General features: G+C 51.6%; 1 protein-coding gene across 1 annotated transcript; it reads left to right on the plus strand.

Moving 5' to 3' along the window:
• Positions 1-17,720: 17,720 nt before the first annotated feature.
• Positions 17,721-92,477, plus strand: RYBP (RING1 and YY1 binding protein). Its single transcript, XM_084902098.1, has 5 exons — positions 17,721-17,933; positions 18,561-18,686; positions 88,180-88,356; positions 88,449-88,547; positions 88,916-92,477. The coding sequence occupies exons 1-5, from the start codon at positions 17,902-17,904 to the stop codon at positions 89,166-89,168; spliced, it is 687 nt and encodes a 228-aa protein (XP_084758224.1). The 5' UTR covers positions 17,721-17,901; the 3' UTR covers positions 89,169-92,477.
• The last annotated feature ends 39,322 nt before the right edge of the window (positions 92,478-131,799 follow it).

Below are 131,799 nucleotides of genomic sequence, written 5' to 3' on the forward strand. Positions count from 1 at the left end.
CGCCCTGGGCCAGCCGGCGGAAGGACAGAGGCGGACAGAGGCCGCGGGAGGCAGGGAGCCGGGACAGGCTGCACTGACAGCCGGACTGCCAGACCGCCAGACCCATGTGGCAGACTGGCCTCGGAGCAGCTGCCCTCGCTGGGAACGCTGGGTTTGCCAAGGTCCAGGCCTTTCCTAGTCTCACAATTTGCCTCTAAAATGTGCACTCACTTCGCCTCAAGAATGAGGAGTTTGAACTTTCAATACAAAGTGCACGTGTGTTTGTTTTACGGTGGCGATGAGTGTGCTATCACAGGAACCACAGCAACAGTGTCATGCAAACTCCCAAAGGAAGGAAACAGCTGCCGGTTTGTCCACAGAGAATCCCCAATGCGGGCCCCTTCCCAGCCACCTCTCTGCCTGCAGCCTGCTCCAGAGGCGGGAGGGGCTCCCCACGCAGCGTGCTGGTGAGGCCGCAGCCAGGCAGCTGGAGTTCAGCCAGGCCACCCGGCTCCACCCCAGCGCTCCGTCCAGGCCCGTGCCCTCCGGTGTAAGTCATCTGCTTCTGAGCTGACGGGCCCTCAGCCGATGCTGACAGCACTGTCCCCTCTGCTCTGTAAGGCCCTGGCTGCTGTCCTCTCCCGACCCCCACTCCCTTTCTCCCTCCCACTCTCCAGTCTGGTCTCTTTTCCGCCAGCAGCTGAGAGGTCCCGGAGGCTTTGTCTGTCTCTTATCAGCTCTCCCCGGCAGCCTGCGGGGGGGCGGGGGGGGGGGGCGGAACTACTCGGCGGTTCCACCTCACAAACGGGACAGGAGGTCCGAGGGTGCAGGCCACCATCCCCCGCTGAGGACGCGCAGGAGGACTCCGGGTCGCTGTGAGCTCAGAGTGAGCTCAGCAGCACTGCAGGCCTCTCTGGACGGCCCCTCCCGGGGGCTCTCGGGTTCTGCTAGGCCCTCTTCTCTCTGCCTCCTCTCACCGCTCCTCTGTGATGTTTTCCGGCCAGTGCTGGCCTCTGACACTCATTTCCAACTGTTTCCAAGTCTTGTCCACTACGTGGGCCGGTCACCACTCCGCTGCCAGCCCCACTGGCAACTGCCCAGAGCCGTGCCTGCAGGCAAAGAGGGTGCCTGACCTGATTCTGCTGATCACATGATGGAGAGGTGGCTGAGCCGGACTGAGAGACGGTTTCCTTTCTCCCTCTGATGTGGAGCCTGAGCATTGGAGGGGTTCAACCCCTGCACCCCCTGGGATGGGTGGGTGGGACCCAGTTAGAGAAGGAGCTGCACCTTCGCTGAAACGGCCTCCTGCCCGGCGGCCTAACGCACTTCCCTGCTGTCCCGGGTTATTGTGCAGCTGCTCTCACTGCAGCAAAGTGCCCTTGGACCCTCACCCCGTCATACCCTCCCCTCAGCTCACCACGCTCCTGCTCTGACCATGTCCCTGGCGTCATCCCCGCCTCCTCCCTCTGCAGCCCCTCCACTTCCACCCCCAAAGTCCAAGCAGGAATTAAGTCCAGGAGGTCCTACTGATGGAAATCTCTTTCTTTCTCCCCACTGTCCCACTCTGTTCTTTGCAGTCATTGCCATTTGGACTGGCCTCTGCCCTTTTCCCGTTTGACCCAGCCACCACCATCTGCACGCTCCCAGGATCCTAAACACTCAGCGCAGCCCGCAAGCCACAGGCCACCTTTGTCTTCAGGTGCAACCCAGCAGGTCTGCATGGCTGTGAGCTGCTTCAGCCGCCCCACCCCTGTGCCCCTTCCCCCCACGCCACGTGCACTGAGCTCCAGCGCAGGATGTCCCGGTCCAGGCACTGCTCCTCCTCCACCAGCTGTGCCTGGGCTGGGCGCCTGCCCCACTTGTCTCTTTTCTCCTGCACTCTGCTTTGCCTCTGGCATGACCCGCGCCCAGCACCGCTCCCACTCTGGCACGACCCGCGCCCAGCACCGCTCCTGCTCTGGCATAAACGCACCCTTTTCTTTAGGTTGACCCCGCAGCTTGCTGTTTCCCGTTTCCTCAGATTGCCTGGGGCAGGTACAGGTGGGGTCTCAGGGGACTGCTCATCGCAGGTGCCAGGCCTGCTTCCCACTCCTCCGGGTCCAGAATCGCCCCCAGGAGCCGTGCTTTGTCTGCACCAATGCCATCCCCACCACGCCTGCTCCTGCCACTCTCCTGCAGCCTGTTTGCTGACAGGCCACTCTGCTCCTGTCCTCAGCCCTGCTTCCCAGCACTTCCTCCTCCCTCCCTCCCTCCCTCCCACCCCCCTCCGTCCTCCCTCCCCCTCCAACCTCTCTCCCCGCCCTCTTCCCTTCCTCCTCCCTTCCCCCTCCCTCCCTCCCCCTCTCCCCTCCCGCCCTCCTCCCTCCATCCTCCCTCCCCCTTCCGTCCTTTCTCCCCCCTCCCTCCCTCTCCCCCTCTCCCCCTTCCCTCCTTCCTCTTCCCCCCTTCCCCCTCCCTCCCTCCCCTCTCCACTCCCGCCCTCCCTCCTCCATACTCCCTCCCCCCTCCATCCTCCCTCCCCCCTCTTCCCTCTCCCTCCCCCCTCTCCCCCCTCCTTCCCTCCCCTTCCCCCTTCCCTTCTCCCTTCCCCTTCCCCTCTCCCTCCTTCCTCTTCCCCCCTCCCCCCTCCCTCCGCCCCCTCCCCCCTCCTTCTGTCCTCCCTCCTCCCTCCGTCCTCCCTCCCCCCTCCATCCTTCCTCGCCCCTCCCTCCGTCCTCCCTCCCCCCTACCCTCTACCCCCCTCCTCCCTCCCACACAGCTGGAAGGCTTTTCTCATCTGGATAAAACACTCTCTTCTACTTCCTCCTCCCAAACACGCGTCTGTTCTGCACCTTCCAGAGTGAGTTCTCCTGTGGGAATTCAGGCCAGGAGAGGTTAGGGCACATGTGTCAAACAAAAGGCCACGGGCCAAATCCAGCCCGCCAGGCCTTGCAATGTGGCCCGCAACGCGCTGTCATCACTGCACTCCGCTGTCAGTTTATGACATTGTCAGTTTATGACTGTTCAGTAAACCATTCGGCCCGCGATTTAGGCTGGATTTTAGATTTTGGCCCCTTCTCTGATTGAGTTCGACACCCCTAGGTTAGGGTGATGGAACACAGAGAGAGAGGCTGACAGGCCTTTTTAAAAATACCTACATTCTTATTGATCTCAGAGGAGGAAGGGAGAGAGAGAGAGAGAGAGAGAGAGAGAGAGAGAGAGATATCAATGATGAGAGAGAATCATGGACCGGCTGCCTCCTGCATCCCTCTCACTGGGGACGAGCCTGCAACCCAGGGGTGTGCCTGACCCGGGAATTGAACTGTGACCTCCTGGTTCATAGGTAAGCGCTCAACCACCGAGCCAGACGGCTGGGCACTGACAGCCTTTTGCTTCTGCTCTATCAAGTTTCTCCCTGATGACAGGGGGCAGGAGCCCACCACCGCCTGGGGGAGGGAACGGTGCCAGACAAAGGGCCACAGAGGGCATGGCGGCCATGGACCGCACGACCCTCCCACGTCCTTACCTGTGTCTGTGCCCGCTTCCCCCGACCACTGCCTCGAGGCCGAGGCCGCTGTGTCCTTCACCGCGGGGTCAGGGCACACAGTAGCTGCCTCAGAATTAGCTATCAGACTTAAGATGCGTCGCCGAAACCGGTTTGGCTCAGTGGATAGAGTGTTGGTCTGCGGACTGGAAGGTTCCAGGTTCAATTCTGGTCAAGGGCATGTACATTGGTTGCGGGCACATCCCCGGTAGGGGGTGTGCAGGAGGCAGCAGGTCGATGTTTCTCTCTCATCAATGTTTCTAGCTCTCTATCCCTCTCCCTTCCTCTCTGTAAAAAATCAATAAAATATATTTAAAAAAAAAAAAAAAAAGTAAGACGCATGGACTTTGGAGTCAAGGTGATTGACCCGCCAGCTGCCTTCCTGGTGGTGTGAGCGGGCAGGGCGCTGGCCTTTCTGTCCCGGCAGCTGCGATAGGGAGGAGAGGACCGAGCGGAGGGGCCCAGCGTCCTGCAGCTCTGTCTTTGGCCCGTTCCCCTCTTCCTCGCCTTCCTGGCTCAATTCTACGTCTCTCCTGATCCTCACGTGGCCCAGCCTCCTGTGTCAGATGCCCCTGCAAACTTACTCACCCCTCCCTCCATCCCTCCCTCTAAGTAATGACATTTAGGAGCCTGGAGGTCAGGGATTCAGTGTGTGAGCACAAAGAACGTCAATTCTGGTTTCACCAGCCCTGACTGGGATGTCCGACAGGTGAGTATCAGTTTCCCCATGTGAAAAACAGGAGTGACACCTGACCTTACCAGGTTTTTGAAAGAAAGGGCTCAGGGGCCAGGAGCCGGGAGCCCGGGAGCCCAGGAGCCCAGGAGCCCAGGAGCCAGGAGCCGGAAGCCCAGGAGACCAGGAGCCCAGGAGCGGGGAGCCCAGGAGCCCAGGAGCCCAGGAGCCGGGAGCCCGGGAACAAGGAGCCCAGGAGCCGGGAGCCCGGGAGCCCAGGAGCCCAGGAGCCGGGAGCCCAGGAGCCAGGAGTCCAGGAGCCCAGGAGCCGGGAGCCCGGGAGCCCAGGAGCCCAGGAGCCAGGAGCCCAGGAGCCGGGAGCCCGGGAGCCCGGGAGCCCAGGAGCCGGGAGCCCAGGACCCGGGAGCCCAGGAGCCCAGGAGCCCAGGAGCCGGGAGCCCAGGAGCCCAGGAGCCGGGAGCCCAGGACCCGGGAGCCCCAGGAGCCGGGAGCCCAGGAGCCCAGGAGCCGGGAGCCCAGGAGCCCAGGAGCCGGGAGCCCAGGAGCCCAGAGCCCAGGAGCCCAGGACCCGGGAGCCCAGGAGCCCAGGAGCCCAGGACCCGGGAGCCCAGGAGCCCAGGATCCGGGAGCCCAGGAGCCCGGAGCCCAGGAGCCCAGGACCCGGGAGCCCAGGAGCCAGGAGCCGGGAGCCCAGGAGCCCAGGAGCCCAGGAGCCGGGAGCCCAGGAGCCCAGGAGCCCAGGACCTGGGAGCCCAGGAGCCCAGGATCCGGGAGCCCAGGAGCCAGGAGTCCAGGAGCCTGGGAGCCGGGAGCCGGGAGTCCAGGAGTCAGGAGTCCGGAGCCGGGAGTCGGAAGCCCGGAGCCCAGGAGCCAGGAGCTGGAAGCCCTGTGTTCAAAGCCCAGCCCTGCTGGTTTCAAATGTTCCACTCAGTGAAAGTGACTGTTTTGGGTCCTACTCCCCTTATTTATGAATGGGCCTCCTCACAGAACCTGCCTGCAGGGCTGTCAGTCACAGTCACTGAGTTAAAGCACTCAAAGTGTTCCCATGCTGCCTGAGCAAATATTCCCGGGAACCGGGAGCCCAGGAGCCCGGGAGCACAGACTGGCTGTTATCCCACTGGCCATGTCTCCTTAGCCACACACAAATTCTAACCTGTACAGTCTGCTTGGGCAGCCATAACACACACACACTGTCAGCTTGAACAACAGCATCTATTGCCTCACAGTGGTGAAGGCTGGAAGTGCAAGTCGAGGTGTCAGCAGGCTGGCTTCTTCTTGGCGGCAGGGGCTGCCTTCTTGCTGTGCCTCCTGTGGCCCTCCCCCTAAACATGCACGGACCCGAGTTTCTTCCTCTGTGCAATAGGCCTCAGTGAGACGGGGTCAGGCCCCCCTAGCAGCCTCATTTCAGTGTAAGGCCCTGTGAGAGCCCCCCCTAACACAGTTACGCTATGAGGTACCGGGGAGCCTTAATGAATTTAAGGAGGAGAGCTCAGTGCAAGACAACACTAGATGCTGAGCCTACGGTGAGCCTCTTTCTTTTTTTTTTTTTTTCTTTTTTTTTTATTATTATTATTTTTTTTTAAATCAATCTTTATTGTTCATATTATTACAAAGGTTCCTCATTTCTTCCCCCCTCCACCAGGTTCCCACCCCACCCTCTGCCCCCTCCCCATCCCCCATTGTCCTCATCCATAGGTGCACAGTTTATGTTCAGTCTCTTCCTCCCTCCCTTTCCCCGATAGTAAATCCCTTTTCAGATAGTAAATCTGTTGCTTAGCATTTTCTCATATCAATAATACCTCCACATGCCCAATGATACACTTCACACAAAAGACATTTCCAAATAGGTCAACCAGCCTCATCCAGGCCCCACCCAAGGCACTCACAGATCAACACCCCAGCGCTATACTAACTCAACACATCCAGATCTAAGCCTTCATCACTTGATTCAGCAGACCCTCAAGTTCCCGCAAAAGTTTCCAGCCATGTCTGAGAGGCAGCCGTGGGCAGGTACAGGCGAGGAGCGAGCTGTTTCGGGCCTGGCTGCTCCGGGCCTGGCCTCTGTTGCTCTGGTTCGTTCCACAACCAGCTGCTCCGGGTCTGGTCACTGCCGCTCCCGACCTAGTTGCTCTGGACTTGGCTGTTGCTGCTACAGGCCTGGCCGCACCCGACCCGGCTGCTCTGGGACCGGTTGCTCCGGTCCCGGCCGCTCCGGGCCTGGCCGCTCCCAGCCTGTCAGCCGCTGCTCCGGGCCTGGCCGCTCCCAGCCTGGCAGCCACTGCTCCTGGCCTGGCCGCACCAGACCCGGCTGCTCCGGGCCTGGCCGCTCCCAGCCTGGCAGCTGCTGCTCCGGGCCTGGCCGCTCCCAGCCTGGCAGCCGCTGCTCCTGGCCTGGCCGCACCAGACCCGGCTGCTCCGGGCCTGGCCGCTCCCAGCCTGGCAGCTGCTGCTCCGGGCCTGGCGGCACCAGACCCGGCTGCTCCGGGCCTGGCCGCTCCCAGCCTGGCAGCCGCTGCTCCGGGCCTGGCCGTACCAGACCCGGCTGCTCCGGGCCTGGCCGCTCCCAGCCTGGCAGCTGCTGCTCTGGGCCTGGCCGCTCCCAGCCTGGCAGCCGCTGCTCCTGGCCTGGCCGCACCAGACCCGGCTGCTCCGGGCCTGGCCGCTCCCAGCCTGGCAGCCGCTGCTCCGGGCCTGGCCGCACGAGGCCCGGCTGCTCCGGGCCTGGCCGCTCCCAGCCTGGCAGCCGCTGCTCCGGGCCTGGCCGCACCAGACCCGGCTGCTCCGGGCCTGAGGTGAGCCTCTTTCTTAATCTAATTTGTAACAAACGAGTCCCGGGGTGTCTGGGCTCTAGGGACTCCATTTGTGGTCTCGGTAGAAAGAACCTGGGCTCAGGTTTTAGAACTGAGCTCACAGCCTGCTCGGGTCCTATCTGGGGCAGCCATGGCCCCGCCTGAGCTCAGCAGCATCCTCACCCGGAGGAGCCAGGCTGCTTGCTGACTCACGAGGTGGTGCTGACGCGGGAGGCTGGTCCAGGACAGTGTGGGGGCTTCTGTGGCCTCCACGCTCAGGTTTCTGCCTTTGAACTCAAAAGACAGGCCTGGCCGAATGGCCTTCCCTTGCCTTCCCGCTCTCAGAATTCTGTGACTGAGTCTACGGGTGGAAATCCAAGTACCAAGGGGAGTGTGTCTGGGACGAGGCATCACTAGGTCTTATTGACCCGGTGACGGTCACGCCCTCACAGGGAGCCCCTCTGCCTGCTCCTGGGGCCCAGTCCAGAGCAGCGCCCACGCACGCCCTGGCTGGCACGGTGGCTGCCTGCTCTGGCAGGAACTCTCCGGAGCAGCACTAACAGACTGGGAGTACGGGGCCAGGGAACCGCCTGATCCACAGGGACCGGCCTCTGCCGGAAAGGCCCGGCCAGCTCCCTGCCTGCCCACCTTCAGAAGCAGCGTGGCGGAGAGAGGTCAGGTGGCCTGGGAGATCCACTGGGGAGTAAGAATTCAGATGCTGACCCTGCCTCTGGCCAAATCACTTCTCTAAGTTTCCCCATCTACCAAATAGGGCACAATAGGTCTTACTCACCGAGTCCTTTGGGGTTCCAAATATAAAAGTGTTTCTTTCATTCTATACATAATTTTTGTGTTCCTGCTATGCTTGGGAACATTTACTGTACTGCTCTTTTTACTAGAGACACAGAATAAAACAAGACAAAGTCCCTGTCCTGATAGCAATTACATTCCAGTGGAAGAGTCAGGCGGAAACAAGCTACATCGTGAAGCTCAGTCACAGGCTGTAAGAAAAAAGCAGGAGGACGGATGGCGCCGGCTGGGGGGGAGGGGGGCCAGCGGACGCCTCCGCCAGCGTGGCCTCCTGAGGGGCCGTGAGCAGCGGGGAGCAGAGGCTGCCCTGGGGCTCCGGGAGGACAGCTGGGAGTCCAGGAGGGGCTGGACCTGGCAGGCACCGCCCGAGGTCAGCACCTGGGGCTGGCCAGCGGCCTTGAAGCTGAGGGTCAGATTCTGAATTTTAATCAGTGTCCTGAGACGTCATTAGAGGGCTCAGGCAGGGGACTTTGTCACATGTGTCTTACAGGCACTGCTGCTGGAGAAGAGAGTTAAAGGAGCGCGGAAAGCACGGACTGCTGGCCTAGCATTCCCTGCTCTCCCGCCCGGCGCAGGGGCTGTCCCTGCTGCCAGCGGCCACGTGGCCTTGTGAGCGGCGACAGAGTCACATCCAGGCCAGGCCGCTCCTGCCCTTGGGAGGCCTCGGGCCCTGCTCAGGCGCCGCCCCTCCCGCCGGAGCGCCCGGGAGTCCCGTGGGCCGGCAGCGACTGCGAGGCCGCTTCGGGGAGCACCTGCCTCTGCAGGGACAAGCCATCTCCAGAAGAACAGGCGAAGACGATGGGCGTGTGGAGAGGACGACGGGAGCTGTGGGTCCGCAGACTGAAGCTAGAGGAGGACGCGCACACCTGACCGAATGTCCTTCCCCCTGCCCGGCAGTGGCAGCGTGCTCTGGGCATCGCTCGCCACGATGCGAGGCTGCCAGACGCCGAAAACCCTGCCACCCACCTCAACGGGAGGGTGCCTTTCCATCCGGAGGGAACCTGGTGAGGCTGTGGACGGGTGTGACGAGGGGCTGCGGAGAGATGCCAAAGAGAAGAAGCTTCTGGAAATGAGGACTAAAGCAGACACACTGAAGCGAACTGAACCGAGGGATACAAGGAAAGCAAAGTTGAAAGAGAAGAAGGAGTAGAAGCAAAGGAGACCCCCAGCCCTCGGGCTAGGAGCCCTGGGCCAGTGAAGATGAAGGTGCTGCCTGGGGAGGGCTGAGTGCACTGGGGGTGGGGGGTGCTCAGCTGGAGAACCCCTAGGCGCCAGACTGGGTGGAGGTGACGGGGAGACTGAGCTCTTTCTGGACGCAGAGTATGCCATCAGCCTTCCTCTGCCTTCCACGAGGACTCCAGGCTTACTGGTCATCTAATGGAGATGTTTGGTGGAACACTTCTTGGGACTTAGAGCAAAAACACTGCCCTGCTGCCTGGCCAGTGTGGTTCAGTGGTTGAGTGTTGACCTGTGAACCAGGAGGTTATGGTTTGATTCCCGGTCAGGGCACATGCCAAGGTTGGGGGCTCGATCCCCAGTGCGGGGTGTGTAGGAGGTGCTAATCAGAGATGCTCTCTTGCCATTGATGTTTCTCTCTCTCCCTCCCTCTCCCAAATAAAGTTAAGAAGAACACGGCCCTGATAATGCAGAGGCCTACTCAGGATGAGGACAGGACAGCTGGCCAGGTGCCTCCTAGAGCAGCCAGCTGCAGTGCTGCAGCGCCCAGGTTCTTTGTAAAACCCCGACACCAGCATTTCGGTCTGTGAGATTCTCTCCTTGTAGAAATTATCTCTGTAGGAGAAAGGTGCAGCAGGAAGAGCGACTGGGCCAGGCTGAGGAGCCAGGCCCCCCGAATCTCCTCCCAGATCCTCCTCTGCCTGGAACACAGCTTCCCTGAATCAGGCGGACACTGTCCTGGAATCCAGCACCTTCTCTCTGTCACCCTGGACTCGGTCCTGCCTCACATTGTGGGCGGAGAAGGGCTGTGCCTTCCAGGCGTTGCAGCCGCTGGTCAAGGTGCTGAGCCTCAGCAAGTCCTCGCTCTCTTCTGCTGTGCAGAGCTCTGTGCCTTGGTCATGGCATCCTAGGGCTCTGGGCTGTGCCACCCCAGCCTCTCTCTCTGAAGGACCATCCATGCAGTTACCTCAGCAGCTGACCCAAAGCCTCCCTGGACGGACTCAGGACCCGCGGCCTGGCTCTGAACCTTCGTGGAGGCAGAGACTTTGGAGAAGCCACCCTCCACTGCACAAGCCATGCCGTCACCTGAGGCACTGAGGCTGAAACGGCCTCCAGCTGTCCATGAGCCATGAGCGAGGAGGGCTGCTCGGTGGACACTGGAGGCCAGGAACACGGGGCCTGTTGCTGCATCTGTGAACCCCTGCCATCTGGGGCCTCCGGAAGGCTTGCCCGTTTCCACAGGAGGACTGATACACATGGGCAGCAGACTCCGTATTCTCCCCACTTTCCACATTTTAGAATTTTGTGCCTTTAAATTGGAAAACCTTTTGGCACATTGGGTCATTGTCACCGATTGTACCCAGAGGGCTCCTATGTCCTCACCTGCAGCGCCCACCCCCTCCCCGGGGGAAGAGCCATGGTGTGGAACAGTCATGTTCTTCTCCCTTTGCCACAAGAACATGTTTTCCAAGTGGAGGCTGCTCCTCAGCCTGGACACCGGCATGTAAGACATGGGGGCAGAGCTGCACCACCGCCCGCACCATCGGCTGGGACACGAGTGAGGAATGAAGGCTCTGTGGCGATGGCCGAAAAAGGAGTCGATTCAGGATCTGTACTGAAGGTCCAGCACAAAGGGTTTGCTGATGGGCTGGTGTAGGGGTAGGGAAAGAGGAATCAGGAATGACTCCAAGACTATGGCCCCAGCAGTGAGAAGAGGACTCAGGAAAGGATAGGCTTACCCCCAGCAGGTACACAGCCCAACGGCAGCACACAGCTCCGTGGCTGTTCCTTGAAGGGAGCAGACAATGTGGAGTGCAGAGGCTTGGCGAACTCTCCATTCTGAATGACCGAAGCCAGATTATTAAAGTGTAGTTTGTATACAGTAAAATTTATTCTTTTTGGCATATAGGTCCAAGCTTTGACAAATGCTTTTTTTTTTTTTTTTTTTTGTAACCACCCCCACAATCAGGACATAAATTACGTCCATTGCCTCTCCAAATTCCCTTTTGCTGCTCCTCCTATATATATATCCCCGGAGTGGAATGAGGGTTTGAATATAAAGGAGGAGCAGCAAAAGGGAATTTTGCCACTGATCTGTTCTCCGTCCTATAATTTTGCCTTTTCTAGAACATCCCATGAGTGGGATCACAAAGTATGTGACCTTGGAGACTGGCTTCTTTTATGTGGGATGTGAAGTTGAGACTCCGTTGAGCTGCGCATGTAAACCGTTTCTTCCTTTCTCTCCCGTGGTGTGGATGCACAGCGTCCACTTCTGAGGGCATTGGGCTCCTTCCAGCTTTTGGTGATTATAAATAAAACTACAAATATCTGAGTAAGATTTTCCTGTGAACACAGGTCTTTATTTCTCTTGGTAAACTTCCAAAGTGGGATTTCTGGCTCACGCTATAAGTGTATGTTCAACTTTATAAGAAATTGCCAAACCTTTTCCCAGAGGAACTGAACCACACTGCACTCCCACCAGCACTGGGGGAGGGCTGTTCCACTCCTCCTAGCACTCAGATTGTCAGGCTGTTTGACGTAAGCCGTTCCAAGGCTCAGTGGTATCTCCTGTGGTCTTCGTGGGTATTTCCCTAAGGACGTTAGGCATCTTTTCATGTGTTTATTAACTGTTCCTACATTGCTTTGGGTGAAGTGTCCATTTAAATATTTTGGTCATGTCTTCATTAAGTTGATTGTTTTCTTCTATTCTAGATTCCTTTACCAAATATGTGATTTCAAGTATTTTCTTCCAATCTTTAAATTAATTGTTGTATCGAATTGTTGTTTCACACCTGTCAGAATGGCTATCATCAACAAATCAGCAAATGACAAGTGCTGGCAAGGATGCAGAGAAAAAGGAACCCTCGTGCACTGCTGGTGGGAATGCAGACTGGTACAGCTACTGTGGAGAACAGTATGGAGTTTCCTCAAAAAACTGAAAATGGAACTCCCATTTGACCCAGTAATCCCATTTCTGGGAATATATCCCAAGAAGCCAGAAACATCAATCAGAAAGGATATATGCACCCCTATGTTCATAGCAGCACAATTCACTATAGCTAAGATTTGGAAACAGCCTAAGTGCCCATCAACAGATGAGTGGATTAGAAAAGTGTGGCACATCTACACAATGGAATACTGCGCTGTGGTAAAAAAGGAGTTCCTACCATTTGCAACAACATGGATGGAACTGAAGAGCATTATGCTAAGCGAAATAAGCCAGGCAGAGAAAGATAAATACCACATGATCTCACTCATATGTGAAATAATGAACAACACAAACTGATGAACAAAAACAGACCCAAGACAGGAAAGCATCAATTAGACTGTCAAACCTCAGAGGAAAGGTAGGGGAGGACAGGGTAAGGGGGAGCTATCAACCAAAGGACTGGTGTGCATGCATATGAGCCTAACCAGTGGTCACGGACAACAGGGGTTGGGGGACATGAATGAGGGGAATGTTGGGGGGTAATAGGGGAAGGAGGACACATATGTAACACCTTAATCAATAAAGAAATTAAATAATTCTTTAAAAAGATAAATTAATTGTTATAAGTGGTGTAGGGTATAACTCAGGACAGTTGTGTCTGGTGGTAGTTCCCACCATGAGAGAAGCAGACCAATAAGATCAGCACACACACATGGCTTTGCAGCTGATTGCAAAATCTGGCTGAGGTTCAAACCCAGGTGGTCACGGGAGCTCCACCTCTGACCCTGCGGCTTCTTTAGAAGTTACCGCCCTCAGCATCTCCGTGCGACAGACCCCAGTGAGTCCCCACAAGTTGAGCCTCGGAGTGAAGAGAGCTGGGTGCTCCCAACTCCCCAGGCATTCCAGGCGCTTGGTTGCTTCCAGGAACAATGTTCTCTCTTAACCCCCTGGAGGAACATCAGTGCAAAGGACACTAAGTCTTTTTTTTTTTTAAATATATTTTATTGATTTTTCACAGAAAAGAAGAGAGAGGGATAGAGAGTTAGAAACATCGATGAGAGAGAATCATCGCTCAGCTGCCTCTTGCACACCCCCTACTGGGGATGTGCCCGCAACCAAGGTACATGCCCTTGACCGGAATCGAACCCGGGACCTTTCAGTCCGCAGTCCAACGCTCTATCCACTGAGCCAAACCAGTCCCGGCAGGACACTAAGTCTTAGCAATTAGAATCAAAACCTTAGCCCTTCCCAGTTATTGTCTTTCTAGGTGGCCTCTTCAGCCACCAACAATACTGTTCTCACCTTCCTTTCCCCTCAACACCAGCTCTGAATGTTTCATTAGATCTTGGTTATTAACATCTCAAGGATAAAATTGGTGACAAGAGAGAAGGTTAGGAAGCCAACACAGAACCATCAACTTGTGAGCTGACCAAGTGAGGGCATGTGAAGAAGGCACTGCCATCTGCTATGGCCACCGCTCCTCTGAGGGGCGCCAGCTGCCCGGCCTCCAAGCATGGCCTCTTCCCCTCTTCCACCAGGCGCTTTCTTTTCCTCTCTCCGTGGCTCCAAGGCCCTTCCTGGCCCTTCACTGGTCCACGCAGCCCAGCTGGCTCCCTTCCACCTCCGTGACTTTCCAAATAAACTGTCACGTGTATTTGAAAAAGATGAAAAAAATTTACCCAACCCTCCAAGAAACTATTTGGAAAGACATACCCTCTAAATTTTTCCCTGAAAATCAACTGTTGGTAATTTACTTGGGTGTAGACAAGTATTTATACATTACCCTTTAGTTTTCTCATTTCACTGCTGAAAACTCCACCCCAAACCACAATTTGGAACTCAGACCATAAGAAGGTGTAACAGGGTGGGGTGGTGTAAGCCCTGAGCTATTTGGAGAAAGGCCTTTTGCTTTCGCTTGTTTATAACTTTATTGGGTGTTCCTAAGGTTCAAAGTCCGAGTCTCAATGAGTATTTACGTTTTCTGCCTGGGATCATGTTTGCAAATACAGACAGGAGGATGCTGTGCTGATAATAATCCAGATCCTGACTTTGCAGGCACCAGCAGCTTTTGCTGCTTTCTTGAATAAAAGAAAGCACAGAGGCCCACGCCAGCTGCCCCTCCTGGCCCATTTCTCTGGCCAATCTGAAGCTCCCCTCTCCAACTCCTCCTCCCGGGCTCTCACCCTCCCAGTGTGTGTCACTAAGGTAGACCACAGGCGGTCTCAGGTCGCCAAATGTTGTTGGCAAACGTATCTGTGGTGTGGATGAGAAGGGGGTGCTGTACAGCCATCAGTTCCTTACTGGGCAGCTCCGGTGGGCATTTCCTCAGGCTGTAACTTCTCCAGTGGAAGGTTTCAGCTGGCCTGCCCATTGTTCTTAGCATCCAGGTCACTGCACCTTTGAGAAGCCAGGTTAACACCCTCCAGAGAGCACCTGATTTTAACTAGCCTGCGATCTAATCCCCACCTGGCCTTTTCCACCTCCGTGTAATATTCCCATGTTCCCACCTATTTCCAAATGCACAAAAGAAAACACAAATTGTTATTCTCCAGAACATTTGCGACCTTGGTTTAGCAATTGTCACTTTGGACACAAATATCTCATAAACATTTCTACAGGATGTTCCTTACTTAGACAATGGCTTCCATGCACTCAAGAGGAAGACCCCATTCCCAGCCGAGCCTGCCCTCCCCACAGCCCAGCCAGAACCTGTCTCCTCAGCCTTATCTCTCCTCTCCCCTGGGGACACTGGCCATCAGCTCCTCCAAAGCGCCCCTGGGCCCTCCCCTCGGAGCTGGCTCTCATTCTCCCCCAGGCAGCCCCAACTTCTTCAGGGCCTCCCTCCCTCCCTGTTTCCCTCCTGCCGGTCTTGCATCCTGTGCTTTACTTTGCAGCAGTTGTCACAATCATAATTAATTATGATTGCAAAAAGTTTGGCTTCTCAACTAGAATGTGAACTCCAAAAGGTTAGGAATCAAGTCTATCTAGTTTGTCTCAAGTGAGGCATGGCACTTAGATTTGGCTCAAGATTTTTATTTATTTTAAAATATATTTTATTGATTTTTTACAGACAGGAAGAGAGAGGGATAGAGAGTTGGAAACATTGATGAGAGAGAATCATCTATCAGCTGCCTCTTGCACACCCCCCACTGGGAATGTGCCGCAACCAATGTACATGCCCTTGCCCAGAATCGAACCTGGGACCCCTCAGTCCACAGACCGAAGCTCTATCCACTGAGCCAAACCGGTTTCAGCTTGGCTCAAGATTTTTAGACTCGTGACCAGATTCCTCACTGAAAACCTGCCTTTGGGGCAGAGACCTGAAGGAAGGGAGGCAGGAGGAAATGTGGTTATCTGGGGGCAGAGCAGCAGTGCGAAGCCCTAGTGGGAGGGTGGCAGTTCCAGGAACAGCCAAGAAGCCGGGGTGACTGGGCTGGAGAAACCTGGAGGTGGTCTTTACTCTGCCATGATCCGTGGCATCACTTACCGGAGATGCTTCTAACCAACATCTACTCGGACGCCATGGGTCTCAAACAATCTTTACAGCCGTAGAACCCTTTCTTTAAGTGAAACATGAACTCCAGGGGCAGGGTAGGGGCTGGCTCCTCACCACACCTCACACCGGGATGGGTCACGGCCACACTGCAGAGGGAGTTTGTCTGCCCTCAGGCTTCCCTGCCCACCGGCCACCCCAGCGCCTGCCTCGAGGAGTCCGGTGGCTCAGTCACTACAAGGCGCCTTTCAGGGGCGTGAATGACGAGAGCCTCTACAGCTCCAGCCACACGGCGAGGCTGGGTCTGATGTGTTCTAGAAATTAGTTCTCTGTACTGGGACTCTCTTTCCCCCCTTAAAGCATGTTTAAAACTATATATTTTCTTTGAAAGGTAAAATAGCTTAAAATACAAGCATACACACAAAACAAAAAACAACAACACTAAAAAAGTCAGTCTCCTATGGGTGACATCAAATTATGTTGTATTTGTAGTGGAATTCTACACACGTATGCAAGCAAACAAAATTGAACTATTGATATAGGCAACAATATGGATAAATGCCACAACTATTACGTTGAGAAAAGGTACTAGACATATGGATGCATACCATAAGCCCGGGTACATGACAGCCACAAACCGGAGAGCAAGTCTTCGTTGACCGAAGTTGAAATAGTGGTTTTCTGGAGGGAAAGGATGAAAGGGTGAAAATATTCTGTCTTGATCTGGAAGGTGGATACCAAGGCTTAGTGTTTATCATCTATTAAGTCACAGGACTGCAAAATGATTTGTGCATTTTACTCCACATTAATAACAACACTAACAAAGGAAGTCTCCTTCCCTCACCTGTGGCTCCCAGCTCCCCAGTTCTCCTCCCCAGAGGCCCTTCTGCAGCTGGGACTTTACCGCCCATTTCCTCTCAGCACGGTCACCCCAGCGCTGGGGTCCTGGAACAGTGCTGGGCTGACCCCAGAGGACAAGGCTGTGGGCGCAGGGCCAGGCTTGTGTGCATGTTGTGGCTTTCTCTGTCCCCTTGGGCCCTTGGCTCCCTGCCTCCCTCCTCCACTGCCTCCTTTCCTGTCTGGGAAGCAGATGGCAGAGTGGCCTGAGGGGCGCTGCCCTCCTGCACAACGCTGTCCCTCAGGGCCTGCCTGAAAAGGACAGCATGTGCTGACCGAGCTTCAGTTGGCACATTCCTTCCCTCTTTCCTTCTCCGGTTGGATCCCGGGACTAAGCCTAGCACTTCCTGCTCCCTGGCCTCAGTGTACTTCCCTTCCCACTTCTGTTGACACGTGGATGGGGCCTGTCACAGTGGGTGCCAGCGACATCCCCCACCTCTGGCCGCATTCTCAACTCCGTCCCACCCCACCAGCACTCCAGCCCGCCCAGCCTAATCTTATCACTGGATCCTCCCCCGCCAGGACTGCGTGCCTGAGGGCAGAGGTCCGGTCAGTTTGGCGGCCGCCTTCCTTCCAGCGGCGGAGAGCCCTGAGCGCTGAGGGCTGCGGAGGGAGCGGCACAGCCCAGGCCGTTAGGTAGCCGTCCCCCGGGTTTGGTGCGGTCCTGCCCAGGGGCCAGGTGCTGACCCGCGTGCTCATCGTGCACAGGGCTCTGAGTTTCCCGAACATCCCAGGAGGAGGGAGTTAGCCTCGTTTTGGATAAAGGAGCTGAGGCCCCAGGTGTGACTGCTGGCACGTGGCTGCCTGGATTCCACCAGCCACTTCCTTAGGGAGACGCCCTGTTAGGCTCGGGGAAGCCCGGAGGGAGTCGGTGCGCGGCGGCCGAGCCGGCCCGGGGGAGGGGGGGGGGCGGCTTGCGCCACGCCCTCTGCAGCCCCCGCCCCAGCGCCAGGGCCCGCGGGGTGTGGGGCTGGAGGTGGGCTAGGGGAGCAGGGGCGCTCTGCGTGGCAGAGGAGCGCAGGGCGCGGGCGGACCCAGGCCACAGAGGCCCGCCGGCTCCGGGGCTCCGCCAGTCTCGATGCGTTGCTCGCGGCGGGGCTGTTGCAAGCCCCCGCGTGGAACTACCTCCCGGGGCGCGGTGGGGGCTGCGGGTCGAGGACGGCTGCACTGGGCGACCGGGCGCGGCTCCCAGCCCGCCGCGGGCTCCGGGCGCGGCCACGGGCGCCCGCCGGGCACGCCCGCTCCGCGGGGCCGCGGGGCCGCCGGCTGGCACGCGCGCCCCGGAGAGCAGGCAGCGCACGCACCCGCCGGCCGGCCCACGTCCGCCCGCCCCGCCCCGCCCAGCGGCGCATGCCGCGGCTTCCCATTGGCCGCGCGGGCGTGACGCGCGGGTCAGGCCCCGCCCCTCGTCAGTCACTCGCGGAGGCGGCGCCGGCAGGGACTAGTCTCGGCCGGAGACTGGCGGCGGCGGCGGCGGCTGGAGCTCGAGCCGCAGCGGCTGAGGGCGGTGCGCGCGGGGAGGAGGGGGGTCGGTCGGCGACGACTCCCCGGACGGCGTTTCTCCGCCGAGGCGCGCCGGGTTCGGCTTCGGGGCGGCGGTCCAGCCTGTCCATGACCATGGGCGACAAGAAGAGCCCGACCAGGTACCTGCCCGGGCCGGGCGGAAGGGGAGGGCGGCGGCGGGCGGGGGCCGGCGGGCGGCTAGGCCGGAGCCCCCGGGCGGGGGAGGCGCCGCTAAGATGGAGATGGGGGCGGGGGCGGCGTCGCCGCGCTCGGGCCGGCGGCCGTGCGCGCCGCAGCCATGGCGGCTCCTCCCGGCCTCCGCCGCCGCTCCGCCCAGACAAAGGGAGATTTAACCAGGTGGGCGGGAGGGAGCGGGCCGGGCGAGGGGGGCGGCCTGCGCCCGTCCGGCCGCCGCCCCGCCCGCCCCGGCCCGGGCCCGGGCCCCGGCCCCGGCCCCGGCCCCGGCCCCGGCCCCGGCCCCGGCCCCTCGCTCGGGGCGCCGAGTCCGCCGGCTTCCTGCGCGGCCGCGGCCCAGCTCCGGAGCCGCCGCCGCCGCCGCCGCGGGAGGCCACGCGGCCCGGAGGCTGCCGGGCGCCGGCGGGGCCGCGTCCCCCTTCTGGTTCCGGAAAAGGATGGGTGGGTGGTCGCCGGAACGAAGTTTCCAGCCCAGGGTTCCTGCGAAATTACCGCGGCTCACCGGCGCCTGTGATTGCTGTCTCCCCCTTCCTGCCCTCCCGCCCCTCGCCCCTCGCCCCGCTCCTCTGCAGGCCGAAAAGACAAGCGAAACCCGCGGCGGACGAAGGCTTTTGGGATTGTAGCGTCTGCACCTTCAGGAACAGCGCGGAAGCCTTCAAGTGCAGCATCTGTGACGTGAGGAAAGGCACCTCCACCAGGTACCGGGTCTGCGCCTTTTGTTAGGACTTTGTTTTAAGCGGAGGAGAGGGCCCTGAGCTCCGCGTGCTGCCCTCCTTCCAACTTGTTGATTGGGTTCTGCCATCGGCGGGTAGGTGATGTGTGGTTTTGGTTGTATTTCGTTTTGGCTGCAAAGTCTCATGTTGAATCAATGATCTATGGTTTTGTCTTATTCACACAGACATGAGTTTACTTTACACCTGTGCCCATTGGCTCGGTGTTGGCTCCCTCAGGAGAGGAAGCAGGGCTGCTGTGGATTGTAGGACAAGAGCTTTTAATTTTGGCTTCGCAGAATGTTTTTAATTTGCCTGTCTTGAATTATTTTTCTCTTTGAGAAATTTAGTGGTGGTTATACAGTAACGCTGGTTGTGCTTTTTCTGTCTTGAGCTGCAAATGTATGTTATTTTTGTGCGCTTGAAAATAAAGATTGAGCTTTGATAAAGAAAGTGCTTTTTTTTTTTTTTTTTTTTTTTGAAAGCCTAGCTGTCCTTTGGTGTGTTTTTGCCTGATCTTGGCGCAGAGCGCCCATGGAAGACGATTTTGCAAAAACGGTGAAGTGAATTGTATGACCATATTGAAGTTGGTGGTTAAAACTTTATGGTAATGAAAAGCACTGAAAGAATTTCTTGTTATTGGTGACGGCATCTTGCATCAAAGCGGTAACATGTGGATGCGCTGGGGTCAGAGTGGTTTTGTAGCCTGCCAGTCATCTTTTGACTTACATCTTGAATTTCTTTCACCGATGTTAAAGTTTGAAGTTAAACTATTCTTGATGTCACATAACATGCAGATATTGGGATAGGTGTGTGAAAGCGAGACAGAATGAGTTAGTTTCTGGTAAGTCCTTGAAGACAACTTTGATTTGCCCGAGGTCTCATCTCATCAGGGACTTGTTTGTGAATCGGTGGTATTCCAATATGACTAGTAGTACTCCATAACTTTAACTGGATATTTTTCTTTCACTAACTCAGTGTGTCAGGATATCATTGCTTTAGTTAAACCTGGGATTAAATAGGATATTGAGCAGGCTAAAGATTGTATCAGATCACTTGGTCCTATTACTGATGGAACAGTTATGTGAATTCCACTACATCTGTTAGAAATGAGACCTTTGAGTGAAAATACTCAAAAAGTGAAGGTATTTCATCACAAGTAGTTTTTAAAGTAAATTCAGGTCAATTATTTTGTATTATAAAATAGATTAATTTAAAGTAAAAACAGTCATTGTGAGTTTAATAGGTCTTTCTCTTTTTTGTTGTTAATCCTCACCAAGGATATTTTTCCATTGATTTTTAAAGACAGTGGGAGGGAGAGGGAGTGACAGAGGAGTACTGATGTGAGAGACACATTGGTTGCCTTCAGCACACTGGCACCCAGAACTCTCCAGCCCATTCTGAGGGGCCAGTGCTCTTCACTGAGCCAAACCGAGCAAGGGCTAGATTTTGTTTTTCTACCTGACTCCCCAAAACAGGGCATGTGACCACGTGGAGTGGAAGTTTGGAAATGTAGTGTTGCTTAAAGCAATTTCGAGGCACCTGTGAGTCCTTTTCCATGTAGACTCCCTCAGAGGCCAGACCTCTTCATTGCGGCTTTGTTTTGATTTACCCGAGGTGATGTTCAAGTAAGTGACTAGGGAGCACATCAGAACCTGAGAACTTCACTGGTGAAAAGACACTGACTACCAAATCTAAAGCTGGGATTTATTGCTGGGACTACTTATCTCACATAATGAAATGCAGTTCAGTTTTTAGATGTATTAAAAATCTGACTCAGTAAGATTTTTTGGAAGCATGTGGAAGATTTTGACTTTAAAAACAATATGAAAAAAAGGAAAAAATATGGATGTTTAAAGTTCTTTTCAGAATCACAGATGACAGTGAAATTCAGTTTTTATGCAAACATTAGTTAAGATACTTTAGAGTCTGTTCAGGAATGGGATACTCACCTAGTATCTTTAAGGATCTTTGTGTAGTTTTTTTTATTGAGTAGGCTTTGAACACAGATTTCAGAGACCTGAGGACTTAATGTCTTATCAGCTCATGATAGATACTCTTGCCATCTAAATTTGTTTCAGTTTGGTTATTGCCAGTATTTTGGTGTTTTAGAGCTATTCTAGAAGTCATCACTAATGGAAGGCAAATAATATTTGTACTTCATGTGGAAAGGTAAATTTCACAGGTTTTCATCTTATCCTACTTAGCGTGTTGATTAATTTTTCTGATTCTAGTTACTTCATGGTTTTTTTCCTGGGGCTTTTTCTTGTAATTTTCTCTGTACTTCAAAGGTTTGACATTTTCTGCCTTGCATAATGTTTTAGTCAGACTTGATAGTGATGGTAGTAGAAAACTTGTTGCTCAGTTTTTGGATGCTGGGCAATACGCAAAAATTTGTAATTTTAAGTAATAAAAGGGTTTTTCTAACCTGTTGACTGGCATAGAAATTGGGCTTTGTGTTCTGAACTAGTGTTTGGTTTTAGAACAGCAGCTGGTTGGCTGTTCCGAGGTGATTTTTGAGTTTGTTGCCATCATTGACAAGCCAGCCAAAGAAGTGAGCTTTGAATTACCGGTAGTGCAGTAGGACTCAGAGCTGTATTCATCCTCTGAGAACAGATTTGATATTATCTAAATGTCCTTATCTAGAGGATATTTTTGTATTCTCTGATGTGAAAGATTCTGCCCAAGACACGGGGGAGAGGAGGAGGCTGGTAAAGGTTGGTAAGATATGAGCTGGAGTGACCACACTTCAGTTGTGAAGGCCTGAGAGAGGTATGAAAGTGATGGGCGGTTGGAGCAGTCTGGCTTGGGGATCAATTAAGAATCCCCCTCCCTGTACTTCATCAGAACAGGAGAATTGATTTCTACAAAATGACCTGCTCACTCTTCATTATTACTGCCATATATACCAAATATATTTAATTCTGCAGGGGGGTCCTGAAAGTGATTGAGAAGGTAGTTATTCTTTTTGGAGCAGCATAGAGCAGAATGAAAGGAAGTTGAGAAACTCCTAAGGAATATGCTACGGGAAGAAGGAGGGAAAACTTACTAGACTACTTGGAGTTCAGGGGCAAGTAGAGAGCTTACATTTTGAATGTATTATCAGTTATGTGTTGGGGTACCCCTTGCTGGTGGTTTTGTGGCTTATTGAGGTACAGTATTCACACACACCATAACATCGCCAACTATAATGACTTGGGGATTTTGAAGAGGGTGGGATGCTCCCTACAGACCAGGTCAGAGCATTTCCCTCCTGGGTCTCCCCCTGCCTGTGGTGTGGTTCACCATGAAGTCTTGGCACTGGCACCTGAGAGGCCACTGCAGTGGGGAAGGCTGCTCCTGCACCCGCCACCCGCCCTGCTGACAGCCTCAGCCTTCAGGCTGAAAAGGGAGGGCGCGTGTGTGTGTGTGTGTGTGTGTGTGTGTGTGTGTGTGTGTGTGTAAGGAGATGGTGGTGGGGAAGAAACACCATCCCTTTCTAGGTAGTAGCTAGTATTTCCCAGCCACTTCGCCAGTTTAATACAGAAAGGACACCAGCTTCTAAGAAGACCCCCCCCCCCCCAAATTGGCAGATTTATCTAACCATTGCTAAGCTGCCTTTCTTGAGTGTTGGGCAGAGTAAGTGTTTTTACTTTTAGCCTTGTTTCTGGGAATGCAGTGATGTCTTTATTGTAAAATAAGAACTACCAAGATGGTTTGCAAGTCTTGCTGATGAATGGTTTTTTTACTTGGAGCTACTGCTTAAATCACACTCACTTGAAAAATTAGAAATTTTTTGCTTTGCATATTTACCAGAGATTTAGAACTTCATTGGTCTTCAATTCCAGATTTTATCACCATGTTTAGTTGTAATCATGTTTTATTTAATCCCTGTTTCTTTTAATGCTACCTCTCTGAAAATAGTACTGTTTCTAGACAGTTTACAGACAAGTAAAAGTGAGGCATTTACTTTAGATGTGTAATGAGATTGTGTAGCTTAATAAAAAGTTGGTGCTTTAGGATATTTAATTGGAAGTTGGTACTCAGTTGTTTTGTGTGTAAATTGTTTTCCTTGTTCCCTGATTGTTTGCAGTTGTGACTGGACTTTTTCTTCCATTAAATTCCGATATGCTGACAACTCAAACTCTTTAGTAGTCATGAAGTACTTTAGAAGTTATAGGGGGTCACATACACAATTAGTGATAATGTCAAAATTTTGATCTTTGCTGAAGCTTCAAAAGTGCATCATCCTGGAATAGGTTTCAGAGAGGAAAATGCCAAGAAAGCAGAGGGAGCGGATACCTCATTGTAGCAGGCAAGCCTCTTCTCCAGGGGCTCAGCCTCCCACCACTGGGCTGTGGTTCCTGAGGTCAGATTGGTTTTATTACAGTGTTTGTCTTTCATAAAACTGCTTCAAAAAGTACATAGAAAATTACCCGTCTTCCAAATTTTCAAACCTTGTCTAACCTCTAACCTGGCACAAAAGCTGGGTCAGTTACTCTCACCCAGAAATAGGTGACCTTGAAACTTCCGATTTCTTGGTACTGACATGATCTTAGGGATGTGCACTAGTTCTTGGGGACCTGAAAGTAAATTACTTGGGTCACTGTGGTCATTTAACAAGTTTTTGTTGAGCACACAGCCATCTGGGCTCTGGCTACAGTGGTATAAAGACAGATAAGGCCCCTGTTCCCACGGAGCTTAAAATGCGATGGAGAGAAAGAAAATAGATAAACAAGATAATTTCAGCGAGTGGCAAGTGCTACAAAGAATTTAGAGCAGCATCAGGAACTTTATAATCAGGAATTTATTACTATAATAAAATTTTCAGGTCGCAAAGGAGGGCAGAAATAATACCTTACTTTACAAAACCTTTGCTTAACAATGCTTTTCTCTTTTTTTTGTTGATTTGAGAAGGGAGAGGGATAGAAAGATAGAAACATCGCGGAGAAACATCACTGATAGGCTGCTTCCTGCTCTTTCTGAAACTTTCTAGGAAACAATAGTGCTTTCTTTTTGAAAAGGGGATAGTTAGTCCTGTAGGTTGCTTGGAACAGTAGAGTTGGAACCTTGGTGTACAAGCTACTCGCAATTTTTTAGTTGCTGGTTGCATACTAAACCTAGGCAGCTAACTTGCCAGTATATCTTTTTTTTTTTTTTTTTTTTATGTATGTATGTATGTATGTATGTATTTAGAGAAAAAGGGAGAGGGATAGAGAGATAGAAACATCGATGAGATAGAAACACGGATTGGCTGCCTCCTGCATGCCCCCTTCTGGGGATCAAGTCTGCAACCTGGGCCTATGCCCTGATGGGGAATTGTACCAATGACCTCTTGGTTCATGGGTTGATGCTCAACCACCAAACCACACCGGCCAGACTGCCAGGATATCTTATTAGTTACTGGGTGGGAGGTTCAGAATGGATTCAGTTGTGTATTTGTTAAATGTGGCATACATTTACAATGTGCTTCTGCAGATGCTGAAGAAATTTTAGGATTAATAAAAAGTTCCTTAAGTGGCAAAATAGTTCTCAGTACGAATTCATAATTAGTACTTCAGGGTGACAGTAGGTCTCTGAATGTCTGCTTTCCCACTTGAACTAGAACATTCCACAGTCTTTCTGGCTCTTCTCTTTCGCCCCGTCACCAGGGTCTTTTCTCGGCGGCATCTTCCTTCATACTCCTTATCACTGTGCTTCCTCTTGTTGTTTTTGCCTGTTGATTTCAGTAAGTGTTTTGAACAGCACACATATGAAGAATTGTGCAGTCAATGATAAGACCTGATGAACTTCCACAAAATGAGCACACCTGTGTACCCAGCACCCCGGATAAGAAGCAGAACAGCACGAGAACCCCAGAGCCCCTGGTACGCTGTTGTCACCCCCCTTCCCCTGCCCCCCACTTATAACACCTGAGATGAGTTTTGCTTATTTTTGAAGGTTATATTAAGTGGGTTGCACAGTATGTACACATCTAGGTTGTGAGACACATCCCGTTGGGTGTGATTTGCTTATTTTACCAGGGCTGTTGAGTCCTAAGAATATCTGAGAGCTCAGCTGTGCATACAGTCCCTTATGGTTCTAGAGATGGGTGAAAGGGACAAAACCTGGTGTGTGGAACTTTCTAGAGTACATACATGGAAGTAAGCTTTGTCTCTCATCTGTAGTATTGTCCATCAGTCATTTATATTTCAAGATATTGGTTAAATGGACAGGACATTTCTGCTTTCAGGGAACCTAACAAACCTGTTGTAAAGTTAAGACCATAGGAAGATAACCAGTGGTGAGAAGCAGCCAGTGAGGGAGTGAACTTTACGGCAGGCGTGGGGTGGATGGTATGTGGCAGAGAACACTGCTTTTCAGAGGAGGCAGCCCCTCAGTCTGGGCTGTGAACTAGGGTGTGTAGGGTATGAGCAAGTGAAGTAGTTCTGGTTCCCTCCTGCCTCCTTATTAACGGTGCCTCTTCACATGGCGTCCGCCCCGTCCGCCGCTCCCACAGGCTGGGAGTCCCTAGTACCATGGGCGGGCATGGGACACACACCCAGCTGGTGCGGGGGCCTCTCCTCTTGGACAACTTAGCTCACCTCCTGGTTCCCCCTGCCACTAGGTACAGCCCAGGTCCTGAGCATCACAAAGGACTTTTTAGTTGGTTCTTTACTGTTTTTTCTTTATTTTGCCTTTTTGACATGTCTTGTTTGTTTTCATGGCTATGGTTTATTACAGTAAAACAGTGTTTTTCAACCTTTTTTGGGCAAAGGCACACTTGTTTCATGAAAAAAATCACGAGGCACACCACCATTAGAAAATGTTAAAAAATTTAACTCTGTGCCTATATTGACTATATATAAAGTAATTCTCTTGAATAGGAATCAAATAAACACAAAGTATTTTATAATTTATTATGAAATATTAAGTAAACAAAATAGTGAAAAATTATAAAATTCTTGTCTTGTCTGCACCTACGGCACACCAGGCAACAGTGTGCTGCGGAACAGAGGTTGAAAAACGCTGCAGAAAAAACATAAAAGCAAAGGGGGAAAGGGACGGAGCCTGGCTGTTCCTTCATAAGCAGTTTGTGCATTTCATACCAAATTTCTGGTGTTTTCCAAGCAAGGATTATGCTGTCTTGTTTCCATGCCTTTACCCAGTCTGTTCCTCTGATTGTCTTTTGGAATGCCTTTCCTTTCCTTCTGGTCTTGGGTCCTCTTGTCTGTGCTTCTGGATGCTGCCATCGCCCTCCATTGGGATAGACCTCCGCATGACAGTGGGACTGTTACCATTGATCACTTTTGCTGTTTTCATCTTTGTTTTTGGCGGGACCTTTCTTTTCATAGCTTTATTTTCCTGTCGGTCACAGTGCCTGGCACTGGGCAGGGGTTCAGTAAATATGTATGGAATAAATGAAGACCCAGGGTTTCAATTGGAGTCCCCTTGAAACAGTTCTAGTTAAAGAGTTCCAATAAATATTCTTTCATATTAGGACATCTGACTTGGGTATGTAAATGTCACTGGATTAGGGGGAAGTTGTCTTTAGAAGTATGACCCTGAAGGTAGCATGCCTGCTTTTCCGCTTTGTTACCTAAACATGTACTAGAATTAGCGCTTCGGAGACGTAACCAGTGCCCCCAGGAGTAGCTTCAGTGGCCTATGTTACAGTAACTGGGATGCTTCTTAATACTTTCTGGTTGCTCATTTGCTGGTTTAACAACCAAAAGACATATTGAAAAGCTTGGTAATAAAGCAGAGGCCCATTTTGTTGCGCAAAACCAATTTTGAGATCTGATAAGGAACTGAATGGGTGTGCTGGTAAGTTGGCTCCTAAAGATAGTTTTAAAATGGCTACATGCCCTGGTTGGTTTGGCTCAGTGGATAGATCGTTGGCCTGCGGACTGAAGGGTCCTGGGTTCGATTCCAGTCAAGGGTATATCCCCTGGTTTTGGGCACATCCAGTGGGGGGTGTGCAGGAGGCAGTGGGTCTCTGTTTCTCTCTCATTGATGTTTCTGGTTCTCTATCCCTCTCCTTTCCTCTCTGTAAGAAATCAATAAAATATATTTTAAAAATATATAAAATGGCTACAGAACATTTTGGGTTATAGAAATGTTATGATGTCCACTAACTCATAACGTGGGCATTGTACCATGTACATGGTTACATTACTATTCTGTTAAGAAATTTGGATAAATTACTCCGTTAGGTTGAAATCTTGACTCATTCACTTTATCTATATACTAGAGGCCCGGTGCACGGATTCCTGCACTGGTGGGGTCCCTTGGCATGGCCTGTAGGGATTGGGCTAAAACCAGCAGTCCAACGCCACCTGCCACTTCTGCATGCCCCTCCTGCTCATCCCCGCCCCACTGCGCCTGCCACCACTCAGTAGGCTCACTGCCGCTCCGCTGTGGTCTCCGGGCTGCAGCAGCCAGCTGTGAGCCCCTGTTGTGTCCGTCCATCAGCTGAGCGGTGCTTCTGCTGTGGGAGTGCACTGACCACCAGCGGGCAGCTCCTGCCTCGAGTGTCTGTACCCTGGTGGTCAATGTGTGTCATAGCAACCAGTTGTTCGGTTGTTCAGTCATTAGGTGGTTCAATTGCTTAGGCATGCATATCCTAAGCAACCAGCCGACTGGCTGGTAGTTATGATGTGCTGATGTGCACTGACCACTAGGGGGCAGCTGCTCAATGCAGGAGCTGTTGAACGACAGCAATGTTGCAGAGTACCCTCTCACACTCTGGGACCCCTTGTGGGATGTCAGGCTGCCAGTTTAGGGTGGATCCCCACTGGGCAGGCCGAAGGACTCCACTCCACTGGTGCACCGGGCCTCTAGTTTAGTTATAATTTCACTTCCATGTATGAAGGATATGAGGTTTATGCACTGTTTTCTTCATTCTTTTACAAAATTAAAAGTTGTTTAATTTCTTAAGGGCTGTAAAAATATTCAGGGTTGCAAGAAATGGGATTTTAACTTAACATTAATTCCGGGGGAAAAAGAATTTACTGACCCACATAACACAGCAAAGACTAGGATACCATTTTAACTCAGAATCAAAGCAATAAATCCAGGAATCAGGACTCCTGTCACTTACCCAATTCCTGGACCATTTGCAGTTGTCTGGAGGGTGGAATACTGTGATTGGCCAGCCCTAACACATCTACAGGAGCTGTTACGTGAAGGGAGAATGGACACTTAAGCCAGGTGGACAGGAAATAGCTGCCATAGTTTAGTACTCCATTTCAGTTTGTTACCGGGTTAGTACTCATGATAGGCTCCGTTCTAAATTCAAACTATAATTTCTTACCCCTTAATTTTTATCACATAGTTAAAATAAAAATTGTCAGTGATATTCTATAGGTTAATTTCCTTTATCATTATATATGGTCACTGGTTCCTTGTCCTTTATTTTAGTTAATGAAGGTAATATTTTCTCATTACAGAAAATTTGGGGGAAAACAACTAAAAATGTAAACAAAGGTCACTCATAATTCTGTTATCCAGAATTATTGTTATTTTTAAAAAATATATTTTTATTTATTTCTGAGAGGAAGGAAGAGGGAGAGACACATAGAAGCATCAATGATGAGAGAGATTCATTGATTGGCTGCCTCCTGTATGACCCCACTGGGGATCAAGCCCACAACCCGGGCATGTGCCCTTGACTGGAATTGATCCTGAACCTGGGACCCTTCAGTCTGCAGGCCGATGCTCTATCCACTGAGTCAAACTGGGCAGGGCCAGAATTATTGATATTTTCACTTATTAAGCAACTTATTCATGAAACCACAAATATTTAAGAAACTATAGTTTTTCACATGCCATGTTTTGCTAATTCATTGAATCTTCAAAATGATGTAGATGATAGTCCCTTGTGGGAGTTGGCAAATCAGGCAGTATGTGATAAATTAAGTCTCTTGATTTGAAAAATATGTAGTAAATTCACTTTTTAATTTTTTAAAAATAGCTTGGCAGTTTCTTACAAAACTAAACATGTACTTATCATATGACCTAGAATTTGCACTCGTGGTATTTATCCCAGAGAAGTAAAAAACTTACATTCACATAAAATTGTATGTGGCATCTTTATATATAATAGCTGATTAGTTTATATGTTCATTTTGGATTCTTCTGAGAAAAATTTTTGTGAACACTTAAAGGCTTTAGGATTTCTACTTGTAGCAAATAAGGCTAAAATCCAGTTTGCAGGTGTTGTCTTAATTTACTTTGGGAAGAAGGAAAATATTGAATTAATATTTCTGTAGCATAATTTACATCTCCCAAATCCTTTATCACAGAACAGTTATGTACATAAGACAACCTTGATTTCACGTTTTTATGTTACGGTGGTTTTCAAACTGTGGTGTGCATCAGAATCACCCGGAAGGCTGTTGAACCACATTGCTGGGCCCACCCCCAGAATGTCGGATGAAGCAGGTCTGGGGTGCCTGGAAATTAGCATTTTATAAGTTCCGGGGTGCCGGTGATGCTGCTTGTCTGGGGAGCACACTTTGAAACTGCTGGTTTAGATGGCTAGCCAGGCTTCCTGCTGAAGCTGGTTGGTAGGACTTGGTGTTTGCTATGGCACATGATGCTTGACATTCAGAGTGAACTTAGAGAAATAGGGGTCAGCATTCTAGGGGCATCCTGAGCTGGCACCGAGGAGATGCTTTAACAATACCTCATGTGAAGTGGAGGATGCTTACAAATTGGGAGACATAGCCAACCTCGGATCTATTTACGTTCTGAAACCAGCTGTCATCTCCCATCACTAGCACTTGCATTGGAGTTTCAGGTATTTGTATTTTAAAAACGTATTTTTTTTTATCATATGCAAGAGAAACAGAACTAGGTATTTATAATCAGTAAACCCACGTTCCAATAATGTTAGCAAAGAACATGAACAGGTAATTAATAAGAGAACAACAAATTGTTGGAAAAATGTATATCCATCCCACTTCTCGAATACAAAAAAATGCTTAATACGTACTTTTTTAAAAAAAAATATATTTTATTGATTTTGTACAGAGAGGAATGGAGAGAGATAGAGAGTTAGAAACATCGATGAGAGAGAGTCATCAATCAGCTGCCTCTTGCACACCCCCTACTGGGGATGTGCCCGCAACCAAGGTACATGCCCTTGACCGGAATCGAACCCGGGACCCTTCAGTCCCCAAGCCGACGCTCTATCCATTGAGCCAAACCGGTCTCGGCCTAATACGTACTTTTTAGCAAGTCAAATATTAAACTTTTTTTTGGTGAAGTTGGAAAATGGGCATTTTCTCACAGACCTTTGGCAGGTGGGTAAGTTGACTTAAGTTTTCTGAAGGCTATTATGTATGGTGGTTGGCATCAAATTTCTTTAAAATATTTGTACCCTGTGACCCAATTCTAGGAATTTCTGTGATCTGCATGTAAAGTTTTTGTGTGCGTACAGGTATATTCATTGTGCCCTTATAACAAAATTAAAATTACCTATATAGGAATCAGCAGGGAGTTGTTTAAAAAGTGTGGAATAGCCATAAATATTTTGCATCTCTTGAAAATGTTTTGAGATCTCTCATACATTGAGAAATGGATGTAAAATAGCACAACTACTTTGGAAAATAGTTGTAGTTTCTTCTAGAACTAAACATATACCTATCATATGACCTCGGGCTTGCACTCGTGGTGTTGATCTACCTTCCACGTAAAACCTGTTTGTGGCATCTTTGTGTGCAGTAGCCTGAAGCTGGAAACATCCCAGCTCCTTCAGCAGGTGAGGGCACCTGTCTGCGCGGAGCCCCGCTCGGCGAAGTGAAAGGGCACGCTGTGGACACGTGCAGCTGTCCTGGGTCTCGGGCATCCTTCTGGGTGGAAAGCCAGTCTGAAGGGCATGAACTCCAGGTGCCGCTCACATTCTTGAAATGACAAAGCACCTAGAGAGAATGGAATAGTGGTCACCAGGGTTTAGGGCTTGGGAGCAGGGAGACAGTGTGACTATAAAGGGTAGTAATAAGAGAGGTCTTTGTGGTTGTGAATTGATCTTTGTCTTAATTGTGGTCATGGTTACGTGAATCTGTGTGTGATAAGATGGCAAAGACCTGTCTACGCACACAGTGTACCAATGTCAACTTTCTGGTTTTGATATTGTTCTATAATCAAGAAGATGGAACCATTTCCAGGAAACTGGATGATGGGTATATGGGACCTTGTACTATTTTTTCAACTTCCTGTGAGTTTATCATTTAAAAAAAAAATTCAGGAAGACTATGTAATAAAAGATAATGTCATAATAGAAAGAAGCAAGTTACAAAAAGATAACCAGTGTGATTCCACTTTAAGTAGTATTTATACCATTTGATATACTAGTACACACCTGGAAGTAATTACTGATCAGAATATTCTGATTGGTAGGGTTATCCTTGGGGGTGTGTGTGTGTGTGTGTGTGTGTGTGTGTTTATTTATTTTTTTATTTTTTTTTTAAAATAATTTCTGTAGTGTGGATGAGTTGGTATCACTTTTGTAGTTGGAAAGACTAATTTTCATAATAGGGCATTTAAAAAATTCTGCAATATTGACAAATAAACTATATTTTTACACTAAGGGATTTTAAAGTTTTGTTTATATTGGTTACATTAACTTGATATTAGAACAGCTATTAAGATTGGGAAGTATCTGTGCTCTAAACATGTTGTTTGTGAATTTAAAATTGTTTTGTGCTCTTAGTATTTGCAAAATATCCTGTATGATGATCTAAATCAGTGCTGTCCAATGTAAGTAAATGCATTGCAGGCCATATGTAAATTTAAACTTTCTAGTAGCATGTAAAACGAAGCAGATGAAATAACTTTTAAGAATATATTTTTAAAAAAATATTTCAACATGTAATCATAATAAACTTGCAGTGAGATATCTCACATTCTTTTTCTCATAAGTCTTCAAAATTTGGTGTCACTAGCCTGCTCTGTCATTCGCAAACCTGTGACCTTGGGCATGCTAATGGAGCTTGTGCTTTCATTCTTCATGATGGATAATACCTTCTCCACCAGAGATGGGTATTGTAAGGGTTAAGTGAGTGTAGCATACGAGGCATAGGACCTGGCAGAGGATACATGGTATAAGCAATATTCATTAACCTGTTGATGATGTTGTTATTCCAATAGAGTGTGTATTAGATTGAATGACTAGTCATTTTAAAGACATGACTGATTTCTTTTAACATTACTAGTGAATAAACGTATAATTAGTACATGAGGTAATCTTTATGTTATGACTAGTGAATGGACAGATACTTGAGCACCAGCCATTTGAATATTTAGACTTAAATTTTAGGATGATATCAATAGCATATATTAGCCCAGTATTTTATATTTTGCATGCCCATTTATATACACTTTCCCACTGTAACACTCAGAATCCTGAGAGAGACTCGTAATTCATCTCACATATGAAGAAGCGGGGGCTCAGACAAGCCTAGTGCCTCAGTTGATTTCACACTCAGTAGAACAGAAGAAACAGAATGGTGGCTTACTTGAATGGACACATCGTTCCCTGCATTCTTTGATCTTGCCCTTGCACCTGGGCTGTCTTGGTGAGAGGGCATCCTCCTCCTGCTCCAGGGGGATGTTAGTTACCCCGAGATTATTAGCCCAATCAGAGCCGCTGTGATGTAAAAGTTCACATGTGCCTGGGTAAATTAGTTGGCTTATTGTGCTTGTTGTGATGTTTCTCTTTCTAGAGTGTTTATCTTCGTCTCTTGGTTAAATATATCCATAAAAATAGGCAGAGAATATGCAATATATATGGACTGCCTTAAAATCAGATTCTTTGAAGTGCTGTTCATTGCTTGATTTACTCAAAATTAACAGTTCTTGCTTTGTTTTATATTCACCAGAGGATATGCTTTTTTATTGATTCTAGAAGGAAAGGAAGGGAGAGGGGGACAAAGAGAAACATTGATTGGTTGCCTCACACACGCCCCTGACCTGGGATGGAACGTGCAACCTTTTGGTGCACAGGATGGCGCTCTAACCATGGAGCCACACTGGTTAGCGCTGCACAGTTCTTTGGAAGAACATTGCATGCAATCTTTAAAGTCGGTTGTGAATGATTGACTCGCCCAAGGCAGGAGTGCAGTGGAAGGCACTTGTCTCCTGAGTAGAGTCAGTATAAGATATGTCGTTAGATGTTCAGTGTTCATGTTCTAACGCAGTGTTTCCCAACCTTCTCTCATGATGAGAATCACCTGGTGGAGTTGTTAAAACACAGATTCCTGAATCCCAACTAAGAAGTGCTAAACTAGAATTTTTGAGAACATATAGGTAAAATTGCATACCTAACTTAGTGCTCTGTATATAACATCTGTCTTAGAGCACTAGTTAAGTATACAATTTTACCTATATGTTCCCAGAAATTCTAGTTTAGCACTTCTTAGTTGGGATTCAGGAATCTGTGTTTTAACAACTCCACCAGGTGATTCTCATTATGAGAGAAGGTTGGGAAACACTGTACATATAGATCCTGCTTTTTCATGTTTCTTCAATTAGGAAATTAAGGAGGTCACGTGATATCCATTTGTTGGGTGCTCTGGGACAAAATGTAATGATAGTAATGATAGTATGATAGTAAGCTGTCAGCTCATTTTAACAAGTTCTTTTGGTATGCATCAAAGATATTCTATATAATAAAGATGTCATATGCAAATGGTGGATTACGGATCAGCTGGAGGGTAGGGCAATGAGCTACAAGTGGGCAGCGGAGAGCTATAGGAGGAGGCAGGGCAGCAAGCTGTGAGGGAGGGCGGGGAGGGGGAGAGGGGAGCTATGGGAGGGTGGGGCATCTGGCGGAGATCTACTGGAGCGGGCATTGAGCTACTAGCACACAGATTGGTGTGCAGGGCTGCTAGTCCTATATGATAAAGAGCTAATAAGCTAATTAGACCAAATAGCAGAACAGCTGTCTGGATGACCTTCCGGACAGGTCCGGCAGAGGCAGCTGGGGCTGCAAAAGCTGAGCCCCTTGCACAAATTATGTGTGTTTACAATGGGTACTTCTGTATTGGCGCTGAGGTTTGGGGAAATAGGTGGTGTGTTCTTTGCCCCTTGGTTTCCTACCTTTTCAGATTTTTTCTCCCTTTGGCTTAATGTTATTTGCCTGAGAATGCAATGCCTCTTTTCTTGTCTACCCAACCTTTACTATAGGTCCAGGACTAAATCCTACACAAAACCATCAGAATCTTATGCTAAGAACTGATCACTCCTGATCTTGATGAATCTTAGCAACATAAAATTCTTCGTTGGTGTTTTTTTTTTTGTTTTTTTTTTTTTATTGAAGTGTTGTGGGATCCCAATTGGATTTTGGGGTGAAGTTTTGTATAATGCAATCATGTTTCAAATATTTGTTTTGGCAAGGGGAATCTCGGTGCCTAGGATTTCTGAAAAGTGTAATCTTACCCAGTCTCTGCTACTGCACTTAGATTGTGACTAAAAACTTTAAAAAATAACCACATTGTAAGACACTAAATATGTGCAGGTAGGTATCTATGCTGAGTTTGAATTTTAAAATGAGTATTGCAATTGATATTTGAAATTTTTTGAAATTTCTACAACTACATGATTTCTATGTCTTCTTTGGTTATAAAATACTGTAATTTGTGTAGCTTTGACAATTTATAATAACTATTAAAATGACCCTTAGCTATCATGGTGCCAAATTGTCTAAAGATACATAGAAAATAATTTGTCATGTCTCACCTCCCAGAGATAATTATATATTTCAGAGTATCTGAATAGGAAAGCTTTATCGTTTAAAGTGTTTTGGCATTGTAGAGCTTATGTGTAGCTGAACAGTTTTCTTATATAAGTTATAGTTAATGTTTTATTTTGCAATCCTTCATGAATGGGTATCCTTGTGCCTGATATCCCAGTCTAAGAAATCCATTGCGGCTGACCAAAATACTAGACTCAGTTAATCTCCTGTTAAGGAAGTTTTAGGTAAGGGCTTCCTCTTAGAACACCTCGTATGGAAGATGAGGGTTCTGTTTTGTTTATTTGTATGTGTGTGTTTTTCCAAACTGTATCCAGCTTTATTAAAGATACTTTTCATAAACAATCATGGTATTTCAGGCAGGACATTGGCAGCTGATTGTTCACAAGTATACAACAACTTTCAAACTCCAGTCTTCAATGAACTGCCAAGATCAGAAAGAAAGCCACTGTAAAACCCAATAAAGCCTTCATCTGATGCTCTGAGCAGGGAAAGTATAGAGTGAGCGTTGGACATTTCACATTGAGCATGTTGTTGAACAACTTTTCACAAGCCTACCCTGACTTTCAGGGAATGAAATGAAATGGCAGAGAATATCAGTCTGTAGGTCCACAATGTAAAATGGAACTGCTGCTCTTTTAAGGAATCACAGTGGTGACACTGGAAAATCCAGATTGCCCAACATACTGGAAACCATTTTTTTTGGTCAGGTCCCAATAGATCTCTGGGCTTAAGAGAACCAAGGTCTATGCTTAAAGTGGAGAGGGAGGAAAGGACATAAAAACGAATTTTAGTTTTCCCACATGACAAGTGTTTGTGCCAAGATGACTAATGTGTGTCAATAGCAAGAGCTCCCTCCTCCCAGGTGTTAAGAGGAAGTTTCTCAAAAGTAGAAGGAAAAGGTACATCCCCCATGTCATTCCAGCTTTGGAGACATTCTATTAGTACTGTATGTCCTTCCCCCAAACAACAACGAAGTCCTCTGTGTGCTAACAGCAGAGCTTAAAACAAAAGTCAAACAAAGTTCTGCATTTTTATAAAACTTGGTAAAAAAAAAAAAAAATAGTATTTCAGACTGTACAGTCACCAGTTATAAAAAAAATGCACACACTTCACTCGGCACCTGCAGACCTTCAGCTTCCTGCACCTGGTCTGCTTGGCGTCTCCATTTTTGGAAGGTTATTCCCACCCTTGCCAGCACCAGTTCTTCCCTTTCCCTTCCAGCACCTTCTCTCCCTTTGCAGGGCCTTCTCAGGCTTGGGCTCTGGCTCTGGAGGGGCAGGTTGAGCTGATTACCTGGCGCATCTTCCCTGTGGTTCATCCTTCATCTTGGCTTTATCTCCTGTAGCCCTTCAGCTTTTCTCTTGGGCATGATGGCGATGGTGGCGGGAGGTCCAGGCGGACGCCGGGATGCAGCAGTGCATGAGATTTGCTACAGGTGTACTGCAGCCCCTGGGACATTCCTATGTAGTCTTTGTTATGTCACTTAAAGAATTACTTGGGCCCTAGCCATTGGGTTGAGTGGAGAGAGCGTTGGCCTGCAGGCTGAAGGGTTCCAGGTTTGATTCTGGTTAAGGGCAGAGACCTGGTTGCAGCCTCCGGCCATGGTCGGGAGCATGCGGGAGGCAACCAGTCGATGTGTCTCTTTCACATAGGTGTTTCTGCCTCTCCCTCTACCCCTCCATTCCACTCTCTCTTAAAGCGAACGGAAAACAGCCGAAACCGGTTTGGCTCAGTGGTAGAGCGTTGGTCTGCGGACTGAAAGGCTCCAGGTTCGATTCCAGTCAGGGGCATGTACATTGGTTGTGGGCACATCCCCAGTAGGGGGTGTGCAAGAGGCAGCTGGTCGGTCTTTCTCTCTCATCGACATTTCTAGCTCTCTATCTCTCTCCCTTCCTCTCTGTAAAAAATCAATAAAAATATATTAAAACAAACAAACAAACAAACAAAAAAAAACGAATGGAAAACATATCCTCTGGTGAGGATTTAAAAAAAAGAATGACTTTGGTCTGCCTTTTTTTTGTAAGGGTAACGCAGACCTAGAAGGAGCTTCATTAGATAACACGAAGACCGTGGCTCATCAAAGGCTTTATTGGTGATTATCATCCAATCCAGTAAGAATGCTTGTAAGGGCCAACATTTAATAGGTGCTACATTGTGCAGTTACTATGTTAAATCCATTTCATGCATGGTCTCATTTAACCTAAGAGTCTATGATGTATACATAGATATAGTCCCATTTACAGGTAACAAACAGGCCTAAAGCTCCACTCCTAACCCAAGTCTATATAGCAGAGCTGCCCTGGACTCTGGTCTTTCCCAGTGTCACAGTATTGTCTGCTGTTTCTCTTCAGTTTTTTGTTTTTTGTTTTTTTGTTTGTTTGTTTGTTTTCCCCTCTAGTAATGGCACTGTCATCAATCTACCCTATTGATAGCCACCCAATCTATAGACTCAACCTAGACATCCATTCATAGCGATCACAAAAGGGGACCCTTGCATATTCATATGCTGCCAAGAAATCTTAAGCATTCTCATCACCAGAAAATTGATAATTCTGTATGATGGCATGTTAACTATATACAGTATAGTGATGATCATTTCACAAAACTGTGTGTATGAATAGTGAATTGTTATGTTGTATGTCTGAAACTAATAATTGTGATAATATAATGTATGTCAAGGATACTGCAATATAACATGCCTGGCCAATGAACCAGGAGGACACATGCCCGGGTTGCTGGCAGGATCCGGGTGTGGGGTGTGTGGGAAGTGGCTAATTAATGATTCTCTCTCATTATTGATGTTTTTCTTTCTCCCTCTCACTCCCTCTCTGAAATAAAAATATTCTGAAGCACTGTTTTAAAAAGGTGACCTCTCAGGAGAACTAAAGAATGCCTTCCTCTGGAATTGCATTTTCTCTGCGTCTGGCTTAAGGTTTTGGAAACAGGTATCTCAAAAAGGTCTGTAAAGCAGTGACTAGAGAGCAGCAGTCACCAACCAATGGTCCATGAGGTCTGAAAGGTTGGCGACTGCTGCTAGAGAAGGCCTTTTAAGACAAGAATATGCTTAAGGAGGTGAAGGTAGGTTAAAATCTGCAAGATCAGGAAGCCTGTTTTTCTTAGAAATTTTGTAGCTGAATTAGGGCTCATAATGGTTGTTAATTCCTTAAAGAATAGTTACGGACTGATTTTTTTTTTTTTAATCTTTATTGTTGAAAGTATTAAATGTGTCCACTTTTTCTCCCAAGGACCCCTTCTAGCCCGCCCCTGCCCCAGGCCTTCCCTGCCCTATTGTCTGTGTCCATGGGTTATGCATATCCATACAAGTTCTTTGGTTGATCTCTTCCCCGCTGACCCTGCCCACCCTAACCCTGTCTTCTCTGACATTTCACAGTCTGTTCCATGCTTATGTCTCTGAGTCTATTTTGTACTACAGTTTATTTTGTTCATTAGACTCTGCATATGAGTGAGACATTGTGGTATTTGTTTTTCTCTGACTGGCTTATTTCTCTTAGCATGATATGTTCCATATCCATCCACGCTGTATAAGTGGTAAATGGTCTTTTTTACAGTTGCATAGTATTCCATTGTTTAGATGTATCACAGCTTTTTTATCCACTCACCTGCTGATGGGCACTTGGGCTGTTTCCAAATCTTAGCTATGGTGAATTGTGCTGCTGTGAACATAGGGATGCATATATTCTTTCTGATTGGAGTTTCAGGTTTCTTAGGTTATAGTCCTAGAAGTGGGATCCATTGGTCAAATGGGAGTTCTATTTCTTATTTTTTGAGGAAACTCCATACTGTGGATTTTAATAAGAATCAGGATATGTGTACGTGCAAATAAATCAGACTTGTTATAGTTCTGTTCTTGAGTATATAATTTTACCTTTAACAAGTATTTGCATTAAGTTATGGAGTACTTTTTGTATATGAATGAGCACATTTTAAATTCTTGCCATGGGCTATTTATATTTAGAATCGGAAACGGCATTGCCGGCCTCTCCTGCTGCACAGCAGAAAGAAAACATAACAATGAATTCAGAGCAGTTTGCCCAGTGGTTTCCAGTTGTTTTATGATTTAGAATTTTCTCATCTAACCCTAAAGTTTATTTTAATCATTATCTTTGGACCTTTCATCACTATCACTACCTCCCAAAAAAACCCAAACCCTGGAATTAAAGAAAAGAAGGCTTCTGGCAAATTAAAATTGATTTACTGTGTTTTCTTCTTCTTTTCTTTACCTTTTGCTTTTTAAGGTTCAGGAATTTAAAAGTAGGATCTTTGTGAAAGAAGTTCTACCTCTTCCATTGTCCAGCTGCAAGAAACTGTTAATCATCACCCAAGGATATTTGTCCAGTGAATTTTTAGAGAGTAGAAATGAGGAGGAGAGACTGAGAGCGCAAAACATCAATATGAGAGGGACACATTGATTGGTTGCCTCCTGTACGGCACCAGTGCCGGGATCGAGCTTGCAGCCGAGGTACATGCCCTTGACTGGCATCTTTGAGCCAGACCATCTAGAGCAGGGGTCCTTAAACTTTTTAAAGTGGGGGCCAGATCACGGTCCCTCAGAGAGCTGGAGGGCCGGACTATGTGAACTACGAATCCCTACTGTAACACCTTGGCTGCGCTCACTGCCCAAAAAACCTGGCGTGCAGGATCAGACTCCCCTGGGGGCTGCATGTGGCCCGCGGGCCGTAGTTTGAAGACCCCTGATCTAGAGCTTCAGGAAAACAGACAGCAGAAAGCAGGAAGAGCTAACTAGATGGCAACTTTTGAGTAAAAGCCTGGTTGTGTCTTACCTTGAACATGTTTTCTTGTGCTGTCCTTAAAAATGTTTGGCCCACTACTGTGTAGAGATGCGGAAAAGAGTCAGATTACTCTGCTGTAGGGAATAGGAGAAATAGCATAGTGACCTCATGTAGGTGAAGTTGTAAACAGGCTGGATTTATGATCTCTTCCCGTCTTCAGGAAAGCCACTCGATGCCTTGGTGGAACCCTGGCTGGAGAGATTGTTTCTGAAGAGACACGTTACAATTTGTGGGGTGTGTGAGAGATGGTATTCATGGTATCTATAATAATAAAGGTGTGATATGAAAATTAGACTGGACAGTCGAACGACCTTTCGGATTTCTTTTCAAATTTCCTCCCAAATTTCCTTCGAGATGACTATCTGGTCGAAGCTGGGGTGACGAGTGCCAAGCCCCTTGCACAAATTTCGTGCATTGGGCCTCTAGTTGATAATAAATTTACAGTTAAAATGTTAAGCTCTATGATAATGACTAGGAATGAAGATACAACATTTTGAAAATACTTCCTATATAAGAGGAATATGCTAATTAGTAACGACGGAGCGAGTAATGACGGGGTCAGGGATCTGCAGGAGAGTGAAACAGGGAAGTAAGCTAAGAATGGGGAGGTGGAGGGGGAGCTACAGGAGGGTGGCAGCTGCCTACTGGTGCAGAGATTCGTGCGTGGGGCTACTCGTTTCTCTAAAAATATGTTCTATATTGTAGCATTTCTAGAATACTCAAATAATTATAAATAACTACTAGATTTTATCTTGATTTTAAAAGGTGACAAACAGTAACCCTTATATAAAATCTTGTGCACTAGTGTTTAGTTTCTGTATTTGTGGTGATCACATCTGTCACCTCTAAAACTTTTCTCGTCCTCTTAGTCATTCTTTTATATCCTCAGGCAACACTGATCTGCTTTGTCAGTGTAGGTTAGTTTGCATTGTCTTTAGTCCTATCTAATAAAGGGGTATGCTAATTGACCCTCATTCCTTTGCAAAGATGGCAGCACCCACAGCCAATAAGGAGGGAATATTCTAATTGCCCCACCCTCAAAGATGGCTGCACCCACCCATATCCAATAAGGAGAAAATATGTTAATTGACTGCCATACCCTCAAAGAGGTAGTGCCTACAGCCACAAGATGGTGGTGCCCAGTCCCCTCAGCCCTGCTGGTGCTGCAGGTGCGCAGCAAGGCCGGGCCTGCCTCTGGAGTCCCCCAGCTGCCCAGGGCTGGCCCAAGGCACAGGCAAGCCTCGGATGGCAGCTGCCCAGCTGCCCAAGGCCAGCCGAGGCTTGTGCTGCCAGCAGCGGCAGCAGCAGAGGCGTGATGGGGTGTTGGCTTCCTCTAATCACCGGATCACCTCCTGCCCCTGAGGGCTCCCGGACTGTTGAGCAGGGGCAGGCTGGGCTGAGGGACCCCCCCCTCCAGTGTATGAATTTTCATGCACCAGACCTCAAGTTTTATAGAAGTGTAATCATATTTGTACTCTTCTGGGGGCGGGACTATTGTCTTGCAGTCGACCTGCTCATGAGATTCATTCATGTACATTCCTTTTTATTACTGAATAATATTTCAGTGTGTGCATATTCTGCTATTTGTTTATCCATTCACCTTTTGGCAGACATTTGAGTTTTCATGTTCTGGCTGTTCTAAAGCTGCTCTGTCCATTCCTGAACACCCCTCATGGACATAATGCTCTCCTTTCTCATGCTTAAAGATCTAGGAGGGAATCAGTGGGTAAGTTTTAACTTAACTGCCGAACTGTTTTTTAAAGTGATAGAGACCCAGGTGCACGAATTCATGCATGGGTGGGATCTGGCCAGCCCCGCCCCAATCAGGGCAGATTGGGGCTGGACCTGGCAGGAGGAGGAGACAGCAGGAGGTTGGCTGGCCAGTCATCCCTGATCAGGGCCCAATCAGGGCTGGGTCAGCTGTGGGGAGGGGCTGTGATGAGCCTTCAGGCCCTACCCCCAAATGTGGTGGGGGAGCCAATTGGGAGTCAGGGGCCAGGGGAGGGGGCGGGGGAGTTGGTTGGCCAACCCCACCCCCGATTGGTGCGTGTGGGGCCCATCAGGGTGAAGCTGGCTGGGGGGAGGGCTGCAGGCTGATTGGGGTGGTGGGGATCAATTGGGGGTGAGGCAGGCAATGGGGAGGGGCTGAAGGCAGTGGGTGGACTGGCCCTGCCCCTGATTGGTGTGGGGGACAATCTGGGGTGGGGCCAGGTGGGGATAGTGACTGCAGAAGGTTGGGGTAGAGAGGCGATCAGTGATGGGCCGGGCTGGAGGGAGGAGCTGCAGGCTAATTGGGGTGGTGGGGGCACAATTGGGGGTGGGTCAAGGTAGGGGGAGGGGCTGCAGGAGATTGCCTCTGGCCGCAGTGGGCGTCATAGCACCTGTTCATTTAGGTCATTATGGCATTCTGGTTACTGGCTTTTTGTACATATTCTAGGACTGTGTCTGGCTTGTTTTACTTAGCCTAAGGTTCTGCAGCTTCATCTATATTGTTGCAAATGGCAGTATTTTTTTTTTTTTTTTTTAAGTTATGGTAAAACTAGAGGCCCGTTGCATGAAATTCATCCACATGGTGGAGGGAGGTGGGGGTGCCCCTCAGCTCAGCCGGCACCCTCTCCAATCTGGGACCCCTCGAGGACTGCCCATTTAGGCCGGATCCTGGTGGGATCAGGTCTAAACGGGCGTTCGGACATCCCTCTCACAATCCTGGACTGCTGACTCCCAACTGCTCGCCTGCCTGCCTTCCTGATTGCCCCTAACTGCTTCTTCCTGCTAGCCTGGTCACCCCCTAACCACTCTCATACCAGCATGATTGATGTGTAACTTCTCTGTCGGTCTATTTGCCCCCAACTTCCCTTCTCTGCCAGCCAGGTCACCCGTAACTGCCCTTCCCTGTAGCCTTGATTGCTCCCAACTGCCCTCTCCTGCTGGCCATCTTCTGGTGGCCATCTTGTGTCCACATGGGGGCAGGATCTTTGACTACATGGGGGCAGCCATCTTGTGTGTTGGTGTGATGGTCAATCTGCATATTACACTTTTATTAGATAGGATAGAGGCCTAGTGCACAGGTGGGGGCTGGCTGGTTTACCCTGAAGGTTGTCCCGGGTCAGAGTGGGGGTTCCCTTGAGGTGTGGGGCGGCCTGGGCGAGGGGCCTGTGGTGGTTTGCAGGCCTGCCACGCCCCCCAGCTACCCAAGTGAAGGCCCTGGTATCTGGAATTTATTTACCTTCTATAATTGAAATTTTGTAGCCTTAAGTGGAGGCTTAGGCCAGCTAGGGCAGTCGGAAAGCTTGTCTTCCTCCATTGCCAGGGAAACCCAAGTCTCCCTCCTGCTTTCTCTGTGGCTGTAGCCATCTTGGCTGGGTTAATTTGCATACTTTCTCTGATTGGCTTGTGGGCGTGGCTTGTGGTTATAGTGGAGTGATGGTTAATTTGCATATTTTTATTATATAGGAATCAAATAAGAATATTTACCATCTTAATCATTTTTAAGTTTACAGTTATGGTATTAAATATAACTGAACATGTCCGAAAGTGGGTTGGGGTAGGAATATTCCTACTCTGTCTAGATTTATTAATAGTCATCACAAATCCTGGCATCACAAAAACTGTCTTTGAATTGATTAAATGGGAGGCCAGTGTCAGATGGGGACAAATATCGCACATGTGTGAGTTGACATTTCTTTTTCTTTTTCCTTTTCTTTTTCCTTTCCTTTTTCTTTTTTTTCAGAGTAAGGGAGAGGGAAAGGGAGAGGAAGAAAGAATCATTGGTTAGCTGCCTTCTGCATTGGGGATCAAGCCCACCACCCAGGCATGTGCCCTTGACCAGAATCAAACGTGGAACTTTTCAGTCCACAGACTGATGCTCTATCCATTGACCCAGACTGGCTGGGGCTCAATGTTTATTTTTATTTTTCTTTTTTTTTCTTTTTTTTCTTTTTTTCTTTTAATAAACTTTTATTGTTCATATTATTACAAATGTTCCTTTCCCCCCCCTTCTCACCCCACCCTCTGTCCTTTCCCCACCCCCTATTGTCCTCATCCATAGGTGCACAATTTATGTTCAGTCTCTTCCCACATCTCCCTCTCCCCTTTTCCCCAAGAATCATCAGTTCACTCCCCTTCCATACCTCTGATTCTATTATATTCAACAGTTAATATTGTTCCTCAGATTTTTTTTTTTTAGTTTCCTTGGTTTTTAGATTCACTTGTTGATAGTTACGTATTTGTTGTTCATAATTTTTATCTTTATTTACTTTCTCTTCTGAAAGAACCCCCTTCAGCAATTCATATAATTCTGGTTTGGTGGTGATGAACTCCTTTAGGTTTTTTTTATTAGTGAAGCTCTTTATCTGACCTTCGAATCTGAGTGATAGCTTTGCTGGATAGATTATCTTTGGCTGTAGGTTCTTACTATTCATCACCTTGAATATTTCTTGCCATTCCCTTCTGGCATGCATGGTTTCTGTTGAGAAATCAGCTAACAATCATATAGGTGTTCCTTTATAGGTAACTACCTGCTTAGCTCTTGCTGCTTTTAATATTCTCTCTTTGTCTTTTGCTCTTGGAATCTTAATTATGATTTGTCTTGGTGTGGTCCTCTTTGGATTCCTTTTATTTGGAGTTCTGTGTGCTTCCTGGACTTGTAAGTCCAATTCTTTCACCAGGTGGGGGAAGTTTTCTGTCACTATTTCTTTCAGTATGTTTTCGATATCCTGCTCTCTCTCTTCGTCTGGGACCCCCATAATTCTGATGTTGGATCATTTTAAGTTGTCCCAGAGGTTTCTTACATCATCTTCAATTTTCTGGATTCTCTTGCCTTCTAGCTTCTGCAGAGGGGTGTCTTCTGGCTCTTTATGTTCCAAGTCTTTGACTTGATTCTTGCGATCTTCTATTCTGTTTTTAGGACTCTGTAAAATATTTTTTATTTCAGACAATGTATTCTTTATTTCTTGTTGATCCCTTATTTCTTGTTGATCCCTTTTCATATCCTCATAGGTCTCATTTATTTTATCGGCCTTTTCTAGGAGACTCTTGAAAAACCTTATAAGTGTGGTTTTGAACTCTATATCCAGTCGCTTTTTGTCCTCCATTTCTTTCGTTTGTGATCTATTTGGTTTAGGCATTTTCGCAGGCAGCTTTCCTGATGGGGCGGGTTTCAGGGTGGAGCCTACAGCCTTGGCCTCCGTCAGCCCCGCCCTATGCGACTCCTGAGACTCGGGGTCCTTCAGTACTTGTTGCAAGCGCCTCTGAGAGAAAGGTGCCCTCGATTTTCGCCTGCTGCCAAACTGTCTATGCTCTCCCCCAATGAGTCCGGTATTGGGGTTCAGTTCAGTTGGTAGTGGGATTGGAGGTGGCGTTCAGAGCAGTCTGGAGCCCCTGTCTCCTTCCCGTCAGGGCAATCCCGCGGCACAGCTGGCCGGCCCTTCTCTGGGCGCACTGTGCGCCTCCGGGACCTCCTCTCGCCGTTCCCTGGAGTTCCGCCTTACAGCCCAGCTCCCTATGGGTGAGCCTGGGTCCCCAGGGTCTGGCCTAGAATTGGGGTTCAGAGCAGTTGGAGCTGGGCCCAGCACAGTCGGAGTTTTTATCTCCTTCCCACTTGGGAACGCCAGCCAGGCACTCGGCCTCCCTCCTCTCTGGCTCCGTCCTCTCCGCGCACCGCGTGTCTCCCTACCTTAGGCTTTTACAGCTCCTCCGCGCTTCCTTCTGGTTTTCTCCTTGCTTCTTGTTGTAGGATTTCCAGTCAGTTGACTTTCCTGTAGTTCTGGGTAATGTCCATTTTATATTTTAGTTGTATTTTTTGAAATTGTTGTGTGCGGCTGCGGCTAGTTGCCTACCCGAGCAGCCATCTTGGATTCTCTAGATCTCAATGTTTATTTTTAAATTGCCAGTGTGTATCATATGTACTGGCCAGCTGGTTGGATGGACGGATGGTCGATCACTTGGTGTGCGCGCATGCACGCGCGCGCGCTCTCTCTCTCTCTCTCTCTCTATATATATATATATATATATTTGTGTGTGTGTGTGTGTGTGTGTGTGCTCGCGCGCGCGCTCGCTCTCTCTCTCTCTCTCTCTATATATATATATATATATATATTTTTTTTTTTTTGTGTGTGTGTGTGTGTGTGTGTGTGTGTGTGCGTGCTCGCGCGTGCGCGCGCACTGCTGGGGAGGGGTTCCCTTCAGCTCAGCCTGTGCCTTCCCACGCAGCCCAGGAGCCCTTGGGGGATGTCCGACTGCCAGCTCAGGTCAGCTCCCTGCAGGGATTGGGCCTAAACTGGCAGTCAGACATCCCTCTTGCAGTCCAGGACTCCTCACTCCTTACTGCCTGCCTGTTGGCTGCTCCTTACCACCCCCCGGCTCAATGCTCCTTAGTGCTGCTGCAGAGGCAGGAGAGGTTCCAGCCAACGCCACTGTGCTTACCAGCTGTGAGCCCCACTTGCAGCTGAGTGGCACCCCCCTGTGGGAGTTCACTGACCACCAGGGGGCAGCTTTTGCCCTCTGGTGTTTAGTGTACGTTATAGCGACTGGTCGTTCCACCATTTGGTCTATTTGCATATTAGGCTTTTATTATATAGGACTAGAACCCCTATGCAGGAGGATTTGTGCAAAAATAGGCCTTCTTACCCCTGGCTGCTGGCAGTGCCTTTGCTCTGGCCGGAGCTGCCTTCCCGCCTTCCCATGCTGCCCAGTGTCCTGGCAAGCATCCCACCCTGCCCCCAACTGCTCGGCGCCTGTGTATGCAAATTAACCTGCCATCTTTGTTGGGTTAATTTGTGTACTTGCTCCCGAATGGCTGGTGGGCATTGTGAAGGTACCGTCAATTAGCATGTAACTCTTTTATTAATCAGATAGTTTGTAGCTTTGCTAAGATGTCTGATTGCTCCGCATCCTAGCTAGCCTTGATATGGTTAGTCTTTTTGATAGTGGGTATCTAATGGAAGCTCTTTATGGTTTTAATTTGTGTTTCCTAATAACTAAATTATGTTGACATGTTTTCATGAGTTTATTTACCATCTGATCTTTTTTGTTTGCTTGTTTACTCCCTTTTTTTGGTAAATATATATTTTTTGTATATTTTCCTTTAAGTTATTTTCATAGTTTTTATAAAAACCATTTTTAAATTTCATTGTTTAATTTATTGAATTGTAAGGGCTCATTATTCTGGATTCAGGTATATGTTTTCAAAGTCTTTTGAAGAGCAGACTTACTAATTTTGATGAAGCCAAATTAAAAAAAAAAAGTTTCACTTTTTGTGTCATATTTAATAAATACTTGCCAAATCCAGCATTACTAAGGTTTTCTCGATCTTTATTTCAGTTTTATAGTTTTACCTCCTTCAGTTCTTTAGTCTATCAATATTTTGAGTTAATATCTGTATACCAATTTGTAAAGGTGTGACAATTTTTTATTACTTTTGGCTATTTTGGTGTTCCAGCACCATTTATTGAAAAGATTATTCTCTCCTCACCGAGCTGCCTTCGCATTTCTTTTGAAAATTGATTTGAACTGTATGTATGTCATTCTGTTTCAAGACTATTTTTTTCTATTGAGCTATTTGTCCTTTTGTACATGGGTTCTATTGTCTTATTGTAGATTTATAATGTCTTGAAAAATCAGAGAGTATAACACTTCTTTCTTCATCCTCAAAGTTATTTTGCCAATTCTAGATCCTTTGTGTTTCTATGTAAGTTTTAGAATCATCTTGTCAATTTCTACAAAAAGCCTGCTATAATTTTTATTGAGATGTATCGAATCTATAGATAAACTTGGTGTAAACTGACATTTCAACAATATTGAATTCAGTATTCTAATCCCTGAACATGGGATAGCTCTCAGCATTGTTTTGAGGTTTTCAAGCCTTGCATATCTTCTATGAAATTGATCACAAAGTGCTTAACACTTTTTATGCTAAATAAATGTTACTGCTTTAAGTTTCACAATTTCTGGTTGTAGCTGATGTATAGAAATTGTTAATTTTGTATACTGCAAATTTGCTAAACGTAGCTATTCTAAGTAGGTGATTTTTTCTTTGTAGTTTTTCTCATAGATGATCTTGTATGTGAATAAAGGTATTTTTACTTCTCTATTTTGGACGTTTTTTTCTTTTTCTTTTTTTACTTTCCTATTGCACTGGCTAACACTTTCATTACAGTGTTGAATGGAAGTTGTAATTATGTTTCTGATTTTTAGGGAGGGTTTACTATTAAGTATGTTATAAGGCAGTGGTTGGCAAACCGCGGCTCGCGAGCCACATGCGGCTCTTTGGCCCCTTAGTGTGGCTCTTCCACAAAATACCACGTGTGGGCACGCACGTACAATGCGATTTAAACTCCGGGGCCCATGCGCAGAAGTCTGTTTTCGGCTCTCAAAAAGAAATTTCAATTGTTGTACATTGATATTTGGCTCTGTTGACTAATGAGTTTGCCGACCACTGGTATAAGCTATGCAGCGGTCCTCAAACTTTTTAAAGTGGGGGCCAGATCACGGTCCCTCAGAGAGCTGGAGGGCCGGACTATATGAACTACTAATTCCTACTGTAACACCTCGGCTGCGCTCACTGCCCAAAAAACCTGGCGGGCAGGATCAGACTCCTCTGCGGGCTGCATGTGGCCCGCGGGCCGTAGTTTGAAGACCCCTGCTATAAGATGTTTTCGGTTTTTTTTGTTTTGTTTTGTTTTTGGTAGATTGAGGAAGTTCCTTTCTATCCTGGTTTGCTGATACTTTTTATTAAGGAATAGATGTTGGACTTTGTAAAATACATTTTTCCTTCTACATTAAGATAATTTTATGGTTTTTCATAGTAAGTGCCGAGTTACAGATTTTTAGAGTTATAAACCAACCTGGTATTTCTGGGGTAAATCTCGCTTTGTCATGATGTACTCTCATAGCAGTAATCCATGTTGGATATGTTCGGTAGAATTCACCAGTGGGGCCATCTGGCCCTAGATAGATTTTAACTATAAATTAAATTTCTTCAAAATGTATAGGAATACTCAAATTATTCTTTTCTTTCTGAGTGAACTTTGGCAGTTTGTGCTTCTCAAGGAATGGAGTACTTTGTCCATTCATTGAAATAAAGTTATTCTGAATATGCTCATATCATCCTTTTTAGAATCTATAGAAATGTCACTGCTCTTATTTCTCTAAGATAATTTATTTCTTCTCTTTTTCCTGATGAGTTTTGGCTTACTAGGATTTTATTGATCTCAACAAGCTTTTGATCTCAACGAAGCTTTCTTCATTTCCCTTTTGATTTTATTGATTTCTTGTCTGATCTTTACTATTTACTTTCTTTGGCTTAAATGTTATTTGTTCTTCTCTCCGTAGTTACTTAAGGTATAAATTGAGGGCACTGATTTGGGAACTTTGTTTTTCAGGTTATGCATTTGGTAATTTCCCTCCCAAATACTACTTTTGTTACAACCCATAAAGTTAAGTAATATTGTATTTTCATTCAATTCAAAATACCTCCTAATTTTCCCTTTAATTTTTTTTTGACTCATACATTACGTGCTGCCTAATGACCAGGATTCAGTCTGAGAAATGTGTCTGGTGATTTCTTCATTACGCAAACATCAGAGAATGCGCTTACTCAAACCCAAGTGGTGTAGCTACTTCTCTAACTGTAGATGCTGTTACGCAGCTGGCAGTGGAGTAGGTGCATTGATACCAGCATCACCAGAACACACACGCGTAATGTGTTGGGCTGCAACTTTTAAGACTCCTGTGACATCACCAGGCGATAGGAATTTGCAGCTCTCTTACAGTGTTATGGGATCCCTATCATATATGTGGCCTCACTTTGACCAAGATGTCATTATGTGGTGCATGACTGTATTTAGAATTATTTAGTTTCAGAGTATGTGTGGATTTCCCAGATAACTTTCTGTTTTGACATCTAACTTAATTATGTCAGTTTTGTTATTAGGTGCATAAACGTTTAGAATTCCTCAGTGGAGTCTTGTCATTATGAAATGTCCCTGATAATTTTATTTCTCTGATAACTACTTTGTCATAAAATAATACAGCCACTCCAGCTTTTTTTGCTTGTTTGTTTGACTTGGGTTAGCGTGGCTTACCTTTTCTCATATGTTGAATCTATCTTTGAAATGGGTGTCTTATATAGTATAGTTTACATAGAGAGTAGAGGGCCAAATGGGAAGACACCTGGACAATTCTTTAGATTGTTGCTGACTGGGCCCAGGATATTGGCAGAATCATGTCAGTTGCACTCTCACCCTGGGAGTGCTGAGATGTTCTTAGTTCCTGGTTTATGTTTGTCCAGGAGAAAGGAGTGGGTGGAACCTGGGCTCTCCCAGGCTCCTTGTTCTCCTGTGAAACCCCTGGTTGGATTGGAGTATAAATAGATGTACTGTGTGGCTTAGGAGGTGGTCAGTCTGCCTCTCCAGCAGAGGAGTTCCATGTCCCTCCCAGCTTAAAATCTATCTCTGTGTCTTCTCTCTTTATTTCTAATATTTCTCAATCCCTGGGCACCTCCACTTAGAACCGGTTCGTTCATCTCTCTTTCCATGCGGGACATGGAAAAGGGAGATCCCCGCAGCTTCAGGTCCCCGCATTCGAGTACAGATAGTTGGATTTTGTTTTTCTAATCACATCATATTCTTTGCACTTAAATTGTGGTAGGACTACCCGTGTTTCTCCAAAAATAAGACCTACCGCATGGAAAGATAAGACATCCCCTGAAAATAAGACCTAACACAACTTTGGGAGAAAAAAATTAATATAAGACACTGTCTTATTTTCGGGGAAACAGGGTATTTACATTTAATGTGATTACTGATATGATCTATTCTTTTGCTATTTCCTATTTTCCCCTCTCATTCTTTGTTCCCTCTTTTCTGCTTTCATTTATATATGTTTTTTTCTTAACTTTTTAGCTATAACTCTTGGTTGTTTTAGTTGTTGCTTTTGCATACATCTTTAACTTACCACAATTTTCCTTCAAGTGATATTCTACTTCTTAGAACCTAATAGTAGTATATTGCACCTTTCCTACACCAAGCCTTTACAGAATTGTAAGAATATTTTTATTGATTTTTAGAAAGGAATGGAGAGAGCGAGAAATAGAGACATCACTGACTGGCTGCCTCCAGCACGCCCCTAATGAGGATTGAGTCTGCAACCAGGGCATGTGCCCTGACCCGAGTCTTGGTTCCGGGTGGATACTCAGTCTCTGAACCCCCGGCGGAGCTCCCACACAAAGCTTTTGTGTTACTTATATTTCCCACATATTTACTTGCCATTTTATGTGTTCTTCATTACTTTGTTGTGGATCTAGATATCTGTGTGGTAGGTGATTATTTTGTGTCTGTGTTTTATGTCTTTTTTTTTTAATTTTTTTTTTTAATATATTTTATTGATTTTTTACAGAGAGGAAGAGAGAGGGATAGAGAGTTAGAAACACCGATGAGAGAGAATCATCAATCAGCTGCCTCTTGCACACCCCCTACTGGGGATGTGCCCGCAACCAAGGTACATGCCCTTGACCAGAATCGAACCCGGGACCTTTCAATCCGCAGGCCGACGCTCTATCCACTGAGCCAAACCGGTCCCAGCTATGTCTTTTTTTTTTTTTTTTTTAATTTTTTTCATTTTTTATTTGTCTCAGAGTTTTGTTTTAATGGCTTGCAAAAATGTTTAGAAACAAAAATAAAACAAAGTTTTAAGGAGAAGGAAAAGATTATGAGAGCCTCTTCAAGAAACAACGATATATATATATATATATATATATATATATATATATATATATATATATATATATATATATATATGTTTTTAAAGTAATATAATTTTTTTTTGTAATTATTTTTTTAAAAAAATCAATCTTTATTGTTCATATTATTACAAAGGTTCCTCATTTCTTCCCCCCTCCACCAGGTTCCCACCCCACCCTCTGCCCCCTCCCGACCCCACATTGTCCTCATCTATAGGTGCACAGTTTATGTTCAGTCTCTTCCTCCCTCCCTTTCCCGGAGAACAGTCAGTGCACTCCCCTCCCATATCGCTGACTCTACTACAATGAACCTCTATTATTGTTCATCAGGTTTTTCAATCTCCTTTTTTTGTTTTTGTTGTTGTTGTGTTTTTTTAATTAATAAACTTTTACACTTCTAAGAATAAATTTTAAAATCTAATAATTTTAAACCTTGTTTTTTTTTTTTTTCTGCCCTGGGAAGTGAGAGCAAACTTGTTTACATATAAACTTACGCTTAGGCTATCAAAAGGTGTAGCCATTCAAGTGTAAATGGACACATTGTTTAAACATAGCTGCTGTTCTGGGTGGGTAGGGCTTGTCATTCCCTTTCTCCATTAAAATTAAGGTGTTAGCTTTAAAACCTCTTTTTGGCAAGAGACCTTAAACTTTCAGAACTTTAAATTTTTCAGATAGTAAATCAGTTACTTAGCATTTTCTCAAATCAATAATACCTCCACATGCCCAAGGATACACTTCACACAAAAGATATTTCCAAATAGATAAATCAACCTCATCCAGGCCCCACACAAGGCACTCACAGATCAACACCCCAGTGCTATACTAACTCAACACATCCAGATCTAAGCCTTCATCACTTGATTCAGGAGACCCTCAAGTTCCCCCAAAAGTTTCCAGCCATGTCTGAGAGGCAGTCTTGGGGCAGAGGCAGGCAAGGAGCGAGCTGTTCCGGGCCTGGCTGCTCCGGGCCTGGCCTCTGTTGCTCTGGTCCGTTCCACAACCAGCTGCTCCGGGTCTGGCCACTGGCTGCTCCGGGCTTGGCTGCTGCTGCTGCTCTGGGCCTGGCTGCACCCGACCCAGCTGCTCCGGGCCTGGCAGCTCCCGACCTGGCTGCTGCTGCTCCGGACCAGGCCGCTCCCAGCCTGGCAGCTGCTGCTCCAGGCCAGGCCGCTCCCAGCCTGGCAGCTGCTGCCCCGGGCCCAGCCACTCCGGACCTGGAAGCTCCCGACCTGGCTGCTCCGGGCTTGGCTGCTGCTGCTCCAGGCCAGGCCGCTCAAGGCCTGGCTGTTGCTGCTCCGGGCCCGGCTGCCACTGCCTTGTGCCTGGCCACTCTAGGCCTGGCCGCTGCCGTTCCAACATTCTGTCCTTTTTTTTTTTTTTTTTTTTTTTTTAAAACACGTTTATTTTGCAGTGTTGGCTGCTGAGTTGAGTTCTGACTTAGTCTTTCGATTTTTCAAGATCTTCTTTGAATGCTTTCTTACGTAATTTTACTATCTTTTGCTCTCACTTGATTTGTTCACATTGAAAACTTCTTCGGTTTCTTCCTCCTTGTCCTGGAAGCTCAGCAGGTTGGCCTGTGGCACCTCTTTGTTCTCCGCGGGCTCCTGCGCTGCTTCAGCCTGTTGCCGGGATCAGCGCCGCCCAGGAAGCAGCCCCCGGCCTCGGCTCCGTGGCCTGCGCTCAGCGGTCGAAGGCCCAGGGGCACACCCCCCCCCACCCCCCCGGGGGGCCCCGTTGCCTGGCTCCTTTCTGGCGCCCGGCTGGCCACTGTCCGTCAGGGGCTCCTGCTCCTCGTCGCGTTCCTCCAGTCTGGAGCTTTTTTTCTCCTTCCCGCTAGGGGAGTCTAGCATCAGAGTCAACAGACTGTCCTCTGTGCGTGACTCCAGGGGCTCTGCTTTTCGCTGCTCCCCCAGGACTCCACCTCACAGCCCCGTCTCCCTCTGCTTGAGCCTGGGTCCCCAGGGTCTGGCCTAGAACTGGAGTTCAGAGCAATCGGGACTGGGGCTCAGCACCGCCTGAGGTTTTGTTTCTTCCCGCCAGGGGAATCCAGCGTCAGAGTCAACATTCTGTCCTCTGCGCGCAATGTGCGCGACTCCGGGGGCTCTGCTTTTCACCGCTCCCCTGGGATTCCGCCTCACAGCCCCGTCTCCCCCTGCCCGAGCCTGGGTCCCCAGTGTCTGGCCCATAACTAGGGCTCAGCGCTGCCGGTTCTGTGGTTCAGCCCAGGCTGGGGCTTTTATTTCCTTCCTGCTAGGGAACGCCAGGCAGCACCCAGCCCTCTCCTCCTCTCCGTCTGCGTCCTCTCTGCGTGTGGGCACGCGCGTGTGTGCGGGCGCGCAGCATGTCTCCATACCTTAGGCTTTTTCAGCTCCTCTGATTTTCCTTCTGGTTTTCTCTTTCCTTCTTGTTGTAGAATTTTCAGTCAGTCGACTACCTGTAGCTCTGGGCCATGTCCACTCTACATTTTAGTTGTATTCCATTGAAATTGTGTGCTGCTGCGGTTAGGTGTCTACCTGAGCAGCCATCTTGGATCCTCCTTGTGTTTTATGTCTTAACAAGTTTTTATTTTGCTCTTCAGTTAACAGCTTTATTAAGATACAATTCACATATTATTTAGTTCATCTATTTAGAGCACATGTGTCAAACATAAGGCCCGCGGGCCAAATCCAGCCCGCCAGGCCTTGCAATGTGGCCCGCAACGCGCTGTCATCACTGCACTCCGCTGTCAGTTTATGACATTGTCAGTTTATGACTGTTCAGTAAACCATTCGGCCCGCGATTTAGGCTGGATTTTAGATTTTGGCCCCTTCTCTGATTGAGTTCGACACCCCTAATTTAGAGAGTATAATTCACTGGTGTTTTGTGTATTCAGAATTGTAACATCACCACATTTCATCAACCCAAAAGAAATCCATGCTTCTTAGCTGTGACCCTCCCGGTGCTCCAACTCCTTCCCCACACACCCATGCCCAGGCCTAAGAAACCACTAATATAGTTTTTGTCTCTAAAGATCTGCCTATTCTGGGTAATCCACAGAAATGGAATCATAATACGCAGTCTTTTGTGATTGGCTTCTTTCCAAGTCTGTGATTTGGTTTGCTTGATAAGTAAACTTTTTGTTTGATACAAGAGGCCTGGGTGTGAATTTGCTTTCTCGATATATTTATGTCTTCCCACCTAATTCTCTCAGTGGGAGGTAGGTGTGTGTGGGTACTTTGGCAGAGTGGAATGCTGTAGTTTTCTTTATCCTTTTTGAAGTTTATCTGGTTGGTTGTACATTTCTGTGCATTTGAAGCTGGCTATATGAGGTTCTCAGAACGTTCTTAGAACTGCATGATTAAACAGGAGTTTTTCAAAAGAAAATTGAAATGTTAGAATATTTTAGAGAAAATACTTAATTGAGAATTTTAAAAGAGTCTGATTTATTGAGGTATTTAAATAGAGTAAAATTAACCCTTTTTGGTATGCAGGTCTGTGAATTTTGGTGAACTAAGTTTTATAATTACAATCAAGAAAAAAAAATATTTGTTTTAGTTGTCCTAAAAAGTGCCATTTTGCTTTCTCAGCAGCAGTGTAGGAATCCTAATTCTGTGCAGTCTCTTCAGTATTTGGTATTGCCAGTTGTTTTGCATTTAAAGGCCAGTTAGTAGATGGTATCCTATTGTAATTTTAATTGGCATTTCCCTAATGACTAATAACCCTCTTTTCATATGCTTATATAAGTCATCCATATATCTTTTTGTTGAAGTGATTCTAATTGGCCCATTTTTAAAAATTCTGTTCTTTATTATTGAGCTCCTAGAGTTTAACATATGTTCTGATAATAGTTCTTTATCAGATGTATTTTGTAAATGTTTCCTTCTAGTCTGGTTTTTCTTCAGTGTGTTTTAGGGGTGTGGGGAATTGGAGGAAGGTTGTAAAAAAGGTATAACCTTTGCCGAAACCGATTTGGCTCAGTGGTAGAGCGTCGGTCCGCGGACTGAAGGGTCCCAGGTTCGATTCCGGTCAGGGGCATGTACATTGTTTGTGGGCACATCCCCAATAGGGGGTGTGCAAGAGGCAGTTGGTCGATGTTTCTCTCTCATTGATGTTTCTAGCTCTCTCTCTCTCTCTCTCTTCCTTCTTCCTCTCTGTAAAATATCAATAAAAAGGGGGGGGAAGGTATAATCTTTTAGTTATCCTATATAATAAAAGGCTAATATGCAAATAGACCGAATGATAGAACAACTGACTGCTATGACATGTGCAGACCACCAGGGGGCGTGTGCAGAACATGGCCAGGCATTGGGCAAGGTGGGATGGTGGAGCAGGTAAGTGGAGGCACTCAGACCAAGGCAGTGCGCCGGTCGCTGCCATTGGGACAAGCCTCTGGTGGTTTCTAAAAAATTCTTTGCTCCTGCCCGCTGCCGGTGCCCAGCACAGGTTCCGATCACATGGTGCCATCAGTGGGTGTGAGTGGCGGCTACGACCTGATCATCCCTGAGGACTTCTCTGCCTCCCCCTGCTCTGGAGGTGCAATCGGGGCAGTAGCTGCCTTCGAACCCTGACTGCACCTGCCCTGCTCACACCCACTGTTGGCACCACCCCCAATTGCTCAGCGGCATCAGCAGGTGCAACCACTGTTAACACGTGGGAGCAGTGGTGGGAGCTGGTCTTCAGACAGACGGTACCAGGGGCCGTGGTGGGAGGGGCCGAGACCCTCCCCTATGCCCGCCACAGCCTCACTGCCCACAGTTCGTTTCAAGGTGCACGAATTCACGCACTGGGCCAATCCTAATAAAAAGGTAATATGCTTATTAGACTGGCTGACCAGATATCTCTAGCCTCTGCTCAAGGAGGGGCAGGGAGTCTGGGTCACTGGGGGGTGCGGCCAGCCTGAAAATGGCCCTCAGCCTCTTATCCAAGCTGGCCACACCTCCCTGGAATGAGGGTCCTCACTGGGGGTGTGTGGCCAGCCTGCAAACAGCCCTCGGCCTCTTGCCCAGGCTGCCCCACACCCCAAGGGAACCCCCACCTTGATCAGGGACACCATTCAGGGCAAACCAGCTGCAAGCGCTTTGCGCGCGCCCCCCCCCCCCCCCCCCCATCTATACTAATAAAAGGTAATATGCTAATTAGGTTGGGAGGCCTTCAGGAGACCTTTCGGACATTCTTCTGGACAAAACCATGGTGGCGGGCCGAAGTAGAGGTGGTTAGAGGCCAAAAGGGGAGGGCAGTTGGGGATGATCAGGCCGGCAGAGGGAGGTAGACATTTATAGTAAAGGTTTCCACTAGCCACAGCAGCAGTGTATCTGGGCACCAAATAGCAGAACACATTGGTCTGCATGGAGATAGAAATAGTGTCTTGGTTTCATTAACCAAACACTCAAGTGAGCTGAACCCATACTATCGCTACTGGGATAAGACATTTGAACATGTCCTGCGTGCATTCATTCTTTCTGATTGGTGTTTCGGGATTCTTTTTTTTTTTTTTTTTCTTTCAATTAAAAAAAAATATATATATATTTTATTGATTTTTTTTTTTACAGAGAGGAAGAGAGAGAGAGAGAGAGAGAGAGAGAGAGAGGGAAGAGAGAGAGAGAGAGAGAGGGAAGAGAGAGAGAGAGAGCGCGCTAGAATCGTCGATGAGAGAGAAACATCGACCAGCTGCCTCTTGCACACCCCCTACTGGGAATGTGCCCGCAACCAAGGTACATGCCCTTGACCGGAATCGAACCCGGGACTTTTCAGTCTACAGACTGACGCTCTACCACTGAGCCAAACCGGTTTTGGCTGTTTCGGGATTCTTAGAATATATTCCCAGAAGTGGGATTGCTAGTCCAATGGCAATTCCATTTTTAATTTTTTGAGGAAACTCCATACCTTTTTCCATAAAGCTGCTTTCCCACCAGCAGTGTAGTAGGGTTCCCTTTTCTCCACGTCCTCACCAAACTTGTTATTTGCTGATGGTAGTCGTTCTGACAGTGTGAGATGATACCTCATTGTAGTTTTAATTTGCATCTCTGATGATCAGTGACATTAGCATTTTCTCATATGTTTGCTGATCATCTGTATGTCCTTTTTGGAAAAGTGTCTATTCAGGATTGTTTGTCTTTCTTTTTTTGAGCTCTATGAGTTCTTTGTATATTTTGGAAATTAACCTCTCATCAAATGTATCATTGCTGAATATGTTCTCCCACACAGTGGATTCTCTGTTTATTTTGTTGATGGTTTCTTTTGTGGTGTAGAAGGTTTTTTAGATACATGCACTCCTATGTTCATAGCAGCATTATTTACAATACCCACGATCTGGAAACGGCCAAGTGCCCATCAGTAGTAGATGAGTGAATTAAAACAATGACACACAGTGGAATAATGATACACAGTTGTAAAAAGGAACATTTTGCACCAGCATGGATGTACTGGAGCTTATTATGATAAGTGAAATGAGTCAGTCAGAAAGACAAGTACCATATAATCTCACCTATAGGTGGAATCCAAATGAACAACATAAACTGATGGATGAAATAGGACCAGAGGTATGGATACATGGAATTGACAGATTTCAGAGGGGAAGAAGGCAGGTGACAGGAAGAGATTGGCCAAAGAACATATATGCATATATGCACATATGTATAGCCCATGGACACAGACAATAAGGTGGTGAAGGACTGGCTGGGGGGGAGGTGGGCAAAAGGAGGGGAAATGGGAGACATCTGTAATGGTGCCAACAATCTATACTAATAAAATGGTAATATGCTAATTAGACTAGACATTTTCTGGACAAAGCCATGGTGACGGGGGGCTGAAGCAGAGGCAGTTAGGGGTGATCAGGCCAGCAGGGGAGCAGTTAGGGGCGATTAGGCAGGCAGGCAGGCAGGCAGGTGAGCGGTTAAGAGCCAGAGGTCCCGGATTGCAAGAGGGATGTCTGACTGCTGTTTTAGGGATCGGGCCTAAACTGGCAGTCAGACATCCCACAAGGGGATCCTAGATTGGAGAGGGTGCAGGTCGGATTGAGGGACACCCCCTCCCCCTGTGCACGAATTTTGTGCATCGGCCTCTAGTAATTAAGCATGTAAATAAGTATGTAAGTAAATAAATGAAATAAGACATGTCCTGAGTGATGTGAGGCAATAACCAAATACTGGTATGTATTTAAAGGCAGAAAACAAGTCAGTGGAGTCTTTTCACAAATGGATGGATGTGATGATTGACTTAGATTAGATAAGATGGATAATAGATAGAGCTTCAAAGGAAGTATGTACCCAGAAGACGAAAATGAGATTGCCTTCTTTGTCATTGGTTAGAAGATTTTAAAAGGTCAATACCAACTCTGGGTCTCTCATAGTTGCCTCTTTTGGGAATTCCTTGTTTTGAGAGAATTGCTTAGAGTGTATGAGCAACTGTGTTGAAAGGAGAAAGCAACAAAATAGAACTTTGAAGTGTAAGGAAACCAAACAGATTTTAGGTTTCTAGCGATCTCTTTTCGTTCAGTCAGGTTAATAAATATAGTGAATGTTTGTGAGAGATTTCTTGAGTGAACTGGAAAAAGTGAGGCTTCAGGACATAATGAACAAGAATGACTAAGTTGAATAAGGGTGCAGAAAGAGTAGTCCTGCTAAAGGCACCTCTTGCGTACGACTAGAAGCACCAGTGCACTCTTGGAGTGGATGGTGAAGGGGAGAGCGCAGATCTGGCCCATGGTGCAGTTGGAAGTGCATGCTGATACTTTTGAGGAAGGGGAGGGAATAATTAATTTGTGACAGCAGTAGAATGAATTTTTCCATTTTTGGTGATAAGCTCAACAAAGAGGAGGTTTGTAGTGAGTAGCAGAAGATGAGATGACCTTTTATTGAGTGACTATTATATATCAGGCCTGATGTAAGGCATTTTCTAGATCAGTGGTCGCCAATCTTTCGGACCTCACAGACCACCAGTGGTCCACGGACCGGTGACTGCTGTTCTATGACTTTAATCAGTACAGCAGCAATGAAGATACTTAGTATTATTCCAGTTTTAAAGATGAGGATAGACAAAGCCCACCCACAGCATACGTACAGTAGTACTAGGGGCCCAGTGCAGGAATTCATGCACCTTAAAGGAACTGTGGGCCTCAAGGCTGCAGTAGGCACAGGGGTGGGTCTCAGCCCATCCTTTGTGCTGCTGCCCAGCCCCTCCCACTGTGGCCTCCATCTCCTGTCTGCCAGCAGTCCCACTCCCACCACTGCTGCTCCCATCCACTGATGCACTGGCCCCACTCTCACCCGCTGATGGCATGGAGTGGTGCGAGCAGGGCTGGTGTTGTCAGCGGTCATGAGTGGCCTGCTGCCCCGATTGCCTCTTAGGAGCAGGGGAGGTGGAGAAACCCTCGAGGATGGTTAGCCCCCCCCCAGCTGCCACTCACACCTTCTGATGGCACTGAGTGATTGGGACCAGCGCCCGTCACTGGCAGTGGGTGCAAGCTGTGGCTCCGGTGCTGGCACTGGCAGTGGGTGCGGACAGCGGTTCCATTTCTGGCAGACGGTGTGAGTGGGACTGGCGCAGGCAGCAGGATCGTGGTGTGCGGGAGCAAAGAATTTTCAGTAACCACCAGAGGCTTGCCTGATGAAAGCGACCAGAACCCCACCTTGGACTGGCGTCTCTGCTCACCTGCTCCACCATCCTGCTGTGGCCAGCGCCTGCCATGTTCCACACACACCTCCTGGTGGTCAGCGCACGTTGTAGCAACTGGTTGTTCAGTTCTGCTGTTTGGTCTATTTGCCTATTAGCCTTTTATTGTATAGAATTGGATGTTATACTAACTTGAGTTGCAGAGGAAGGAGGTACATCAAAGTGGGGGGAAGTAGGGGTAGTGTGAAAGATTGCCTCCACCTGTGACCTGTTGAGGCTTTGCCTTTACAGATTTGATGGAGAACTAAGGTGAAGCTAGTTTTGATTTCTTTGGAAATGGTACTTGGTTTTGTTCAAATTACTTACTAATTATTACGTATTTAAATTAGTCAGACCTTTAAGTTTGTTCTGTTATGGTGAACATTAATCTTATTGTGAGAAAGGATATTTAACCACTTTGAGAATGTATATTATTTTTAAAAGATTTTCTGATGAATGACTGGTGGTGATGTATTAAAATTCTGAATCTGGGAGAAAAATAAGTTACATACTTTTTAAAGTAAAGCTAAGGACTGTTCAGTAATTAATTTTTCACTTCACTAACTTAATCACATTAACCATCCGAAGAAGAGATGGAGACAAAGTCTTTACCCCCGTCTTGTCTGTGCACATGCATTGGTGGTGGCGTCACCGCCCTATCTCCTGCAGGTGCTTCACTTCCTCCTGTGTCCACACGTCTTTGCCTTCTGTGGACCCTATAGATTCATCCTCAGTAGTCACTTCATCTACGTTTTCTGTTCCTGCACGCCAGCCTCATTTCTAATTGCACTTATTTTTGAAGTGTGCCTTATATCAGTTTGTCCCATTTCTCCCCCTGGTAACCTCAGAAATGTGAATTATGAAGCTTTCTATAATATCAAGCATTGTCCGCCTATAGGAATTGTGATGATTTATTGCAACATACTGCCACTTGTCCTTTGCTTTTTTCACTAGTTCACTGAATGCACTATTTAGCTTGCATTAAATATTTTATTTTATTACTATTTTTACTTTGTGTGCCCTGAATATTTTGTATTGTTTATAGGTTAGGTCATAATCTCTAAAAGGGAATTATAATGTCTTTCATTTGTTTAGTATTGAGCTTATTATTAGCCCAGTATAAACAGTCTCATAACTTTAAACAGAGTTTTAGTGTGTGTGTGTGTGTGTGTGTGTGTGTGTGTGTGTGTGTTTTAAGCTACTTTAATTAGATTAAAAACTAAAGGTAAAGAGCCGAAACCAGTTTGGCTCAGTGGATAGAGCGTCAGCCTGCGGACTGAAAGGTCCCAGGTTCGATTCCGGTCAAGGGCATGTACCTGGGTTGTGGGCACATCCCCGGTAGGGGGTGTGCAGGAGGCAGCTGATCGATGTTTCTCTCTCATCAATGTTTCTAACTCTCTGCCCTTCTCCCTTCCTCTCCGTAAAAAATCAACAAAATTTTATTTTAAAAAAACAAAACAAAACAAAAACTAAAGGTAAAGAAATATGTTTGAAAAGGATACCTGATGTATGATACAGTAATTTTTCACTATTTAGTTCTAACTTTTATAACATGTTAAGTTTTGTAAAACACTGTTGCCTTAGGTGATAATGGAATAGAGTACACATTTATAAGAATGCAACATTATTAAAAGGACTCGATGACATTTCCCCCAGAGTGTAACTGTGTTTTGAGAAGGAAATAAAAATTGTAATGAAACGTGTTTTAAACTATGTCATTAAAAGTTGGAATGGGAATGTTCTTGTTTCCTGGATTTAAAGAAAAAACATTTAACGTATGTTTGAGAGTTACAGAAGTTTGGAGGAGAAAGGCATTTGCCTAGTAGGCATTATTTTCATTCATTTGTTCAAGACTCTCTTAAAAACATTTTATGTTGAGCTGACATCCCATATAGGTTATATATAGTTCAGGCACAAGGTCAAATGTTCAACCTGTAGCTAACAGGAAGGAAAGGCATTCAGGAGCCCAATAATCCATTCTCAAATCAGCTCTGCACTGTGGTCAGTGGAACTTGAAAGAGATTTTAATTATTGGGTGGGATGGGTAAAAAAAGCATTTCTGCCATGGATGTGAGACTCTTCAAATAATGGTGCCTGTGGTGTGATTTACAATTTCCCAGGTTCATTTTAGGATGGAAAGTTCTTGGAAAGAGCAATTTTTTTCTCATGGTGTCACTTATTTTTATTCTTGTTTCCACTGGTCTGCTCTGGCAAAACATAGAGGGGTAAAGCAGTTTTCAGTGGGAAGGGAAAGGCTCTAGAGCCAGAGGGGAGCTGACTTAGAAACAGATTGGTGTGACTTCATGCAGATGAGGACATCAAGTCCTCACAGTTTGATTGGTCCAGAAGACATGGTCCTGGTTGGTCAGATGGAGCTGCTCTGCTTGGTCAATGAAGAAGCTGATGGGAATATAGGTCTGAGTGGATGGGGAAAGCTTCAGTCCTTTTGGCTGAAAATGGTTCTAGGGACTCCTTTATAAAGGCTGGCTCAGAGGGCGAGAGCACAGTGCAGGCAAGCGGGCCAGGCTGGGAGACCTGCAGCTTAGAGCAGGTCTGCTGTTTGCATGAGAGGCCCTTACCTAGCAATGGCTGCTAGGCTATATGGTTGTGGGTTTTATTTGTTTGTTTGTTTGTTTTGTGTTTTTGTTGTGTGTTTTTTTTGTTACAGAGAGAAAGGGAGAAGGAGAGAAATAGAAACATTAATAATGATGAGAGAGAATCATTGGTAGGCTGCTTTCTGTGCACCCTATACTAGGAATTGAGCCTGCAACCAGGGCTTGTGTCCTGACCGGGAATCAAACCCTGACTTCCTGGTTCATAGGTCACTGCTGAACCACCAGCTATGCTGGCTGGGTAAGCTCTGTCTTTACAATTTGAGTCTAGTTAAGGTGACTAGACGTCCCACTTTTGGCGGGACAGTCCCAATTTCTAACAATCCACCCGGAGCTCTAGTTGGTGGGTGTCTCCTCTCTCAGGGTCCGTGGACATCACACTGGCTAGCAGTTTTGTTATGTAACAGAACACAAGCTATAGCCAAAGTCTGCCTGCTTGCATTCAGGCAGTTTTAATAGTTCAAGCGTTGACCTATATGGAGTTATAACTGCCACTTGCCTGTAACTTCAGGAGCCAATTTGAAGGCACTCCTCTTCTAGTTTCTGGAGACATTGCTGACTGATGTTCTCAGCTTTGCAAAGCTTTTGCCTGGGACGCAGGTGAACACCATTCAAGTAGTTTCCTTTCATTGTTCTTTCCCTTTCTTTGCTGGTGATGGAGGCGAGCCTCTTTCTCTTGGACAGAACCCAGCTAGCTTATGAATTTTACCCTCTTCAACAAATTAGTTTTTACTAGAATATTCAAGATTGAACCTCTTACTGTCCAACTCAACACCTCATTCACCCCCCACTTAATTTTTTTTTATACCAACTTGCTCCTTTTTTAGAGGGTAAGGGAAGAAGGATTTATCTGCTCCCATGTGCTTGGAGGCAGCGCAGTGGGTTAACTGGGGGGTCGGCGGGATTGTCTTGGTGTAGGGAAGGGCTCTGAGAAACAGCACTTTCTGAGAAGTTAGGACACTCTGCCTCAGACAACTGGTTCTCTACCCACTCTTCACATTAGAGTCTCCTGGGCATCTATTTCAAACACTTTCTCAGATCCATTAAAGGAATAACTTGCTGGAGCCAGAACCCCTGTGATTGGAATCAGCCAGGTTTGAGAATCACTGACTTAAGGGTAGGCATGGATGAGAATAAGCAATCTGTCTGCCAGGCTGATTATTTCTTTGGCAATTTGTGTGCATTTTGTTCAGCATTTCATCATATTCCTATCGATGTGCCAGTGAGTTTTAAGTTTCCATCTCTGTAGTCCTATAGTAGACAGTAGAGGGGATTTGTAGTCCTGAATACATGGTCCTCAATGAGAGTGCCTATCGGCTCCCTGTCTGCCTTCCTGCCTCGCCTGGGGTGTGATCTTAACAGCGACATGGTCTTCCTTCCATCTTGGCGGTCCCTGAGACGTGCCCCTCCCTGGTTACTTCCTCACCCCAGAGCCACTCTGTGAGAGTGCCCTGATGTTCCTGTTCCTGAGAACACCCTCCTCAGCGGTAATCTTTGACGCGTGTGCTTATGTGCTGCTTTCTCTCCCTGAGTAGACCAAGTTCTTGAAGAGCAGGGATTGCCTGTTTTCACACACCATTGCATTTCTATCGATATTTTATTTAAAAATCAATGTGGGAGACTTGTGTCTGTTGAGTTATCTATTGCTGTGTAACAAATCCCCCAAATAACGATTAAAACATATATTATCTCATACACCTTTTTTCTTTCAGTTTTATTGAGACACAATTGACAATCGGCACTGTATGCGTTTAAGGTGTATAGCATCATGACTTGACTCACATATTATACATTGTGAAATGGCTATCACAGTAGGTTTAAACATCACTTCATTAGGTACAGAAAAACAAGTTTTATTTTTCTTTGTGATGGGAATGTTTAGGATTTACTCTCTTAGCAGCATTCCAATGTACCATTCAACAGTGTTAACCATTGTCATCATGCTTTACATAACATCTCCAGTTATGTAAACCTTTTGACCACCTTTATCTAATTCTTACACCTTTTTTAAGAGTCAGGATTTTACAAGTGGTTTGGGCTCAGGGTCCCCAGTGAGGTGTAGCAAGGTGTTGGAATGGGCTTCAGTCATCTGAAGGCTTGACAGGCTGGAGGATCTGATTTTCAATACGACTTACAGGACTTTGCTTAGACCTCCAGTTCCTTGCTGGCTGTTGGCAGGCAAGGCAGGCATTCTTAGTTGCTCACCATCTGAACCACTCCTGAAGGCTTTCCAGTGTCCTCAGGACAGGACTGATGGCTTCCCCATGGTCCCAGAGGCGAAAGGAGGAAGCCTCATTCTTTAACACTTAAGCTCAGAAATCACTTGAGTCATATTCTGTTTGTTAGGTGTGTGTCACTAAGGGTTGCTCAAAGCCAAGAAGAATATTAGGCTCCCTAGTTTTGGGGTGTTTTGTGTTTGTGAAGTGAGAAGTATCAAAGACTTTGGACAGATTTAAAAACCAGCACCTTCTATTTCCATGGTGATAGTGTTAGAAATGGGGTGGTATGTGCTGTGGGAGGTGTGAATGGGATCGTTCTTGTGTGAATGTATTACATGTAGTATGTCAAGTAGTGGCAGCTTTTCTAGATAGTGGCGGTGAAGGTATGTGGGAATGTGTCTCCGGGTGGTATATCAGGGTGTGTGTTTGAAGAGCATGTGCATGTGAGGAATTATCGGCCTGTGTGGGGTGGATTCCGGGGTGGGTGGCTTGAGGGGTGTGGGAAGTTTTCCCAGTATCCGAAAGTAGAGTGTTCTTAATGAAACCTCCCCTCCCCTCATCTTTCTTTCTTTCTCCCATTTCTTTTTTGTTTTTGTTGTTAATCCTCACCCGAGGATATTTTTCCCATTGATTTTTAGAGACAGTGTGAGGGAGGATGAGAGGATGGGAAGAGAGAGAGTGTGAGATCGGTAAGAGCAGGACGCATCGAGTGGCTGCCTCCTGGATGTGCCCCAACTAGGGCCAAGGATCGGATCCATCCTGCTACTGAGGTACATGCCCTTGACTAGAATTGAACCCGTGCCAACGTTTAACCACCGAGCAAACCAGCCAGGACAAAACCTTTCTCAGTGGCATAAATGGTGTAAGACAAAGAAGCAGCTAACCATTAGCCTGTATGGAAAAATTTTGAGTGATAACTTCCTGGAACACCATACTTTGCACACCCATCAACTAGTCAAACACTACTTCCTATTTTCCCACTACTGGATGCCCACTAAAGAGACCACTTTGCTACCAGCATAACCAACTGCAATTTCTGCAGTCTCCAAGAGTTTTCTAAACTCTGAAGATAAATAGCGCGAATGGTGGATGCACACCACTTTACGCACACACAATGTCTGTTTCGTACACCAAGATCAAAACCCCTAATCACGTGCAGTTCTGCACCAAGCATGGCACCCCTGTCAGCTCTCCGGCTCTGTGATGCCTGAGGACCGTGCTGCTCAGGGAGGGGAGGGAAAGCCCAGGTCTTGTGGACAGACCGCGCTCTGGCAGCTGGAGGCTGAGTTGCTGAGTGTGGTCCCAGGGAAGGAGCTTGGCAGCCCTGGGCACACGCTGCCTCTGGAGTGGCTGCTGCAGAACAGACTTCCTCTGCCTTCTTCATAAGGGATATGAGTTGTGAAACACAGGACTAATGTAGGTCTTTCCTAAGGCAAGTGCTGTGCAAACTTTCAAAAGCTGGAGGGGCCAGCACTTAGCATTGCTGGACAGCATTTACAGTCACGCACCTGCACTGAGATTGCCTTGGAATTGAAACGAGTAAAACGGTAAACTCAGTACCCTCTTGGTACTAACTCAGCCTTTGTATCACAGACTCTTAGCACCTTTGGAGTTACTAGAAAAAGGAAAAAAGTGAATCACAACTTGAGACCCTCTCCTATCCCACCCCCCCAGAAGAAAGCATGTCCTGTATATTAGCTTGGTAGTGACGCAGACGGGGCACAGCGGCAAACCCTGCGAAAGCTGGAAAGTCCGGGAGCGGGACGGAAGACAACCCACGCCACAGAGGTTCTGCGATCAAATAAACGTGGACTCGCTGGGTAAACAGCTGCGCACATTTACTGCAGAACTTGGTCTGAGAGGCTTACCGTCTGCTGGGAACCTTACAGAGGCCTCTGCGAGGTGTGTTTCTCACACGGCTTTCTCCAGGAAGCATCTGTTTGCACTTTGCCAAACGCTGCTTGACAAATGCTCTGGGTTTCTGTAAGTCACAGCAGGACTGTAGGGCCAAGCTAAATTTTTTTTTAAATTTTATATTTTTTTGATTTTTTTACAGAGAGGAAGGGAGAGGGAGAGAGAGAAACGTCAGAGAGAAACATCGACCAGCTGCCTCTTGCACACCCCCTACTGGCGATGTGCCCACAACCAAGGTACATGCCCTTGACTGGAATCAAACCTGGGACCTTTCAGTCCGCAGACTGACTGACGCTCTACCACTGAGCCAAACCGGTTTTGGCCCAAGCTAAATCTTGAAGGGTTGAAATCTTGTTTATTCTCTAAAACCCACTTGAAGCCTTCCCTTTTAAGGTGTATGGGTTTTTTTGTTTTTTTTGTTGTTGTTTTTTGTCACACCAACTACACTTATTTTCCTCTTTGCATGAGATTCGAATACACTTTTTGGCTGTTTAGTATTTATCCTGATGTAGCTATGGTCCTGTCTTGTCATTTTCTTACAGCATCTAGTGGGGGTCACTTTTGCATTTAGTATTTAAGAGAGGCCCTTATTGTGTATAGGTGTGAAACCCTATCCTCCGTGATAAACAGCACAGACGTAGACCGGCATCTCTGGCTTTTTCTGAAGCACTGTTTATTTCCCTCTACAGTGCAGCTGTGCAGGGACAGGTTCGGGGCTTTTGGTAAGATCCTATTGGCCCGCAGAAGGGGTTTTCAGGAGCTTGGTGCCATATGGAAGCTTGACTGTCAGCACCCTGGTCCAGACTAGTCACTGCCACCTGTGGATCTTGGACTGTGGGTCCAACAGTGGGAAATCGCTTTGTGCTGCCCCGCCCCACAGTCACCCCTTACTCTCCTCATGACTTACCTGTTTTAAACACTTTTCCTGTTCTTCTTAACTCTGTGGGACAGCTTGTTCAGTTTGCCAAAGCGCAGTCATCAGAGGCTCATCATGTTCTTCAGCAGCTAAAAAGGTTGAATGAAACCAATTCTGTTATTATTCACAACAAATCAGTTTAAATGATATTATTTAGAGCTTTGTACTTTGGTAAAAATTAGGGATTGAGTTTTCTAATTCTTTCAGAAGACATGTCATTTGCTAGGTAGGAAACACCTCTTCTAAGATTAAGATTTTAATGGTTAGTCTGATAAGTCTTCACCCATATTCCCGTCGGTCAAAAATACTGTATATTTCCTAGCTGGTGTTTGAAGTGAAGGATTTTGGTCTTAAATTACTGTATTTGTCATTCCCATGAGATAATATTTCATACAGAATGAAATATTATTGATGTGTTTGTGTCTTGAAGTTTCCCTTACTGGATTTTCAGTTTTGGGTGTTCATACATGTTGAGAAAGCATGGTTGTAGCTTATTTGTTAAGAACAGTTAAGTATGGAGGAAGTTTAAAATATATTTTTATGATTGATTCAATGCAATAACTCATTTGCAAGAACAGTTTTCTTTAAACAATGCAGAATAAGTGGTCAGAAGCATTGTAATCTTCTGAAACAATTCTATTCTCAATTCTAGCATATTAAGTGAATGTTGGTCTCCCAAAATAAGAGTGGGGTGTGGATATTCCTACATTGCCCAGCAGGAACAGTGGATAGCTCCTGGGGCAGGGCTTGGGAACATCTGGCCATGAGAAATCATTTGGTCTGGGTGAGTTAATTGACTGTTTGAATAAATACAGCAGGCTAATTTCTAAGTTGATAATTTTGTGTGGGCCACAAAGCACTATATAAATAACCAAATGTGCGTTGGCAGAAAAAAGGTCCTCTACCCCTGTTCTAGGGAAAGGAGGGCATAATAGATGACCGTGTCATTGGTGCCTACTATGGCAGCGTGGCCCAGCTCGACAGGCCGTGTGGTCCTGCATGCTCCTCCAGAGAATCTCACCGTGATCGCAGCCTAACGCAGACGTTTTCCGTGTTGAGTTCACTAATATGAGAAATACGCAGAACCGGTTTTTAAACCAGTTTAGAAACACTATTGGCACTGGGCAGAGTTCCTTTCCAGGAAATTCACTCATGAGTCACAGGATGGCTAGTGAGGTCTGTCTTTTTCTTGTTGGAGTGTTTACGTAGTATCAACCCATATGGGTGTAAAACTTGGAAAAATATTCTTCTGTTTTTACTAAAACTGAAGTTTGCTTACGAATATGTATATGTGTGAATGTGAAAACCAAAGTAACTTCCTATACGTTGCCCCCCAAGTATTTGGCTGGTCCCAACATTTTGCCCTCAACCACACGTTGGACAGGTACAGCTCTCTCTCATCCATGGGGAACACCGAGGTGAAGCCTGTGGCTCTTTGTTGTAAGTCATCCTGCAAACTGGTGAAAAGAACCAGGGCGGTACGCTGCTTTCTTAACGTCTGCCACCTTCACCGGCCAGTTACATTCAGACGAAGAAATACAGCAAGCAGGTTATCTCCACAAATATTACCACCCCGTAAAGCCCGTAGCCCATCTCAGAGTCACCATTGCAATTCACTGACCCCCTTCAGACTTCCCTTCTGCTGACTGAAGTGCTAGGTAGCCGCCGAGCCACCCTTTCCCCGGGCCTGCCCACTGATCTGAAAACCTTGCACATTTGGGTCTCCTTCCTGGGCCCTCGTACCTCAGTTCAGACATTAAGACAGCCCCTGGGTATGCACATTTATTTTTAGTTTTTTTTTTTAATGAACACAATTTATTAGAGACAACAATTTCTCTGTCAGTCATCCAGCTTTGTCAGTTATCATATTGACAAGCTTGTTGGTCTACACCAGTGGTCGGCAAACTCATTACTCAAAAGAGCCAAATATCAATAGTACAACAATTGAAATTTCTTTAGAGAGACACGTTTTTTAAACTTCTTCTAATGTCACTTCAAAATAGACTCGCCCAGGCCGTGGTATTTTTGTGCAAGAGCCACACACACACAAGGGGCCAAAGCGCCGCATGTGGCTCGTGAGCCACAGTTTGGTGACCACGGGTCTACACAAATATTGTAAAAGCCATCAACTACGCATGTATAGAAGTGCGTCCTTGCCATAGCCATTTTGGCTCAATGCCTAGAGCGTAGGCCCAGGACTGAAGGGTCCCAGGTTCCATTCCAGTCAAGAGCATCTGCCTTGGTTGCAGGCTTGACCCCCGGCCATGATTGGCAAGTGTGGGGCAGCCAGCCGATGTGGCATCATGTTTCTTACTCTCCCAGCCCCCCTTGCATTCTCTGAAAACCAGTGAAAAAAATATCCTGGGTGAGTATTAACCAAAAAATGTGTATGTTTTTTATATCTGAATTCTTCATTAAAATTTATCATAGACAAAAATTGGCCAAGTCAGCAAACCTCAGCACTTGTTTGTTCCTCTTCCTAGCCCTCTTTTGTGTGTGTGTGTGTGTGGGGGGGGGGGGGGGGGGGAAGAGACCATGCAGCCATAAGTGAGTAGGGAGTATTGTAGGGATCCCGCTACTCTTACATCTGTCTCATTCCTCCTGGCACTTTGACCTCTGGCCGCAGAATATGATGTCTGTAGTGTCCTGTGAGCAGAGGGCATCAGATGAGTGCGTGCATTCTGAGAAAATGCCCTCATTAGAGCGGAGCTCCCACTGTCTTCCACACCTCCCAGCTTGTCAGTGCGCTATCATGCCATTAGGATCGGATGTAAGGGCTTATCATTTTTCACTACTGATAAATTATTATATTCTTTCTCTAGCTTGATCTGCAGTGTATTTGCTGTGGTGCTGGGTTTTTTTGGTGTGTTTTATTTTAGTATAGTGCTTAGGACTGTAAAACAGTCTAAGAAACATTTATTCCTTCCTAAAAGCTTCTTGATTTTAAGGGCTCAAGGATGGGAGTCATCCAAAGATCTTGACCTGAGGAAGAGCTCCTAGTGGCAGCTCCAAAAGTTGGGCCCCTTCGGCAGCAAGCATGTAGCGCTGGATTCAGACCCAGGGGATAAACCCAGGGGATAAGAGGAATATTTGTGAGCTTGTACATATGTCAGTCATTTCATGAGTAAGTGGGAAAGAAGAGACATTTACACAAGAATTTCCGTCAGTAGATGCAGAGGGAAAGGGTTCCCCATTAGGCCAAAACAAAACAATCAAAAATAGTAATTTTTGCAGAATCTACATTTGGATTCTAATCTCAAAATGTGTCTTCTAAGATACTTATTTAAAATGTAGTAACTGTAAAGTGAAGAAATCTGGTAGACACCACCATAGCCCAAGATCGTGGTTAATATTGCCCGTAATATGACATAGAAATATCACGAGCCCCTTAATTCAAAGCAAAAGGGGGACACACATCTTTGCTGTGGTACTGTCAAGACACATAACCTCCTTCTGGACCCTAAGCAAACGCCAGACCAGGGTCTGGCCCGTTGGTTCGGGAGCGTCCTGCACACCAAAAGGTTACGTACGGGATTGGATCCCTGGTCAGGGTGCCTACGGGACTCAGCCGATCCATGGTTCTCTGTCACATCATCGTCTCTCTGTGCCTGCCTCCCTTCCTCTCTCTAAAATCAAGAAAAACACATCTTCAGGTGAATTTGAAAAAATAAAAGATCAGATAAACCCAAATTGGGGGACATTTCTACAAAATAATGTCTTCAAAAGAATCAAGGCCATTGAAAACGGGAGACAAAAATGAGAACAGCAGAAAGTGACGTGGGAACCTGGGTACAGTGCTGAACAGAACAGGAAGTTGATGGGAAAGCTGGTGTGAGAATCAAATCAAATAAACAGTGTTTAGTTAGCAGTGTTGTAAACTCAACCAGGGCTCATTTTCTGGTTTTGATAGTTATAATATGTCTATATGAGAGGTGAACATTAGAAGCTGGGTGAGGTGGTACAGGAATTTTGTACTTTGCAACTCTGACATCAGTTAAAAGGAAATTACTAAAAACTTAAGACTTTACAAAGGTCATTAGAGACATCTGCGTTAACCTTGCGATTTAGGGAATTATACTTCCGGCGAGTGAGCTAGCAGCAACTTAGCTTACGAGGAAAAGCCGTCTTTTTCAAACTCACATTTCAGAGTTGTTAATGGGACACAGTAGGATCCTCACTTATTGCAACCTTATGGTAAGGCACGCACATAGGCTTACTTTGACACCAGAGATACTTGTGTATGCGAACGATGGCAGCTGCTCGCATCTGTGCACGGCCCACCTTCTAGGGGTGGCCTGGGCGAGCTGGGTGGGCATGCGGCTCTCCCTCTCATGGCCGTGTGGTGTTCTAGGGTGAAGCGAGCAGTTCTTGTCACACTTCATTGGGCCAGCAGTGTGTGAAGAGCATAAACTTACTTAAACTCTTGCTTAGTTGTCTTTTTTACTGTGGAGTCTTTAGGCTTTGGTTCCTTCAGCAACTTAAAAGGTTGTGAGAATGTAGAATATTCATCACAGTGCCTCCTTACCTGCAGAAGCACTATCATTACCTGTGAAGTTTCTGTCCCCCTTTTAAACTGGGAGTTCCTCTGTCACTGGGGTAGATATTTATATCCATTGAGAGACTCTTATGTCCTAGGCTTTTTGCTTGAGGATGGCAGTCTGAAAGATGCATTATCAAATCCCCTCAGTTCTGAAGCCCAGAGAGACTATTAAGCTGACATCACAACGCAGTGTGATGTTCCTGCCTGCACCGCTCTGCAGAGGACATACGTTTTGCAGCCTGCATTCACGGAGCTGCTGTCAGGAAACAATTGTTTTGAAGCAGGCTTTGGGGGATGGAGTAGGGGTGATAATGTGGGGTGTCTGCCAAGCTCGCTTTCACTCCCCTGCTACCTTCCCCCAGGACACCAGGGCTAGTGTACTGGGGAAGCCCCCATGCTCAGGGGCACCCGCTTGGCTGCAGCTGCAGAGACAGCAGGGGCCTGTTGGGCTCCCCATGGGTTCACACAGGAGCTGGTCTGCAAGGCCGGCCAGGAGAGAGCGTGCTGACCACCTGGCTTCTGTGCAGTGCCGCTGGGCAGCCCAGAGGACCACACTGCACCCCAGTCCGCAGTGTCTGGCCGCACTCCCGCATCTCTGCGTGGGGACTCGGGCACCGTGACTCTGGTGGAGGGGGATACGCGGGGGCTCAGGTGCTGCCCAGGGCCCAGAGGTCAGCTGGGATCTGCCCTTCCATGCCAAACATTGGCATTTCAATCGCTGGCCAGGCCTACGGACCGCATCCGTTCACAAATTTTGTGCACTGGGCCTCTAGTATGCATATACTAGTAAGGTCTTTGTTTAATCTCTTCCCGTCCTTCTTCCCTCTGAGAATCATCAGTCTGTTCCATTTCCATGCCTCTGAGTCTATTTTATTCACCAGTTTATTCTGTTCATTAGATTTATTTATTTTTATTTTTAGATTCAGGTGGTATGATTTGGTGCCATTTTGCTGTTCATATTTTTTTAAAAATATATTTTATTGATTTTTTACAGAGAAGAAGAGAGAGGGATAGAAAGCTAGAAACATCGATGAGAGAGAGACATCGATCAGCTGCCTCTTGCACACCCCCTACTGGAGATATGCCCGCAACCAAGGTACATGCCCTTGACCGGAATCGAACCCGGGACCCTTCAGTCCCCAAGCCGACACTCTATCCATTGAGCCAAACCGGTCTCGGCCATATATTTTTTAAATCATTTTCTTCTTCTTTCTCTTCTTAAAGAATACCCTTTACATCCACTAGCCAATCAGAGCAAGTATGCAAATTAACCAGCCAAGGTGGCTGCGGCCACAGAGAAAGCAGGAGGGAGGCTTGGGTTTCCCAGGTGATAGAGAAAGCCAAGCTTTCCACACACCCTGGCAGGCCCAGGCCTCCACTTAAGGCGACAAAGTTTCAATTGTAGAAGGTAAATATATCCCAGATACTAGGGCATCTGCTTGGGTCCCTGGGGGGTATGGCTGGCCTGCAAACCACCATAGGCCCCTCGCCCAGGCTGCCCCTTACCCCAAGGGAACCCCTACCCTGATCCAGCACACCTTTCAGGGCAAACCAGCCAGCCCCCACCTTGCACTCTTATCTAATAAAAGATTAATATGCAGATTGATCCTCATTTCAATATACAAGATGGCTGCCCCTATGTGGTCAAAGATCCTACCCTATGTGGACACAAGATGGCCAATAGGGGAGGGCAGTTGGGAGGGACCAGGCCTGTAAGGGAGGGCAGTTGGGGGTGATCAAGCCTGCAGGGGAGGGCAGTTGGTGGTGACTAGGCTGGCAGAGGAGGGAAGTTGGGGACAAACAGGCTGGCAGGGGAGCAGTTAGACATCAGTCAGGCTGGCATAGGAGTGGTTAGGGGGTGATCAGGCCGGCAGGCAGGCAAGCAGTTGGGAGCCAGCAGTCCTGGATTGTGAGAGGGATGTCAGAATACCCTTTTAGGCGTGAGGTGGGATCAGGCCTAAATGGTCAGTCTGACATCCCTTGAGGATTCCCAGATTGGAGAGGATGCAGGCTGGGCTGAGGGACACCCTTCACCCCCACCCCCACCCCCGTGCACGAATTTCGTGCACCGGCCCTCTAGTTTCATATAATACTGGTTTCATGCTGATTGAACTTCTTAGCTTTTTCTTGTCAATGAAGCTCTTTATCTGACCTTCAATTCTAAATAATAGCTGTGCTGGGTAATCTTGCTTGTAGGTCCTTGCTTCATCACTTTGAGTATTTCTTGTCACTCCCATCTGGCGTGCATAGTTTCTGTTGAGAAATCAGCTGACAGTCATATGGGCACTCCATTGGAGGTAACTAACTGCTTTTCTCTTGCTGCTTTTAAGATTCTCTCTTTGTCTTTTGCCGTTGGCATTTTAATTATGATGTGTCTTTGTGTGGGCCTCTTTGGGTTCCTCTTGTTTGGGGTTCTCTGTGCTTCCTGGATTTGTAAGTCTATTTCTTTCACCAGGTAGGGGAAGTTTTCTGTCATTTTTTCTTCAAATAGGTTTTCAACATCTTGCTCTCTTTCTTCTCCTTCTGGTACTCCCATAATGCGAATGTTGGTATGCTTGAAGTTGTCCCAGAGGCTCCTTACACTCTTTTCATATTTTTGGATTCTTCTTTCTTTTTGCTCTTCTGTTTGGGTGTTTTTTGCTTCCTCATATTTCACAACATTGATTTGATTCTCAGAATCCTCTACTCTACTGTTGAGTCCCTGTATATTATTCTTTATTTCAGTCAGTGTATGCTTAACCCTTTGCACTCCGAACCATTCTGGACATTGGCTACCAGCTACTCAACGCTACTTTGCGAAACGTGCGTTGAATTAACTCAATTCCCCGTAATCACTAATAAACTGCAATGTCCCCTGAGAGGGGACATCCGAGTGATATGCTAGAATTCCGATGTCCCCTGAGAGGGGACAGCAGAGTGCAAAGGGTTAATTTCTGACTGGTCCTTTTCTGTTTTTTGTTTGTTTGTTTATTTATTTATTTTTGAGGTTTCTGGAATATTCTTGAGTAACTTATAACTGTGATTTTGAACTCTATATCCAATAGTTTGCTTTCTTCCATTTCTTTCATTTGTTACATGTTTGTCTCCTGCGTTTTGGCTGCTTCTTTGTGTTTGCTTCCATATATTGGGTAGAGTTGCTATGTCTCCTTGATTTGGTCAAGTGTCCTTTTGTGTATGTGTTATATAGTGCCCAGTGGCTCAGTCTCCCCAGTCACCTGAACTGGGCGCTCCAGGTGCACCCCTTGTGGTCTGTGAGCATAGTCTTATAGCAGTTGAGCCTTTACTGCTGTTGGTGTGTCTGGGGAGGAATTGACCTCCAGGCCAGTTGGCTGTGGGGACCAGCCGCGACAGGAGAGCTGCTGTGCAGGAGACACCCTTAGGGGGCAGGACTTGTTTCAGTGGGGCTTTGGTGCTCACTGAGTCTGCCCCATGAGTTTGTCACTTATGAATGTAAAGAGTTGTAATATGGATGGTCTCACTCTGACCACTGGGTGCACTGGCTCTTGGGTCTCCAAGGAGGTGCAAAGTCAGCCACTGCCTGAGGCCACCCACCAAGAGCTACAGAGAGATCTGTAGATTCCTCCTCTTTGTATCCCTTTAGAAGGACTCAGACAAGGCCCAGTTGTGAAGCAAGACAGGCTGGTGCTGGTGCTGGGCCTTGAGCCTTTTATTGATAGGTTTGGTGCTCCCTGACCCAGCTGTAGCTTGTTTGAGCATTTTTACCCTCAGCCAGGACAGACCATTCATATGCAAAAGCCGCTGTGCACCACTTGGGAGGGGCTGTAAATTGGATGAGGCGGGGGTGGGGGTGGGGGGCAATGAACAGAAATGGTTGCCAGTCAGCCCTGAAACTTCTTCATATGTGTTTGTGTCCCCAGAGCCTCGTCCTCGTGCGGGAGCTCAGAGGAAGCAGGGCCTTCTAAGTTCAGTTTGTGATGCTGGCCTTTTAAGATGAACATCTGGGTCTCTAGCAGCCTGTGTGTCACTCAGCCCCAATCTGCACTGGTTTTTACAGCCCGTAGATGTTACTACCCATAGGGATTTCTTGTCCCAGCTCTGGAACCCTGGGCAGGGGGTCTGATGTGGGGCTGGTACCCCTCACTCCTCTGGGCGGCCTCCACAGAGTCAGTCTCCATCTCGATTGAGAAAGCAGCACACATGATGCTGGACCAGGCGTTCTGCGCCTCTGCACCTCCCACCAGTCTCAGTGCCCCTTTCTTTACCTCTCTGGTTACAGGACTGCCACTCAGCCCGCTTTCCCATGGGTCTAGATGACGGTGGTTCTGTGTTTTAGTTGTAATTTCTGTGTGGTTGTGGGAGGCAGCAAGTACAAGCCTACACTGACATCTTCCAAACTACTGCAACACTTTTGAGAAGCATGATCTTACAACTTAATATGTGTTTAGAAAACACACCCACAATCTCAGTATATTCAGAGTTCTAGGATTCTTCTCCTAAACTCTACTCTCTTTAAGATGATGAACACCTTACAGATGTATTTGATAGATACCTTGGATTAATTTTTGAAGTGCTGCTTTTTTCTGTGATGCCGTTCACACTTTTGTGAATATTCCCATTCTCCTGTATCCTTGAGTAGACAAATGGTTCTCTCTTGGGAGTAATGTAACCACCCCGGAACATGTGGTAATGTCTGGAGAGATTCTTAAAAATAATAATAATAATAATAATAATAAGTATATATATATATATATATATATATATATATATATATATATATAAAATTGATTTTTTTTTTCTTTTTATAGAGAGGAAGGGAGAGTGACAGAAACATTGATGAGAGAGAAACATCAATTAGCTGCCTCCTGCACACCACCTGCTGGGAATGTGCCCCCAACCAAGGTGCATGCCCTTGTCTTAGAATCGAACCTGGGACCCTTCAGTTCGCAGGCCGACGCTCTATCCACTGAGCCAAACTGTTCAGGGCTGGAGAGATTCTTACCTGTCACAACTAGGGGTTGGTTGGGCTACTGTCTCCTAGTGGGTTAGAAGCCAGGCTGCCACAAGACACCTTGCAGTGTGTCAGCCCCGTAGCAAAGACTATGAGGTCCCTTCAGCAGCAGCACGGTAGGTGAGAACCCCTATGCTAGACATCCTTCTGAAGAGGTGATGGGCTTCAAGGAAGCTTTGATTCCCAGTGATTTGGGAGGCCCATTATAACATACCTTGACCATGAACAAGGCTGATGGGTAGAACTATCATTTTCTAGTATGCGTGTTTCTACTGGGAGGAGTAGAGTTGAAGGGCTTCTTTAAATTTTACTGGTGAGGAAACCCAGACTTGAAGAGAGCAGCTGATTTCAGTCATTGGGTTTCTTTGAATTACCTCAGAGCTTTTTATTCTTTGAAGAATTACTAATTATTTTGTGTTTTGCAAGTGCCCCGTTTTTGTGACATGAGCTATTATTTCAAAATGGTTAAATGCATTTTAAATGGGGTTTTGACAACCATGAAGTAATTTGTAGAGCATACTGAATGCTTTAGTGTAGTGTTTCTTGGAGAAAGAGCTGACTCATCATGATGTTTATTTGAAGATGTGGTTTGCTTAGAGATCTGTAGTTTCTGTGAGTCCTCTTAAATCATTGACATGATTTAAAAGGTGATCTTGTATTATCTTTTGGAGGGCAAAGGAAAGGTCATATCAAAGTCACTAAACCAACACTATAGTTCTCGTTTGTAGAATGTGACTCATGATGCTTATTTCTGACTTTCAAAAAAAGCACTAAATGAGTTACTAACAGCATAAACTACAAGCTTGCCTGTTGTGCCTTAGGAAGAAATGCTCTGTTTAGTTGTCTTTATTAAATGTTGAATACAAGTGTCTTCGAGTTAAAGGAATGGTAGGAATGGCTTACTCTAGTCTCTCTACCAGTGAGAAACACAAGTGTTGGAGAGCATATAACTCATCCGAGGTCACCGAGTAAGATTCCAAAGAAAGACAGAAAGAGAGGGGAGAGCACCTGTCTCAGCAGACACTAGGCCCCAGGAAAAGTCTCTTTAAAGAATTTGGAACCATAAGCCAGAGTGCCAAAGGTGAAGCAGAGAGGAGGCAGCAGGAGGCATGTTATTACATTCCGCCTCTTTACCCAAGCAGGTTTGAGAAGCACGAGAGGTGGCCCAGACAGAGCAGACACTGGAGGCCTCCATGGCTTTCCTCGTCGGACACATGGCAGGTGAGGAAAGGCGTGTCTCCACTGCACCTGCTTGCAGTGCCAGCAGCTACTGGGACACGCACACTGGCTCAGGTTTGCCAGTGACCTTGCACTGCTGCCCAGACCCAATCCTCAGCCTTGCTCTGAGGATTTGGCCCACACGGTACGTTCTTTTTTAGTGGGCTGGCTTCTGGGGAAATGCTGTGTGAGATCCATGGGCGTATTTATTATGGGACATTTACTTAAACTATTCAAATGACCACAATACAATTATTTTTAGGCACCACAGGGGAGAGGAAACCAAATCTATACTCTGGTTGAAATACCTTAAGCCCAGCCCTAAACCAGTTTGGCTCAGTGGATAGAGCGTCAGCCGGTGGACTGAAGGGTCCCAGGCACATACCCAGTAGGGAGTGTGCAGGAGTCAGCTGATCGAGGTTTCTCTCTCGTCGATGTTTCTAACTCTCTATCCCTCTCCCTTCCTCTCTATAAATCGAAAAAATATTTTTTTAAAAGAAAAGAAATACCTTAAGCCCACTTCTTAAATGTTGTTGGGATGTTGAGTAAGCTTAAAATTGTTATTTTTCAGCCCTGGCTAGTAATGTCTTACAATTATTATAGAAAACAAAAGCACTATGGAAGTAGTTGTGGCTTCATTGCCTCCCCTTCCCCCTTTCCCTCGAGGGTTTTGAGGGCCCCTAGGAGGCTAAGACACCTATCTGTTGCTGCCAGGTTGGCTTATGAAATAGACGTTTTGTTTTTAAGAATCTAAACTACTTGTAGCTCCTTTTATTTATTGAATGTATGCTCCTGAGTTGCAGAAAAGTTGGAGTGCCCACACTTAGTAGTGCTCAGTTGTATGTTAACTAAGTGTGCTTTTAGGACATGGAGAAATCTGAATATTCAAAATGATGATTGTGAACTAGAGTAGAACATTTCTGGTTCTGCTGTCTATACGTTAAGAATGATGGTTTAGTTCTGTGGGCACCAACTGTTCCTGACCAAGTTGTATGTGGGGAGTGTGCATGTGGTGCCATGCACATTGTACAGTTAAAGTCTGGTGGCCTCCTAGAGGCATCCTTTTGTAAAAGGAATATCTGCAAAACCAAAATTCTATCTGAAACGTGCAGGAGAAGCAGGGTTAAGTCACTGAGGATGCTCAGTGCTGCTGTTGCTGTGGACAGCTGGCTAATGTGAAGGCTCCACATTGAGAGCCTCGCCTGGAGGAAGATGCCCGCCGCTGCCTGCTTATGCAGCCTCCCAGGAGCCCAGCGCCGAGGCCGGGGGAGTGCTGCTGTGAAATGGGTATGTTATTGTTAAGGGACTTTGTTGAATGTCCACATGCTGTATGTACATACATTATTGCAACAACTAAGTGAACTTGACCTTATTTAGTCTACTTCCACACTGTTGAATGAGGTGTGTCCCACTTTGAGTAGTTTATCTGAGAGTGGTTAGCTAGGTCTGGCTAAAGTCCAAAGGTCTGCATACCCCAAGGCCATCGCTGCCTAGCCTGTGAAGGTGACGGAGGAAGGATAGGCGAGAGAGAGGGCATGGCTTGTCTCCTCCCCCACCTTGTCTTTTTAGTGAATGATTTGTAGTCAGTTTGAGGAAAATAACTGGTTGTCTGAGCAGCAGTTCTGAGAACGATGTGTACTGATGGGGAAGCATAACCTGGAAGACAAACTAAGACCCCCTTCATAGCACCACTGGCTCATTCTAGCAGACGAGCTAAAGGAGTGAGAAATGCCATGAAGACAAGTGCTTACAGGAGAGGGGAAAGAACTACTTAGGAGACACACACACACACACACACACATACACACACACACACACACACACACGAGGGGGGCGGCACGACTCTTTGGGGAGCAGAGGGAATTAATGCCGTGCATGGTGACCCAGCACGGTGGCAGGGAACCTCGGAGCGATCCTTGTTTGGTGGCTTCGTGGCCTGATACTGTGGTAGGAGCAGTTGTGGCCGTGAGTGCTCCTCACCTTCCCCGAGCACAGCCGCTGGGGCTGAGGCATGGAGACATGGCCTGAACCGGCCCACCCAACGGGGCGCTGTCACGGAGGCTGACCACTAGTCCGAGGTCTTCTCTCCTGCATCAGGGTAGACTGAGGCTGGAGCTGTGGTGTGGTTCCATCTTCCCATAGCTGAACAGATGAATATTTGTCCAATGTTCTCAGTCCTTTAAAATGACTGCAATGGCTCAGGCGTTGAGCATCGACCTATGAACCAGGAGATCATAGTTCGATTCCTGATCACGGGACATGCAGGAGGCAGGTGATCAATAATTCTTTCTCATTATTGATACTTTTTTCTCTCTCCCTTCCCCTTCCTCTCTGAAACCAATAAGAAAGTAATAAAAATAAATAAATAAATAAATAAATAAATAAATAAATATTGTAAATAAATAAATAAAATGAAAAGAAAGCACTTACCTGGAAACTCCCTGGGAATTTATTTATAAACCAAATCATGTACCATATTTCCTCATATGTTATTTATTCTTCATTGGGATCACATTGGTGGGATTCTTAGTAATACTGAACTATAACACCACAACATGTGAATATGAAAAAGGTACAGAAAACTTTAAGGTATTGAAATATTTTATTTAAAAGAAGCATTCAGCCAGCATGCTGACATGGACATCAGATTAATAGTCTAGAAATTCTGATTCTTTTGCTCTGGTGGCTAACCCTCTCTTTTTAGCAGCTGTCTAACTTATCTTTAGAATTGCTGAGGCTAAACTGGGGCATTAGTCGTTTAACAAAAAATACAGGCGGATGCAAAAAAGTAGCCTCTTACTTTAAATCTGTTGTATGCGTTTCTAGGTTTTTAAAAAGTCTTGTATCACCTTTAAAGGTCTCATAATGTGTGTGTGATTTACTTTTTAAATGTAAATCATTTTTTACTTTTCAGTTGCAGATGACATACAATATTATGTTAGTTTCTGGATATGCCCTAGTGGTTGACCTTACATAATTTACTAAGTGGTCATTCGATAAATCTCAGGTCCATTCGACATAAGGTCTCGTGGTTGTTAATGTTGGAGCTAGAACTCTTCTGGGTTCCTCTCGCAGCATTTCTCCTCCCCACCTCTCTGTTATCTTTGATATTTTCCAAAATGTGAATGACTTAGGAGCTGGGTAGAATGGACAGAAAATGAGTAGTGGCCTCGTCAGTGTTAGTCATCAAAACCTGGAGCATTCTGTTCAGTGGAAGGTATTGTTGGAATAGACAAGCCCTCCTGTGTTTAACACTTACACTGCCTCAGAGAAATGCAGGCTTTACCCAGTTTAAAAGTGGATTGTAGTCTACAAATGTATTTGCAGTTTGGTTGTTTACAACTTGGAATGCATTATTGTATGCAGACTGGTTAAAAGATCAGATTTATTAACCTTATTGTGGTTTAACAAGATACTTTTGCGAAGAAAAATTGTTTCCTTTATAAAGCATTTTTACATATTTGGCCTACCCGGTTTCCTGAGGTTGAATTCACTGTTATTCCTATTTTATTTTTAGAACTAGAGTCCCAGTGCATGAAATTTGTGCACTTGGCAGAGGTCCCCTCAGCCCAGCCTGCCCCCTCTCACAAATTGGGAGCCCTCAGGGGATGTCCTGCTGACGGCTTAGACCTGCTCCCCAGCATCCCTCTGAGGTGACTGGGCTGATCAGGGGAAGGCGCCAGCCCCATCACCCTACTGCTGGCTGCTGCAGCTGCCAAGGAGTTTTCATTAACACGGACTCCAGTCCCTTCACCACGAAAAATGCATTTTCAAGATGTCTCTTTCATAGGATATATTTCTATTTTTTCTTTTGTCCTTTCTTTCTTTCTTTCTTTCTTTCTTTCTTTCTTTCTTTCTTTCTTTCTTTCCTTCCTTTCTTTTCTTTTCTTTTCTTTTCTTTCTTTTTTTTTTTTTGCCTCACCTGAGGATATTTTTCCATTGATTTTTTAGATAGCATAGAAGAGAGAGGGAAAGACAGTGAAACTGTGAGAGGGACACTTCGATTGGTTGCCTCCTGCTTGAACCCTGACCTGGGCCCTGGCCAGGGAGAAGCCTGCAACCTAGGTTCATGTCCTTGATCAGAATCGAACCGAGACCCTGAGATTGGCAGGCCGAGGCTCTATCCACTGAGCCAAACTGGCTAGGGCAGGATATGACATTTCTTAGCCCCTCCAGCAGCAGACCTTAGTTTTTCATCCAGGAGTGAGGTGGAAAAACCCTAGATCACCTTCTTGGATTCTTATTACCCAAGTTACCAAGAACACAGTGAGTGGCGTACCGGGAGCTTAACCAATGTGTGGTCAGAAAAAATGTTTCCTCTGTAGGTCACGCACTGATGCCCCCCTGCATTGTCTCTGCTGGGGTGGGGGTGGGGGGTGCTGCCTGCCCGGATGCCGCCATCTTTGTGGTGGAGTGAGTTAATTTGCATATTAGATTAAATGTTTTAGTGGGTGTTACTAAATAACGGCCATGCACAGAATACTTTGCTCCCCTTCCTCCCCCCAGTACTTATGTGTTGGGTTATCAGTAATGCAAAAATTCATTCATCCCTGTCCCAGCTGGCCCAATGCACATGTGTAGGATGATCTGTTGAGTGCAGGGATAGGAAAATGGTCACATGGAGAGGCTCCTGTGCTCACAGTACCACAGGGGGTGTCATGAAGAACCATGGGCTCCTGAGAGTAAGCTCAGTGGAAAGGCATTCACAGAGTGTTCATTCCTCAGCAAACAGGTGGCCGGGCAGGGAGGGTTGGGGGCCTTGCAGAAGCCATGGCCAGAGAACTCCAGGGCAGTGTTCATTGTTGATCTTCACCCAAGGATATTTTCCCACTGGTTCTTAGAGGGAGTGGAGGGAGGGAGAGAGACAGAGAATTACAGTGATGTGAGACACGTCGATTGATTGCCTCCTGTATGTATCCCAACAACTAGGGCCAGTGATGGAGCCTGCAACTCTGAGGTACATGATATTGACCGGAATCGAACCCACAGCCCTTAAGTCCATGGGCTGATGCTCTATCCACAGAGCCAAACCAGCTAGGGCAACTTGAACACCATTTGTAACCCCCTCCTTTAAAAAAAAAAATAATAATTTTCATCAATTGTGTTTTTTACAGAGAGAAAGGGAAAGGAATAGAGAGCTAGAAACATCAGTGAGAGAGAAACATCAATCAGCTGTCTCCTGCTCAGTCCCACTAGGGATGTGTGCGCAACCAAGGTACATGCCCTTGATCGGAATTGAACTCGGGACCCTTCAGTCCAAACCAGTAAGGGCCCCCCCTCCTTGATGGATGATTTGTCTGATTTTAGCGCCTTTCGTGTATTTTAAATGAAAAAGGCCAAGTGATCCTTTAGGAAGAGCTGAACACGAGGAAAGGCCAGGATATGTGTGCCACAGGACTTGTATGCCTGTTGCTTGTTGTGGTCTCTGAGAATCACAATGAGAAACGAGTGGCAAGATCTCAGGTTCCCTGAGTGCTCAGGAGGGAAAGGCAAAGGTATGCAGTAGACCTGTCTCTAAAAGGCAGGATTTGCCTATGTTCCCCATTGACACAGGTACACATAGCAAAACTACCCTGAAAGGTATCTTGTTTTGTGATCTCACTCATATATGCTTGAACTCTGAAATTTTGCCTTTTCAAATTGATGTCTCTAGATAAAGATTTACTTCACTTATCATGGAATAGACTTTTCTGAAATATTAGCTGTTTAAATGCAAATAGACGCTTTCCTGATGATGACTGTTTATTGCAATTTCACAATAGATTTTCTCTTGTAAACTCTACTGAAATAAAAATAGGTCTTATAAAATAATTTTAAGAAGGTATATTTTCCCAGTTGACGTACAATATTATATTAGTTTCTGGTGTACAACATAGCGATTAGACACTTATATAACTTATAAAGTGATCCACCTGACACTATATGTAGTTATTACAATATTATTGACTACTAGTAGCCTGGTGCACAAAATTCATGCACGTTAAAAGGGAATTAATTAGAGGAAATAATTTAATATTGCTACTTACTTAGTGAAATTCATCTTAATATCTCCCTCCTGTCAGAGTCTGGGACACACATCTCATGTTTTCCGCTCTGTCGTGGCGGCTGTTAATGGCTTATTTAAGGTTTGTTAGTTGGGAAACTTGGGTCATTGTGGAGACCCACACTGGAGCATTGGCACTCTTACAGCACGTTGGAAGTTCTGCCCGTCAGATGAGCTGCTGGCGTTTGTGGTGTGACTCAGGAAGACTTCCCTGAGCAGCTGATCTGTGGGAAGGACTCTGTCGGGGTCAGCATTGTTCACCATCTGATGGGGGTTCATTCCTTACAGACAGGGGAGACATTCTTGCCAGCTTCTCCTGCCCTTTTCCCTTCTCTGGAGGACACCCAGTGGTCTCTTGTCAGACAAGGAGGACAGTGGGACTCTCGGGAGGTGTCTGAACCATAGCTTTTCATCCTAGTACCTTCTGCTGGGGCACTCCCTCCCCCCACACACACACCTAAAAACAAGTCTGGGCTCTTCCAAAGTAGAGAGGCTCATTTGCAGTTCCTTTGTAAGAGGAACCCATGAGAATTCCAGATGGATTTGGGTTAAAAATCCCAGCTCAGGCCAAGACCGGTTTGGCTCAATGGATAGAGCGTCGGCTTGGGGACTGAAGGGTCCCGGGTTCGATTCCGGTCAAGGGCATGTACCTTAGTTGCGGGTATATCCCCAGTAGGGGGTGTGCAAGAGGCAGCTGATCGATGACTCTCTCTCATCGATGTTTCTGACTCTCTATCTCTCTCCCTCCCACTCTGTATAAAATCAATAAAATATATTTAAAAAAAAAAAATCCCAGCTCAGCTGCTTACCTAACCCTTAGCTACGTTTCTTAATCTTTTTGTCTTCCTTGTGGAAGGGGAATTGACTTCCTCCTCTGGAGGCTGTTGGCCATCCAGCTGGGCGGCGGCTGTCGGGGCTGCCTGGACCATCGCCTCTTTGACTTCAGGCGCCACTGGGAATGCCTGACCTGGAAGCTAGCTGGTTTGGGCTGTGCAGGAGCGAAGTGTGTGCAGCTCTGTTCCTGGGGGCTGGCCTTTTCCATTCTGTCACACGCAGTCAGAGCACATTGGCCTAGAAACACGGAGGAGCACATGGCAAAAGCTGCTGGAGCATTGGGGTACGTAGCACCTTCATTGCAAGAGCAAGGGATCTCCTCCCTTTCCCCTTCCAAGGGGCTGTGCTGCTTTTTGAGCCAGGAAGTGCTAGTAGCTCTTTATTCAGAAGCATTGTGGGCCTTTTCCAAACATGTCAGGTGTATTTTTCTACCTCACCCACATCCCTAGGTCCTGGGAGAATTCACTTGAAATAGCAGCTATAATAACCTATATATATAAAAGCTGAAGTGACCGGATGCCCAGCGGGTAGCTATGAACACACACTGACCACCAGGGGGCATCTGTTCAACACAGGAGCTGCCACACGACAGCAGCTTTGCAGAGTGCCCTCTTGCACTCTGGAAGCCCTGGGGGGATGTTAGACTGCTGGTTTTGGCCCCATCCTCACAGGCCAGGTTGAGGGACCCCACTCATTCCGCAGTTACCCTTTGATCCCCAGCACCGCCCCAGGTGAGGCCAACTGGAGAGGGACCTGGGAGGTTGGCTCAGGTGTGTCTGGCCCGTCTCACCCAATCCTGCCCCGCCCTGCCCTGCCCCCCCCCCCCCCCCACACACACACACACACACCACCACCACCTTCTAGATAATTTCCTTTCAATGTGCACAAGTCTGTGCACCGGGCCTCTAGTTTCTTGATAACGGGTAGATCCCAGAGAGCCTTGGCTCCTCACTTGTGAAATGTTGTTTGGCTGAGCATTAGAGGAGAGGGGCACTGGACTGTCCTCCATTCTAGTCACGATCTTAGGAGCACGCGGGCACGCGTGCTGCCTGTGAAGGGTGTAGCCCATCTCACCTGGTGCAAGGTAAGTTTGCCCTGCCGATCCTGGACTGTGGCATAGGCTGAAGAACTTTGGGGGGTGTTTGCCGACATGCTAGAGGATTGCCCATGGCAGACATGGCAGACATGGCAGGATGCCCGTAGCTGAGTGGAGTGCCAGAGGAGGGGAAGGCCCATCCTGGGTAAGCTTGTGGGGAGCTCAGAGTGTCCCTAAAGCACACCACGCTCGGGCCACTCAGGCCGTGTGTGAGATGCGGAATCCCTCCTCTGCTCGTCACCAGCTCTCTTGGCTGCTGCTCTGCCTGCTGCCCACCAGACAGCGCTGTGCCTATGCTCGTGGTTTCTGAACCTCCTCTGCCTTTTCATTTCCATGTTCCGCTCAGCCCCTTACCTAGTATCCCTCTCCCGTCTCAGAGGAAGTGTCCCCCTTCTCCCCAGCCTTCGTGAGTGTGTGCTTTCTCTCCCCCGTCCCCTGAGTTCACTCCTAACTCGGTGGCCGTCGGTCTTCCTTCCTCTTCGAGCGCACAGCACACGGTGTCTCCCTTTCCTGCAGAAATCTCCAGCCTGCTCACCCTTCTGTCTAGGAGGTTCTCAAAGAAGGCTCTGAGGTACCCGGTGGTCCCCGAGGCCCTGGCTCTGCAGCCTGCTCCCCTGGGCCTGCTCTAAAGGCAGCGGTGACTCCCTGGCACCCCTGGAGCCCAGGCCCTCTCCTCAGTCTTCACTCTGCTTTGTTTTCTCTGCAAGGTGTGTTTATTCGCTGTTTACCCAGTAGATCATTTCACTAACGGAGATGATTAGGGTGCAGTTTTGCCACTGAGGGGTATACAGTTGATTGGCAGTCACAGTGCCCGTGGTAGTGACGTCATAGATGGGCAGGCGTCCTGGAGTGGCCAGGCACCTGGTGGCTCTGTTGAGATACTCCTGGCCCGGCGTGCAGACATCCTCTTGTTCTCGGTGAGACTCCCTGGAGCACTGCACACAGACTGGCGTAGTGGAGGTTCTCCTCGAGGTGCAGCTCTTCTGAGTCCGAATGGCCTGTTCTCAGGTTCACCCCGGCCGAGCTGGCTGGAGTGGGTGGCACGCTGACAGACATGGTTGGTGACCCCGTGGACAGCGAGCTGCTGTGTCCCCAGCTAGTATCTGCGATGCATGGCCTTCTTTGTGAGGGTGCCCGCACCACACCGCTGTGGGTGGAGGAGGCTCCTGCTGGGGGCGTGGCTTAGGGGGGCTCCCACCTGTGTATGAAGCCCTGGCCCAGTGACTCTGTGGCCCAGTCTGAGGTGTCCCTGACTGGCTTCCATGGTACCCATGCCTGTGCAGCCGGAGCCCCAGGAACTGGCTCTGAGCATGCCTCTGTTGGCATGTTTCTGGCGAAGGCACATGCCATGAGCGCTGGCCACTCGGAGCAGACCGTGCCTAGTGCGGGCAGCCATGGATCCAGCAAACTCGTTTTGGTTTGCTTTTCTCTGTCCAGCCCTCCATCCTGGGGAGCAGAGGGAGCTGTAGTCTGAGGGCATCATTAGTGGTGGCAGCTAGTCATTTCCCCTCTAGAGCGGATCCGGTTTCTGGGTTCCCTGCCTTGTGCCGAAATGTCTGTGGAGAGGAGCGCTGTGCAGCTTCCTTTCTGCTGCCTCCACGTGGCCTGCAGGGTCTTGCAGTGACAACAATTGGCAAACCGTGCTGAGGGCCAGCGTCAGCCGCAGGTGGGGAGGACATGACGGTTGCTCTCACCATGGACGTGTCATCTGAAGGTTTTATAGTGGCTTTTCGTCTCCACCCCCTTTCTTGCTCTATGTTGTCTGTTGTCCGTGCCAGTCACATAGCTGCAGGGAGCAGACCACGTCGGGATCATGGCGGGGAGATGTCACACTTATGATTTTATCCCCTTCTCAGGGGTTACCAGTGTCCATGTAATGAAGAGAGGTGAAGCCTCTGCAGGGGGTGGGGGGCATTTGTGTCATCCTGACAGCTCAGAAGAAGTAGCGCGCTCTCCGCACTCCGAGCCAACGCAGTGCCCTCATGGCTGAGAGGCACTTCACTGCTCGTGTGAGCACCTGCACGTGCCCTTAAAGGTAGATGCGCAAGAAGTGAGTTCGAAAGAGACTCCTCCATGCTACAGGGCAGCAGTAACGTAGAGATAGCACTATCCAATTGAGTTCTGAGATGCCAGACACCAGTGTAAATATCTAAGAAATTGGAAGACCAAAGTAAAGACTGGCATTTATAAAGCAAGTAATGGTGTGTCTTTCCTTGAATATTTTAGAAAACCTCGAATCAATTCTCAGCTGGTGGCGCAGCAGGTGGCACAGCAGTATGCCACCCCACCACCCCCAAAGAAGGAGAAGAAGGAGAAAGTTGAAAAGCAAGACAAAGAGAAACCCGAGAAAGATAAGGAGATTAGTCCCAGTGTTACCAAGAAAAATACCAACAAGAAAACAAAGTAAGTTCCTGGGTAACTCGGCATGATATGTTGTTTTGCAGGTGAATCAGCGATATCTTTTAAATGTCTCTCTTGGTCCCCCGCCCCTTTAGACCAAAGTCCGATGTCCTGAAAGACCCCCCGAGTGAAGCAAACAGCATACAGTCTGCAAATGCTACAACCAAGACCAGCGAGTCAAACCACACCTCCAGGTACGGAAACTAGAACGCAGAGCTCAATGCTGCTCTGGTGCACTGAGTCCTCCTCCGGAACCAGACGGCTTTGTGCCTGTGGGTTTATAGGCTGAGGGGTAGGGGAGAACTAGGTCTGAGACTGTCAGCTGCGTGCGCGCACGCTGCGTTATACCACTGTGGCCAAATGGGAGACAGATGCATTGATCATATTGGAGAGGCCCAGAGCTTTGCTAACGGCGGTGGTTTCTGGGACTGCTGAGGGCAAACTGCAGGTTTTATGGTCAGCCGTGGCATGTGGTGGGTGTCATGAAATCTGTGTGTTGATGTCTGCCAGAACCACTTCTAATCCGTAGCTTATGTAACTGTCCCCGTGGTGGTGCTTTCAGGCCCCGGCTGAAAAACGTGGACAGGAGCACCGCGCAGCAGCTGGCAGTGACTGTGGGTAACGTGACCGTCATCATCACAGACTTTAAGGAAAAGACTCGCTCCTCCTCCACATCCTCCTCCACAGTGACCTCCAGCGCAGGCTCCGAACAGCAGCACCAGAGCAGCTCGGGCTCGGAGAGCACAGACAAGGGCTCCTCCCGCTCCTCCACGCCCAAGGGCGACCTGTCCGCAGTGAATGACGAGTCTTTCTGAAATTGCACATGGAGTCGTGGAAACTATGAATCAGGGTCTGAAATTCACACCTCCACCTGCCCGTGCTGCGTGCGCCTGGAGAACCTTCTGTGGACATCGGCCTATCGCGATGCTGCCAGGATCGTGTCTGCTTGCCATGGGCGTTTGGCCACCAAGGAATTTCGCACCCTGACGATTACTCTTGACACTTTTATGTATTCCATTGTTTTATATGATTTTCCTAACAATCATTTATAATTGGATGTGCTCCTGAATCTACTTTTTATATATAAAAAAAAAATCTGCTGTGCACAATTTTCCATGTACATTACAACTGGTTTTTGTTTTTGTTTTGTTGGGGGGTGGCCTGGGAGGGGGAGGGAACTTTTATTTATTATGTTCACAAGCTCCATCCTCTCAGCATATCCTTCTAAGTTTATTTCTTTCTTCCAGTTATACTATGTACTATCAGTTTTGATATAACTATATATAAATATAAAATTATATATAAAGGGTTATTTGAAACCATCCATGGCAACGCTGGTGCTTGATACACTGTGAAGTGAGTACAACCTTGAACAGTTACAGACCCGGGACCGTCCCTTCTACGAAGCGCTGACATTGCATTAAAACCGGTCTTACACGAGCTGTGCTCCGGCCCACAGGCAGTGTGGCATGTGAGAAGAGTATGGCTGATAGGAAAGCAGGTCGTCCAGCGGTGTGGTCCCCCTCCCGGACTGCTCCCGGTGCTGGCCGGGGCCTGTGCCGAGGGCGGACTGCGGTGGTGGCAGTGCTGTCTCGTGGCGCTCGTGAAAAAGGTGTTCCGTCCACCATCCCCCCGCTTCCAGGCCTCTGCCGGGGCTGGGGTCAGACTATGAATTGTCGCTTAGTTCTAGGATTCAACCTGAGTAAACTGCATTTTTGGTCCATACAAGAAGCCAATCCCAGGCCTTCCCTGGTGGTTTTGTCATTGAAGTTGGTTTGCCTCCTGCCCTCCTTCCCCTCACGTGTTCCTTATGCAGTGGTTTCAGTGGTGGGAATTGTTTTCTTCCTTGTCCTGAGGACCTGCAGGCTCACCCCTGCTGGGAAGAGCGCTGTGGGAGCCTGGGCTCCTTCCTGGGTCTGCGGGTAACAGTAAGCTCTGCTGTGAAGTGTCTTTTCGCCCGGTTTTTACTGTGGGGGAGGGGGGCGACGACAGCAAAGGCCACTGAGGTTTCCACCGCCAGCGTTTTACAGCGTTGTTTTGTCATTCGGATTAATGTCTCTCTGTGTAACTCCCACCACACGTGTCCAGAGCCCCAGACTCCAGCATGTCGGGGACTCGGCGCCGCCTTCCTTTATTGGTCATACCTGGGGGTGCCTGGGAGGGCAGCAGGCTGTGAGAAAGCCCCCGGGGGGTGAGAAGCCTGGTATGCTGAAGAATAGAAGTCACTCTGTCTGGAGGCCTCAGGGACACGGAGACGTGAACAGCCGCTCCTTTCCCCTGCCGTCAGGTCTCCGTCACTCCTGCGCACGAGCTCAGTCTGCTCTCCAAGCACAGGGTCCAACGCAGTGCCGCGGGGGCTGTGGTCCTGCTCGCCAACGCTCGGACATGTCCCCTCTTCACAATGATGCTTGCATCTGGGATGCGAGCTGTGCTTACCTTTTTAGATACCTTTTTCAAGTATTTATTAATGAACCAAAGGAAATCAAATGCTTTCTGTAAGTATCAGAATATATAATACATAGTGATTTGACTATGAATTTTAAATCCACAATTTAATATTCGTGGGATATTGCAAAGACATTCCTTCTAAAGTTTTAATATTCCTTTTATTAAGGGTCTCAGGGAGGGTAAATTAGTCAGCCATATTTATTTTCCAGAGATTTAAGGAATTGCTAAGTTTGAAAATTACCTTTTTAATAAGAAAAATTAGATGTCACCAAACTCGTGGGTTGCACTGCTTTCCGAACCATAAAGTGTTGGTGTGCATTTCAGAAACACTGTGTGACTTTTCAGAATTAGTCTCCGGTAAAGTGATTGGACTCCTAGATTAGTGGGGAAAGCTGAGGAACCAGCTACTCAGCTGCTAATTAACGATGGCCAGTGTTGTGGTGTTTTGGCTTTGCCTCCGTGATGAGCAGAGAACGGGAGGTGACGGATGGAGGGTGCGTTAGGACCGTGGGATGACGTGGCCGTTTTGGTGGAACTGCAAGTGACAGGAGCCTGCCGGGCCCGTGTCCTGGCCCCTGCACTGCAGGCTGCTGAGCCCGGGGTGGTGGGCACTTGATGTCTGACGTTGAGATCCCTCAGACGTGCTCTGGAGACGGAATCCGTGGAACTTCCTGCATTTGCCGTCTGCCCCATGGGTGGGCAGTGTGCACAGACGCTGGTGTAGATTAGAAAGGCATACATTAAAGGGTCAGAAATGCCTGGTCATAAAGCCAAAACAAAGCACAGTGTTACCCTTGCAAGTCTCCATTGGTTTTAACCACCCGACCTTCAGCGCGAGCACACAGCTTACCTGACGTGCTCTGTTTGAGCAGCTGGAAGGTGAAGTACGACGCCCCAGAACATTTCAGTCCAAGCCCTTCTGTTCCAGTCTGGGTGTTTGGGAGCAATGGCAGAAGCTTCTGGGAGTTGCGTTCCACAAAGACGTCTCACCTGCCTTATCAAGACCATTCTCAGCCTACTTTTCTAAGCTACCATATCGTAAATTATTGAAAATTTATTAATTGCTGAATATATAATAACCTTTGCTTGTATGTAACCGAAAATGGTTTAAGAGCCAACATTTAGAGTATGACAATGGAGCTGAACAGTTTTTAATGCGCAAGCAGTTCTGTTCTTGTGTATGACTTGTAACCTTAATTTACTGTGTAAAGATGGTTACATTATTTCCTTAGCTTTGTTTGTTGGAGAAAAATAGAGAATGCTTGTTAAGTATGTCAAACATAATCTTGTGAATTTTTGTTACTGTATTATACGAGCTATATTTTTCATTTTCCCAGGAAGACGGCTTGTCTCGCTTCGGAGGTTTCTGCTCTGTCTGTCTTGATAGCTGAGTCTTAGGTCTGATTTTTCTTCACACGCAAGTGTCAGTTGGTGGTTTTGTGAACTGGTCAGAAATTCACAGGTCTTAAGTGTTTGGGGAATTTATATTGGACACTGCTCTTTGTCTAGCAAATAAAGATGTTAATATATTCCTGTTGCTGGCATGTGCACGACTGTGTTATTAGAAGCCACTTTATCATTTTCCTGCTTTAAATAGAAATGTCTATTTATGAATTCTGCTTGTAGTTTTTTCACAAATAAAATAGTAAAGTTTACATTGAAATCTTAGTTTTGTGTGGGAAATGATTCCTTTCTGAACTTAAGTTTGTTAACTGGTGGAGTGTGCCCATGGGGAGCAGGAGGCAAAGGGATGTGTGTGGGGAGCTGGCGTGGCCCGTGGCTGCAGCAGTGCTTGGGCAAGGGATGGCCGAGTTTTGGAAGGAAACAAGCGATGTGTCACGTGCATCCTTTGGACCGGGCGCTGGGAGCTGAAGGAGGCGGTGGGGAGGGCGCCCGGAGGTCAGCTCAGTGGTGCTGAAGGCCTCGGGAGGCAGCCTGGTTCTGGCCCTGCAGTTAGGCAGGCGCTCGGCTGAAGCAGAGGACAGTGTCAGGCCGGGCGCCCCAAGGGCAGAGCGGGCCCTGCCTGGGCCCGGCGGCTGCCTCCAGGGCCCCGGGCATCCCCGGGGACTGCTGGTCCGTTGGCGTGCCCCAGCACTGAAGGGAAGGGCCTGGAAAAGGCTCCGGACCCTCGTGTGAAAACAGGTTTGTCCTGGTAACAGAAGGTTGGCATGTTCCTTTGTCCTTGTCCTAATTTCCCAGAGTCGAACCTGAGCCTAGCCCCTCAGAAATCTGGAAGGCTGAAGGGAGCTTGTGCGTCTGGCGTCGCCCAGAGGCGTGGGTCAGGCTCTCTGTGCTCCTGAGGAGTCCTGCGGGTCGGTCCTTGCTGGGCCCCGGCTTCGCCATGTGGGAGGACGGGAGCTGTCCCCACTGGACAGCGTGCAGCAGGTGGGTCCCCACGGGAAGTGCCGGGAGGGAGGCGAGGCGCCCAGCGCTGGGCCGGTTAGATGCCCTGAGGCGCCCTGGCTGGAATGGGCTGCATGGCGTAGGAAGCTCTTGCTGGGTTAGTCTTGGGTAGGAAGAGGTTTTAAGCTGGCATGTGCCCAAGCTTATTATGCTCTGCTCTCAGCATCTTCCTGGGCAGAGGAGAGGAGAGGAGAGCAGTGGGGGCCTCGGTCCCTGTCCCCAGCAGTCCCCAGGGGCCACGCTGAGACCTGGAGACCGTGCAAGGAAAAGGGTGGGGCCGCCTGTTGGAGGAGCGTCTGCCCAGACTCCTGCTGGCTCAGGGTCTAAGGAGCCAGGCCGGACAGGCTGCTGGAAGCACACTCCAGTGAGCCCTGCGAGCTCTGACTTCCATTTGAAGTTCCAACATCTGGGAAGACGTTGGGGCTCAGCCTGGACTGAAAGGAGACATCCAGCTGTGCGGTAGAGCCCCCTGTGCTGGCAGGAGCCCCAGGCGGGGCTCGCTGTGAGGCAGGCAGTGTGCACAGGGGGCACTGGGCAGACCACTCCCAGGGTAGGTGCAGGTGCTCCTGAGGCTTCCAGGCTTCCCCCCCGGGGCTGTGCCAGGCATCACTGATCAATCACAGCACTCCTGGCAGCGGATTCTCCGTGCCTCCCTCCACCTGCTCTGGTGCCAAGACCCCAGGTTCCTGTGAGGCCCAGGACGCCGCGGGCAGACGGAGGGCGCCCCCTGCTGGGCAGGGAGAAGCCGGGCGAAGGCCTGAAACCAGGTGGGACGCTGGGCCTCTGTCCACGTCCACTCTGTTTGATTGCGTTTGCCACCACGTGTCCTGATTAACATGCTGGAGAGGAAAAGCTCGCCGTGGATCTTATTAAGACCCACGCGACACAGAGAGCTTTGGCTGCGTGGGCCCAGGCTGAGCACCGCCAGCAGCCGCCTGCTCCCGGGAAGAAGGGCCCAGGCCCAGCCGCCAGCACAGCCGCAAGGGGAGGTCCGGTGACCTTCAGTGGAGGCCACTGTTTGGAAGCCTCGGAGCCGAGCACCTGCCACCCTTTACAGATGGGGAAACTGAGTCTGGGGAGACCCTAAGAGCCACACCGCTGGGAAGAGGCCGCACCCAGGGCGGGAGGTGGTGGCAGCCCTCACTCCAAGGCCCAGAGGGAAGAAGGCTGCCTCCCTGAGGCGGGGCTGCCTGCCCGCCGGGCGTCTGAGGAGGAGACGCTGCCCTTCCCAGCACTGCAGGCCCCACACAAGTCGAAGGTGACCTCCCGACCCAGCATCCCGGGCTGGCATGCCAGGACCACGAGGCAGAGGGACTTGGGGCACAGCTTGGTCGTCAGGTCTGAGTTCAGGTCCTAAATCTGCCGCTCCTGTGAAGTGGGATGTGGCACACCCCTGGGAATCTCTGAGCCTCGTTTCCTCATCTCAGGAAGGACGAGTGCAGCCCCTTAGAAGCCTGGGAGAACCAAGTGCAACTGCACACACGTGTGCACCACTGGGCCTGGCTTCACACACACGTGTAACAGGGCCTGGCTGCACACATGTATGCACCACAGGGCTCTGCTGCTCCCGTGAACGAGGCTCGTCACTGCACCAAGCCCTCTCCACGTCCGTGAGAGCAGAGCTGAGCCTGGCTGGCCGGCCTGTCAGGCAGCACCGTCTCCACTGCAGTGCATTTCCGACGGACACGAGTGGGGGGCGCCGAAATCGGGCCCTTCCCTCCCGCCGCCCTGCGCTCCGGTACAGCTGCGGCGAGTGAGTGCTGGCGCTGTTCGCACGTCTGTTTGTTTTAATGTGTGATGAACAGGCAAACACATGGCCTGGCCGTGTGGCTTCTAGGAACTAAACAGAAAACAGAGAAGGCAAGCCGCCCCATTCGGTCCCTTCTCCCGGCCAGCCCGGTCTTCCCCAGGGCCACACTGCCGGAGGGCGTGGGCGTCCAGCGGGGTGTGGAGCCAGCATCCCCGGCCCTGGTCTGCCGTGTCCTCTCGGACTCTTCCTGGCCAGGAAGGTTCTGAGGCCTCGCAGCGAGGACTGGTGAGGAGGCCGGTGGGGGGCGGGCCTGGGCGGGGCAGGGATGCCGGCTCGGAGAAGGGCTGCCGCTGCGAAGACTGGGAGCTGAGCGGCAGGCACGGTGAGCGATGGGCCAGGCCTTCTGCTCACCACAGCATCTCCCCGACACAGACGGCGGCCCGAGCGCTGACTCCCCCCGGGAGCGCTGGGAGCTTCACAACACGGCCCTCCTGGCGGGCCCTCCACACGGCGTGTGGGGCAGGCCTGCTGGGACACGGCCACATGGGGCACTCACAAGAGCCGCGGCCCAGGTGTCTCTCTCTGGGCTGTGGGTCATCGGGGAAGGTCTGCATTAGGCTGGGGGTCAGTGACCAGGCCTGTCCCGTGTATTCTTCACTGGGGACCAGTGGTCACCCCGAGAATGACGATAAAGGGAAAGGGCACAGAGACCAGGACAAATGAAGCAGACACGCTGGCGCCTCTGCCCGCACACCACTCACAGGCTGGCCACACGCAGCCAAACGGCCAGCATCTGCCGATGTGGGATGGGCAATCTGCTTCCTCTGTGCCGGCCTCCGGCCCAGGCCACGCGGGGCCCCGGCAAGGACTCTGTCTTCTTTCCCTGACGGCTGGCTGAGTTTGCCAAGGAACCGCAGACGGAAGGAAGAGGCAGCCAGGCTGTGGCGGGTCCGCTGCCCAGAGCCCGTTCGCAGGAAGCAGTTTCTCTTTCGCTCTGAGGTGAGCGTGCCCCCTCCCCAGCTCTCTGATGTGGAGTGAGTGCTGTCCTCACCACGCCTTCAGCAGTGACACCGGTCCACTTCTGGCCAATGGGGATACTGCATCCTCTTGGCCAAATGATTGGTTAGTAGGGGTGTCGAACTCAATCAGAGAAGGGGCCAAAATCTAAAATCCAGCCTAAATCGCAGGCCGAATGGTTTACTGAACAGTCATAAACTGACAATGTCATAAACTGACAGCGGAGTGCAGTGATGACAGCGCAGTGCGGGCCACATTGCAAGGCCTGGCGGGCTGGATTTGGCCCGCGGGCCTTGTGTTTGACACATGTGGGTTAGAGGCTGGTCATGTGACCCACGCTGGGCCAATGATGACGACGACGATGATGATGACGATGATGATGACGATGATGATGAGATGATGACAATGATGACGATGACGATGATGATGACGATGATGACGATGATGACAACGATGACGATGATGATGACGATGATGACGATGATGACAACGATGATGACAATGATGACGATGATGATGATGACGATGATGATGATGACGATGACAATGATGACAATGATGATGATGACGACGATGATGACGATGACGATGATGACTGTGCTGAACGCCCTGAACTTCACAATAAGTTCTTTCGGGGGCGGAGGTGTGCCTCCGCTGGTTTGAACTGGATATTGCTCCTGGCACCATAAACACCTTACAAATCCAGAACTAGAGCTGTAGGCAGTGAAGCGAGATGCTAAGGTCAGCCCTGGTTCAGATCCCGTCTCCGTGGAGAGCTGCGGCCTCGCTGAGCCGTCCCCTCGCTGCCTGGGCGCTCCCCGCGCTGCATCAGGGCAGCCAGGCAGGGCCTTCCTGCTCCTGGAGCCGGCTCCCAGCCTGTCTGCCCTCAGTTCCCTGTGGCCGGCATCCCTGCCCCAGCGCCCCAGGCTCGCAGGAGGGCCGAGGAGCCGGGGGGTAGACGGAGGCCCTCAGAGCTCATAGTGGCGCCCCAGCATTCACACCTGGTCGCTGCCTCCCCGCTGCCTGTCGGTCAGACGATGTTAGAGGCCACGCTCTGTGTTCATCTGTCAGCTCTCCAGCCTCCCGCATGAGAATGCCAGACCCCAAGGCGGACTCGCTGCTTCCTCCTGGCCTCCAGAGCCTGTCCTGCCCTGGCGTGCTGGCGCCCTGTTCGCGAATCCAGGGTGGGGGAGCCCCAGGCGCTGGCTCTGCCTTCTCCAGAGAAAGTTCTCTCGGAAGCTCGTGCGGCAGGAGGAGGACCTGCCAGAAGGCAGTGCTCGGGGAATGGCAGGTGGTGTGTGCAGGGGTCCCTCCCACAGGTCTGTGATCCCCCAGCGCGTCCGGTGGCCGATGGAGCCGCCTGTCTGTCCGGGTGAGCCTTTCCTGCGGCGGCGAGGACTGCCCGCACGGAGGGCTGTAGCCACGGACAGCACTTCCAGTCCCGGCGCCATGTCTGACCGCTCTGCCCGCTCCTGCTGCTCGGGCTCCTCTCCGCTCCTCCACGCGGCCTGTCCTCTATCCGTGTCTAAAGCACACGTGTCATTGGATTCAGGGCTCAGCTACCGGTCACCAGAACTGAGGTCCTAACAGCCACAGGCTCTGCCCCCACTTTGAACACAGCCACTGGAGAGAAACCAAGATGGCGGCATAGGGTAGACACCTGAATGCAGCCTACCACAACAAATTTGAATTTAGAACTGGAAAACAGGGGAAACATCTCCCTGAAGCGCCGGACGGCTGCCTGAGAGGAGGCTCTACCATCTGGGAAGGAGAGAGAAGGCACGCTGAACCTCAGGAACTGTGAAGGTACTGAGAACTGCGCGCGCGAAAAGGCGGCCACCCGACTTCGCTGCTGGCTTGCTTGTGGAGAGGGCGGGCTGAGTTCCCTGCTGGCTTACTCCCTGTGCACAGAGAGGGTGGACAGCTAATGCGCGGCTAGCTTTCTTGTTCGGGAGGAAAACAGAACCACCCTATTGCGCTGATAGACGGCCCCAGACAGGGAGAGGCCAGACTGTCAGGCAGTGGGCAGAGATCTCTCTGAGGTGTGTGAAGCCAGCAGCCATTACTGCAGGACTCAGAAACCAGACCCTCGTAGGGAGGGGCTGAATAAAGCTTGTCTGCACCACCCCAGACTCTGCCCCATCCAAGCGGAGCACAGAAGCCCTTCCAGTGGCTAGCTTTCTCGTTCGCTGCGAATAGGACTCTCCTAGGGAGGGACATTTATTTGGATAAATGTCCAAATAAAGCTTGTCTGCACCTATACCAAAGAGGTGTCCACGTTTACAACCAATCTTGCGGGATTCACCAAAGCTTGGCTGTGCCACTCCAAGACTCTGCCCCATCCAAGTAGAATACAGAAGCCCTCCTAGCTGAGACACTTCTGATCCTCGTAGCCAATTGGCTTGGAGATCAATGCTTCTCAGTGACACCAACAACAAGCAAGGTTTAACAACAAGACTGCACACACAGCCCACAAAGGGCTACACCAAGACTGTCTACCTCAGGTAACTGGGAGGCTGACCCACTGAACCATATAGGACACCTTAGCACACATAGCCACCCTACCAACTCAGGGAAGCTGTGAAAATGCAGAGATAAGGAAACAGATCAGAAACAAAAGAAATGGAGGAAAAGAAGTGACTGGATATAGAGTTCAAAACCACGCTTATATGGTTTTTCAAGAATTTCCTAGAAAAGGCCAATAAAATAAACGAGACATATGAGGATATGAAAAGGGATCAACTAGAAATAAAGAATACATTGTCTGAAATAAAAAATATACAGAGTCCTAAAAACAGACTGGAAGATTGCAAAAATCAAATCAAAGATTTGGAACACAAAGAGCCAGAGGACCCTCCTCCACAGAAGCAAGAAGATAAGAGAATCCAGAAAGTTGAAGATAGTGTAAGAAACCTCTGGGACAATTTCAAACGAACCAACATCAGAATTATGGAGGTCCCAGAAGAAGAGAGAGAGCAAAATACCAAAAGAATAATGAGAGAAATAGTGAAAGAAAACTTACCCCACCTGGGGAAAGAAATACCGTATTTTCCGGCGTATAAGATGACCCCCTAATTTTTGCAGTTAAAACATAGGTTTAGGCTTATATTCGCTGTATAAGACTACCCCCCACTTCTGAGGCCTGAGTGAGCGCCTGAGCGAGCAGGGCTCCTGGGGGGCGGCCTCCTCCAGGCACAGGGCTCCCCTCTGGCTGATAGACTCCTGACGGGGAGGCTAAGGGGGTGCCCACTCTGCTTGTGGCCACTGGCTCCCAGGCTCCCTCTGCCGCCGTGGGGAGTGGTGGGATCGGCGTGAGGAAGGGCTGGAACCCGCGGGCCTGGTGCCCACATGCCTGTGCTGCAGCCGCTGGCCTCGCGGGAGAGCGATTGCAAGGGGACCTGCAGACAAGCCGGGAAGCTCCCCGCCCGCTCAGTCTCCCCGCTGAGTGGGCCTCGCACAAACAGCCCCGTGAGGTGCCCTCCGTGCCGGGAGCCGCGGGGAGCAGGGCTGAGCGGTGCCCGGCAGCAGCGGCTCGGAGCCCGGCTGGAGGCCGCAGAGGAGACCGCTGTGGGCGGACGGACACGCGGCGCTGGAGCCGGCATCCTTCAGCACCGACTGAGCTCTCTGCCAAACCCCGGCTCACGGTACTGCCCTGGGAACTGGGAGCGAGGGGCGGTCACTGCCAAGGTCACAGCTCCCGCAGCCAGCTGAGCTCTGGGCTGAGTTCCTACAACTCCCCCTGCCTCCCCGCCCCCGCCGCCTCCGTAGCCGGGAGAACAGGAAGGGGAGGGGTTGTCCTGGGCTCCCACTGGAGCCTCAACCCTGTGGGGACAGTCCCTCCACCAGGACTCAGAGGACCGCGGGCCTTTCTCCCGCCTGGAGCGCCCGGCCTCGGAAAGGGCCGCCCGGCAGGCCTGCTCCTTCAGCCGGCTCCGCTCTTCCCGGAACCAGAGACCGGGCTGGAGCCCATCGCTCAGGCGTCTGGGGTCCCGGGGCTGGGGGACTGGGGGGCCTGGGGGTCTGGGGAGCCTGGGGGATTGGGGGCCTGGGGGCCTGGGGGACGGGGGGCCTGGGGGCCTGGGGGCCTGGGGGACGGGGGGGCCTGGGGGCCTGGGAGGCTGGGGGCCTGGGGAGCCTGGGAGGCTGTGGGGCCTGGGGGCCTGGGGGCCTGGGGGGCCTGGGGGCCTGGAGGCCTGGGGGGCCTGGGGGCCTGGGGGCCTGGGGAGCCTGGGGGCCTGGAGGCCTGGGGGGCCTGGGGGCCTGGGGGCCTGGGGAGCCTGGGGGCCTGGAGGCCTGGGGGGCCTGGGGGCCTGGGGAGCCTGGGGGCCTGGGGGCCTGGGGGCCTGGGGAGCCTGGGGAGCCTGGGGGCCTGGAGGCCTGGGGGGCCTGGGGGCCTGGGGGCCTGGGGAGCCTGGGGGGCCTGGGGGCCTGGGGGCCTGGAGGCCTGGGGGGCCTGGGGGCCTGGGGGCCTGGAGGCCTGGGGGGCCTGGGGGCCTGGGGGCCTGGAGGCCTGGGGGGCCTGGGGGCCTGGGGGCCTGGGGAGCCTGGGGGGCCTGGGGGCCTGGGGGACCGGAGGGCCTGAGGAGCCTGGGGGCCTGGGGGCCTGGGGGGCCTGGGGGACCTGGGGGGCGGGGGCCTGGGGAGCCTGGGGGCCTGGGGAGCCTGGGGGCCTGGGGGCCTGGGGGCCAGGCCAGCATTCAGGGGCTGCCAGGCTCTGTGAAGGAGCCTTTCGGGATGGGGTTCATGCTTCCTGGTGCATCTGCATCAAGTGCCTCGTTAGCGGGACAGCCCGCAGACGCGCTGCTCACCGGGAGCCTAGTTTCTTGGTTGTTTTCTTCCCGACAGCTGACCGCTGAGAGTCCGCCGGCCTCCCTCCCTCGGGGGCGGCCTGCGCAGCGGCGTCTGTGAACTGTCTGCGCTCTGCCCAGCCTTCTGGTGGAAAGGTCTGTCTGAGGAGGAGGAAACTGAGGCTCCCAGAGGCGAGTGCCTCCCGGGAGTGAAGGAGGCGGAGCTCTGTCCTCCTGGGGCTGCAGGAGGCCCGGGGGGCGCAGGTCACGGGGAGCTGGCGCACGCTGTCCTTCCAGTGGCTGCCAGTGGCCTCCCGCCGCCCCCCACCGAAGGTGGTGGCACTGGAGTGCTGTGGGGAGTTACTGGCTCAATATCTTTATAGGTTTTACCTGCTTCCCTCCCCTCCAACCTTACCCCCACAGCTCAGAGGATGTGCCGCCCCCACGGCGGGAGGTGGAGAGCCATCATTGGGGCCAGCCCTGGGCTGGGCCATGCCCACTCTCCCCGGGCAGCCCACGTCCCGCCCCCTCCCCGGACTGCCTGCCGGGCTGGGCGGCTCTCGGAGCCGGTGCTTCAGGGCAGGCATGGACGTACGGGCTGCCCGAGGCACGAGACAGCAGGCAGCCTGCCATCCTGCCACCCTCAGGCCACCCGGGGGCGGGCCACTCCCGCAGGGGCTGCCCGGCAGCCAGGGCCCAGCTGTCAGTGACACTCTCATACCAGCCATGGCGGGCTCTGCCACCAGCCAGTCATGCAGCGTCACACTCAGTGGCAGCCGGGCTGCAGGGTCATCGCAGCCACTCAGTGTGTCCGCAGCCAGGCAGGTCGGCTAGTCCGGTGGCCCGTGGGCGGGACAGTCCCTCAGCGAGGCCCCTGGGGCCTCAGGCCGCGGTTTCAGTGATCACGCAGGTCCCCGCCCCGGCGGCCTGGCAGCCGGCACTGCCAGTGTCTGAGCTTCTGTCTGTGAAACCGTCCAGGAGCCGCCGCCTGTGGCCGCTCAGGAACAGCCACCGAGAACCAGCCAGCCAGGCGTCCGCCAGCTCAGACGTGCTGCCAGGCCCCGGGGCCACTGGACCGTCACCCGCTCGGAGCGGGAGCCACTGCGCAGCCGGCTCCTCGGGCGAGACCCTGGACCAGGCGGAGCCGTCCCCGGGCGGCGAGCAGCCAGAGCACCCACCAGCCACAGGAGCTCCTCGCTCTCCACTCTGTCTGAAGTAGGCGGCCAAGCAAACACCAGGCCCGTCGCCATCAAGCAGCCGGCCAGCCGGGCAGCCCAGGCGGTGAGCCCGCCTCCCGCCGGCCCGGCACTCTGCCCGTCGCACTCCCCCGGCAGCCCGGGCCTGGCCAGGCGGCCGAGGGTGGTCACAGGCTCCGTGTGGGAGCCCCTCGGTCCCTGGCCAGCAGGCCAGCCTCTGCAGCTGCCAGCACGTGTGCCTCGGCCACACCGCGGCCCAGGCTGGCTTCTTACAGAAACCCTCAGTCCAAGGGAAGATGCCCTTTGCCCCCTCAGCCGCCCGCTCTGGGCTCAGGGGCCGGGCTGAGGGCCTCGCTGCCCTGATTCCCGCGTGTGGACCAGAGCGCGCACAGAGGGCGCCGGGAGCGGGCAGGGCGCCTTGGCCGCGCTCTGCACCCCCCCCCCCAGAGCCAGGCCAGGCCTTGCGAGCGGGAGACGGGGAGCAGGCCCTCCCTGAACTCCTCTGCGCCTCCCCGTCCTCCATCATCAATGCCCCCTGCTCTGCCAGGTAGGTGCCCACTGCTTCCCATAGCTCAGACCCTGCAGCTGACGCCCCAGTGCCACTGCTGAGAGTGCACGCGCGCGCGCGCGCGCGCGCGCACACACACACACACACACACACACACACACGTGCTCAGCCTCCTGGCTTCTTGGCTGGCCTTCTCATTGCAGAACAGCCCGCTCCAAGCTGCCTGCGCCCGCTCCCGGGCTCTCCTGCCAGGCCCGCCTGCTGCCCCCCTCCGGGCCCAGTGCAGGGAGGGGTGGCTCCTGTGCCCGCGGCGGCCGGCGGCGTCTGCTCCGGGGACACGGTGCCTGCGGGCCTTTCCGGAGCCGCTGTCCTGGTTACTGTCGCTGCCGGGCAGACACGGGCTCCGAGCAGCTTCCGTCCACGGGCCTGAGCCCGCGACTGTCCGTGTCTGAGAGGAGGCCGTGCCTGCCCTGCTCCAGCGCGCTGGCCCTGAGGAAGGCTAGCGCAGCAGTTCGATGGAGACGAGAACGATCCCACCTCCCGGGGCCTGGGGGGGTGGAACCGAGGGCCGGGCCTGCGGGCAGCGTCTGCGGCTGCCAACGGGGACTGGCGTTTCCCGCAGGCACACGGTGCCAGCCCAGGGCTCCGAGAGGCGTCTCCCGCACCCCTTCTCTCCCCTGGCCACGCAACCCCTCCCTCAGAGAGGAAGAAGCGGAGGCCCGAGCTGCAGTTTCACACGCCCCGGCGTTGGCGGCAAAGGGAAAGGGGGCTGGCTGGAGCGAGAAGAGGCGCGGGCTCACCCTCCACGGGAGCGCGTGATCTCGGTGCTCCTGGCTGGCTCCGGGCTGCTGGCCTCCCCGGTGGCCACGGCCTGGCCGCCCCGGACGGATGGCGCCACTCCCGCGCGGACCGGCGGTGAGCACGTGGCGGCGGGGGCTCTGCTCGCCGGCTCGCCCCAGCGCACCCACCGCCCGGGCGCTGAGGGGAGCGGAGACCGGGAAGCCCGGCCCGGCGCCTCACCAAGCCCATCCCCACAAACAACCGAGGGAGACGGGCACTCCCCTCGGTGCCCAGCACCCCTGCCCGCACCCGCCCTCCCCGCCCTCTGCGTCCTGTCCCGCCGCTCTGCTCTTGGGGAAGCTGCTCCCTGACTGACCGGGAGCACCACGCCCTTCCCAGCGGCCAGCTGCTGGGGCCACGGGCTGAGCAGAGGGTCTGCGCGCCTCCAGGCGCCCTGAGGGCACAGGCCTTCCTCTGAGCAGCCAGGGCTGCCTGCGGCTGGCGCACGGAGAAGGGGCCGCATGGGCGGAGCAGCCCCAGCCACAGGCGGGGCCAGGGGCCTGGGCCTTTGCTCCCCTCACCCCACGAAGGCAGTCCTGGCACGTGGCTCAGGGGGCCGCCGTGGCCCTGGCTCCGCCCGCACACCGCGGCCCAGAGGGAGCAGAGGGAGCCTCTGCTGTGAGCCATGTGGCCTGGGCACTGGACTTCCTGCCCCTCTCCCCTCGCCCTTCTGCTCCTCCCTGCTCTCTCCCTCTGTCCTCCCCTCCCCTCTCCCCTGCCTCCTCTCCTCCCTCTCAGTTCCCCCCCCCCTTCCCCGCTCCCTTCCCTCCACCCACATGCCTTCCTTTCCTTTTCTGGTCCTTCCCCATCAGCAGGTCCTCTGCTCCAGCCCTCCTCTCCTGTCTCTCCTCAGTCGGTCTGTCTCCTGTCTCTGCCAGTCCTCCGCCCTCTCTCTGGGTCCTTCCACCTCCAGGGACTCGGGAGCTCAGGACTAGCCATGTCTGAGAGTCTCCCTGAAAGCCAAACCCAGCTCCAAGCTGCGCCTGCATCCCTGCACACGGGGCTGGGCCATGTCCATGGGGCTCTGCAGTGAGACACCTGGCCCTCATCATCACCCCTCCCCCAGGCCCATTCCCCTCCCCCAGGCCCGTTCCCCTCCCCTCCCCAGGCCCGTTCCCCTCCCCTCCCCAGGCCCGTTCCCCTCCCCAGGCCCGGCCCTCTCCCCCAGGCCCATTCCCCTCCCCCAGGCCCGTTCCCCTCCCCAGGCCCGGCCCCCTCCCCCAGGCCCATCCCCCCCTCCAGGCCCGTTCCCTCCCCCCAGGCCCGTCCCCCCCGCCAGGCCCGTTCCCCTCCCCAGGCCCGGCCCCCTCCCCCAGGCCCGTTCCCCTCCCCAGGCCCGTCCCCCCCCTCCAGGCCCGTTCCCTCCCCCCAGGCCCGTTCCCCTCACCCCAGGCCCATCCCCCCCCTCCAGGCCCGTTCCCTCCCCCCAGGCCCGTCCCCCCCCTCCAGGCCCGTTCCCTCCCCCAGGCCCGTTCCCCTCCCCCAGACCCAGCTCCCTCCCCCCAGGTCGGCCACCATCCTGTTCCAGGACTCTCCTCTCCCCTCTGGGCACCCAGCCTGGTCCTCTAGTTCCAGCAGCTGGCACAGCTGGCCTCCAGCACCCACCCAGGCACGAAGGCTCTCCTCCTGAGTCCTCCCCAGCAGCAAGGACACACACCAAGGCCTGAGCCATCCCTCTGCCCGCCCTGCACGCTGGCCCCACGCGCACCTCACCCCGGTCCTGGGGGCCGGCCTGCGGGGAGCGGCTTCTCTCATGGCAGCCCCTCAGCCCTGGGCTCCAGAGACCCTGCGGGGCTGTGCTGTCTGCAGCCGCTCCCGCGGGCTCCCTGACCATCCGTCTCCGTGGGCCCTGTCCATCTGAGCGGGGCTGGGTGGGGGGTGGAGCGGGGACCCTCGGGAGACTGGTGAGAGGCGGTGACACAGCAGCTGGGGTCTGGCTGAGGAGTGAGCCTGAGGGGCTGGGCATCTGTCTGGGGACGTGGCGGCCCTGCTGGACCACGTGCCACAGCTCCTCAGAGCCCAGCCCCGCGGGCAGCCACAGCCTCCAGCACCGTGAGCGGACAGACAGACAGCCCGGCAGCCCCCGCGGCCTTCAGACGTGGCTCGCCCTGGGCGGGAGGCCTTCTGGGGGCTCCGGGGGGGAGGGCTTTGCAGCCAGTGCTCCCTGCTGGGCCCACGTTCCCGCAGGCCCGGCTCCGTGTGAAAGGCTCTTCTAGGGACCGGCTGCTGACAGGCTCGGAGGGAAAGGCAGGTGGCTCCCCACTGCCCTCGGAGCGCGGCCACGGGCCTGCCTGCTGGGCCAGCAAAGGCTGGCTCCTCTGCCTCCAGGCCTGGCTCCGGCCCTGCCTCTGCCACAGGCCGCTCTCCAGCCTGGAGCTTCTTTAGTCCTTGGTCCTGGCCACCCACCCTGCCCCTGGAGAGAATGCCTTCTCCCATCGCCTCTGGGTTACTCCTCTGCACCCTTAGGACTTGGCCGCCACTCCCCCCAGGAAGCCTTCCCAGAATGCCTCAGGGGAGAGGCCGCGGAGCTTACTGTGAGGATCAGCCATACTGGGTTGGAGTCCCACTTCCTCGCTGTATTAGGTTTTCTAGGACACAAACAATTGGAACTCTTTGGTGAAGTCTGAAACCAGCGTGTCGGCAGAGCTGAGAGGAGGACAGCGCCCGGCACAGAGGCTGGCTCCTGGGCGGGCGCCCGCACTCTCCCGCGCTGTGCACTGCGCGGTCTTCTCTGTGACCCCTCCCCCTCGGCCCCCTCCCCCACGGCCCCCCTCCCCCACGGCCCCCCTCCCCCACGCCCCCCCCCCACGGCCCGCACCTCCCCCACGCCCCCCCCCCACGGCCCGCACCTCCCCCACGGCCCCCCTCCCCCACGGCCCCCCTCCCCCACGCCCCCCCCCCACGGCCCGCACCTCCCCCACGCCCCCCCCCCCACGGCCCGCACCTCCCCCCCTTCCCCCACAGGCCGCACCTCCCCCCCTTCCCCCACGGCCCGCACCTCCCCCACGGCCCCCCTCCCCCACGGCCCGCACCTCCCCCACGGCCCGCACCTCCCCCACGGCCCCCCTCCCCCACGGCCCCCCTCCCCCACGGCCCGCACCTCCCCCACGGCCCCCCTCCCCCACGGCCCCCCTCCCCCACGGCCCCCCCCTCCCCCACGGCCCGCACCTCCCCCACGGCCCCCCTCCCCCACGGCCCGCACCTCCCCCACGGCCCGCACCTCCCCCACGGCCCCCCTCCCCCACGGCCCCCCTCCCCCACGGCCCCCCCCTCCCCCACGGCCCGCACCTCCCCCACGGCCCCCCTCCCCCACGGCCCGCACCTCCCCCACGGCCCCCCTCCCCCACGGCCCCCCTCCCCCACGGCCCGCACCTCCCCCACGGCCCCCCTCCCCCACGGCCCCCCTCCCCCACGGCCCGCACCTCCCCCACGCCCCCCCCCCACGGCCCCCCCCTCCCCCACGGCCCGCACCTCCCCCACGGCCCGCACCTCCCCCACGGCCCGCACCTCACTGCACCTCCCGCCAGGGCCCCCCACCTCCGGGCAAGGTGTGGGGAGGAGCGTCATTGTCTCCCTTTTCCCGGCGAGGAGGCCGAGGAGGCCGAGGCTCGGGAGGAGGCACGGAGCTGGCAGAGCAGGATTAGAACCCACGCCGCCGCCGGGGAGACGCCAGCATCTGGGCCTTCGCCACAAACACAGCAAAGGAAAGTCCTTCCCGTGAGGAGGAGGGAGGAGAACTGAGAGGAGGACGCGGTGAAATGCAAACCCCAGGAGACTGCCAGCGGGCAGGAGGCTTCTGCGGGCGGACCGCTGGTCACGCGCCGGCCGGAACAGAGCGGGCGCAGGCTCCAGGGAAGCGGGCTGGGTCCGAGGGCGGAGGCCCTGTGGCAGGCTCCCCCCGGAGCTCCGCGCTCGGCGGGCTCTGCGGCCGCAGGAACCCGGGTTCCGTGCTCCGCTCTCCGGCTGGACCGGCCACCAGAGGAGCAGGAACAGACTCACAGGAGGAAGTCCGAGGTAGACACGCGTGGGCGCCCACAGGGACCCGGGAAATGCCGGAGCCCGGGAGGCAGCCGGGGCGGGAGTCTGCGGGGGAGGGCAGTGGGTGCTGGCTCAGGGCGGAGGGGGACCGGCCGGAGGCCTTGCTGGGCTCAGAGGGGCAGGGCCTGCTCCCAGGCGGCTGCCCCTAGGGCTGGGGGCGGGGGACCAGGCCAGGCCCCCGCTGAAGCCGGCTCTGTCTGGTCTCCTGGGCAGGAACGGAGGGTCAGAGTGCCCTGAGCCGTGTCTCTCCCTGACCAGCCGAGCACCGGCACCCAGAGCGGCTCCAAGGCGGCGCACGGGTCCCTTCACCAGCTTCCAAGCTAATGGCAGTGAGCGACCTGGCTCAGCGGCCTGAGCCTCAGTTTCCTTATTCTGCGACCCGAGGTGTCCCTCTGTCCCGGAGCGTCTGAGGCCGACAGAGCGATGCGGGCACGGCGCTGGGCGCGGGCACGGCGCTGGGCGCGGGCACGGCGCTGGGCGCGGGCACGGCGCTGGGCGCGGGCACGGCGCTGGGCGCGGGCACGGCGCTGGGCGCGGGCACGGCGCTGGGCGCGGGCACGGCGCTGGGCGCGGGCACGGCGCTGGGCGCGGGCACGGCGCTGGGCGCGGGCACCGAGGCTGCTCCTCCTCTGTGCTCAGCCAGCGTGGCCGCCTCCCGCTCTGGCAGCCACCTCCCTCCCACCCCAGGCTTTTAACGAGTTTAGTATTTTCATCAAATCATTCCTCCTGCAACACAGGGCAGGGAGAGGCTAAAAATAGCTCCAGCGCCACATGCAGGTCCGAATGCGGAGGCTGCGCAGCGCTCAGAGACGGTTTCCTAGGAAATGAGGGCGGCAGTGAGGCCGCTGCCAGGCAGCCGCCAACGCGGCGGCCGCCTGCGAAGGCACATCTTCCCGTGGCATCCGCCCGGCGAGGTGTGGGCTGGGCGGCGCCGGGCAGATCCAGGGGCTGGTACCGGGGCCTCAGCCAGAAGCTACTCCTTCCTTTAGAGAAAGGGGGTCCACGGCCAGGGTTCCTCCCCAGGACCCCGGGGCCCCTCCCACCAGGGCCTGGCACCATCCGCCTTGCCAGCTGGTTTCCTCTTCTGACACGCTCTGCCCCGCGATCCTGTCTTCAACAACGTGCGTCCGACGGCATTTTATTTGTTAAGGAAAGCAAGTCCGCGGATAAGCACCCCCACGAAGCCTTGTGGGCTCCTCTGCGCCCGCCCCGCAGTGAAGCGGGCTGGTGTCCAGTGAAGCGGGCTGGGGTCCGAGGGCGGAGGGCCTGCCCCAGGTGTTTCCAGACCCCAAACACTAGGTGCTCATTGCTGAATAAATAAATGATATATTAAGTTCTCTATACATGTTGGTTGTGTGCAACGCAGAGCGGGAGGTGCGTGCCTGGCCCTCGAGTGTCCTGTCCAGCTGGTCTGGGTCGGGCCACGAACATGCACATCTCGGGCCACGAACATGCACATCTGATGCGAATGCTGCCCTCAGGGAAATGAACTTTATTTTTTTTGTTAGTCCTTACCCAAGGATATTTTCCCATTGGTTTTTAGAGAGAGTGCAAGGGAGGGGGAGACAGAGAGAGAGAGAGAGAGAAAGAGAGAGAGAGAGCAAGAAACATCGATGTGAGAGAGACACATCAATTGGTTGCCTCACACATGAGCCCCGACCAGGGCTGAGAATTGAGCCTGCAACTGAGGTTCGTGCCCATGACTGGAATGGGAGTTAGGACCCTTCAGTCCGAGGGTCAATGCTCAATTACTGAGCTGAACCGGCCAGGGCAGGGAGACAGGGACCCAGCCTCCTCCCCTCCCGTCCTCCCACGCTGGCAGCAGACTCCAATGCGCCAGCCCTACTTCCCACAGACTTTCTGCCCCTGGATCTTGGCTTCGGTCTTGCTGCCTGGGGGGCCCTCCCTCCCGCTTCCCATGTGTGGTTTAAGTCTAAGTAAGAGCAACCGCTTATTGATCAGAAAGCACATATGCTTCCCTCTTCACAGTGCACAGTGAGCACTGTCGTCATCTCTCTTCTAACGTGAAAAACCTGGCATTCAGATGGCAAGTCCCTGCCCAGATCCCAGGGTCAGTCAAGGTCTGCATTTCAAACTCACCTCATGCCCTCAGGAAGCCTTTCTAAAGCTTCAGCTGGACTGTGCACGCCTTCTTGGAGACCCTGCACTCCAGGATGTCACGCACCGGACCCTTGCATAGCAGACATCTTCCTGCTCGAACTGTCTGCTGCTTAAAGGTATAGACTTATCCTAATCATTACAGTATCCCAACTGCCTAAAAGAGGGTCTGGCATTAGTAATGCTAGCTTGCTGGATGATGGCTAGTAATGATTACTTAAATGTTTGTTAAATGAATGAATAAATGAATGAATGGCTGCTATCTGATCATTATTAAAAAAATGCATAAACACTAGGTGCTCATTGCTGAATAAATAAATGATATATTAAGTTCTCTATACATGTTGGTTGGCTGGCTGGATGAATTAATAGTAGCTGCTAAAAAATGCTTGCTGAGTAAATTAATAAATACATGAATGGCTAATAGGTGCTCATTAAATGTTTATTGCCCAGCTAGATGAATGGATGGTTGACTGGTAGATGGATGGAATGGGGTGAGTTGATGGATGGATAAATGGTTAAATGGTGGAGTGGGTGGATATGTAGGTTGGTGCATAGATGGATGAATGGGTAAATAAATAAAAGGATGGGTGCCCTTGGGTCTGAAAGGATGGGTAGATGGATGGTGAGTAGATAGGTGGATGGATGAATGGATGGGTGGGTGGGTAGCTAGGTTGGTGTACAGATGGTTGAATAGAGGGAGAAACAGATGTGTGAGGTGGTGGGTAGATGAATAAAAGCGAGTTGGTGGTAGGGTGTGTGGGAGCTAGGACCATGACTTTGGCATTGTTAGCATGGGACACTGTGTGTAATGTCACTTCAGCTAGACAGATGACAAAAAGTGAGTTAGTCATAACATGCCAGTGCACATCGAGTGTGTAGCCAGCAGGGCAGCCTAAGGGTTTTTTGAATCACCAACTATAACTTGGAAAACCAGTTTGATAATGCATCATGAGCACAGGAAGGGGCCGTGGAACTATTACAAATGTCAGGAGGCCTTCCAGCTGCAAGACTGGGACTTGACGGTTATGTTTCTGAAGCATTTGTTTTAATAACTAATTATTTTTCCTCTCTGGACATACCCGTATTTTTTGGCGTATAAGACGACCCCCTAATTTTACAGTTAAAACATAGGTTTAGGCCTATATTCGCTGTATAAGACTACCCCCTCTCCCCCCCACTTCAAAGAAAAGACTTACTTTGCCATCAAGATCTGCAGGTAATTTTTGTGCAATTTTGGTCTTTTGCCCCCGATTTTCGGTTGACTTTTTTTCGTTTCAAAAGTCATCTTATACGCCGGAAAATACGGGTATTTTCCTTGGAAGGGAGCAGTGAGTGTCACTGGAAGTTGAAGATCTGCACTCCACAATTGAATTCACTAACAAGCCAGAGATATGAACCTCTACCTGCCAGGTGGGAAGAGGAACCCTGAAGTCCTAGCCAGGTGTCACCCTGCAGTAGCCCCCTGAAGCTGGCTGGGACTTGCAAAGAATCTAGAACACCTGAGCCAAAACTCAGGTGGATATCTAAAGATCTAAAGGTTTGAAAGTTATTTGATATTGATCTAAATAAAATGATCAACCATGTGTTGTTGTTTTTTTAAATAGTTTGACATGAAATATTGAAAATGATTAAAAGCCAGCACCTGCAACCAAGACCAGCAAGGCTACCATTTAAAATTGAAGGAGAGCCGAAACCGGTTTGGCTCAGTGGATAGAGCGTTGGCCTGCGGACTGAAAGGTCCCGGGTTCGATTCCAGTCAAGGGCACGTACCTTGGTTGCGGGCACATCCCCAGTAGGGGGTGTGCAAGAGGCACCTGGTCGATGTATCTCTCTCATCGACATTTCTAACTCTCTATCCCTCTCAATTCCTCTCTGTGTAAAATCAATAAAATATATATTTTTTAAAAAAATTGAAGGAGAAATACAGAGCTTCCCAGACAAGAAAATGCTAAAGGAGTTTGTTACCACCAAACCAGTACTACAAGATATGTTAAAGGGCCTGCAAGAAGAATAAGGGGGAGGAAGAGGATGAGAAGAATGATGAGAAGAAGAAGGAGGAGGAGGAGAAAAACAACTATAAGGGAACTTAGTTAAAAGAATAAAATAGCAATAAAGACCTATATATCAATAATCACTTTAATGTAAATGGCTTAAATCCTCCAATCAAAAAACTTAGGGTAGCTGAATGGATAAGAAAACAAGACCCATATATATGCCATTTACAAGAGACCAACTGGAGAACAAAAGATACACACAGACTAAAAGTAAAAGGATGAAAAAGACTTTTTATGCAAATGGAAAATTTTTTAAAAATAAAATTTTTAAATTCAGTAATACTTATATCTGACAAAATAGACTTTAAAACCAAAGCTGTAGTAACAGAAAAAGAAGAATACTACATAATAATAAAGGGAGCAATTCAATGAGAGAATATAACCCTTGTAAACATTTTTGTGCTCAACAGAGGAGCACCTAAATAGGTATAGCAAATCTTGATGGACATAAAGGGAGAGAATGACATAGTAGAGCATTTTAACATTCCATTGTCATCAATGGCTAGATCTTCCAGAGAAAAAATTAATAAGGGAATGGTGGAAGATTAAAAAATGGTGGCGGAAAGAGTGGATGCTGCACAGACAAGCCCCAGGACCAAATTGGAATTGCAACTAAAATACAGAAAAACTTCCTGAATAACCAACTGAAGACTTGCTGGAGAGAACCCTGGTAATGAGGATGGAAAGTGGAGGCTGCATAGAGATGGGAAGGAGGGGTGGAGGCATGAAAAGGCTGGCCGGGCTCCTACAAACAGCACCTGAAGTTCTGGAGAAATATTGTTCGGGGCAAAAATAGACTACTTGTGACTAGTTATGTTTATAAGAAACATTAATCATGTCTGTTGGCCATGATTGCCTTGTTCTGATTAAGGAAAGGACACTCTAACTTGGCTGGAAGTTGCAACCCCTGGGACCTGGGAGTCAACCTTGGACCTGGGAGTCAATCTTGGAATGTGGTCCATTCTCATTCAAGAACTGCCTGTTATCATGGAAACATTAACAACCTTTCCCAGTCAATGGAGTTCCACCCCAGCCTGCATTGCCTCCTTCCCCATACCTATAATCCCTGCTTCCCCATGTAATCCTTGTCCTACCCAAGCAGCTGGCTAATGGGTCTGCAGAGCAGATGACCTGCTGCCCTCCATATTGCTGGCAGTATTGAATAAATGCTCATGTATGATTCAACCATGACTCTGCTTAATTGACTTAAATAGTAGCAGGCAGCACAGACCCATTGGTTGTCTGGTTACTCAGCTGTGGGGGTTGCCACTGAGAACTCTGGGGTCTACGCCCGAAGCTGGGCTGCCCAGCAGAGAGCACCAGAACCGAGAAGAGACCCCACATAACATCTGACTGTGAAAGGCAGCGGGGTTGTTGTCTGCCAGGGAGAGACTGCTGGAAATGCAGGCAACCTCTTAAAAGGCCAGCACACAAAATTTCCTGTTCAGCCGCTCACCTTGTGCTCCTGTACAGAGAGGGCAGAGTGGACTGGAGCTGTAGAAGGGGAAGGCAGGGTTGAGGGCTCTTGGGTTAAAGCTCAGAAGACAGACATACTGGTTTCCTATGCTGAGTCATCCCTCACACTGAAGAGTCATCTTTATTACACAGACAATTGTGTAATTGTCCAGGTGGTTTTCCCAGGGGGGAAGACAGTTGACCCACTCTATTGGAAAACACCTTGCCTCCCAGTGTGAAATTTCTGAGACCAATTAAGAGACTGAGAATAACAATTAGCCTCCAGGCGGAAGCAACTGCCCCACTCTGTTGGGAAAAATTCTTGCCACATCTATGGGTGATTGTCTGAGGGTTATTCAAGACTATATCTAATCAGTCTGAAAGCAGAGGCAGTCTCTGGAGGCTTTGAGTCTTTGCCTAATCTAATGAGTGTTTGACACTGTCCTGCACTAGAGATTGAGAGGTGGAGTAGATCTAATACATAGTCACAAACCTAAACAAGAACCCAAAATGAGGAGACAAAGAAATTCGAGCGTCCCATGTTGGGCTTCCAGTTTTGATTCAGGGGTCAGGTTCAGGGTTCGGGCTCTGGAGGAGGCTGCACACAAATGAAAGAGACTAGACAAGAAAGGATAAATTTGGGAATATTGGGTGGCAGGCAGGAGCCCAACTCAAGGGGAAGGGCTCCACCCTGCTCTGGCCTTGCTATCCCTTTTATTAATACTATGGGATACAAAGTCTTAATAATAGCCAATCAGCAGGCAATCCCAACAATAGCCAATCAGCAAGAATTTACATAAAACTAAAAGGTGGAAGTTGCTTTAGCTACCATTGTCTACTAGACAGTGGGTGCTTGGCTCTGACCTTTCAAAGCTTCAAGGTTGACCAGCCTTCTGGGTTTCTTGTCCATACCTTTCTGAAGGCAAAATCTCCCCCGTTTTTTTCCTTAAAATATCTTGCATCTGCAGACTAGAAATATACATATAAGAACAAAAATGAGACAAGCAATAGTGGTTTTGGTGAGAGCCAAATGAATCAGACTGTAGTAAGTTTCTTTCCAGGCCAATAGTTCCTTGAATCCCAATTTCAATGTCCAACAGTTTTGAGTCCCAATTTCAATGTCAACAGTTCCTTATGTGTACATGTCAGCAATGATATTTCAGTTCTGGATGGTGGACAAATAGTGGTAATCCAGGTCCGACCCTCTCTGGTTTGGTCCTGGGCAACCTGCAGGACACACAGCTGCTGACTGCATCCAAATAGCCGTGCCACAAGAAATCTTATTACAGTAACCTTGACTACTATTTTACTGTCAAATTTAATACTCTAACAACAATCTTAGTTTATCCCGTAAATACCAATGAAAGAGATTTAAAAATTTTTAAAGTTCTCCTTTTTATTAAGCTAGTATTTTATTTTCAAAGAGTATCTTCTTTGGCTAATTTGTATATACAAAGTCTCCATAACTTTCTTAGAAGACTTAATCAAATTTCTTACAATGCCATTGGCTTATTCAAAGGGAGGGGTGGGCCTTTGCTGTTTCAAGATGGCGGCCTCCATGGGAGCAGCAAGACATGTGGTCATCATGGCAGCTGCCAAATCATAACATTTATAAGTAAAATATAGTTATTACTTTTTTTTAAACATTTTTTTAATTGATTTTCCACAGAGAAGAAGGAAGAGGGATAGGGAGCTAGAAATGTCGATGAGAGAGAAACATCGATCAGCTGCCTCCTGCACACCCCCTTCTGGGGATGTGCCTGCAACCAATGTACATGCCCTTGACTGGAATCAAACCTGGGACCCTTCAGTCCGCAGACCGACGCTCTATCCACTGAGCCAAACCGGTTTTGGCTATAGTTATTACTTTTTAAAATATATATTTTATTGATTTTCCACAGAGAGGAAGTGAGAGGGATAGAGAGCTAGAAACATCGATGAGAGAGGATCATCGATCAGCTGCCTCTTGCACACCCTACCCAATGTACATGTCCTTGACTGGAATCAAACCTGGGACCCTTCACTCCACAGACTGACGTTCTATCCACTGAGACAAACTGGCTTCACCTAGTTATTAATTTTTATTTGATAAAGCTTTTTATCAAAAAATTGATAAAAAGTATATTAGATGAGTTAAGTATATTTCAAGTATATTAGATGAGTTAAATTCAAAATATTTTCTTTGAGAAGAAAGAATAACTTCTTGAATTACTCTGGGTCCTTGGAGCTCTCCAAGAATCATCTCTGTTAAAGCCTTGAAATTTTCACATGGAAAAAAACCCATCAAACAAATACCTATATATGATTTAAAGATTATATTACTTTTTATATTATTTTAAGATAGCAATTAAATTTTAAACTGGTCTTTATATTCAAAATTTGGTTGGGATCACATGATTAATACTTGTTAATTTAATTAGACCAATAAACATATTTTTAATTTCTAATTATTTTCAGAAAAACACTTTTTTAATTTTTATACTTTAGTCATTTAGTTACCACAATTACATTTTCTCCTAAATCAATTTGAACTTTAAACTTTTAGAGCTGGCAAGTCAAATATTTAGCTTTTCCTAGATTAATAACACATTTCTAAGAATTTCCTAGATTAATAATACATTTCTAAGAATACATTTTAAAAATACAAGACACAATTATTCAATACCTTCAATTTTCTCTAGATTTTTTCATGAGGCAAATTTAAGCTTTACTTTTTATTTGCTAGTGGCTCTGGAAAACCAGGTTTGGCCCATTTGAATGTAAATTACCACATTCTTTACAGATGGAAATGGAAGACCTGCTTTTCTGGGGGAAGGGCGGCCATATTGGCTTGCTCCGTGTCTCCGGTCCCCCACATCCTGCTTGCTCTGGGGAAGTTTTCAGTAACAGATCTTGCCACGTATATTTTCATGTTTAATAGATACAGACAGATCTTAAATTCTTTCTTTCTTTTTCCTTTTCCCAAGTAATTACTAGTACCCAATTTGGCCAAATTTTGCATTTCCCTGGAACTCTTCTTTAACTTTTAAACAAAACTTTAAGTAATCTCATATAGCCCTGCCCTCTCCTGCAGCCTTTGAATTTCTTCACACCAGTCAGTTTCAGCAGCAGAGTTTCATTTCTTATTACAGATTTTAGATTCCAAATACAAATTAAGATTTTAATTTGAACAAGAAATCACATTCCTTAAGTATGCAAACCAAAAGTCTATAATAAATTTTACTTTATAACCTAATTCTTCCCCATTAGCCTGGCTGAAAAGACGTTCCCACCCTACTTACAGATTGCAGCTCTGCAGCTGATCGTGGGCTTCGCATGCGGTGAATTTCCCTCACCTATATGGTGATCTGTCCCCCACCTTTCGGTATAATCTTCTTTTCTTTGCTCTAGGCAAAAATATCATCTCCTCCACAGGCCCCTCAAGGGTGTCTGCCTGCCCGTTTAGGCCTGATCCCAGTGGGTCGCCCCAACTGCCCAGTGGGATCGGGTTTAAAAGGGCAGTTGGACATCCCTCTCACAATCCAGGACTGCTGGCTCCCAACTACTTCTGCCTGCTAGCCTGATCACCCCCTAATCACTCTCCTGCCAGCCCGATTGCCCCTAACTTCCCTCCCCTGCATGCCTTGTCCCTTCCAACTGCCCTCCCCTACAGGATAGTCACCTCTAACTGCCCTCCCCTGCAGGCCTGTCCCTCTAGCTGCCTTTTCCTGCAGACCCAGTCACCCCTAACTGCCCTCCCCTCCTGGCCTGATTGCCCTCAACTGCCCTCCCCTGCAGGCTATCATGTGGTGTCCATCTTGTGGTGTCCATCTTGTGTCCACATGAAGGTGGCCATGTTTGACCACATGGGGGCAGCCATTTGTGTGTTAGAGTGGTGGTCAATTTGCATATTAGACTTTTATTATATAGGATATTTCTGATGAACATAGATGCTAAAATCCTTAATAAAATATTAACAAACCAGATCCAGCAATACATGAAAAGATCATACACTACGACCAAGTGGGATTTATTCTGGAGTTCCAAGGCTGATGCAATATCCACAAATCAATGAAGGCAGTACAACACACAAACACACGAAGGCTAGAAACCACCTGGTGCCTGGCCAGTGTGCTCAGTGGGCTGAGTGTTCTGTGCACAGAAAGGTCTCCCACTGGATTCCTGGTCAGAAGCCATGAGCTCACCCAGGAAAGCAATCCACTCTGTCCTGCCTCTTACGGTCCTGCCTGTTTGATCTGCCCATTGCCTACCCTGCCAGGCGTTCGTCTCTGCCTTGTGGTTTGGGAGAGAATTAAGTTGCACAGTTCAAGGAAAGCATTATGGTCAGTGCGTGAGCCCTAATAAATCCACTGTCTTAGTGAATGGCAACTCTGTCCTAGGCAGAATCCTCAAACTATCCACATCCTACTTGTAACGTGGCTGAAGACCTACTCGGCGCTCCCCACCTCCTCTGCAGGGTGGGCCACGACCTCCTGTGGCCCCCAGCCCTGCAGCTCTCCACACAACCAGCGTTGGCTCATCGCTCCATTCTGCTCCGAAGAGTCCATTCTTCTCAGCATAAGAGGCACTTCCCTCAGTGGCCCGCAGGCTGTGTGAATGGGGTCCGCTCCCCCCCCCCAATGCAGGGTCCTCCTCGCCCCCACGGGCTCCTCGCCTCCGAGGACCGAGGACGGAGGACCGGCCAGCGCGTCCTGTCTCGCTTTGGCTGCGGTGTCCACGCGGCCCGCTCCTCCCTCCGCCTCTCTCAGGCCACAAGGCCTCTCCTCGCCCCCATTTAGACGGACTCCCCGTCCCCCTCCTCCTAACTTCTCTCCGAGCACCGCTTCCTCACACACCCACTCTTCCTGTTTGTTTGCTGTCCCCCTCCACGGAGCATCAGCCCGAGGAGGGCAGGTTTTTTTGTCTGTTTCGGTCCCTCCCTGTGGGACAATCCGTCACGTGGTAGGTGCTCATTAAATACTTGCTGAAGGAGTGGCTGTTGATTGTTGCTATGGAGAGGGCACAGTGAGGGAGCTATTGAGCTACACCCGCTGTGGCAGACATGGTTGAGGGAAATATGGGCTGTGGCATCTGCTGCGGGGCGGGGTGTGTGTGTGTGTGTGTGTGTGTGTGTGTGTGTGACTCCCGGTGTCCTGCCTGGGCACCGGGCATTCCTTTTGGAGGCTCAGGGGAAGGAGCTGGCTTGGAGGGAGGACCAGATGGCCAGCTGGCCCCGGACAAGCTTGAGGTGCTGCTAGCGTGTCCAGGTGCTGCATAGTTGCTGACAGAGACAGGGACCAGGGTGCCGGGGAGGCCCAGCAGGGCAGAATGCTGGGCACCTGCAGGCGGCGAACTGGAGCCCTCAGGACGAACCTGGAGAACAGATCTCTCACCCCGTGCCCGCGGCGTTGGGCGGACATTAGGGAGCAGGGGCCTGTGGCCAGGGCAGCCCAGCAGGCCGGAGCCGAGCAGCCTCTCAGGTGCCGGGTGTGGCAGAGGACAGGCCAGGCTTGTCAGAGAAGGAAGTCTGGTTTTCTAAAGTAAATTTCTTTTTTTAAAAAGACGTTTTATTCAAACTTTGCCAAAGTGCCATATAGGCCCAATATTCCATATCTGCGAGCTGGATTAGGCCTGGGCAACCCACCGGTTACCTGTAGAGAAGAGGGACGAAGAAGCAGCGGGCAGGACCGGAGGGTGGCGTGCAGGGCGCTGTCTGGCCAAGGACATGAGGTGCAGCTGTGAGCAGGGCACAGGAGAGCTGGGAGCCGCGGGCCGGGAGTCTGGGAGGACATTTGTCCCTCGGGACACGTGGGATGTTGGCAGGAGGTGGGCACGGCGGGAAAAGCCGCCTGCTCCCAGGCGGGGCTCCTGGCTTCCTTACAGCCGTGAGGGGAGCCCGGTTCCCCGGGGGTGAGCAGGCGGCCGGCGGCGTCCCAGCCGCGGCGGAGGCGGCAGGCTGACACTGCCAGGCCCGCACCACAGGCACAGGCACTGCGGTAAACATGGAGGATGTGAGCGCAGGGGAGGGATCACCACCCACATCCCAGCACAGGTCCCGGGCTGGTGGCCACCTGTCCCTGTGCTGAGAGCCACCGGGAGCCAGCAGCCCCACCAGACTGCACAGAGCGACAGCTCCCCCGGCCGCCACCGAGAGCCAGCAGCCCCACCAGACTGCACAGAGCGACAGCTCCCCCGGCCGCCACCGGGAGCCAGCAGCCCCACCAGACTGCACAGAGCGACAGCTCCCCCGGCCGCCACCGGGAGCCAGCAGCCCCACCAGACTGCACAGAGCGACAGCTCCCCCGGCCGCCACCGAGAGCCAGCAGCCTCGTGTGACTGAGCAGCAGATGTAAACATGCAGCCGTGAGCCAGGGCTGCAGCCGGCCACGCAGGCCCAGGCTTTCGGGAGAAACCTCCCGCCCCCTTCCTCGGCCACAGTGGAGGCGCTTCCAGCCAGCAGAGCACCCCAAACGGAGGCGTGCTCTCCTTTCTCAGAGCTCTGCCCCCAGCGCAGCCCTCACAATAGAAGGCCCACGATGCTTCCTCCCGGATCTGCTGTGAGTCTGTCTCCCAGAGGGACCTGTGGGCAGGAGGGACGGGCAGGGACGGGCTCTGGTTTGGCAAGATCCAGGCATTCCTGGATTCTTAGCACATTTGCATCTGATAAGGTCTCAGGCCCCTAACAAGCTATTTATTTTTTCCTGGTATTCTAATAAAAAAAGAACTTTACTTATAATGCTCACGCACATTCCCTTCATAGATGTAAAGTAATCAGAAGGTCTTCCCCAGGGCTAAAACTGGCTGCGGGTTTCCTCCAAGCTCTCCTCCTGCACACAGGCACACACGTGCGCGCGCTCACACACACACACACACACACACACACACAAACACACCCTGCAGTGTTTTCGCTCCCAGATGGGATCAGACTGTAGGTGGGACCGGCTTGGCCCCGGGCCGAGCCGTGGGCAGTGCCGCGTGGGAGGAGCGAGGCCGTGCCCCGGAGTGCACTCCCGTGGTGCCCGGGCTGTCCTGCCCCTGGCTGCCCTCCGCCAGGCCTCACACACAGACCGTGCGGCAGCACACATCCTCCTCCGCCTTCCCGGGGGCACGTCTGGGCTTTGTGTCCAGGGAGACTTCCATGTGAGGAAGCGTCGGTCTGTTGCCCCTGGTGGGCCGGCGCAGGAGCGGCCGGGGCAGCTGAGCGGGCGGCGGCGCCGGGACAGCCGGAGCAGACAGGCCGGAGCTGCGGCGTGACTGCTGTGTGCGGAGTCCTCCTCCCGCTCAGACTCCGGCCCCACTGCAGGGGGAGGCCCAGGCCTTAAGAGGCGTTGAGTGTCCCGTCCCCGAGGCCTGCGGTGGCCGGAGAGCACCCCCGCTGGCAGGAATGAGCGCCTGTGGTGCCAGCGGAGAGGCCCAGTGTCTGCACAGAGGCCTGGCCCGGGAGTGACGCCGAGCGCTGAGCACCCAGCGGCAGTGAGTCTGGCCTCTGTGCAGGGCGAAGCTCCCGCGGCTCAGGAGCAGCGCCCTCAGGCAACGCCGACGTGGGAGAGGTGTCCTCCCTCCCATCTGCTCACGGCCCAGCATGGAGCCAGGAAACCACTCAGCAGCTCGCCCGGGCCTGGCACCCAGCGAGACAGCCGGCGGCTGGCCAGCCGGCGTGGGCACCCCCAGCTGTCTGCATGCAGCTGGTCTCTTCGAGGGCCCTGGAGTCTGAGGACCTGGGAGCCTATCCAGCAGGACCTGTGGCAAAGTGTGTGTGTGTGTGGGGGGGGGGGAGGCGGGGGGGCTGGGAGGAAGGCTGGGAATGCCGGAAGAAGGATTTCCTGGGGTTGAGGTTGCTGTTTCTATTCACCGTCCTCCCCGCCAGCCAGTCGGAGAGCCACACTTCTCACTCCCGCCCTCCGCCCCCGGACCTGCTCCTCGGCAGGAAGATGCCCAGTTGAAGCAGGAGGTTTGCTTCCCGCTCCCGCTTCCTTCCTCAGCGGCTCTTGGAAGGTCCAGGAGGGACAGGGACTGCGGCGCGGGGCGGGCTCCCGCACTCCCGGGCCCTGGAGGAGCACCTGCCCGCGGTGCAGGTCCCGAGCCGGCTCTCGCTCGCTCGCGCCCGCGCAGCCACGGAACGCACTGTGCCCGTCCTCTGGAAGGGCTGCTGTCGGAGGGGCGGGCCTCATGCAGGGGATGAGCCATGGGGGTCTCCGTGCCCACACAGGAGGATGGGCATCTGTGCATCAGCCTGCAGTGCCTGCCCACAGCGGGGAGAGGGGGCCAGTGGCCATCACCACCTTGGCTGTCCATCCTGGCGAGCTGCTCTGACTCAGCCGGCCGTGGGGGCCCCTGTGGAAGTGGGCACGCTCCCTTCATCCTCAGAACAGCTGTGAGGCAGGCACTGCTCCCACCAGTGAGCAGATGGGTAAACTGAGGCACAGAGGAGTCAGAATCCTGCCATGGCTACGCAGCAAGTCATGGCAAAACTGGCATGCCAGTTCCGGCTGGCGCCCACAGCGCCCGCTGCAGGGCTGCCCGAGCCAGGCGGCCCTCCGGATGGGCTTCCTGCTCTGTCGAGGGGCCAGCAGCCTCCCTGTCCCCACGGCTCTGGGCAGCGGGCGGCCTGGGCTCAGCAGCCTGATCAGCAGCCCTGCCTCCGGGGCTCGCTCTGCCCCCGGCCCGCAGAGCCTGGCGGCCGAGGCCAGTCACGCATCCGGGGCGGAGTCCTCACACTGGACGGGCTCTTCCCAGCGAGGCTGGCCCTTCTGTGCCCGCGTGGGGTGACCACTGTCAAAGCCGGGGCCCTTACCGGGCATCAGCTCTTCCTGGTCTGGATATCAGCTTTTTTTTTTTTTTTTAAGAGAGGGAGAGGGAGAGAGAAAGATTGATGAGAGAGAGGACACACCTGGGATAGAGCCTACAACACAGGCATGTGTCCTGACCAGAAATCAAACCAGCAACTTTCCAGTGCAGAGGGCACACCCAACTTCTGAGCCACACAGGCCAGACCCAGCGTCAGCAACTGGAGACCCAAGACTGGTGGGGACTGACCCTTCCTTCTCTGGGCACAAGTGGGTGCACATGCTTCCAGCTTCCAGTAAGCACCCTGAACACGGGGGAGGGGAGGGGGGCCGGGCTGCTTGGCCCACGCCCACCTTCAGCATCTGCCCCCCCACCCCCGGGCCCAGCTCCTGGGCCTGAGAGAGGGCACCACTGTGCGGGCAGAGGAGAGTCTGGGATGACAGCATGACTGAGAGGTGCCCTGCCAGGCGCGGCCAAGTCTGTGCGGGCACTTTGCTGTTAGTTCTCCCGCCCCAGCTCGGCCCTGCAGTGGTAGTTGCCTCACAGGCTGGAACACAGGCGACAGAAAGCCAGGCGCTGCCCAGGCCCAGCTGTAAGACCCCCGCTGGTGTCCCACAGAGGAAGGCGGCAGCTCCTCTGAGGAGAGGAGAGGAGCGGAGGGGTGGGTGGCACTCAGGGGAAACCGTGTCCGCACACCCACAGGCTGGGATCTGACCTCCCACCAGAGCCAGAGCACGCCCCTCAGGCAGCAGCTCCGACGCCCCCCACCGCGCCCACAGGAAGGGCCTCTATGGCAGGAGGACCCGGCAGGAACCAGGTTCCCAGGCCTGGCCAGCACAGCCACCAGCCCGGGAGGGGGGGACTGGGCCCAGCGCCCCTGCGAGGCGGGGGCCGGCCGCCCCCGGGGCCAGGGCCCAGGGCTGCAGCTGGGACCCCACCCCCAGCTTGGCTCTGCAGCCCCGGACCCTGCTCCAGCTCCGGTGCTGTCCCACCCCCTCCTGTCCCCTCCCCTCCCCTTCCCTCCCCTCCCTTCCCTTTCCCTCCCTCCCCTCCCCTCCCCTCCCCTCCCCTCCCTGGGTCAGCTCCCCCTCCCCTCCCCTCCCCTCCCCTCCCCTCCCCTCCCCTCCCAGGGTCAGTTCCGTGGTGGGCAGTCCGGGCCTCTGAGTGGGGCCGTGAAAACTCCTCGGGAATTCTCACATGCGGCCTAGCCTACCCCGCTGAGTCAGAGGAGACAGGCTGGAGGGAAAGGCCCCCTCAACCCGCAGCCCCCTCTGCCTGCACCGAGCCAGGGCCCAGGGGGCAGCTGCAGTGCAAGCACAGGGAGTTAGCATCCAGCGGCCTGAGGGGAGCTGGGTGGCGGGTACAGACAGCACCCACACCTCCTCCGAGCTGAGAGGTGGGTACAGACAGCACCCACACCTCCTCCGAGCTGGGAGGCGGGTACAGACAGCGCCCACACCTCCTCCGAGCTGGGAGGTGGGTACAGACAGCACCCACACCTCCAGGGGAGCTGGGTGGTGGGTACAGACAGCACCCACACCTCCTCCGAGCTGGGAGGTGGGTACAGACAGCGCCCACACCTCCTCCGAGCTGGGAGGTGGGTACAGACAGCACCCACACCTCCAGGGGAGCTGTGTGGTGGGTACAGACAGCACCCACACCTCCAGGGGAGCTGTGTGGTGGGTACAGACAGCACCCACACCTCCTCCGAGCTGGGAGGTGGGTACAGACAGTGTCCACACCTCCTCCAAGCTGGGAGGTGGGTACAGACAGCGCCCACACCTCCTCCGAGCTGGGAGGTGGGTACAGACAGCACCCACACCTCCTCCGAGCTGGGAGGTGTGTACAGACAGCGCCCACACCTCCTCCGAGCTGGGAGGTGGGTACAGACAGTGTCCACACCTCCTCCGAGCTGGGTGGTGGGGACAGACAGTGTCCACACCTCCTCCGAGCTGGGAGGTGTGTACAGACAGCGCCCACACCTCCTCCGAGCTGGGTGGTGGGTACAGACAGCGCCCACACCTCCTCCGAGCTGGGAGGTGGGTACAGACAGCGCCCACACCTCCTCCGAGCTGGGAGGTGGGTACAGACAGTGTCCACACCTCCTCCGAGCTGGGTGGTGGGGACAGACAGCACCCACACCTCCAGGGGAGCTGGGTGGTGGGCGCAGACAGCGCCTCACACAGTCCTGGGGTAACACTCTCAAGCAGGTGCTTTGGCTCCCATTCACAGATGGGAGACCATTCAGACACCATGTGGCTGCCCAGGGCTGGTGGAGCGGACTCTGAGGCTCCTGGAGGGTGTGGGAACTGGATCTGGGTGCTAAGGCAGCGATCTGGGGCCAGCCAATGGGAGGGGAACAGGCAGGCAGTGGGCAGAGCGGCAGGTGGTGCAGTGGGAGTGAGGGAAGAAGGTAGGACCCAGCCCAGGGCCTCCTGGCCCTGCTCCCGGCCTCAGCCTGCTGTTCTCCGGCTGCAACCCCCTCCCCTGCCCCCGCTGAGGCTCCACTCTCTCGGGAGTCACCAGACTGAGCTGGGAGTCTGAACCTGACCGGTAATAGCCGCTCTGGGCCGCTCCGCACCACCGCGGGGGTTTCTCCTGAGTCTGAAGCGGGATAGGCGTGCGGCCTCTAGGGGAGGGGGACTAGCGCCCACAAAGGCCAGGCCCTGCTGCCGGTGCCCAGGCTGCCTTCCAGCTGCCCCCGGCTGCCTGCCTGCCTCCCCCCGAGCCCCGGGCAGAGGCGCCCTGGTCTCCTCGGACCTGTGCCCAGCAGTGCTTGGGAGGCAAGGTTCTGTGCGAAGGGCTTCTGACCTGGCCTTGGGGTGGGTCTCCGTGATAGAGATGTGCATGCAACCTCTGTCCTCCTCCTCCCCCTCCCCCCTCCTTCCTCCTCCTCCCCCTCTTTCCCCTCCCCCTCCCTCTTCCTCCCCCTCTTTCCCCTCCCCCTCCCTCCCCCTCCCCCTCCTCCCCCTCCTCCCCCCCTGCCCCTCCTCCCCCTCCTCCCCCCCTCCTCCTCCCCCTCCTCCTCCCCCTCCCCCCTCCACCCCCTCCTCCCCCTCCTCTCCCCCTCCTCCCCCTCCCCCTCTCCCCTCCTCCCTACTCCTCCTCCTCCCCCTCCTTCCCCTCCCCCTCCTTCCTGTCCCCCTCCTCCCCGTCCCCCTTTCCTCCCTCTTCTTCCTCCTCCTTCCCTCCTTCCCCTTCCCCTCCTCCCCCTCTTCCCCTTCCTCCTCTCCCTCCTCCTCCTCCCCCCCCCTTCCCCTCCTCCTCCTCCTCCTCCTCCCCCCCTCCTTCCCTCCCTCCTCCTCCTCCTCCTCCTCCTCCTCCTCCCCCCCTCCTTCCCCTCCTCCTCCTCCTCCTCCTCCTCCTCCTCCTCCTCCAATGACCCCGGCACAATGGAAAGCCAGTCCCTCTGCAGAAGGGCCAGGCGGTATGAGGCGGTCTCCGGAGGGGACTCCCAGGGGAAGATGCAGGAGCCCGCAGCTTCCTGGGAAGGCCCCTCGGGGAAGGAAGCCTGGGGGGGCGCCCCCCCCGCAGTGGGAGTGGCTATCTGTCCCTTGGCGGCACTTGCCCTTGGCCGTGAGCCCGCCTGCGCTCCGGCCTCGGGGATCTGAGAGGTGAGCAGGGGCCGGGGGCTCCGGGGGCTCCGGGGTGAGAGGCGGGGCCTGAGCCCCAGCGCCCGGCAGTGGGAGAGGAAGTCGGCCGAGGACTCCTGGCGGCTCCCGGGACCTTGGCTCTGCCGTCCCCACTCGCCCGCCCGGCACCAGGATGCAGTGTGGTGGCCAGAGCTGGGCAGCCAGTGTCCACGGGCGGAGCCAGAGCCGGGGCCTCCCTCTGGCGGGCGGCTTAGTTCCCATTGACTGCGGAAAGGATGGGCCGGAGAGAGCCCCTCTTCACCGTCCGAGGCAGCGCTTACTGGGGTTTGTTACCTGCACCTAACCAGCCTGAGCTCACCCTTTACAGGGGGGAGGCCGGGCCGGCTCTCCTTCCGCTGAGTGCGGGCACTGACCCCTGGCACAGACCCCGGGCACAGACCCCGGGCACAGAACCCGGGCACAGACCCCCCGGCACAGACCCCCCGGCACTGACCCCGGGCACAGACCCCGGGCACAGACCCCGGGCACAGAACCCGGGCACAGACCCCGGGCACAGACCCTGCACCACAGACCCCCGGCACAGACCCCGGGCACTGACCCCGGGCACTGACCCCTGGGCACAGACCCCCCGGCACTGACCCCCTGGGCACAGACCCCGGGCACAGAACCCGGGCACAGACCCCCCGGCACAGACCCCGGGCACAGACCCTGCACCACAGACCCCCGGGCACTGACCCCCGGCACTGACCCCGGGCACTGACCCCGGGCACAGACCCCCCGGCACTGACCCCCGGCACAGACCCCCCGGCACTGACCCCGGGCACAGACCCCCCGGCACTGACCCCCCGGCACTGACCCCCCGGCACTGACCCCGGGCACAGACCCCCCAGCACTGACCCCCCCGGCACTGACCCCCCGGCACAGACCCCCCGGCACAGACCCCCCCGGCACTGACCCCCCGGCACTGACCCCGGGCACTGACCCCTGGGCACAGACCCCCCGGCACTGACCCCTGGGCACAGACCCCGGGCACAGAACCCGGGCACAGACCCCCCGGCACAGACCCCGGGCACAGACCCTGCACCACAGACCCCCGGGCACTGACCCCCGGCACTGACCCCCGGCACTGACCCCCCGGCACAGACCCCCCGGCACTGACCCCGGGCACAGACCCCCCGGCACTGACCCCCCGGCACTGACCCCCCGGCACTGACCCCCCGGCACAGACCCCCCGGCACTGACCCCCCGGCACTGACCCCCCGGCACTGACCCCGGGCACTGACCCCCTGGCACTGACCCCCCGGCACTGACCCCGGGCACTGACCCCCCGGCACTGACCCCCCGGCACTGACCCCCCGGCACAGACCCCCCGGCACTGACCCCCCGGCACTGACCCCCGGCACTGACCCCGGGCACAGACCCCGGGCACAGAGCCTGTGGGGGGTGGCCGGTTACTGGGTGGCCTGGCAGTGAAGACCTCCTCCAGCACCAGCAGCAACGGGACAGACTGGAGAGAAATCCTGTGATGTGGTCTTCTCACCAGAGCCAGCCTCTGACGAGGGCCGCTGTGGGCTCTGTGCCCAGCCCCCCAGCTCACCTGCACTGGCCCTGCCCCAGCCTCCACTCACAGCCCCCCAGCCTCCACTCACAGCCCCCCAGCCTCCACTCACAGCCCCCCAGCCTCCACTCACAGCCCCCCAGCCTCCACTCACAGCCCCCCAGCCTCCACTCACAGCACACAGCCCCCCAGCCTCCACTCACAGCCCCCCAGCCTCCACTCACAGCCCCCAGCCTCCACTCACAGCACACGGCCCCCCAGCCTCCTCTCCCAGCCCCCCAGCCTCCACTCATAGCACACGGCCCCCCAGCCTCCACTCACAGCCCCCAGCCTCCACTCACAGCACACAGCCCCCAGCCTCCTCTCCCAGCCCCCCCAGCCTCCACTCACAGCACACAGCCCCCAGCCTCCACTCACAGCCCCCAGCCTCCACTCATAGCACACAGCCCCTCAGCCTCCACTCACAGCACAAGGCCCCCAGCCTCCTCTCACAGCACACAGCCCCCCAGCCTCCACTCACAGCACACAGCCCCCCAGCCTCCACTCACAGCCCCCCAGCCTCCACTCACAGCCCCCAGCCTCCACTCACAGCACACAGCCCCCCAGCCTCCTCTCACAGCACACAGCCCCCCAGCCTCCTCTCCCAGCCCCCCCAGCCTCCACTCACAGCATACAGCCCCCAGCCTCCACTCACAGCCCCCAGCCTCCACTCACAGCACACAGCCCCCCAGCCTCCTCTCACAGCACACAGCCCCCCAGCCTCCTCTCACAGCACAGGCCCCCAGGCTCCACTCACAGCCCCCCAGCCTCCTCTCACAGCACACAGCCCCCCAGCCTCCTCTCACAGCCCCCCAGCCTCCTCTCACAGCCCCCCAGCCTGCACTCACAGCACAGGCCCCCTAGCCTCCTCTCACAGCCCCCCAGCCTGCACTCACAGCACACAGCCCCCCCAGCCTCCTCTCACAGCATACAGCCCCCAGCCTCCTCTCACAGCGCCCCCAGCCTCCACTCACAGCACACAGCCCCCCAGCCTCCTCTCACAGCCCCCCAGCCTCCTCTCACAGCCCCCAGCCTGCACTCACAGCACAGGCCCCCAGCTGTGAACGTGAATGTGCTGCTGGGTGGAGCGGGTGCCCGACCAGCGGAAGGAGGAGCAGAGCTGTGGAGGGAAAGCCTTCAGGTGGGCGGTGGGCGGAGGCTGCAGCTTCCAGCCCAGCTTCCAGCTGCAGGGAGCGCCCCCGGCCTCTGGCCTCCGGGCAGGAGCCTTCCCGGCGAGGTGTCCCGGAGCAGCACTGTCCCTGGGCAGAGCGCCCCTCGGAAGCTGTGCTCCTCTGAGCTCCTGAGGTCTGGAAGGCACTAGGAGCCCTCTCCGTCTGGTCCCCGTCACAGACTCTGACCCGCCTGCTCCAGACAGGCGGGCTTCAGGGTGAGGGCAGGGGCTGCGACAGCTCACGGAGGCTTGCTTTAGGGACCCTGGCACCAACCAGGCCATGCTGGGCTGGGGTTCCCCCGGGCACCCCTTTGAGGGTGGATGTCTGGGCGGGAAGAGGGCACGGCTCTCCGGGAGCATCTAGTCAGAGAGACGGCTTTTCTGTGTAACACACCTCAGCATTGCCCTGCTTTCTGTGAAACACAAGGGCCGCCACCCGAGTCCTGGCTCCAGGTCTGAGCTCCTGTGGGTGCCAGCAGTTTAGTCCCCGAGTTTCTCCTCCCCCCCCCTCCCTCCTTCTCCCCCTTCCCCTCCTCCTCCTCCCTCTCCTCTCCTCCTTTTCTTCCTCCTCTTCCTCCTCTTCCAACTCCTCCTTCCCCTCCTGCTCCCCTTCCTCCCCCTCCCCTCTTTTTCTCCCTCCTCCTCCTCCTCCTCCCTCTCCTCTCCTCCTTTTCTTCCTCCTCCTCCCCTTCCTCCTCCTCCTCCTTCTCCTCTCCTCCCCCTCTCCTCCTCCCCCTCTCCTCTTCCTCTTCCCTCTCCTCTCCTCCCCCTCTCCTCCTCCCCCTCTCCTCTTCCTCTTCCCTCTCCTCTCCTCCTCTTCTCACAGCACACAGCCCCCCAGCCTCCACTCACAGCCCCCCAGTCTCCACTCACAGCACAAGGCCCCTCAGCCTCCACTCACAGCATCCCCAGTCTCCACTCACAGCACACAGCCCCTCAGCCTCCACTCACAGCCCCCCAGCCTCCACTCACAGCCCCCCAGCCTCCACTCACAGCCCCCCAGCCTCCACTCACAGCCCTAAGAGCCTCCACTCATAGCCCCCCCCCAGCCTCCACTCACAGCCCCCCAGCCTCCACTCACAGCCCCCCCAGCCTCCACTCACAGCCCCCGAGCCTCCACTCACAGCATCCCCAGTCTCCACTCACAGCACAAGGCCCCTCAGCCTCCACTCACAGCCCCCCAGCCTCCACTCACAGCCCCCCAGCCTCCACTCACAGCCCCCCAGCCTCCACTCACAGCCCCCCAGCCTCCACTCACAGCACACAGCCTTCCCAGCCTCCTCTCACAGCCCCCCTAGCCTCCACTCATAGCACATGGCCCTCTCCTCCCCCTCTCCTCTCCTCCCCCTCTCCTCCTCTTCCCTCTCCTCTCCTCCCCCTCTCCTTCTCCTCTTCCTTCTCCTCTCCCCCCTCCTCCTCCTCTTCCCTCTCCTCTCCTCCCCCTCTCCTCCTTCCCCTCTCCTCCTCCTCTTCCCTCTCCTCCCCCCCTCCTCCCCCTCTCCTCCTCCCCCTCTCCTCCTCCTCCCTCTCCTCTCCTCCTACTCCTCCTGCCCACCAGGTGCTCCGGCCTGGGAGGGGACTCGCACAGACTCTCAGAGACAGAATGTGGGCTCTTGGCTGTGGCCTCAGGCCACAGGGCGGTGCCCTCAGTGCTGGGAGTGGGAGAGGGGCTGGGAGGGCAGCAGTGTGGGCGGGCCAGGCTTGCAGACTGCCCAGGAGTGCGCACGTGGAGCCTCTTCTGTGGCCGCTCCGTGTCCTCCCTCCTCCATGAGGGGCGGGGGTCGCACACCGCCGCAGCCTCCATTCGGGGCGGCCGCATGCCAGAGGGCCCTCCAGCAGTGTCCTAGGCCGGGCCGGGCTGCCTGTGACCCCACCTGGTTGTCGTTGTGACGTGAGGTAATGCTAGTGGAGGAATAGAGGGGGTCAGTGTGAACAGGGGTTGGGAGGCAGAGGCCTGTGGATCTCACCAGGAAGCTTCACAGCCAAGAAGTCACGGCTTCCCTCCAAGGGGCCGCTCAGCCCCCTCTGGTGCTGGACTGTCGGGAGCAGGGTGAGGACGGGCACAGATCGGGTGAGGTGAGGACGGGCACAGAGCGGGGTGAGGTGAGGGCGGGCACAGATCGGGTGAGGTGAGGACGGGCACAGAGCGGGGTGAGGTGAGGGCGGGCACAGAGTGGGGTGAGGTGAGGGCGGGCAAAGAGCGGGGTGAGGTGAGGGCGGGCACAGAGCGGGGTGAGGTGAGGGCGGGCACAGAGCGGGGTGAGGTGAGGACGGGCACAGAGCGGGGTGAGGTGAGGGTGGGCACAGAGGGAGGTGAGGTGAGGGCGGGCACAGAGGGAGGTGAGGACGGGCACAGAGCGGGGTGAGGTGAGGACGGGCACAGAGCGGGGTGAGGTGAGGGCGGGCACAGAGCGGGGTGAGGTGAGGACGGGCACAGAGCGGGGTGAGGTGAGGGCGGGCACAGAGGGAGGTGAGGTGAGGGCGGGCACAGAGGGAGGTGAGGACGGGCACAGAGCGGGGTGAGGTGAGGACGGGCACAGAGCGGGGTGAGGTGAGGGCGGGCACAGAGGGAGGTGAGGACGGGCACAGAGCGGGGTGAGGTGAGGATGGGCACAGAGCGGGGTGAGGTGAGGACGGGCACAGAGCGGGGTGAGGTGAGGGCGGGCAGAGAGCAAGATGAGGTGAGGGCGGGCACAGAGCGGGGTGAGGTGAGGGCGGGGACAGAGCGGGCTGAGGTGAGGGCGGGCACAGAGGTAGGTGAGGTGAGGGCGGGCACAGAGGGAGGTGAGGTGAGGAAAGGGCACAGAGCGGGGTGAGGTGAGGACGGGCACAGAGGGGGTGAGGTGAGGGCGGGCACAGAGGGAGGTGAGGACAGGCACAGAGCGGGGTGAGGTGAGGACGGGCACAGAGCGGGTTGAGGTGAGGACAGGCACAGAGCGGGGTGAGGTGAGGACGGGCACAGAGCGGGTGAGGTGAGGACGGGCACAGAGGGAGGTGAGGTGAGGACGGGCACAGAGCGGGTGAGGTGAGGACGGGCACAGAGGGGGGTGAGGTGAGGACGGGCACAAAGGGAGGTGAGGACGGGTACAGAGGGAGGTGAGGGCGGGCACAGAGCGGGGTGAGGTGAGGACGGGCACAGAGCGGGGTGAGGTGAGGACGGGCACAGAGCGGGGTGAGGTGAGGACGGGCACAGAGCGGGGTGAGGTGAGGACGGGTACAGAGGGAGGTGAGGTGAGGACGGGCACAGAGGGAGGTGAGGTGAGGACGGGCACAGAGGGAGGTGAGGTGAGGACGGGCACAAAGCGGGGTGAGGTGAGGACGGGCACAGAGGGAGGTGAGGTGAGGGCGGACACAGAGCGGGGTGAGGTGAGGGCGGGCACAGAGCGGGGTGAGGTGAGGACGGGCACAGAGGGAAGTGAGGACGGGCACAGAGCGGGGTGAGGTGAGGACGGGCACAGAGCGGGGTGAGGTGAGCACGGGCACAGAGCGGGGTGAGGTGAGGACGGGCACAGAGCGGGGTGAGGTGAGGACGGGCACAGAGGGAGGTGAGGACAGGCACAGAGCGGGGTGAGGTGAGGGCGGGCACAGAGCGGGGTGGGCGGACACAGAGCGGGGTGAGGTGAGGGCGGGCACAGAGCGGGGTGAGGTGAGGGTGGGCACAGAGGGAGGTGAGGACGGGTACAGAGGGAGGTGAGGGCGGGC

This window comes from Pipistrellus hanaki, assembly GCF_964339955.1.
Source record: "Pipistrellus hanaki genome assembly, chromosome: 13".
Classification (NCBI taxonomy): Eukaryota; Metazoa; Chordata; class Mammalia; order Chiroptera; family Vespertilionidae; genus Pipistrellus; species Pipistrellus hanaki.

Coding starts and splice junctions, on each gene's coding strand:
- RYBP (XM_084902098.1), top strand. CDS start 17,902: ATGACCATGGGCGACAAGAAGAGCCCGACCAG. Junction 18,687..88,179: donor AGGAAAGGCACCTCCACCAG/GTACCGGGTCTG, acceptor TGAATATTTTAG/AAAACCTCGAATCAATTCTC. Junction 88,357..88,448: donor AATACCAACAAGAAAACAAA/GTAAGTTCCTGG, acceptor CCGCCCCTTTAG/ACCAAAGTCCGATGTCCTGA.